The sequence below is a fragment of the Mauremys mutica genome, chromosome 17 (genome assembly GCF_020497125.1).
Source record: "Mauremys mutica isolate MM-2020 ecotype Southern chromosome 17, ASM2049712v1, whole genome shotgun sequence".
Lineage (NCBI taxonomy): Eukaryota > Metazoa > Chordata > Testudines > Geoemydidae > Mauremys > Mauremys mutica.
Genome location: NC_059088.1, coordinates 24,074,347 through 24,180,802, shown reverse-complemented (window position 1 = coordinate 24,180,802; position 106,456 = coordinate 24,074,347). Strand labels below are relative to the sequence as shown.

The following is a 106,456-nucleotide window of genomic DNA, read 5'->3' as shown; positions in this document are numbered from 1 at the left end:
CAGCAAAATGACTGACCAAGTGTTATTATTTTATCAACTACAATTGGCTAATAATATAGTAAATGCATCCTGATTGGTTAATGACTTAGATTGGTTAATAATTAAATCCCCCAGTGTTTTAATATCATGTGCTTCAAAGAGCCGCAGGAGATGCATTAAAGAGCCACTTGCAACTCGTGAGCCATTTGCGACTGAGTCTGAGTATCACCGATCTAGCCTGACCTCCTGCGTAACATACAGGCCATTTCTTGCACCTTGCTTTGCAGCAACTGGCATTGGCCACTGTCAGAGACAGGTTACTGGGCTAGACATTCTGATGCTGTTTAATTTTTATAATACTGATACCAGATGCCATGGTGATGGGCACATTAGAGGTTTTTTCCTTATGGTCCAAAATGCTACAGTCCTCAACGGTGTTGCCACAGTGTAACTGTGCCATTCTGGTAGTATTATTTGGTACACACACCCAGCTGAGACTGTCTTTCTTACGAGATTGCTGTTAGGTTAGCGGAAGAAGATGGAACCAGTTTACACTCTTGTAAGGAGGTATCTGCTCTCTGTCACACCTGTTCACTGGATTCTTTCAATTCCATGCTGACCTTCATGAGACATCCCTTCCCTTTCCTGCCTGTCAGCAGAGACTAGCTGCAGGCTCCTCACAGCTCAGGTGTCTTGGATGAACTAGTCAAACCAGCATAGCCTGTGACACTAGGGCTTGGAGAATGCACCTCTGGGCCCGTGCTACAGAATGCAACACGCAGCTCAGAAACCACTGGCTGGAAATCCCTTGCGGAGCAAATCTTTGCCCTATAGAGAGTCTTTGGTCTGAGGAGCTCAAAGCTCTTGCATTAATCAGTGAAGATCTCCACTGCCCTTTGGAGTTTTAGAAATAAAGTGACTTTCTCAAGGCCGTGCAGCATGTGTGAGACCTGGTAATATGCCCTAGGAATTTCAGCTGCCAGCCCCTCGCTCACAGCCCACCCACGGCAGGAATAGAACCCAAGAGTCCAGTCACTAGACCCATGCTCTGTGCCAGAAACAGGGATAGAACCCAGGAGTCCTGACTCCCTGTCCCCCCCCAAGCTGTAATCACTAGACCACACTCCCTGAGCCATTCTGCATGACATGTTCTTTGTATTTTTCACCCCTTTTTGCATGAAAATAGGGTCTTAGTTGCTTGGAGATTCAGCCTATTCCCCGTCTGAGGTCATAATCCTCTGACATCACTTCCGTCCTCAGGGCAACCAAGTGATGCATCAGAGGAGAGGGAGGAGTAGCAGGAATGAAGCGATGTAGAAGAGGCCCCACTTTCGTGTGTCTGTTAGGAAAAGCGGAGGAAAGACAAACCGTTAAGGGCTCTGAGACCGCAGTGGTACAAACATCTACCCCAAGGCAATGGAGCATCAGGTCAAACCCGGGAGCCGATGGAAGCTTTGCTAATCCCAGTGGCTCAAAAAACCAGAGTCGGGCTCCAAAAAAAAAAAAAATCCAGAGATTGGCTTAAAGATCATGCGATTTTACCCAAATAATAATAAATGTTGGGTTCTCTCTTTTTGCCCCCTCTTTTTTAATTTAGTAATTTGAGTCATGCTCGCTACATGTTTTCAGGCTTCTCTTCACAATCGCGAGTGCTAGAAACTCACTTAAAAAATAAATAAATCCCCATGTAATTACATGAATCCGGGAGCTGGGGCTTTAAGAAAAGCACCAAATGGCGCAAGGCTCATGAAAAGATCTTGAGAGTTGGCAACGCTGCAGCAGGCTGGATTCTCAAGAGCATCCTCCAGCGTTCTCTATCAGCTCTTTTGACTAATCTGGGCTTACTGAAACACTGTCACTTTAACTTAGAGCTGGAATGGAGCTATCCAGAGACCTCGCTTCTCACCTTACATTTTTCAACTGTAAATCACCATCTGGGGCTCTAATTTTGGTCGAGCACCAGGATGCAATGCGCTTGTGCTCCCAGGTCACAGGAAATCGAAAGGGCTCACCTATTAAACTAGCCACATTCCATGTGGTGGGAAAAGGAACTCTGATTTTGCAGTCCAGCAAACATATCTATATATCATACACATGTGTCTAAACAGATATATTTAGCTTTGCTCAGGATTGCTTCAATGTCTTGATTGCATCATTAAGTGGCTGATAATTATACTTGTTGTGTCCATAGTTACCAGAAACTCTTTAAATCAAGACACTGAGAGCCTGATTCATCATTGCCTGGCACCTCGTGCAGTCATCGACACCCGTATGAAGTGAGGGCAAATCAGAAAGGCGGCATTTTACACTTGCCTGGCGCTGGTGTAAATGAGTGGGCAAGGGGCAGGATATTGGAGGGGCAGGCCCAGGGGACCGAGCGGTGAGATGTGTAACTCTGAGCTTTGTCTGCACTGCGCCAGCACGTATACAGCACGGATGAAATTCCCAAAGTCTGCCGCAGCTCAGTGTAAGAATGGAAACAATGGATTCTCTATGTGTCTGGGTGGGGTGGGGGTTCTAAATGATTCACTGGTTTGGTTTGAAATCAAGAGGCAATATCCCCATGACATGAACTTAGAACAATTAAATTCACAAACTGATCAATTTCTTTTCTTTTCTTTTCTTTTCTTTATGCTTCTGGTCAGTTTCACTTTCTGGCTTTCCTCACATGCTATCAAGATTCTGTTGCGTTTGGGTTCCCAGGAAGGCACGCATCCAAGCTGGTGATCAGATCCATGCCTTCCTTCACTTAAGAGGGGCTCTCTGTATGAATCCAATTGCAGTGTCGGGCTCAGAACTGTTTCCAATCCCTTTTTTTCCCCCCTCCTTTCCAAGAAAATGTCAGGAAACCACTTTTATTCCCGTTTCAAACCTTAAAAACAAACCAACCTTACATCTGAGGCTTAATCTTCTTGGGCCAGATCTTCATCTGGTGTAAATCAGCAAGGTTCCCCACTGATGGAGTTACACTGATTTACACGAGCTGCGGATCTTGGCCCTGGAGTGCCCCTTTAAGAATGTAAGGGACTCGTTCGAACTCAGCAGTCAGTGATGTCTTTAAGATACACACACATCTCTAGGATCCTTTTAAGCTGTGTGGTTGGTCAAAGGAGACTGTAAATAAGCTGTTTCCTATAATTGCTCATAAAACCGTTCGCTTGAAATTTCATTATTCATTCCCTGCAGGGCCAGGGGGCCATCAGCTCCATAAATTTGCTTTGGGTTCCCTTTTAGGAAAAATTCATTACCTTTTACCTCAAGATGGAGTGAAATCCTTGTATGGAGGTCAGAACTTCCAAGGGCCGTTGGGTGATTTATAAAGTCGAGGGGGGAGGGTGGTCTCAGCTTTCAAGATGATTCAGTCCCTCAGGTGTGACTTCAGCTTTGAATTAGGTTGGAGGAGGAGGAATTTACTTCGAGATGTTAAAAACCTGATTTTTCCAGCCGGCCTTTTAACTTCAGTTGGTTATTTGTATTCCCCCCCGACCCCCTCCTTTCTAAGAACCAGATTTTCCAAAGAGCCTCGGGCCACATTTTCAAGTGTCCAGAACCCACAATTGGAGCCAGATATTCCCAAAAGCTAAACACCCCATGAGCTGAAAATCCAGTGCCTGATGCCTGGGCTCTTTAGAAAATCGAACCCCGATTTTGAGTGCTGATCCTGTTAGTAAATCTGGCCTCCTAATGCCTTGATTTGGGACAGTGCTTAAGCATGTACTTAAGCCTATCCCTGTTTAGGACAGCAGTTAATAGTCATCCTTCAGTCTCGAGAGACCATGAGTATGGACCTCGGAGAGGTAAAGATTTCCCTGGCTGAAGAGACTCACTGGAGAGAGACTGTCTCTGCAGCATCTGTTACATTTAAAGGTGATGTTTCGACCCTTTGGGCTCTGCTTTCTGTGCTCTCTTTTCTCCTCTGCTAAACTGGACGGCTTCCTCTCCTAACTCTGGAGACCTTTGTTAAGCTCTTGGTTCCAAAGGCTGTGCTCAAAACATTGACCTAACCAGATCAGCCACACCATCACCGGTTCATTCACCTGCACATCCACCAATGTAATATATGCCATCATATGCCAGCAATGCCCTTCTGCTATGTACATCGGCTAAACTGGACAGTCTCTAAGGAAAAGGATAAATGGACACAAATCAGATATTAGGAATGGCAATATACAAAAACCTGTAGGAGAACACTTCAACCTCCCTGGCCACACAATAGCAGATCTTAAGGTGGCCATCCTCCAGCAAAAAAACTTTAGGACCAGACTTCTAAGAGAAACTGCTGAGCTTCAGTTCATTTGCAAATTTGACACCATCAGCTCAGGATTAAACAAAGACTGTGAATGGCTTGCCAACTACAGAACCAGTTTCTCCTCCCTTGGTTTTCACACCTCAACTGCTAGAACAGGGCCTCATCCTCTCTGATTGATCTAACCTCGTTATCTCTAGCTTGCTTCCTGCTTGCTTATATTTACCTGCCCCTGGAAATTTCCACTCTTGCATCCGAAGAAGTGGGCATTCACCCACGAAAGCTCATGCTGCAAAACGTCTGTTAGTCTATAAGGTGCCACAGGATTCTTTGCTGCTTTTACAGAACCAGACTAACACGGCTACCTCTCTGATACATTTCAGGAAAGATGTGGACAAATTGGAGGAAGTCCAGAGAAGAGCAACGAAAATGATGAAAGGTCTAGAAAACATGAGCTATGAGGGAAGATTGAAAAAAATTTAGTCTGGAGAAGAGAAGACTGAGAGGGGACATGATAACAGTTTTCAAGTACATAACAGATGGTTACAAGGAGGAGGGAGAAAAATTGTTTTTCTTAACCTCTGGGGATAGGACAAGAAGCAATGGGCTTAAATTGCAGCAAGGGAGGTTTAGGTTGGACATTAGGAAAAACTTCCTGTCTGGGTGGTTAAGCACTGGAATAAATTGCCTAGGGAGGTGGTGGAATCTCCATCATTGGAGATTTTTAAGAGCTGGTTAGACAAACCCCTGTCAGGGATGGTCCAGATAATACTTAGTCCTGCCACAAGTGCAGGGGACTGGACTAGATGATCTCTCAAGGTCCTTTCCAGTCCTATGATTCAATGATCTTCCCAGTTGTCCACATCCAGGTCCATTTCTTCGAGGTCTCACTTACATGCATCCTTGAAACACAATTTTGGGCATCCTTTGGGTCTTTATCCAGCTGCCAAGTCGCTATAGAAGATGTCCTTCTGAACGCACTCGTCGTTCACTCAGCACACCAAGTCTCTGTGCGAGGAGCGTTTGCATGCTGGGTATGCTGGCCCGCTGGCAGTTACGCATGTGACTTCAGTGGGAGGTCAGAATATGCTTAAAGTTAAGCCTGCACTTAAATTTGTCCCAAAGATGGACGCTGTCCAGAATCAGGACCCTAAATAAGGGCTGTGTTTTCAAAGCTCCCAGCACCTCCCTCTGTGACAGCAACGGGCAGATTTTCTCAAGAACGTAGCTCTTTGGAAAACCTCCCCACTCATTTAGGTGCCTAAAAGGGAGATGGGCTCTTGCAAAGCCTGGGCCCAATTATGGGAGCCGAGCCTGTTCAAAAAATTGGCCTGATATTTTTGGAGTGATTCCTCCCCCACGCACACATGCAATATAATTTGCCAGGAGGGGGAAAAAATAGAACTAAGGATTCCCTTTTAATTAGGGTTAGAGAAGGTAACGCGGTGAGCTCATCCCAGACTGGTTTAAGGCCCCAAGCCCACAAACGCTTGCACTCATGAGGAACTTGATGCACGTCACAAGCAGCGTCGGGGGCTTTCGTTGGACAGTGTCTTTCACCCCCAGGTGTCACCGGGTTAAATAATGCAGAGAGAGAGAAATGAAGACGCAGGCTCCAGAAACTATCTGTCCGTGGAGAATCCTGGAGGTAGAGACACACAGGCGGGCAGCAGAGGAGAAGGCTCTTATTCCCTCGGTGGTGAGCTCGCGAATGAGAAGACTAGGAGGTGACAAAGGCTATGTAGTGACAATCTAAGCCAGGGCAACAGGCCCCGTTCCTCAACGGTCTTTAGGCTCCCAACTTCCATGGGACCCGTAGTGAGTCTGTCTGATGATTGTTTTCTCATGCTTTTAATACTGACAAACACTTACAGGCATGCTTAACTTCATCCACATGAATCCTCCTGTGCAAGTCAACGTGGGTAAAGTTAAATGCGTGTTTGCAGGATCTGAGCCCAGGCGTCTCATGGAAAAAATATCCAGAGTCCTGGTTTGGTGAATTTGCAATGAACTGTTGCCATGCAATTAGTAGTATTATGGTAGTGCCTAAGGGCTCCACTGAGACTGAGGACTCCATTGGGCTAGGTGCGGTACAGACATAAAATCATCATCATCATAATTAATAAATAAGTATCTAGCTCTTATAAAGTGATGTCCATTAGTCGATCTCAAAGTGGTCCCTGTCCTGAAGAATTAACAGTCTAAACAGCCAAGACAAAGGAAGAATTGTTATCTCCCTTTAACAGATGGGGAACTTGTATGTCGTGAGATTAAGTGACTTCCCCATGGTCACACAGCTGGCCAGTGGCAGAGTTGGGACTAGCCTGCAGAATTCCTGAGTCTCAGTCCAGTGCACTATAAACGCTGCTGCCGCAATTGGTCCCCTGGAGTTTTTAATCAAAAGGAAATGCTTCCTCCTTGCAGGTGGAAATCTGTTATTTTTTCTCTATCACTAAGGCATCTGTCACTATGGTTTTAGGTGCCAAGAATCTCTGTATCTTTACCAAGAAAAGAGGATTTTACATTCTGCCTTCCTAAATTTCCTCCCACAGATTTTTCAAATGGACATGGTATGTTTCACTCTTGCCCTAAGATGTTGCTGTGCGCTGTTATAAATCTTCAGCGGTTCACCCCAGAGGTGGCTGCATTTCAGCCAGGTGAAAAGATCCCATTGCCATGTTGCTGTATGTCATTAAACAGCTGCAACATTCCACCCTACAGGTGGCTGCATTTCAGCAGCAGGCAAAAGGATCCCAACAGAGCATTGCTGTGTACTGTTATACAACTGCTGCGTCCCACCCCAGAGCTGTCTGCATCTCAGCAGCAGGCAAAGGAATCACAGTACAGCTTTGCTTTGCGCTGTTAATCAGTTACTGCTCTTCATTCTAGGGGAGGCTGCATTTCCATAGTCGGTAAAGAGATCCCTATATGCCTATGAAATTAGAGATGCAAGATGTATTTTTGTTTTTTCAGTATTTCAAAGGAATGCATGAGATTTTAGCAGCCGCTCTGCTCACGGATTTTATATGCATTTATCAAGAAGCAGGTGTATTTGCTACCGGGGCGGCACACACTAATCTCTTACCGTTGCCTTGCCAAGCAGAGGGAAAGTGTAGCCGCGTACAGGGTCGCTCCATTTAAAAAGCAATTGTGCAACTAATCTTGCTCCATTATTTCTGACAGGGAATCGTCACCATATCATATCTTAGAGCAACAGAGAACTATTTGCACATCTCATTCCCATAATGGATGGGGAGAGAATGCGATTGCAAGGGCTGATCGGCGTGATGCAGGCAGCCAAATGGGAAAATCAAACGGATGTAGGGCGCGAGGAAGATGGGGCGTTCGCTGCCCACAGAGGCTGTAGCCGAGTTGGGGAAAATACATCCTGTGGGTAGCACAGACGGACGAAGCAGCAGGGATGTGGGACTGGGGGCTAAACCTTTGGACTAGTCTGGGGGGATGGTGATGGTGGGTGGATACGGAAGCAGTCCATCACAGGCATTTGAAATTGCAATACACTCATCCCAGTATTTCCTAGGCCAGGGGTTCTCAAACTGGGGGTCGGGACCCCTCCGGGGGGTCATGAGGTTATTACATGGAGGGTCGCAAGCTGCAGCCTCCACCCCAAACCCTGTTTTGCCTCCAGCATTCATAATGATGTTAAATATATAAAAATGTGTTTTTAATTGATAAGGGGGGGTCGCACTCAGAGGCTTGTCATGTGAAAGGGGTCACCAGTACAAAGGTTGGAGAACCAGTGTCCTAGGCACTGGTTCTGGTGTAGTCTGAGTAACCGAAGAGTCCATTCTGTCTGACAATCGCTTGCATGTGCTTTTCTAGCCCGGCGTCCCAGGTCCCATCCCTGCAGACAGCCCCACCAGGGGTTGTTACAAATGAGGCTTCACTTCCTGTCCTAAAATCTTGCCTAGTGCAGCTGTTCAACCGGCGGGTATGTCTGCACTGCTTTTGGAGAGGCGACTGCAGCTCGGGGAGGCCTACCTGGGCTGGCTTTAATCTAGCTAGCACGGCTAAAAATAGCAGCGAAGACATGGCCCGGATCCTGGCGCGAGCTAGCAGTGTGCTGGGCGAAGTGATCTCTCTGTGCAGGGCAGCCTGCCTTCTTCCTGCCTGGAGTGTTGTCTGGGTGTAAGCTGGTTGGCCAACCCTCTTAGCCAAGACATTAAATAACACTCCCAACGGGAACAGAATTTCAGCCTCTTTTCTTTGGGGTTGAGTTTTATTTCTCCAAATCAGATTGCTGGATAGGTAGGGCGGCCCTGTGATTGATTGGTTGGTTGGTCGATTGATAAATAGATTTCCCTCCCTCCCTCTATCTGAACTCAGGCTGCCCGTTATAACTCTCAGCAGGCCTGGTTCTGAGTCACATGCGCCCATCACATGACCCCCTGGACTCATTCCCATCACCTAGGGAGGTGGGCTACACCTGGCACAGATGAGACTGAGCTCCGACCCTCATAAAGGGCCTGCGCCCCGTGACCCGGAGCCTGCAGGCCACCTGCAGCAATGGCTCAGAGAGGGGTGGACCACCATGTTTGTCTTCTTTGGGCTACAGCGTCTCACGCCGGCTGGGGATCGGGTCCAGTAGGTCTGACTGGTTTTATTGTGATGTGTCTTCCAATCGTCTGCTTGTGCAGGGCCCCGTGCGCACGTGCGTGTGGCGCGAGAGAACCCCTGCCCCAAGGAGCTCACCAGCAAAAGAGGCCCGGGGATGGCGGGGGGTACCTTGCCCAAGCGGAGGAGTGGTCAAGAAGCAATGTCTCGTGAGTCCCAGCCTAACGTCCGAGATGCCAGGCCATGTGATGTGCTTGAGAAGCTGCCTTCCCCGTCTACTCCTGCCGATGCCATCTGGAGTCGAGGGCTCGCCGCGCCCTCCCAGGATAGGGCCCGCTGTTGTTTTTGGCGAGTGCTTGGACCCGCTGTGTAGCCACAGAATGGAGAGCTGGCTCCCCCACCCCACTGCTGACATGCGAACCTGGAGGCCTGTCTCCCTTGCAGCTGGGCTGGGACCTCCCAAATTCCTATCACCCAGGGCCGTCTGATAGGAGCAGCTTACAGACCAACGCGGGCCATGGGGCGACAGTGTTTGTACATCCGGAACCCGCCCCGTCCTCCCTGATCCTCATTCCAATTCCTCCCCCACCCTCCACCGCCGCCTGACCGTGACGCCTGCAGAGACAAAACACTTCCAGCCTCCTGGTCCCGAACGGGCCTCTAGGGATGGAGCCCATCCTCCTCCGGAACCAGCCATAAATAGAAACCCACACAGCACATTCCCACCTGAACCGGGCTGCCGGACACGCAGAGTGATGGATGGCGGTTTTCATGCTGTGTTTTTAAAGGCCGGAAGAGCGTTGGTGGGGGATCGGGGGTGGGGGCAGACCCCGTTTTCAACCGGCCGCCCTGGGTGACCCGCAGAACGACCAAGCCCCCGCCGGAATGAAAACAATCCCTTGGCTCTCTCCCGATAAAGGGGGCTGGTGCATGACAGCAGCAACTGCCTCAGCTCTGAGCAATGGAAGACTGGGTCGGTGTCACGGCTGGGTCAGGCCCAGGCAGAAGAATGGGATCCAGCTGTAATTTACGACCCAGGCTGACACCTCGAGTTAACACTTGGCCGGAGCTGATGGAGGGAAGGAAAGTTTTCAGGGATCCCAAGGAGCGAGCTGAACCCAGAGGGCAGAACTAGCGCAGCGTATACAGGCACAGGAGGAGGGAGTGTTAAAGAAACAGGATCATCTTCAATAGCGCCTGTTTAAGGGGCCCCCCAAAACTCTGATCCAGCCCCCCTAGGAATTCAGGATGGTTCTGATCCGGGATTGTTGAGTCAGCCTGTTATAAGGAGCTGCAAGATTTAGATGGAGGAAACTGAGGCACAGAGAGACGTGACATGCCCTGGACATCTGGTGAGTCAATGGCAGAGCTAAGAAGGAAACCCAGATCGCTTCACTGGAAATCCTGTGTCACATCCACTCAACCATGTTGCCAATGGTAAAGCCCTTCAAAACACACTGTAGCAGTGTCTTAATGAGTGAGGTTCGTCACAATCAGACAGGATGGGGGACAGTCCAAGGGTGCTGCCTGTCCTGGGAACAGGAATCACGGTCCGCCTGGGACAGGAGGTGGTTAGTAAAAAATCAACCACAAACAGGTTTCCACGCAGTTCAAGTCCCAACTTGGGTGTCCGTTGTTAACCAGGGACCACGCCCTACCTGAACCCTCGACAACCCACAGAGACCTCTAGAGGCTGAACAGCATCCTGCACATAAACAGAGAGGGAAGCCAAGGAGCAGTCCCCATGGAAAGTGAGTGGGTGGGATCCGTACACCAAAGTGCCCCATGGGACAGGGAAAGGTTGTCATGGTAGCTGCTTCACAGCCGGTCCTGAGGAGCCCCACACTGAGTCTGATTCCTTGGGCTAGCCTGGAAGATCAGGCGTTTTGGAGCGGATGGGTGAGCCCGTCCTGGCGGAGCGGGAGGGAGAGTGGTGGAGAAGATGCCCCAGCAGCCAGCCGGCCACGCTGCTCTATTTAGCTCGCGAGCGCGAGCCCAGCTAGTACCAGCCTGCCTCCAGGCAGGTGGAAGCCTCGCTCCCAGCTGCAGCGTAGAATTACCCTCTCAGAGCCCAAGTCAGCTGACTCAGGCTTGTGCTATGGGGATAAAAGTAGCCGCACGGACCTTTGGGCTCAGGCTGGAGCCCGGGCTCTGAGACCCACCCAGACCCTGAGGTTCACTGACGCGTTTCGGGGGCCTTTTTTGCAGTGTAGACATATCCTGTGTGTCTTGGTTCCTCACCCGTGAACTGGTGGCGGTGGGGGGGAATGGAAATTCTTGGGGTATGTCTACACTGCACGTGTGGGTGATGCCGCACAGGTAGGAGTACCCGTGTGGGCTTTAATCCAGCTCGCACGGGTTCCAGGAGCAATGTAGACGTGGAAGCGCCGGCTAGCAGCCTGAATGTGTTCCCAAGATCTCTGGACTTGTTCTCCGGTGGCCAGCCCCTGCCACCACGTCTAGACTGGTCTTGTAACCCGTGCTAACTAGATTTAAAGCTACCCGCCCGGATAGGCCTGCCCATGCTACAATTGCACCTTTCCTTGCAGAGCAGACGGACCCCACAGGGGAGCCCCTGTCTCCCGCTCTGTGTCTGTGCAGCCCCTGGCACAAAGGGGCCCTGGTCTCAGCCACTCTCATGCCAATGGTAATATTTAGAGCTGTCCCTGGGACCCTGATGTTTAGGTAGATTCAAGCTCCATTTAGCCTTAATTTCACCCCCACCCCGGTGGCCTCTCCCACTCTGGAGCCATCTGCCAAAGATGCTGGCGCCCGGAGCAGGGCTGCAACTCAGACTTCCCAGGGCTCGGAGTCCCCGCTGGGCTAACCTTTCCAGACCCCTCTCCGCGGGAGCAGCAGGAGGGAGGGGCTGTTGATCCCAGAAAAGTGCCAAAACAAACAAGAGGCGGAGAGGGGACTCTGGTGGCCGGGGAGCCAGGACGCAAGGTCAGCGCAGGAACAGATCAATCCCGCCCGGTGACGCCGGCCCAGGCAATATTTTTAACCTCATAATTAACTCCCTGGCTGACAAGGAAACAGGAGGGTCGTGAGTCAGCGCCGGCTTAGCCAGCGGCATTCACCCTTTCACGCTGCTGATGCGGCGACAGCGAAACTGTCCTTTCTCCCACCTCCGGCCCTCCGGGCTCATTAGCAACAAGCCGTGCGGCGAGCAGGCAGAGTTGCAGGAAAGAGATCTTTGCTCAGCAAGCAGAGGGGCCGGTGTTACATGCAGAGAGGCCTGGGATGTTTGCCCGAGAGCAGTCCGGCCACTGGCTTCCATTCCTTACCACCGAACTAAACCTCCACTTCCTGGAGCCTTCATACGATACCCCTTGTATCCCCCAGCCCACAGGACCACGGCCACGTCAGCCCCCTGCTCTGCTCTGCCAGCTGCTTAGGATGCAGAGCACGTGGCCTGCTGGCTAGTCCCAGCCTTTTCCACTTCTCTCTCCGGGTGTGTCCACACTGCAAGCAGGAGGTGTGATGGCACCCAATGTAGCCGGCAGCATAGCCCTGGCAAGCGACCGCTCCAGTGAGTACCCAGGGTCCTGGGTGGGGCGGAGGCTAGCCCATGCTGCCGTGGCTTCGTGGCTATCATCACTCGCGCTAGCTTTGATCTGAATCACACCTTTGAATCACACCTTCTGACTGTAGCAATGGCTAGCCCTGGCCTCTTCTCCATCCTCATGGGGTTTCTCTCATTCCCGGCCTGGCTACCCCAGTCATGGAAGGGGCTGCTGGCTACCACACAGCTTGAACTGATTGGCTAGTAGAGCGGGCCAGGAACCGGATTTTCCATTTCACAAGAAAGGCTGCAGTTTTGAACGGTGTCCCGTTTCGAAATGGACCGATTCAGGGATGAGGGAGCTAGCTATCGGTTAGATCTCCGGAAGCAGTTTCTAAGGCTCATTAAGCACTGGAATAGACGTCCTAGGGAGGTTGCGGCATTGGAGGTTTTTAAGACCAAGTTAGACAAACACCTGTTAGGGATAGTGGAGGTATTCTTGGTCCAGCCGCAGCACAAGGGGGAGGAGTAAACCTCCATTTGAGGTTCCTTCCTTTCCATTTCAATGAAAATAACAAAATGTCAGAATTATCCATGACGTGAAATTCCAAGAGAAAGTGTTGATTTGGTTCTGATTCTGGCCTTTTAAAACTTTCTAAAACGGGCGGTGGTTTTCTTTGGTTTTGTTTTTTTAGAACCGACGAATTTCATTTCAAAGGGAAAATCGAAAGGGCCCTTTCAGGAAAATGTCAAAACAGGAAGGTTTGATGTTATCAAAATGTTTCATTTCAGGGGGGAGAGGGGAGGTTGGGGTTCAAGATGCAACTTTGCCACCACCGACGTTTTTCCCAGCCGTTTCAGTTTCAACAAAAACTGCGTTTGCCATTGAAAAAAATGTCTTGACGGAAAATCTCTGACCAGCCGGGCAGTTTCTCAGACACGCTGGAAAGGGAGTGGGCCATCAGCTGCCCAAATTGTCCATCTAACCTCCCTGCCCCTCTGTGCTATTGGAAACCACTGAGTGGTCTCTAGACCCCTGTGGCCCCCCCAACCCCAGAACAGGTGAAGCCGGAGCCATGCTGAGCGACTGGACATCAGGGTTGAGTTATTCAGCAGCAGGTGGTTTGGTCATTGGCAGAGCTTGGGAAAATTCCCAGGGCCTACTCCTGACCCCACCCCAGCCCCGTCGCTTAGATTTCTGCGCTGAGGGGACAAGGGGAAAGTGCCTGGCTGCAGCCCATTACCCCCCAGGGGATAACAAAGGGTTAAGGGTTGAATGAACGACAGGAGAATAGACCCTGAATATTGGGCAAAACTTGCTGGTGGACCCGCATACAGGCAGGGGTCGGACTTTTAAACCAGATCCCTGGGGACTGGATTGTAGGGGAAACTGACTAGCCAGGGCTCAGTCCTCTGTGATGCTGTTATTTCCCTTTTAACTCAATGGGTCCTGACCCCATCTGGCGTAAATCAGCGTCACTCCATCGGAGTCCCTGGGGCCCCCTCTTATCTGTGCTCCAGACTAGACGCCTTTCCACGGGGGATGGGAGCTCCCTACGGTTAATCTGCCTCCAAGCTAGCGACCACCCCACCGGTGACCCAGCCTCAATGCTGCATGCACGTGTCCTGGGTTCGAGTCACTCCAACTCCCTGCTTCTGCGTTTGGATCTGATTTCTCAGCCCTGCAGCTGCTTTGCCTCTAAGGGGATGTCCACACTGCAGCTGGGGAGTGCTTCTCAGCCCGACTAGACAGACATGCGCTAGTGCACTAAATACAGCAGTGTGGACGCAGGTACGGACCCGGACCCAAGTACAGGCCTATGCCGCAACCTAAGGTTTGTCTACTCTGTCGTGTGGTGTGGATATGGGCTCTGACACATGTCCTACCATCCACACACAAAGCCCTCTGAGACATGCCTGCACCCCGTCTGCACAGGGGCCGGCTGGCTCATCCAGGGGTACCGGTACGAGCCCAGCCTGCTCACTTTGCAGTGAGGACACAGCTAAAGCTCATGTTTGGCGAGTCCTCCAACGCTGTCCCACAATTCCTGGGGCCCGTGTCTTCCCTTCCGGCCCTCCTGCCTCCCAATGTCCCACTTGCCGCCCTGAACTCGTGGGCGATTCCTCCTGGTAGCTGCGCGTGCCGGGGTTCCTTGTGGCTCAGCCGCCTTCCCCCCCCCGCCCGGCACATGATCCCGTCCTCCCGCAGAATAACCCTCCTTGTTGTCAGAAACGAAACAAGGGGCTCCCTTGTCTTCCCTGCTCGCCTCCCTTCCCTCCCCCCCTCCCCAGCAAAGGTCGCAACCCCCGTGCCCTTTGCATGACATGCTCGGTCATGCCTTCTGTGCATTCCACAGCCCTGCATTCCAGCTGCCCCGGGGCGGCAGAGCCCCCACGGCCTGTTCACCTCCCCCCTCAGCTGAGGTTTTGTTGTTGTTTTTTCTCTGAGCTCAGCGACACCTGAAGATACCAGAGAAGGAGAAATACCCGCTCTGCCTCCCACACGGCGGCACATCCCTGCAGCATGAGTGTCCAGACCCATAAGCAGCCCTACCGATGCCGTGCCAGGCTGCCAGAGCCGGATGGCTAGAACGCCTGTATATTAAAAAAACCAGAGCTAAATTGAGAGGCAGTGTTGCCTAGTGGGTAGTGCACTCACTTAGGAATAGGGACATTTGGGTTCCAGTCGCGTCTGTGCTGTGTCACCCAAGCAAGTTGCTTCTCCTCTTCCCTGTGCATATGTTTCTTCTCCCAACCTGTAGTGTGCAGGCTCGGGATGGCCCCTCTTCACATAGTTTGTGAGCCATCTAGTGGCGCTTGCTGAGTTCTACCCTGGGAGAAGAGGCCAGAGAAGTCGGCCAGAGCAGCTTTACGCACGTAGTTGAGGCCCGCTCTGTTCGCGTGGTGTTCCGTAAGCACAGCTATTTGCAACCCAAGGCGTGGGTTTCTTTGTATTGCTTTGCTCGCATAAAGGGCAAAAGGCACAATGCAATCCTTGTCTGTATTAGGCTGCCGCTGTTCGAAGGAAACCCCAGGAGCTGGTTGCTGAAGGCTCTTTGAAAAGCCAGGCATTAGATCGCAAGGCACTGTCTCTGACGATGAGCGTGTGCAGCTCCGAGCGCGATGGGGGCCTTGCTCTCAGCTGTGGCCTCTCAGAATGACTGGAATAGAAATCAGTAATGATGGATTGCTGTGGCTCTGCATGGTGCTAGCAGGACACCTTTCCCCAGCCAAGGCTGAGTCTCGCGACATACAGAATTTGTGCTCATCAAAAAATAGGAACCACGAGAGATAAGGAGCAGAGCCTTAAATTAGTGGGATACAGGAGCTGATGAAAGTGAGAGCAGCTTTCAAGACACTCTCCAGAATAGTATTTTAAAAAAGCGGGGGGACAACAAGTTTCTTCTCTCGGCCGCCCCTACGGGTGTAAATTCGGATTCTGCTCTCAGCCCCAGTGGGGTAGTTATTTACATCACTCGGGATTGGGTGTAAAATGAGGCACAAGTACAGAGCAACGGAGAAGCTGTATAATTTGGAGGGCAAGGAAAGAGGCAGCAGAAAGAGGCAGCACTGCCAGGAGGAGTGAAATAAACGACAGCAGCGTAAAAGGGACGATCAATTTCAGACTGGGATTGAGGACCACATGGGCATTGCAAGCTATTGCTTTAATACTGGGAGGCTTTGCTGCTTGGCTTGCAGGCTAGGGGGCTCTGTAGCAAAGTGTGAGAGCAGAGTCAGTTTGGAAAGAGCCAGCCTTAAATCAAGATGGGGTGAGATGAGTCGCGCTGTGTTAGGGAGCAGCCTGTTTTCTCTCTCTCTGTTTTTGGGTTCTTGTGTATTATCATTCTGAATTCTAAGAAATAATATTGTGTTATTCATTCCAGCAACAGAATCTATATTTTTATCCAACTTCTCTTTGTGTATGGGGTGAACTTTACTGTAGTGTTCCCTTCTGTCATGATATTATCACAGATGTTGAGATTTTGAAGGCTCCCAACTGCTGGAGTCCTGTTATTATGTGAGAATTTCAGCTTTCTTTCTTTCTTTCTTTCTTGTATATTTCTAGCCCTTGTGGCTGTAGAGACGTTACAAAACGTGACCCATAAAACCTCTAGGAACTGAAGACAAATATACAGGACCCTATATTTGCTCAATTTTAATGAGTTTTGGGGCAGCTTGTGACAGTTTTGAAAATATCCTGCAATATCCTGGATGAACCTTATTGAATTAAATTAAATCTTGTTGAATTAAGTTCATTACCTTTGGAGTCCACTGTATTAATGATTTTGGAACACGTGGGGTTGGCAGATCAAGGCGCTGAGTCCGTTTTGTCGTGAGTCGCAGGGTCATATTTAGGCGGCTGCTGGGCACCTGTGAGAACGTTGAGGGCTCCCAAAGCGTTCATGAATATTAGCCGCCTTGATGGCTTGGAGTGCAGAAAGTGTCATTTGCTGCTCCTTATTCCCCAATTTTAAAATGGTTCAGCTGTCCAATGAGGGAGCAGAAACAGCGCCATGTGATTTTGGTGACCAATTGCACATCAGGAATGACCAAATAATAACTAGTCGGGGGAATGCTTTGGGAGCATCTCATAGGCTGAGAAAGATTGGTTCAACCCAATTAGAAATACGTATGGATAACAAAATATCCTTCCTTCCTTCCTTCCTTTCTATCTATCTATCTATCCCCATTCACCCCCTATCCATACATCCCCAATCCCCATCCACCCATCTATCTACCCATCTATCTATCTATCTATCCATCTCCATTCACCCCCTCTATCTATCTATCCTCATATACCTCATCTCTCCTCTCTCTCTCTCTCTCTCTCCACCTCAGGGCTGCTCTATTTTACCCTCAGAGCCCATGGTCCCCTATGGTCCCCTGCTATGTACATCGGCCAAACTGGACAGTCTCTAAGGAAAAGGATAAATGGACACAAATCAGACATTAGGAATGGCAATATACAAAAACCTGTAGGAGAACACTTCAACCTCCCTGGCCACACAATAGCAGATTTTAAGGTGGCCATCCTGCAGCAAAAAAACTTTAGGACCAGACTTCAAAGAGAAACTGCTGAGCTCCAGTTCATCTGCAAATTTAACACCATCAGCTCAGGACTAAACAAAGACTGTGAATGGCTTGCCAATTACAGAACCAGTTTCTCCTCCCTTGGTTTTCACACCTCAGCTGCTGGAACAGGGCCTCATCCTCCCTGATTGATCTAACCTCGTTATCTCTAGTTTGCTTCTTGCTTGCTTATATATACACCTGCCCCTGGAAATTTCCACTGCTTGCATCTGAAGAAGTGGGTATTCACCCACGAAAGCTCATGCTGCAAAACGTCTGTTAGTCTATAAGGTGCCACAGGATTCTTTGTTGCTTCTACAGAACCAGACTAACACGGCTACCCCTCTGATACTAGAAGCAGAGAGTAGCCACAGTGCGCAGCATATTCTGGCCCACCCGATGCCCCTGATCCGCCCCTTCTGCTGGTGGGAGCAAGGCCCTTACGCTGGCTCCACTCCAGCTAGGAAGGCATCGGTGTGGGGAGGTCGTTTCTGACCACTTTAAGGCCCTGTGGCGCTGCCAGAATGGCCTGGCGGGGGCCAAGTGTGACCGAGAACCAGGACTGGGATTTTTATGATTTTTAGTAGGGAAAGTTTGAGCATCTGGTCTGGGCAGAGAGGTAACCAGGGGACAGCCTGTTGCAAAGGGCATGTGTTTGGGCATGTGACAAAGTGTGTGTGTATATGTGTGTGCACACATAGGGGGATGTGTGTGCATACAGCTATGTGTATGTACATGCCTGTGTGCATGTGTGTGTGCATGTGTGTAGATGCATGTGGTTGGGTATGTGTATGTACATACAAGTCTGTGTGTGTGCATATGCACCTATATACTTGTATATGTGTGTGTTTATACCCATGTGTGTATGTACGTGTGTGTGCTCACATGTATGTGTATGCAAGTGCATGTGTTTGCATGTGTATGTGTGTGAGCCTATGTACATGTATGTGTGTGCAGAGGAGTGTGTGGGTGTACACACCTGCATGTATGTTTGTGTATATGTGTGTGCACACAAGTGTGTTGTGTGTACGTATGCATGCATATGAGTGTATATGTATGTGTATATGAGTGTGTGTGTGCAGAGTGTTATGAGTGTGTGCATACGTGTGTGTGTGCAAAGTGTGTATGCCTGTGAATACATGTTTGTGCATGTCCGCACATATGTGTTTGCACACGTGATCTCCCGTCGGTCTCCCTTGCAATCCCGGCATCACGCTGATGACCTATCCATGACTTTTACTAAAAATATCCCTAACTAAATCTTAGGTGCTGGGCGGGGGGGGCGCTTCTGGGGACAGTGCTGATCCTGGGGGAGGGCACTCCTGGCCCTGCTATGGCTGGGGGCGGGGGACAACCCGGGGCCCTGCCGCTGCTGGGGGGGCGGAGGGGGCGCAGCTTCGGGCACTGCTGCTGCTCCCAGACCGCTGCTCCGGGGTAGCGCCTGGGACCAGCTGCCTGGAGCCACCTGAGCAGTGGCTGCTCGGGTAGCCCTAGGGTCAGCTGCACCAGCCGCTGCAGAAGTCACGGAGGGCCCAGAAAGTCGTGGAATCCGTGACCTCCGTGAAAGGCTCGCAGCCTCATTTATCAATCATCCTGGTCAGGCAGGACTACAAAAATCCAGTCAGGCAGGTCAAGCATTAGGGGCCGGCTGGCGGGCGGATTCCTGGCTAATAGCCTGTAGGTGCATTGCAAGGCGTGAGATGTTGGGACGTGTTTGCTTGATGCAGGGATTGCTTTGCCCACGGCCACCTGGCCAATCGTCCCCTGGCCCTGGTAATTGCTGCTGGCATGTGCACTGACAGGAAACCTAACCCTCCCACCCCTAAGTCCTCATGAGGCTCAAACCTGCAGACTCTAACCAGGACTGGGCTGTGGTGGGAGCGGGAGGGGAGAGCCGCAGGGACCTGCCCTTCTCTAGCACATCAGCGAGTAGGCGCTGCAGGGGATCAGGGTTTTAGTCCTAGCTTTGCCACTGGCCTGCTGGGCGACCTCATGCAAGTCACTTCCCTGCCATGGGCCTCATTTTCCCCATCTGTACAATGGGGATAATGATAGTACCCTTCTGGGTACAGTGCTTGGAGATCTGCTGATGAACAGCACTAGATAAGAGCTAGGGATTATTCTTGTCTCCACTTTCACGGCCCCCACCCGGCGTGTCCTCCCAGCTACCTCTCACCCCCCTACCTCTCGTTCACTATCGAGCCGGCGACGCCAGCCTCCGTCGCCCGCGTGTTACATTTCCAAAGAAAGCCCCTCTGCGCCTTCTCCTGCGCTGCCCCTCACGCGTGGGAGGCGCTCCCCATAAACCTCCGCCAACCGACAGCCTCTCCTTTGCCACAATGCCGGCAAATACATCGACAAGGGATAGGCAGCTGGTGTGTCGCGGCTACTGCCCGTCAGTATAATCTCATTGTTTCCTGGCACTTCCCCGTCTGTCTCTGCCTCCACTGGCTGTCGTAGCAGTCCGCTCTCTGAGCCCTGGTCTGTCACCTAGCACCATGAGGTCCTGTCTGTGACTAAGGCTCCTAGTGCTACGGTAATTAATATAAGAAGAAGAATTGATAAGCAATTAAAGAATGCAGTACAGGTGAGTCAGTAGGGGGCGCTCTCCCCTCTGAGTCAGTGCTGCCCCTGCTGCCCCAGTGCAGCCCAACGGGGCGCTGCACTGCAGGGAGCGGGGCGGGTGGGCCAGTAGGGGGCACTCTCTCCTCTGAGTCACCTCCCACCCCCAAAACCCAAGTCCCGACAACCTGTGAGCTCGCAACAGATCCCTCGACTGGTTTCACAGCAGCACCCCCCCGAGTCAATGGGACCCAGGAGTGCCTGGCCGCTCTGCCAAGCCAGCCCTGGGTGTCCCAAGTTGGCTCCCCCCCCCCCACACGCCCGCCCCGCAAAAAAAATGGAGACACCCTCTAAACATCAGAAGCCTCTTTGGAAAAGTTTAGCCTTGAAGGATCAATTGGGCCTGCATCAAAAACCTGGTGCCAACCCCCCACCCCCGCCAAGCTCTGGATGCAGTGACGTGGTTCAGGGCGGCCGCTAATGGCTCTCACTAACCCCCCCGCCCCCCCGAGCACCACTGATGGGGGGCACTGGAAGATAATCTGCCCATTGCCGGCTTTGGGTTCGGGGGGCGGGACCGGGAGAGGATTCAGGGCCAGAGCGCGTCACAGGCCCGCAGTGGCTGTTTGAGGGGGATGCAAAAGGGGCGTGGGGGTTCCTTTAACCCTCACACTGCGCCCCCCCTGCCCCCGGAGGCTCTATTCACTGGCGGCTCAGCCAGCTAATCTGAGGCGGTGACTAAGTGCCCGACATGATCCCTGCTTGAGAAAGGAACCTGCCTCTCCTCCAGTTGTTTAAGTACTTAATGAACATTTGTAGCCCATATGGCAAGACTATATTAACCCGCCCCCGCCTCAGGAGAGCAAACACTGCCACCATTCAGCAGCCCCGCGCCCCCCCACCCTGCCCCGCTCCCCGGGTCGCCCCGTCCCGGTCGCTTTGATACTTTCTGGCAGGCGAAATGCTTTCGGAGGACGGTTTTAGCAGCAGCTCGAGCCCTCTGACCTCTAGCTGTTCTCTCCTCCCCGGCGGGAGGGGTTTCAAAAGAAGGGGTCAGCAAGTGGTCAGATGGTTCCTAAAAACCAGGCCGGGATCTCCGGCCCTTGAAGAATTGAGGCAGCGGGATGGGGAGGGGGAGATGGAGGAGGTGCCAGAAGGAAATGGGCTTAGCTCAGCATTGGCCTCGCATCGCGGCTATGAAGGGTGTAGGCTGGGACTTGTGAACAATTAATGGATCGGGGAATTCTGCAATAACTGCTTGCTCGCTTTCTCCCCCCCCCCCAGGAGAAATGCATAGGTCATTACAGGTTAAAGCCCCCGTATTTCATTCCATCCCAAGCCGCTGGGAGAAGCAGCACCCGCTCCTATACAAGGGTGCTGGTCCCAGGCAATGCCGCTGACCAACGTAACGAACGCTGGATCTCGCAAGGAACAGACCCCCGTCACCGCCCCCCTGCCCTGCGAACACCTGACGCTACAACCCGTGACAAGTTAATGCACTTTCCAGAGCTGGGGGTCTGTGAGGTCAGGCCACGGGGTCAGCGGGAGCCCATCTCCCACACACGCACAAAGCCTGCCCTGGGTGGATGTGGGGAAGAGACAGGGGGTGGGGAGACGGACCATCACAGAGGGAGAGAGACCCAAAGGAGATGTAATCAGCAAATGAGGAGCTGGGGCCGGATTTTCAGACGGGCTCAACGCCCACACTCAGGGGCTGCATTCTCAGAAAGCTCCAGCACTCTTTAAATTCCTAAATAAAGACTTTTCCAATGGGCTCAGACACTGACAGGCAACATGTCCTGAATTTTCACCCGTGTGCTGAGTGCTTGTGAAAATCCAGCCCTTAATGGTTAAAGGTTTCGTGGCTGGAACTAGCATGGAGGGGAACTAAACTATCCGAGTAGCTTTCAGCTCAAACCAGCCAACACACATGTACGTAGATGCATTTATGCAAACATACGTTCATAGATCGCTGCACATCTGTGCACGCACGTTTACCTGTGTGCACACGCATCTCAATACCGGCACATATATGCAAACAGACATATGCCCACACACATGCACTGCACAAATATATGCACATGCTCATACATGCATATACACCCACACAGGAGCATATGCTGATATACAGAAACTCCCCGCCCAGCACATGTACACTGCTGAACCCCCACATATCCCACCATGGTAAAGTAGCTTCCTGTACTCTGGGTGCGTTTGTTTAGATTTCATTTAGGGCTCTTTGAAGGCACGGCTGTCACATCTGCCCCCGGGATACAAGTCAGCTGTGCTAGGTCACAATACAAGCAGAAAGGGGGAGCGACAGGCCAGCGGAGGAGGAAAGAAATATTTGCTGCTTCCCTGTTTTCCCTCCCGCGATGGATCCTGTTTCAGGACACGCATCGGCGAACGCAGACACCCAACTTTCCCCCTCGACGGAGGTTTCCGGCTGCCCGTGGAGACAGATTTACTGCTCCGGGAAGGAAATGAGATGAGTTTCCCCCCACCAGTCTGAGTACAGTTACCGCCGTCACGGTTATGGCTGTACCTCGGCATCCCCTTGCCCAGCCGCGATGCTTTTAGCCGTCGTACCCCATGGGTGACGGCGCGTGACAGGTCCCGGCGCACACATGAGCCGAGTCGGTTACAGCCTCAGCTAGGGGCTCGGGGGGGTCCCCCCATGTTAATAACACGCTCAGGGCAGTGATGTGTTTACGGCACAGACGAGCTAACGGGACATTTTCCGGGCCGGATTCTCATTTATAGCAGCACCCCGCTCCGGCAGGGGGGAAGGGGCGTTAAGGCAGGCGTCTACCTCCTCCAGCCCCTCTCTTTCCCCCGACACCTCCAGGATGGCCATGGCTGGGGTGTGGGAGATCGGACAGGGCTCTGAGGGCAGTCCCTTTCTCTCTCTGGGGCTTGGCTGACTGGCTCTTGCTCACATGCCCAGCACAGTTGCCAATTTTCACATGGTAAAGAAGCCCCCCCCCCCCCACCCGACTTTCACGATAAGCCAAAAATCCAGCTAATCCCGTTTCAAAGCAAGGCCAGAACAGCCAATCCCTAAGAACCCCAACGCTCTGTGTGACCAGATCCCCCCTGGCGTGGGGGACTGTGGTAGGCCCGCTGTGCACCCCAGACTCTCACCCCCCCCCTTGCCCCTGCTTGCCGGGAGCCGATCAAAGCTACAAGCCAAAAACTAGCCAACCAGCGACTCACAAGCCAATTGCAAGCCGAACTGCTGCGTTTTTGGCATGTGTGATGCTCAGGGTCTCACTGATCACCATAGCTGGGATCAGGAAGGAATTTCCCCCAGGTCAGAGTGGCAGGGACCTTGGGGGGGGTGGCTCCTTTACAGAGTAGGGTGCAAGTTTATCTGGGTGTGTCTCACATAATTATTTCCCGGCCACTGCGGGGGTCTCAGGCCCTGGTGCACCTCGGTCCCTCCTCTTCTCCGCCCGTGGCACATAGCGGGCTCGTCTCCTGCAGGCTGGGGGGGTCTGATTTCGGCGGCTGGGTTTAGTGTGGGGATGCCGGAGGTCAGAACACATGATCTCGTGGCCGTAAGCGCCGTGACTCCCTTTTAGAGGGGCAGGGAGGTGAGCCACAGAGAGGCCACGTAACTTAGCCAAGGCCACAGAGGGCGTCTGGAGCACGGCCAGGCACTGGCCCCGGATCCCCCGTGTCCCACGTACGCGCCTGCCCCCACCGCATAGGGTGACCAGACAGCAAATGTGACAAACTGGGACAGAGGGTGGGGGGTAATAGGAGCCTATATAAGAAAAAGACCCAAAAATTGGGACTGTCCCTATCAAATCGGGACATCTGGTCACCCTAGCACCGCAGCGCCCAGTGGTTGCACGCCTGTGACACGCGCTTTAAGGCAGGGCCAAGGCCAAAGCGGTGCAAAGGGGCCCTGGTGTGAAGGAGCATCAGCCCCGCTGTCTCTGAGGAGTAAGGGGACAGCGCCCTCTCCCTCCAGCGAGGGACGTGGGCCAGGACCCCATGGTGCTAGGGGCTGGACAAACACAAAACCAAGCGACAGCTCAGGTCTTGGCGTCTCTCCTCCTTCCTTGGGCAGGAAGTTCAATCGGGAGGAAAACAGGCTCGAGAGAGGAGCAAACTGAGGAGGAATGAACGTCGCACAGCTCCAGGGTTCCCTGCAGAGACGCACCCGAGAACGGGGATGCTGATCCAAGGTACGTGCGGTGCAGTGGGGGGGGGAGAGTTCAATGGTTGGATCAAGTGCAGTGGGTTGAGGGCCGTTCATTGGTCCACTCCAATACAGTGGGTTGGGGGGGGGAGGACGACTCATTGCTATGATCCAGTGCAGTGGATTGGGGGAGGGGGCTCACTGGTCCAATCCAGTGCAGTGTGCTGGGGGAGGGGCTCATTGGTCTGATCTAGTGCAGTGGGTTGCACGGGCTTGTTGGTCCAATCCACTGCAGTGGGGGGGGGGGCACTCATTGGTCTGATCCAGTGCAATAGATTGGGGGGGGGGTGCATTGGTCCAATCCAGTGCAGTGGGTTGGGTGCATGGGGGCGGGGGGGGGTGGCTGGTCCCATTTGATGCAACAGGTTGGGGAGGGCTCAGGTGTCCAATATGGCGCAGAGGGTCGAGGGCGGGGGAGGTGAGGCCCAGCGGTTCCATCCGGCGCAGAAGGGAGAGAGGAGGGGGACTGGCCTGGTCCATGCCCGATCCGGCGTGGGGAGCCCCCTGCCCCGCCAGACACTCCCCAGGACCCTTTGTTTGCCCACAGGGCGGCCTGGGCAGCTTTCTCCCTAACGGGCCTTTTAACTCACCCCTTAATCCCGAAGTCACTTAGTAAAAGACCCAGCCCCTGCCCTGCTGGGCCTTTGTGCTCCCAGCCGGTGGCCACGCAGCCCAAACAAGAGCGGGGCGGGACGGGCTCACACGCCACTGCCTGCTAATGCTGGCCCTTAATCCAGGGGAAGAATGGGCCTGTCTGAGGCTGCCTGGACCCCTCCAGGGCATTGAATGGCAGGTGCAGTAGGGAGCCCGGGCGGCTACAATGCAAGTGTGGAAAAGGCCTTGCCATTTAGGGGCCCGGATGAAAAGGTCCCGCTCCCAGCAGAGGTCGAGGGGCGTTCGAAGGTCCTGCTCCCTGCCCCCATCGCCGAGGTGGTCAGCCTGCCGCAAAGGCAACGGGGCTGGGGGGGAACCGGTGCCTGACTGACACTACCCCTCCCAAGCATGCTAGTGCAGATACCTAGGTAAACACCAGGGCTGTAACCTGCACAGCCATAAAACCACGCCGCTGCAGGCAGAGGGCCAACGTGTGCACGCTCACCAGCCTGCTCAGTGCACAGACACGTGCAAATGCACAGGCATGCGCAAAGGGCACATTCGCACACAGGCGTGCTCGAGGATGGCCGTGCTGTGTGCACGCCCAGGTACACTCGCACACGCCTATGTATACTTGTGCACACACTCATCCAGGACAGAGGGCAGAGGTGGGTACACACGTGTGTGCAAATGGGCACACACCTCCCTTTGTGCCAGGACCTGCCAAGTGACACTCATGCACAGACGCTGGCAACCCCACACGCACACATCTTCCCTTCCCTCTTCCTTTTCTCATCTTCTGTCACCTTCTTGTCTTGGCTCCCTTGACCAGAAAATGCCCATCATCCGCTGACTGCCCGACAAGGCCCTTTTATTCCTGGACCGCAGTTGTAGCCAGCACACAGCTGATTTCCACATGGCCCAGCCACGTGGGGGCGGGGGGAAGTCGGGGAATGGCAGGGAGCAGCAGGCGGTGAAAGAGACCAGTCATCGCAAGGTTGCCCGCAAGCCAGCAACAGGCGCTGCTCTCCCATTCGCTGCCGGTCCGCACCTTGTCTTGTCTGCAGCGGCACAGCAGGGATTGAACCGGCGATCGCCAAAGCTAAAAGCACAAACGGCCAAAGAGGGGCGGTCACAGGCTCACCTCGGCTGCAGGTTAGGCCCAGAGGGGGACCTTTAACAGGCACTCACCTGTGCGGGGGCTGATGAATTCATCACAAGTAATGAAGAACTAGTGGAGGGAGAGGGAGCTCCCATGGGACTGGTCCTCGCCCCTCCGGCACAGACCATGTTACTTTCCCCTCCTGCCCCTGGGCCAGGGGACTGACCTGCCCACAAGGCCCGGTGAGCTATGCCAGAGGATGCCGGCTGCCCTGGACCTGAGCTAGCTCGTAATTAAAAGTGATTAGAGTCTTTGGCCGAGAGGCGGGGGATGCTGCATTCCTGCTCCCCATCAATCAGTTCTCCCCAGGACTGAGTCCAAAGGGGCCTGGCCAGGAAGCATCAGGAGGGCCCGATCCAGGAGGCAGATGCCACCCGAGCTGTGAGCATCAAGGGCTGGTGGTTTGTAGACAAGTGAAGAGAGTCAGCGTGCGCAGGGAACTCTGCATGGGGCAGGGGGACGCTCATTGCTCCCCGGATCTGGCCCCCACGCACCCGGCGCCGACGGCTCAGTGCAGCTCGGATTTGCTTGCCTTGCCCTGAAATGGGCCTGCCATGCAGAGCTCAGATCCAGATTTCAGGGAAACTGAGCTGTTTGGTTCACCCTCTTCCTGAGGTCGCGCTGCAGAACTGGGAGCCGAACTGGAAGTTCCCTGGACTTTGTGGGTTGCTGGATCTGGATTGCCTGGGCTAGATCCTCAGCTTGCCAGGCACAGCATCATCTTCAGTTACACATGGGCCGTTTCCCTTTGCGTTCTCCGAGAGGTTTAAAGAGGCCAGAGGCCCATTGATTTCAATGGGAGCTAGGCACCTAAACACCTTTGAGGGTCTGGACTGGACGGTAAATGGGAATCAGGGGCCATTGGCTCTGATGCCTTCAGTGGAGTTAGTCTGAACTTTGCAGAAACCCAGCAGCCCCTTTAGCAGCAAAAACTAAAATAGCTTTTAATTTCAGACACATGCATCACCCGGTTTATCCCAGGAGCCGGGCTGCAAAGCAGCAACGTGTCGCCTGGTTCTGATCCATTTAGCTAAACCCATCATCACCCTTAGGTGGGCCCGGGCCCTGGAGAGCACCTCGAAAGCTTGGGCGAGTTGTGACTTGAAGTAAAACATGTGGGCTATGGCTCCTCCCAGTGGGGAGATGTTAGACTACAGCTCCGACAGGATAGCAGGACAGGGGCACCTCTTAGGAACTCAGTGGTTTGAGCATTGGCCTGTTAAACTTAGGGTTGTGAGTTCAATCCTTGAGGGGGCCACTTAGGGATCTGAGGCAAAAATCAGTACTTGATCCTGCTAGTGAAGGCAGGGGGCTGGCTTCAATGACCTTTCAAGGTCCCTTCCAGTTCTAGAATGTAGGATATCTCCAGAATTAGAAAAAACAAAAAAACCTCTTAGGAACTCTTTGGCCATCACCCCTCATGGTTATTTTTTATGCTCATGCAAAGTGCAGGTAGTCTGCTACCAGATCGGCATGGCAGCATTCGGCTCTCAGCATCAGAGGGAGAGCTGGGCGCATCACGTCTTTTTCAGGTCACTGGCCATTTCCAAAAAATCATGAGAAAGAAAGAAAGACATCAAATGAAACTGAATTTTTTTGAAATTTTTAAGTGAATCAGAAAGTTTTTTAAAAAATCATTTGGGGTCAAACAAAATGTTTCCTTCGACCCAAAATGAAAATTTTCAGTTTTGAGCATGTTTAAATGTTTCTGGTTATTTTAAAAATACAATTAAAGGAAATTTCGAGAAAAAAAGTTAAAGAAAGAAGAAAACAACCAAAAAACGCCCCCCCAAGCCCTCACAACGCTTTGTTCAAAAACACCAAAATTAAACATTTTGATTTTTTCTGGATTTTTGGAGGGTTTCCCCGCATCATAAACAATTCAGCAAAGCTGGCGTTAATGCATGAAATGTTCCAGTGTTGACAAATCTGTATTTTTTGCCTCCTCCCTCCAAAAAAGTTTTATAGGCAAAATTTAACCCAACTCTAGACAGAGGGTCCCATTCATCCTGACACGGTGCCCTGAGGGAGGCTGATGCCAAGGGGGAAATCACTCGATGATCACCTGTTCTGTTCGTTCCCTCTTGGTCACCTGGCATTGGATGGCGTAACACAGGATACTGGGTTAGATGGACCTTTGGTCTGACCCAGTCTGGCCATTCTTATGGGGTCAACAACCAGGCATCTCCAGCCTTTGCCCGGGGACACCCAGGGTGCAGGGGGATGAGCCAGGGCAGCCTGGGATGGATTGTTCCAGCCATGCTGCCCCAGTGGGGTCAATGGGGCAGAGGGTGCACTGAGCAGAACTACAATTCCCAGAGTGCACCCGGGGAGTAGGTGGGGTGGGGAAATCCAGGCGGGCTGGTGAAAGGCCTCCTGGGAGCTGTAGTTCTCTCTCGCTCTCCTGCCCAGGTTCTGGAGGGGCGGGGACTACATTTCCCAGGATGCAAAGCCCGGCCGGGACGCGCGTGGGGGCTGTGGCCGCAGGAAGGTGGCTGGAGCCGTGAGGACAGGCACGGCGCGGGGGTCCCTGCAGAGCAGCACAGGTAGGGGCCGGCGGGGTCTGCTGGGGACGAGCCAAGCCTGGGAGCTGGGGGAGCCCCGCCCCATTGTAAACCCAGGATCCTCCCCCCCCCCAGCCGAGCAAAGCCAGGATCCTTCTCCCCCCGCCAGCCACGTAAACCCAGGATCCTTCCCCCTTCCCCCCCCAGCCGAGCAAACCCAGGATCCTTCCCCCCACTTCCAGCCACGCAAACCCAGGATCCTTCTCCCCCCCCCCAGCTGCGCAAACCCAGGATCCCCCCCCAGCCGCGCAAACTCGGGATCCCCCCCCAGCCGCGCAAACCCAAGATCCTCCCCCCCCCCTCAGCCATGCAAACCCAGGATCATTCCCTGCATTGTATGCAGATTAGCACCCTCTCCCCCCCCCCCCACAGGATCTCCCCACCATGTAGACTCAGGATCATCCCCTCCAGCATACAGGTCACTCCCCAGTTGCAAACCCAGGCTCCCTCTCCCTCTAGGCAAACCTGGGATCTCCCCCGCCTCGCATGCAGCCTCCCCTCCCAGGTTCTCCCCCTGCCCTGCATGAAATATCCCCCACCTCCCAGGCTGTCGTCATGCTCACCCTTCATGCCCCCCCCCCTGCATTCTCTTGCCCCCTGTGCTCCTCCTATCATCAGGCTCTGCCCACCCCATGCACAGCTGCCCGTTACCCTCCAAATCTGCAGGCAGCCGATGCTGCACCAGGGGATGTTGTCTCAGTCTGTCCCTCCCCACTCTCTGTGTTGCAGCCTCGGGGCGCTGTCCCCACTCCGGATGCTGCCCTCCCGCCTCCTTCGCCAAGCCCTCCCTCGGCCAGCCCCCAGCTTTGGGTACTCAACAGCTGGTCCCGCCATGGAGGAGAAGCCGGTGGAGTCGTCCATTCGCGCCAAGCTCCTGCGAGCCCTGCAGCCAGTGCACCTGGAGGTGCACAACGAGAGCTCCATGCACGCCGTGCCCCGGGGCTCCGAGACCCACTTCAAGGTGGTGATCGCCAGCCAGCGCTTCGCCGGCCTGCCCCTGCTCCAGCGCCACCGGCTGGTGAATGAGATCCTCCAGGCTGAACTGGCCGGGCCCGTCCATGCCCTCTCCATCCAAGCCAAGACCCCCCAGCAGTGGGAGGAGAACCAGAGTGTGAGCCAGAGTCCGGGGTGCCTCGGGGGATCCAAACACGACCCGCACATGGCAACCAAACTGGGCACCCAGGGGTGACCCTGAGGGACAGCGCTGGGGGGTGGGGGTTTGGGTTAGCTCAACTCACTCCCCGGGGTGACCCTGACGCTTGCTTTGTGACCACATCCAGAGCCTTGCAAAGCCGCCTAGCGCTGGAAGTGGAAACATTCACAGGCTGGGGTTGCACCACCAATGCTGGGCGTCCACCAGGGTCAGCCCCAGACTCTGCCTGCCTCCCGCACTTGGCCGCGGGTTATTGGTTTTTCGGTTGGTCGTGTGAAATATCCCTGGCTCCACTGCTATCATGGTAGCAGGAGGGTCCAGCTAGCGCACCAGCTAGCGCACCAGGCTCCCGGTAGGCGCTAACGCACGTGTTCATGATAATTGTGTCGGCAAAGCTGGGTGAGATTTGCGAAGCCAGATTTTTGAATGGAGACTGGGTGCCTGAAATCTCTCCCAACGGCTTTAAAAAGCTCAGTGTTGTGAGTTTATAGTGTGTGGGGGGGAAGCCCTTGTGTTGTTAATAAAGCTCTCGGCTGAGCAAAGAATGGGTTCACGCTGGAAAGCAGTGACGTCGTGTCTCTGGATTTGGTTGACTCGGGCTGAGTTTGCAGCCGCAAAATCTTCTTTATTTCCCTTGGGAAACTGAGACGAGCTGGTTTGGTTTTTACCCCGTGCGCATCGTCCCCAGCGACAAGGATTCTGCAGAGCAGACCCTGCCCCTGATGACCGGGGATGCAATTTGCGACTGTCATTGGAACAGGTGAGGATGTTCGAGCCAGAATAAACTCTGGCCCCTGCTCCTGTCTCTGGGCTGGCCCTGCAAGACTCATAGAAGCCCTTTGGCTTGTGCTGGCTCTGCAGGGCTACTAAAAATATATGTAAGGCCAATGAGAGACAAGTCATTTCTGCCATCAGCTATGAGCTCTGCCTCCAAAGAGGCAGAAGATGAATAATGATAATAATTAGTACCTACCTGGGATAGAGCAGGCGGTGCCTTTTCCCCATTTGCTGCAGGGAGGAAAACGGAAATTAGGGGTTGAAAGAATCGTCATCATTTCTGCTTTGTTTCAGTGTTAACTCTTCATCGGTTCTGCTGTATTTTGCAACGTGTTCAACTTGGGGCAATGGAAAATAGACTGGTCCGTTTTGTGACCGTGAGTGTGTCCATCTGTCCATCCCCCCCCACGTGGTGGGTTTCACTTTTGCCCTTTGCTTCCCCTGTGCTAGTACAAGGCTGGGATGTTGGGGTTAAAAGCAACAGGAAACATTCAAAACACTGTTGGGGCCAGAACACCCTCCCCCCCCCAACTTCATGGGGATGTTTGTTTGATCTCAAAGTTATCCCGATCTTGGGTCTTTTTTTTTTTTTTTTTTTTTTTTAACACCCTCCCCAGTAAAAACTAAATTTGGAGCAAAAATCCAGACAGAAAACAGATCTGTAGCAGCCCAATTGGGTTTTCCCCGTAACTGTTAGGGCAAGATTTAGCATAAGCGGGCACACGTGACGAAATGAGCGAGGTCTGGACCGTGTGTTTGGGATTTGGAATGTTCAGTCTTCATCGATTGGCTCAGCTGCGTGGCCGGAAGGCTCCCGGGAGTTACAGGGCCTGGGAAGTTTGGAAGCTCTCGTTATCTTTCTCCTTTGGGGCTGCTGGAGGATGTTTTTCCTGGCCGGGGCGGTAGGTGAATCCGATGAGGAAATAAAAATGATTTGTCTGTGATCGTGCAGCTCTGAAGAACAGGGGAGATTCTGCTCTCAGTCCCACGAGTAGAAACACAGGCTGCATTGCATTTTCTGCTGACCTTTTTCATAAGCTCTGTCCCACTCCCCCCACTTCCATACACACCGTGTGTGCAAACGAAAAGGGGCACAAACCCATTTATTTCCCGGCACCCCTAAAGCCACCCCCCAGCCCAAACCAGACTCCGAGGCAGCTGGTTGTTTTTTTTTTAATCTTTTAATCTTTTTTTCTTTTTACATTGATTTTTGTGGAATATTAGTTCATAGCGCTGGAAAAAATTATCACTGAGCCAGCAGGGGGCGCAATTGCTTTTTCCAGCCAAACGAACCTGACACGGCCTTCTTTATTTCATTCACAGCACCTTATATTTTTTTTATTTGATTTTTTTTTCCCAGCATGACATTTAAAATAATTGTCATATCTAATCACTCTGTTTTATACAAAATGGACAAACCAAAGACCACAGCTGAATTCTTAGTTTGATTGATTTTTGGGGGGGGAGAGGGAGTTTTGTACATTTTTGTTCTTTACAAACATCTAAAAACTACACCACAGCACAGTTTTGCATACGGACAGTACTACGCGTGTTTTCTTAAAAAGACCAGCTACACCGAAGAATGGAAAGAGCGAAAGATCGAGAGAGACGGTTACTTAGAAAAACAGGATGGGTTGTGCTGTTTGATTGGTTAGGGCTGGCGCAGGTCACGTGGAACCAGCTCTGGATCTGCTTGCTATGAGTGAAGGATCCTTTCTGCACGGGATTAATTACGAGAGCCCAGGGTGTAAAGCGGATGGGGGAGGTTCTATTTTGGGGGGTTGGATTTTTTGGGGGGGAGGGTGTGAGGGGGAGTTGCTGAGTTCAAACCAGCACTGATGCACATTGTGGGGACCCATTCCACTGCCTCGCACGCTCTTCGCTGCCAAAACTTGATGCAAAACCCAAGAGGAGATGAGGCAGCTAGTCTAGGGAAATCTCCCTGGTGGAGAATATAGCCCTGACCTTGATTAGCTACATCAGGGTAAAACAAACTTCCTGTGCCTTCTGCCGGCCAGGGCTTCCCCTGGAGCTGTAAAACCACAGCAGTTTTTGCAGCGAAGGCAGCCTGTCCAACAGGGCAGATTGGGTGTCAGAACGCTACCCCATCCGAATGCTCTTGTGCAAGGTGCAACGCAAGACCTACAAAGCTCCCTCGCCCTCCTGCACTCTCTGTGCAGGCAAATCTTTCCCGTGGGCGTTTCACCTGCACCCAGATGCCACAAGGATGGACCTTAAAAATCTAGATAGGGTTATGGCAGAGTACATCAGCACTGGATGTCTTACCCAAAGATCTGACCCAGCTCAGCCTCCAGGCCTGGAGAATCCCTGACTGAGGGGGCTTCTCTGCCCCGTGCTATGCAGGAAATCAGATGAGATCAAACCGGTCTCTTCAGGCCATGGCAATCTAGGATCACCCAGAGCGCTTGGGTTGGAAGGGGTTTGTGCTGCCTCCTCCGTGTGATGGTACTTCTGAAGATGGTGCTCATGGAATGCTCCCCGCAGCCTGGAGGCCAGAGGATTCAGAGCCTCCCAGACTGCAGGGAGCCTGGTGTAACTGCATGGCGCGGGGGAGGACGTCTTGGCCAACTGCTGCGGCGTTAATCTGGCCTGTACCTGGGCACAGTCATGCACGTTAAGACGTGAGACTGCAGGGCTTTGCAGCGCCCTCTGCGGGCACGTTTGTGACACATTGTTTTTCGTCACCGCTCGCCGATTCGTCAAAGCCGAAAGGGGGGCTGGGTTCGGCGAATCACACGACTCGGAACAGGGTGGAAGGAAACATTTAAACACCATCGGAATGCTTCACTCGACGCTTTGTAAGCGACACGTTCCTGTTTGCTGTGCCTCTTGCGTTGGCCATTTCAGCTCGTTCAGTCGAAAACAAAGTTTGAAAAAGAAAAGAAAAACAGGCCGAGGGGAAAGGCCACGGCCAGGAAGTAGTGAGACAAAAACCATTTCAGTTGGCGAACGGCGTCAGGGTTTGCCTGGGCGAATAGCTGCGATTTCGACTTTTCGGCCCCACGTGAGACGGAGGGGCAAAAACTTTAAACGCTCGACAAGATTCACAGGGCGGGAGGGCCGTTCTCCATGCAGCTGAACGTCTGAATCAGCGGCGCCCCAAGCGTGGCAGGAGAGGCCTAAACTAAGGGAAGAAATGTTCTCTCTGCCCCTGTGACTGATCATTGCTAGGGCAATGAGCCAGGCGGGGATGCGCAGGCCCACCATGGGGCAGCCCTAGGGCTGAAAAATTGGCCCTCCCATTATGGGAACGCACGTTGCGACTGTAGTTCTTTGCTTCCCACGTGCATTTGTCCTTCAAAGGACCCCCTTGGGTGCTAGCCCAGCCGCTGGGCTAGGCTGCACCCGAGCAGGGTTAAGCGGGGACGTAGGATCATGGGCTTAAATTGCAGCACGGGCGGTTTAGGTTGGACATTAGGAAAAACTTCCTAACTGTCAGGGTGGTTAAGCACTGGAATAAATTGCCCAGGAACATTGTGGAATCTCTGTGATTGGAGATTTTTAAGAGCAGGTTAGACAATGGTCAGGGATGGTCTAGATAATACGTAGTCCTGCCACGATTGCAGGGGACTGGACTAGATGACTTCTTGAGGTCCCTTCCAGTGCTATGATTGTGCTTTTACCTGGTTCTAGCTTGCCTCTCGTTAGCCAGAGGAACCCCCCCCCCTCCCGTTATTTGTCTTGTCCCTTTGCCAAGGTGCATCAATCTGGATGAAGTGAGGATGCTGGGTGGCAAGGGAGGGCGGGGGGTGCGTGGTTGAGACTCAGCAGCTGTTTCTTTCCAGGCGTTCCCGGAGGCGTGCGAGTGCCTCGTGGCCCATGCTTGGTGGGGATTTGGGCTCCAGTGTAAGAGGAAGCCCGGCTGGTTTTAGGTTGCCCTTGTCCCAAGTTGGTGCAGGTACCTGTGTGCTTCCCCAGCAGCTGCTGGTTTTAAGACTTTAGCTGCTTGTTTAAAATGTGCTCTGGGAACCCCCCGACCGGCTCCACAGAGGGCAGGCGGGAAATCCAATTGTGCACGGAGCCCGACCTGCAGGGGGCTCTGAAAAAAACCTTCCTTCCCCCACTTCCCCTAAAGCACCACTTGCAAACCCTTCCACCTGGACCAAATGCCCCCCCCACACACACACACCTGTGCTGCCTGCTCCCCATCAGCTGGGCCAGCTGCATCTGTTGATTGAGAAGACATGAACTACAGTAATTTAAAAAAAAAAGTCAAAAAATATTTGGCATTCCATGTCATCCAACTTGATGTAAGGGTTGTCCTGGGCGATGGGTGCATTTCAGAGCTTTCTGTTGGTCCCGTTTAGCCTGTTCTATGTACCCACCCCTTCCAAACACATCATTAGTGACTGTGCCAGCGCGGCTCAAATGGAGCAGGCGCCAGCAGGGTCCCCCGACTGCTGTTCTTCCAATGGAGGAGCATCGCTGGTCGCTGTCGCAATGAGTTACCTCCCAGAGCACGTCCACCGGAGTCGTGTCACATTTCCATGGGCGTAAGCAAGCTCAGGCTCCAGGCCTGGGTGGTGCCGCTGCTGTTCCTGCTACAGGCCTGATGCTCAATTTGCGGCGCAAAGGTCACCTCAGTGGAAAGGAGACTCAGGGGCCTAACCTGTGTCTTCTGGCTTCCTAGGGGCGCAGTTCTGCCCTGGGTTACTTCAGCTCTGGGGGTTACCTGGGAACGAGGAACCTGGAGTCGGGGTCGAGGGGCGGAATCGGCAGATCTGAGTGGCAGCAGGGTGCAGGGGAGAATCTGTCCGGCTTTGTGCTTTTTCCTACATCGCGTGTGGCTTGTGCTGTGCTCACCCAGGGATGCCGCCGCGCCTGCTCCCAAACCTCCGTGAGGCGCCCCCCAGGCGGGGTTGTGTGTGAGCCATCGCAGCAGGGTCGGGGGACGGGAGAGAGTTTCTGCTGATCTCAGAAGACAGGGGTGCTGGTTACTTATAAGGAGCCCAGGGCCAACAGGCTGACCCTGCTGGGGGGCGGGGGGGAGTGATCATTTTCAAAATGTTTGCGATATTTATCCCCTTCCCCCCTTTTCTTTTCAAGCAGCCGGTGAATATTTTCCAACATGTTCCCTATTTTAAATCTTAGCTTTCAAAATAATTCTCTAAAAGGGGGCGGGGGGGTGGGCAGACCTTCCCCTCCCTCGGACCAGTTTGTTCCAGTAAGATTAAAAATCCCTCCTGCCTAGAACGTCGCTCTCCTACTGCTCTCTCGTCTCTTCGGCTCCAGTTTGCAACTAGATTTTGAAACAAAAAGCGTGATACAATGATGAATGTGTTTTTTTTAAAGGAGACTCAGGGTAATATTTTCCAAAATGCCTACGTCCCATTTCCAAAAGTGACTTTAACCCTTAGGGGCCTAAATCCTCTTGACTGACAATGAGATTTAGGAGCCGTCAAAAGCGACTAGTGATTTTGGCCCACCCCCTTTTTTTTGGCATACCTCCGTTGAACCATCTTAACACGGCTCGCTGCCCAGAAGGTGGGCAAATCCGATCTCTTACGCATGCCAAGCTGTGTGCACAACACTCAGCTGCTCGGACTCATGAACCCTCTTGACAAGGGGACTTAGGGGTAAAATTTTCAAAAGCAGCTGAGCGACTTAAGAGCCCAAATCCTATTGGAAGCCCATAAAGCTCAGGCTCCTAAGTCACATTTGAAAATGGGACGGATGCTCCCACGGGACCTGGGGGCTTTTGAAGATTCCGGCCAGCGTTCGGTTCGTCTGTTGTAAATTACTGTACAAGACCATCCCCACCAGCTGTGCTATTCCCACTGCTTGCAGCCTCCCTCGTTTGGCCCAGAGTGGTTTGTCTCTATGGTGAGAAATGTGTAACCCAGTATAGGAACAAGCTGAGCCCAGGGTCTTGAGTTAAAGCTTTCTAAAACTCAGTCCCCTTCGTCGCTCAGGCAGCCATGAGGCAAGCGTGCCCGCCGAGCCAATAGGAGAGAGGCAAACAGCCTGGTTAGGATAGCGAAACACTGGCGATCACCTGGGCCATGCATCCCTCCCTCACTGGAGCAGGGGGCATTGGTGTCAGCTTGGCTGCAGCATCGGGACCAGGTTTTCTAATCTCCCCTCTGCACTGGCCTTTTAAAATGAGCTTGTGTGGGCAACACTCAAGCTCCCTTCCGGCTCAGGTTACAATGTGGTCATAATCCAGTCTGGCCCCATTCACAGTGGGGTGGAAAAACCGACGTAGTTGGGACCTGTACAGCTTCTTCGACGAGCCTCCTCCTAGGTGGGACTTTGTCCTACTATAGCACATGGCCTTTTGGTACCTTTATTAAAGGGACTGGCTACCCAGCAATAACCTTGTGGTTAGCTGCTAAAATAACATCTATCAACTGTCATGCTTCAGGACTGGAACTATGGTTGCTGCATGGGTCAGGAAGGAAATTCTCTGTCACATTACATGCAGGTGCTTGATGCATGTCCTTTCTCTGGTCCCCCAGCCATCATGGGAGGCCCAGGAGCTGATTCACTCTTTGCCTTGCACCTTGTGCAGCCACTGCTCAGTGCAAATCACCACTTTTCTCACTAGGGAGTGGTGCGCGCCCGCTGTGCAAGGGACTGAATGGGTGTGCGGTGCCACCACGTCAGAGCAGTGGCATCACGCATTGACTTTACCCAGCTGTACATGACGATGCAAGGCCCAAGGCACTGAAGAATTAGGCCCAGAGGCTCCTGGCCTTGTCTACACCCAGGATAATAACACGACCTAGTGCCTACAAAGCAGCTGCACGGGCTTAACGTAGCGTGGTTCTTAAAGTGCTGCAAACCCTTGTGTGGATGCTGCTAGTTCAGTTTACGTTAACCCGGTTCTCAAGCTAAACCCTAGTTTAACCTGAACTGTGTCCACCCAGCCTTTTGCACGAGATGAAAATCATTCTCAAACTGATGCCACCCTCCACCTGGGCCAGCAGCCCTGATTCTCCAGGGCAAACCCTTAAGCTTGTAATAAATGATGACACCTTTGTTTAATTAAGCTTTGTTAATGGAAGAAACATTATGCCCTCTCTTTCTGCCAGAGAAGTCGAGCAATGATAGCTGGGCTAGGGATCCTGAGCTAGGTTCGATTCCTACCTCTGCCACCGATTCCCTGTGTGACTACGGGCAAGTCACTAGGGAGTGTCTACACTCCCTGCAGCGGTGTGACTGCAGCGTGTATAGACAGGCCCGAGCCAGCTAACTGGAGTACCAATAGCAGTGAAGGCTAGAGCACAGGCAGGGGGCTGAGTGGGTTTGTCCAGCTCCTGGTGCTGCAGCTTTGTTGCTATTGTTGTTCGAGCGAGCGTTGGTTGGATATGTCTACGCGTGCTGCACTCCCTCCTCTGATCACAGGATAGACAGACTCTTTGTCTCACTGTGCCTCAGTTTCCCTACCTGTAACTTGCCGCAAGGTACGGCTGTGAGCATTAGACATTGTGATGTGCTCAGACAGCCCAGCGGGTGAGGCAGAGGAGCTAGGTAGCTGAGAGACAGAGACACAAAACTCTTGCTTTCAGCTATGCTTGCGAGAGGCGGGGAAACTGAGATCTGGTGTAAAATTATAAAGAAAGAAAAATATACTACTCTTTAAAATGTAAAAAAATACAACTCTCGCTTAAAATGATACAGCAGTTCGTTTCTCCCTTGGTGTACACCACACTTCTCTACGCATCAGCCTAGAGTTGGCGACCTTGCTCTATTGTCTAATGGGGGCCTAAATGACCTTAAACTGCCCCCCCTTCCCCAAATACAGTTTGTTTCTCTGTTTAGCTCTGCAGCAAAGGCAAGATATTTAATTCCCTGTTTTGGAGCTCGGCTGGCACCCATTACCCCAAAGACCCCCAGCAAAACCAACACAGGTGCTTGTCAATTTCACCCCTTGTTGAAAAGGACATTTTTGGTTGGGTGTGTGTCCAGCTGCTATGATTAGATTAATGGGCACCACGGACCACACGCCTGTTCAGATCTTCGGATGACGACACAAAGAGACACAGCTAGCTATTAAAGCATGGAACCTGCATGGGCAATTAACCTACAATGTGACAATTAGTGGGCTTTGTTATGCAAATGGATTATAAAATACAACCAGAGAACCATGACTCCCCCCCCCCCCCTGCCCCTTTCCTTCTATCAAAGTTGCCCTGAAGTCCAGATTCTGCTTTGTTAGACTGGTAGGACATGGATTTACTCCAGATTTACCCCCAGGATAACAGAAAGCAGCATAAAGACCAGGGCCAGCTCTAGTGTTTTTGCTGCCCCAAGCACACACACAAAAACAAAAAAAAAGCCGCAATCGCGATCAGCGGCAATTCAGCGGCAGGTCCTTCGCTTCGGGAGGGAGTGACGGCCCTGCTGCCGAATTGCTGCCCGCCCCCCTATTCATTGGCTGCCCCAGACACCTGCTTGCTACGCTGGTGCCTGGAGCCAGCCCTGATAAAGACATAGCCCAGTGCATTAGGTTTTTAAATTAAGAATTGCTCTGTCACCCTGCAAGGTAGAGATCTGGTTTTAAAATGCTTATTTCCTTCCGCCCCACCACTGGGGTCCTGCTGCTTGTTAGAATTCAGTGGCGGGGCAGTGGTGGGGGTTAGATTAATTGAAGATCTGGGTTGGAACTCACTCACCATCCGGAGTTTAGGCCAGCACTCCAGCACGTGCTTAAATCCGGTTGACCTCAGGGGGTGAATGTGCATAAACACTCTCCGGCCATCCAGGCGCAAGCCTCCTGCTTGGGTAAGGCACCACGCGTGTGTCTCTTCCAGCACAAGGTCAGAACAGAATCAGGTGCCTCCATCTCCTTGCTGACAGCAGAAAGGACACAGCCGGGATCCTTCTCTCATGGTTTCCAAGCCATGAGATGGGAAAGATGCGGAGACATCTGCCTAACATTAGCTGGGGTTTTAAAGAACATTTACATTCTAAGCTACGACCAGCCCCCAAGACAGCTTCTTAGCCTCTTGGTTGCTGGACAGTGCTGGCTTTATAGCACAGAGAATTAAAGGGCTGGCATGGGACACCCCGCTTGGAATGAAAAAAGTGCATTGGTCCTAAGGGGAGAAGGCAGGCCAGGTCGTGCTTCCGCTCTGTGCCCGTAGATGGCGCTAGATGGCTGCTACAACACCCACTGCTGCCTATCAGGGTGAGCACTTTGCAACCCACAACAGGGTGTCTTTAAAATAGCCCCCTGCTGTCCCCAAGGACCTCTGCCCTCACTGCTCCTTCAGCCGAGCAATACATTTGCCCAGCTAGTCCTGGTGAGCAAACTCTTCGAGGCCTCTTACACCAAGCCCCTGGCAGCACGCGGCCCTGCCCCAGCTCTGCCTTGCGTCAGGTAAATCTGCAGCAGGAAAGCGACAGCAAGAAAAGGCAGCCGGAGCTGGGGTGTGGCCCGTCTCTAATGAGCAAGGCGCGGTGCTTTGGGTGTTGCAAAGGGAGAGCCCATTCGTGAGGCACGATTGGGCCTTATGTGCTGAGTTCTGATCTGCCCTCCCCTAGATTTAGCTGCCCGCCACCGCTGGGGAGTTCCCTCTGGAGAGCGTCCCAGGCAATAGATTTTCAAGGATCTTACTCCCCCTTTGGGAGCAACATAGCTGGGTTGAGCTAAGTGTAGCTTAGACCTTAGGGTCAACCAAGGAGCCGGGCGAGGGCGGAGAGACAGAGGGCGACAGAGTTAAATACACGAAACGCCTAATTGGAATGACCAGCAACCCACAGACAAGACCGAGGTTAGCGGCGCTCTCAGGCCAGCTGGGCTGCTGGCCTGGCGCAATGGAGTCCTGATCTACTATCACACCCTGCCCCCCACCCTCCCCCGGGCTGTGTTTCTGGATGGCCTTTGTGGGGAGGGACTTGGGGAGAATTAAAAAAAAAACCAGCAACCAAAAGCACAATCCCTAAGCTTCAAAGTCAGATTTTTCTCCCCCCAAACAGAAGAAACAATGTTTAAATCCCTGAATAAACAATAATAAAAGAAACAGAGCATCGCTGTATTGTTCAGCTGAAATGGCTAATTGGAGGAGGGGAATCTCCCTGGATTAGTGCGTGAAATTCGGTCCGGTTACAGAGGGATTTGTGAGCGGATGTTGGTCCAAGGGAGAAAAAATAATGCTCCTTTGCCCGCACATACATCACCTTTCCTCCAAAGCACTCCACAGACGGAGGCAAGTATCATGATCCCTGTCTTACAGATGGGGAAACTGAGGCGCTCGGCACATTAGGACCAGGCACCCACCAGAGCCGAGGATGGAACCGCTGCTCTGATACAGCCTCTGCCATGCCAATGAGATCCTAGACCTGCTGCCTGCAAAATGTATGAATGTCCGAGACCACTAGAGTCTACAGGGGTGGATGCCAGCGGCGTCTGGCGCGGCTTGGCCAGCGATTTGTGACACCAGCGCGACACGATGCGAGGACGCGTGCAGATCAGGATTTCAAATTCGGGTCACGTGACACAGAGGAACAACTTAGCTCTGCCGATTTGCTCCTGCAAACCTGGCTGAGAAGCCTGAAACGGAAGCTTTGTTAACACCTGAAATCGACGCTACGTTACATATGACTCAAAGGGCCCCGAAAAAGCAGTGGTGGGGGAGGGAGGTTGCGTTGCTCGCCACACACCACAGGTGGCTGATGAAAAAAATAAACGAGGCTTCGGAGACTATTACACAGCCAAGATCCGTGCGCACACGTTGCACGTACTACTAGTTTACACCCACGTGTGTGAAATTAAATGGAGCACGTGTTCACCAGCGCACACCCTAGGGTGAGCGCCACAAAGGGATTTCGGGTTTCTGCCGCATGGCAGGGCGCCTAGACATTAGATGTCCCCTTTGAGGAGCTGGCCCTAGCCCCTAGCGTCCAGCTCTGATCAGGAGCTGCCCAGTTAATCCATTCACACTGCCGAGGCTGGGCCATTTCCAGCCTGAATTTAGTGCAAAGAGGTTCTTCCCCCCTCCTTCTCAGTCCAGTTTTCTCCCCCCCCCCAACTGCTGCAACGAATGAGCCGATTCTCACACATGTTCTGACACCGAAAAAAGAGGGGGAAGGGTAGGAAGGAAAGAGCGGTTGGGGGAAGGGGAGCGAAAAAATAAAATAATCAAAATCAGAAAATAAGACATTTCACAGTGTCTAACAACTTGAATCTCCTGGGGGAGGGAGGAAATCTGGGGGGGGGCACACACCCCCCCACTCACTGCAACACCTGCCCGCGCGTCTCCGGCAGCCTCAACGCTAGCGAGCTGCCCACAGCCAGCGCTGTCGAGGCCAGCAAGATGGGCACGGCTTTCGTGATGCCGACGAAGGAGGTGAAGATGCTGATGCCCAGGACGGCCGCCAGCTTGCAGAGGGCGTTGAGGAAGCCGAAGGCTGTCGTCCTAGAGAAGCGGGGAGAGAGGACGAGGTTACGGGAGAGCTAAAGGGGTTGGGGGGGCAGTAGGCTATTGGGCGGGGGGGGGGGGTTAATGTCCCCTTTCTCCCTAAAAGATGGGGAACAAATGGTCATAGCAGCAGCAGTCCAGAGTAATCTGACTGCGTTTCAGCCTCGTGGCCTGGAAATCTGGACACCAGCATGCTATTCCTGGCTCTGCCACTGATCTACTGCATGACCTCGGCCAAGTCCCTTCCCCTCACACCCTTTCTCCATTTCAACTGTGAGTGCTTTGTGGCAGGGCCTGTCTCTCTCTTGGTATATGTACGGCACCCGGCACAATGGGGCCCTGAGCTCAGCTGGGGCGCAGATGCTACCCGTAACACCCAATGATGGAGAGGGGAAAGGATTTTTATTGTAGATAGAGAGAAAGAAAGAAAGAAAGACACACACTCTCTCTCTCTCTCTGTGTTTAAAGCTCTGCTGTTCGCATGCATTTTTCTATCAGGAAATCAGTCACCCCAGTATATTTAACACCAATTACGGCAAAGCTACCGTAAAACTCTTCAACGACAGGCCCTGCGTTCTAACTTTAGCTGCGAACTCTCCAGCCTGCCTCTAGTCAGCACAAGGGCCCAGCTTCCATTCCCCGCCCCCAACCCACTTAGCGAAGCAAAGGCTGGTCCATTTAATGCCTTACTGCCTGGAGCAGCTCCCCAGTCCTTGTACACAGGCCACCTGTTCTCCTCTCCCTTTCTACTGTCTATTTCCAGCCTGCAGCAAGCCGCAGTCAAAGATCCCCTTTTCCTAGGGGGAGCGGGTCTGCAAAAAGCCGAGCACACATGCGTCAGGCACAAGCAGAGTCCAGACTACCACCTGGTGCCCATGCATCAGTGCCCCTTGCTCTCAGTGATAGGCCCTCCAGACAGCCAAGGCCCAAGCTGGAAGCTCTGTGCATCAATTGTGCTTGCGTGATTCCTCCTTGCTTCTGCTCTAACCACTAGACTCTCCTCCTGGGGCTGGGAATAGGACCCAGGAGTCTTGACTCCCAGTCATTCTGCTCTAGCCATTGGGCCACCTTCCCTCCCCCTAACATGCAGGGTCCTTCAGGCCCTAACAGGTATTTATCGTTACTGCAGCGAATTCCCAAAGCTACCAGTCGAGGTGGTAACCCAGGATTCCTCCTTCTCAGCCACATCTGGACTGGGCATCCCGGGATCAGGACGTGCTCTGCCTTGGGTAGCTAATGGAGGCGGGGACTTGTACCTTTTGTCCGAGGGGTAAAGCTCCACCGTCAGCACGTCCAAGGCGTTCCAGGAGGCGATGCTGACCCCCCCGAAAAGGCAGAGCAGGGCGATCATGGCTGACTCGCTGTTCCCGAACGACAGGAAGAAGCAGCTGACGCACGACATCACGCTGGAGCCGGCTGCAGCAGGACGAGGAGAGGCGGGTTAGGCTGGGGAGGAGGGTGTATCCGCAGGGACGGGCCTGGCTGGAATCGTACCTGGTCAAAGCCAGCATCACCTGCCTGGTGCAAGAACCTTTCTCCTATGCATCAGCCTCCATCAGTCCTGCAAGGCCTCCTGACTGTCCCCTCCCCACAATCCAGTGCAAGATCCTCCCTGCCCTACCCACCAGCTTCCTCTTTGCTCCTTTGTTCTGCCAGTGCAAGAGCCACCGACTCTGCAATTCTGCCAGGCCCTCCGGCTACGAGGCAGCTGGGGCAGCTGGCCCGAACGGTGCAGGGTTGCAAATCCTAGCCGTGCCCCTGCTCTGCAAGGAGACGTTTCCCCTCAGTGCAGGTCAAGGAGGAGAAGGCTCATTGGCAACAGCTGATGCCTGTGGACCAAGAGGGTCTAGCTCAAGCATCAGCCAAGGAATAGAGCCAGTTGGGAATTTTTCAACTCAACTTCCCCCCCCAGAAAATGGAATAATTGAATCTGTTCGTGGGAAAGGGTCAAATCTGACGAATTTCCCCTTTCAAACCATTTGAGGAGTTCTGTCTTTCAGCTTAAAATGACTTTCCATTTTGAAACCTTGTTCGGGTATGAGACACACCCACAGTTCAAAAGAGAAGCGGTGGAAATAAAGACCAATCATTTTGAAACGATCGAAATGTAACGCGTCACTGCCCGGATTCAGAAAGAAAACATTCCGATTTTCAGTTCGGGACAATTTTTAAGATTTCAAATGTTTGTCCCGAATCTGGATGGGGGGGAACTTTGAAATCTCAAAAATTCTCACGGGCTGGGGCAATCTTGGCTTCAAGCCACAGGGAAGCTGGATTAAAGGGGCAGGGATCAATTTTTGCTCCTGCAGCCAGGATCTACAGGGGGAATCAGTGCAGAAGGAACAGGCTATCCCTACCCCCATGCTGCCACCACCACTTCCCTTGCCAGTCCCCAGGCAGCATCCCCGCCCCTCACCCAGCATCCGGAGGCGCCCGATCTTGTCCATGAGCAGGGCCGAGACAATGTTCCCCGGCAGCACGGCCAGGGTGCCCAGGAAGCTGACGAAGTAGATCATGTAGGCGTTGTTGTCATCGCTGAAGTCCAGCTGGCAGCCTTCTTTGTTGTGCAGGAAGCTGCTGTTGACCATTTTGGAGTTGATGAATTTGTACTCGAACAGGTCTGTGGAGAGGGAGAAGACGACACTGGGCGTGGCCTTGCACTGAGCTGCAGGGCGATTAGCAGGCCGTTTGCCCCTCCCACCAAACAATGGGGGGTGGGGAGGCAGATGGGCTGAGATGCAGCCACCTCTGGGGTGGAGCGCAGCAGCTGCTTAATGGATGGACAGCAACATTGCACAGGGTTTGCGCACCCAGCACCGAAAAGCAAACCACTTCTCATGTGCAACGTGGCTGCTGTTTAGCGGCCTCACAGCAATGCTGCGCAGCTGTCACTCACCCACCACTGAAAAGCAGCCACCTCTGGGACAGAGCGTGGCTGCTGTTTAGTGGCTACACAGCAACGCTTCACAGGGGTCGCTCACCCACCACTGAAATGCAGCCACCTCTGAAGTGGAACACAGCTGCTGTTCAACAGCATGCAGCAGTGCTGGAAGTGGAGACAGAAATGCAGGGGAATTGTAAGCCACCGGGGTGTAATTAACCAAGTAACCAAGACGAACAGTTTTCTGTTTTGCAGACCGGCCCAGAGATTCTTAATCAACACGAACAGCCGGGTGCCTGGGTTTTAATGGTTAGGTCCAAGCCCACCAGAGGGCAGAATGAGTCAGTGCGGCATTGCAATACGGGGAGGGTGGGACACAGAGGTTCCCCGCATTTGTTCTCGCACACGGGGCCGGCCTTGGAGCGGCATCTGTCCCAGGTGAAGATGGCTTTGGGGGGGGGTAAATTTGCTCCCCCTTCGACAGCATTTGTTGATGCCTTTCAGAAAATACATGGGTTAGCAGCTCCAGCTGCCTGATCTCTCCTTGTCTAGGGCTCCCCTCCCAAAGCCCATCAGAGTCTATTCAGTGCCAGGTCACCATGAGGCAGCTAATCAGCACGGCCCGGAGAATATTTAGCAGCAATTTCAAGCCCCGCAGAGGACCAGGTGGGGAATTAAAGCCCTAAAACAAAACTGCCCTGGCCCAATCCTCCTCCGCCCTGCACCTTGCCTGGCCATTTCCACTGGTGCAAAGTGGTTCCCGGATGCTGCCTGGTAGCGTTTTACACCCCCTTTGCATCGGTGTGTGTATATGGCTGCAGATGGGAGCAGGGCAGTGGAGAATCAGGCCCCGTTTGTTCCCCCGTCACGCTAGTTGAGACACTGCCCTTCATTGACACCCCCCTGCCCAAAACATCACGGTCAGGTCGCTTGCCTGCCCCTTCGAGGGACCCCAAAAGCAGCATCTGCACTGGTTAGGCTAGTGAACACAAGGGCTATTAATCCTCATGCTCCATGGCGCAAGCTGACCACCAGCTGGCCGGTCAGGAAGGAACGTCCCCTATGAGGTATACTATTAGCCAGCAAGGTCCAGTGTTGGAGATTTCAGCCTGTCTCTAAGGGCATGTCTACACTGCAAAATACGGTGTGTTCTTAACATGGGTTAACTAACCCACATTAGCTAACTCGGGTTCAAATAGAAGTGAAGACAGGACAACCTGGCTTTTACCTGGGCTTAGTATCTCAAGTTCAGTCCCTGGCTGCCCTATAAACTTGAATTTGAGCTGCTGACCCAAACTGCCAGGTCTGCACTGCTATGTTAACCTGAATCAGCGACCCCAAGTTCAGAACACACCTTTGCAGTAAAGACATAATCTAAAAAGCAGAGAGTTGGTGTGGCCCAGTGGATCTGGTACCGTCTCAGTGAGTCTCAACCTATTTATCATTGTGGGCTACATCCAATGTCTGGGGATTGGTCCTGCTTTGAGCAGGGGGTTGGATTAGATACCTCCTGAGGTCCCTTCCAACCCTGATATTCTATGATTCTACGATTCGACTGTGGCCCTGAGGATGTCACATGAGCTGCAGCTCTGTGCTGACTGGGCCAGGTTGAGAACCATGGGTCTAGATGGCCCATCGACTTGTTACAGGGCAGCAGGAAGTTACCTGTGTTGTAGAAGACAGTGGAGAAGAAGGAGCAGTTCTTGAAGAAGGTGTTGCTGGAGGTGATGTCTTCGAAGTAGCACTCCTCAAACAGGGAGTCCTCAAAGGAGACGGATTTCAGCTTGAGGCCGATGAACCTGCCAGGTACGAACCCGGGGACTGAGTGACCCAAGAGCGACTGGGATAGGGGGTGTGGGTCTCCCTCCATCATGGGGGGACAAAAATGGTTTCTGGACCTTGCTAAGCCAGACACTGGATGCTCGGCGACCCCTGCTGTGCAGTGAGTTTGGTGGGTCTCAGTTCAGTATCCACGATTGGGAGTTAATTAAGTATCTGCAATTGGCACAGCAGGTAACTCAAGGCTTGCGTGGACTATGGGGGTCCGTAAAGGCAGGGGTCGGTGTGTGGCGGGGTGAGGCTCAAGCTTGCCCTGTTGATGCCCGTGCTCTGGATACACAAAGCATCCCAACCTCCCCGGCTGCACTCCTGGTGAGGTTCTGGCTGCATTTCCTCCAGCACCTGTATTTATTCATGCAGCCCTCCTCCCCTCGAGCCCAGAGACCTCCTCCCGGCACTGCCCAGACTAGCTATCCCCCAGCCCTGGCACATGCAGCCCATTCTCTGCAACCACGGAGCCATGTTAGACCCCACCAGTGTCCTCACAGGCTCTGCCCAGTACAGGACACCTGGTTGTTCTCCCATGAGCACGGCCCCCCCCCAGCATCTCGACCCATCTCACAAGGGTCAAAGAGGGCTCTTGCTAATTGCCCTGGGGGTGAGGAGGGATGACCCACCACTCACTTGTCGTTGTAGTATTCACCGCTGCGGTGGATCTGGTTCTCCAGGGTGAAGTTGAAGGTGAAGTGCTCCACCTTCTCATGGGTGAAGAGCTTGGTGCGGGAGGCATATTCGATGTTCTGTAAATGCTTGATCATGTCTGGGAACCAGACGGTCAAGCCGTAGTAACTATCAGAGAGAGAGAGAGAGAGAGATCAGTACTTATTGTCTGTTGTGCCTAGGAGCCTGAGTCATGAACTAGGCTCCCATTGTGCTAGGAGCTGTACATTGTTATTGCTATTAGGTGCATTATGGTAGCTTTAGCACACTATGTCATGGGGCAGGAGCCCAGTGTGCTAGGAGCTGTACGAAGAAGGAACAAAACTCAGACTCTGCCCCAAGGAGCTCACAGTTAGTGCTGGGTGGGAAACGGTTTCCTGGGACATTTCTGAAAAATGTTCCTAACTTGACTCAGGATGAAAAGAGGAAATCTCAAAACTTTTTCACAAACTGAAAAAAACCCTGCAGTTCAGGTCAATCAAATGGCTTCATTTTGATCCTTTTGAAATGCTTCGTTTCCATTTTGACCTGTTTGTTTTTCTTTTTTTTGAAACTTTTTAAAAAAGTATAAATTAAGTTAAATTTCCAAACAAAAAGTCGTTTCTGACTGGAAAATAAATGTTTGGTTTCAAAAAGGTCGAACCATCCCGTTTTGATCCTTCTGACTTTTTTTTCCCAGCTGGGCAGCTCGCCTCTTTCCTGCAGAACAATTCGGTTTCCATGAATCCGCAAATTTGTTTTTGCATAAAAACATTTCTCAGAAAAATCCCCAACCAGCTTGAGTTACAATCTAAGTATCAGACAAGGGACCCAGGTCTCTCGAGTCCCAGTCCTGGGCTCTGTCTCCAACGTGTGCTGGATCTGGGGCTTAAATCTCAGCTAACAACAGGGCATCCTTTCCCAGTACGCTACCCTGACAGCCTCCATTCTCCATGGACCAGCTTGTCTTTGGCCTCTGTGCTGAGGCTGCCAACAAGGGGCTGGCTAAGACTGGGGATCCCCACCCCTAAATCTGAGCTCAGACCCTCCAAGCCTTTCCCCCAAACACTTGCTGCTCTCTGCCATCCAATGGTGGATTTGAACCAGCCACCTGAAGGCCCCAGAGCTGCCCCATAGAATGGGTGGAGGTCTCTGGGCTCGGTGGGTTGTGGTGGGGGGATGCTCATCAAGAGGGCAGCCCTGTAGATTGGGATCTTTTGTGTATCCAGAGCATGGGCACCAGCTGGGCATGCTTGGCCCCCGCCCCCTCCACACACCGACCCCTGAACCATTCAGCTGAGCCCCCAGCCGACTGTAATGGTGGCTTAAAGACAGCAGGAAAATGTACTGACCCCTGCATAGCGGGGGGCCCGTGGGGTGATCAGAGAAAAAGGGAGAAAGAAATGGGCTTTCCTGCAGCAATTCTCATGGCAGATTCTCTGCACTGAGCTCCATCCTTCAGCACCAAGGACAACTACTAGAGTCCAAAGTCTGCCTGAAGTCCTTCTCGGGGTGCGGTCAATACCACTGCAGGGGATAGAACCCAGGAGTCCTGACTCCAAGCCCTGCACTGTAGGCACGGGAGGAGATTCCCTCCCAGACACAGAACCCAGGAGTCCTGATCCATCCCCCGGCTCCAACGCCAGTCACTGGATCACGCTCCCGCCCTCTGCCAACATATGGGGAGTTAATAGGCTTTCTTCTTAATGTTCAAGAAAAGGATAGATAGATAGATAGATAGATAGATAGATAGATAGATAGATAGATAGATAGAGGGGGTGTCTGGGGATAGACAGATAGATCAAGCACCCTAGAGAAGCCAGCTGACTTCTGTGGGGCTTTATGTGATGTGACCCAGCCTTGTAGGCTTTGTGCTGGGCAGGGGTGGCTCTAGATATTTTGCCGCCCCAAGCACGGCGGGCAGGCTGCCTTTGGCAGCTTGCCTGTGGGAGGTCCCCGGTCCCACGGATTCGGCGGCAGCCTGCGGGAGGTCAACCTGCGACTGGCAGAGCGCCCCCCGTGGCTTGCCGCCCCAGGCACGCGCTTGGCGTGCTGGTACCTGGAGCCTCCCCTGGTGCTGGGCTACAAGCCCCCTCTGATACGAGCCAGCCTGCCCTGGTTACACGGCCCTATTGCTGAGGTGGCCGAGAACAGAGAAGCCGGTTAAATACAACAGCCGCAGAGCCACAATCTGGCTGCTAAACTCAATGGGGGTGCCTGGGCGTGAATGGCGATTCCCCAAGCGACGGGGACGCCGCCCCTCTCCGCCGGAGACTATCCCACAGCCTAGCACGTCTAGCTGCTGCAGAAAAGGCTCGTCATTGTGAGCACGGCTCTCCTGGCTTTCCCTCTGCACAGCTCCTTCCTGGGGCAGCCCCGTGTGGCTGTCGGGGGGAGGTGGCGTGAGAGCCGTGGCAGGGCCAGGCCTGTGTGGGGAAAGTCGAGGCGTGCGGCAATCAGCCCTGCCACCCCCTCCCCCATTCTGAAACACAACCCCCCCCCCCAGCCTCTCTGACAGCCACTGAACCTAGCGTGAAATCCTGTTCTGGGAACAGGAGGGGGGCGGATTCTGTGAGCGAGATGGATCCCACACCGAGCGAATAGCGTCTGGCAAGGAAGCGGAGCATTAATTAGCTCCAAGCCAGGGTAGCGGGGAAGACTCAGCAGTGCAGTGGGAGTTGGGGCGACGGGCTGGATGGGAGGCAGAGGGAACGTGCTTGGAGCCTGGCCTTGTTAGCTGGGGAGCACAGCGGGAGTGGCACAGCACCAGGGGGATCCTGGCTCATTGGGAGGGGGTCAGTTCGTTTGTTGGAAGCCAACCACAAGGAGGGAGGTTTGGAGCCGGAGCGCGCTGTGTGCCGGGGGATGGGGGAGCTCCCGTCACACAAAGCCACGTGGGACATCGCCAAGGACAATCAGGGGCAGCAATAGGGTGGGGAAAAGTTTCGGTTAGGGTCAGCACGTGGCGTTCTGGAGGCGGAGCTGAACTCTCCGACTGAGTGGAGACTGGAGGGTCATGGTGGGGAGGGTCTCTGACTCCCGTCCTCTCTCTTCACCCCGTCCGCGTAGGCAATCGGAGGACCGCAGGCCAAAGCCAGATGCTTTCGAACAGGCACCGAAATCTTGTTAGTATTTTTGTATGATTTTTTCTGGAGTCTGGAGCTTGACCAAGAAATGTGGACCTTGACCAATAAACTAATTGATGACCCCCGCGTCTGCACTGGGAACCTTTACGCTCGCTCATCCAGTCGAAGAAAAGAAGTGATACCATGTGACCCCACTGACCAGTCGCACCAAAGCGACACAGCCCCTGCAGCGAACACATGCGAGCAGCCCAACCCGCAGGAATAGGACAGCCTGGGGCCCAGTTTGCAGAGATGCCCAGTGGGTGGATTTCATGGGAGCTGCAAGCACTCGGCACCCAATTCCCTGGCGTGTTGCTCGCTGCGAATAATACGCCCAGCCGCAGCAATTATCCAACCATCCCAATAACGGACCCACACGTGTCCTGTAATACGCTTTAGCGGAGTAGTCCAGAGATTAGTTTGCTAAAGTTAATTGCCAATCAGTTCACTTGAATTAGAACAGGAGCAAGACACTCTAGCCTTTGCGCCCGCAAGCAGGACCTTGACTGCACGAGAGGAACTCCATGACCATCACCTCTCTGCCAGCTCCAACTAACAGGACTTTGCAGAGATCAATTGAAGAGACCTCGTTCCTGATTGGAGCCCTCGCCAGCTCCCCGCGGCCTTGGCCGACATCGGCAGCTGAGCTCCTTTGTCCCAAAAAGCCAAAGAGGCAGATTTCTCCTCACAGGGCCACTGTGCAAATTGGTGGCCTTTGATTCTCCTTATGATGCTGGTAATTGCTCCACTTACATTAAAAGTCAATGAAATATTTAATCACAGCGATGCCAAGACTGAAATCGAGGGGAGCTAGGTGCCTAAATACTTTAAGGATCTGGACTCAGATCCCCAGCTGGTGTAAACTGGCCACAGCTCCACTGGAGTTGCTGGGCCAGTACCCCAGCCAGGGTATATCGGCCTCGTTCCACTGAGTCTGCACCGACGGGCGGCCCGAGGAGTTTCGGCCCTGAAAATATTGCCTCAGCCCGAGCGGTGCTGGAATCTTCATCCTCCCCTTCCTCTCCTTGACTATCACAGCTCCTCGCTCAGCTCCACCTCAGCGCTCCAGACCCCAGCAAGGACAGAATGCTGCTCCCGCCATCTCCCCCCAACCCCCAAACCCAGCCCCAACGCTCATGCTCCTCCACCTCCCCCCATTCAATGCAGGATCCAACCCAGATTGAAATGTTCTGTTGGGTTTTTTTCAAGTTTTCGATCTGCCGAAAAGTTAGAAAAGTTTCATTTTCGGTTCCTCCCCCAACAATTCCCCCCCCTTTTTCGGAACGTCCGAAGAACCGAAAAAGCTGTTCTCCTGCTGGCCCTAACCAGAGCCACGGCTGATGCCAAGCGATTGGGCATGACCCGTTGCCGATCACAGCACGGCGCCGACTGGCTGCTGCAGAAGGAGCTCGGGAGAAGGGAAGCGCACAGAGGACCTCATGCAAAGCCAGGCAGCATGAGCAGGGGGTGCCTGCCCCACTCTGGATTGCAGAGCTGTCCTCTGACCCTGGGCACCATCCCTACAGCGGGTGGGGCGGGGGTCTAATAAGGCACGAAAGTGGCTCAGGGGAACATCGATACCCAGCTGCTGGAAAATTCCTGTCAACCACATTGTATTAATCCCTCCCTGGGCACGCCCCCTTCCCCTTCCCAGCGGCAATATAGAGACAGTACGTGTAGTGGTTAGAGCAGGGGACAGGGACTCAGGACTCCAGGGTTTTGTTCCCAGCTGTGTGTGTGTGGAGTGGGGCCTAGGGGTTAGAGCAGGGTTGGGGCTGGGAGTCAGGACTCCTGGGTTGCACTCTTGTCTCTACCACTGACACCCTGCCTGACCTTTGGCGAGTCACTTCCCCTCCCCGTGCCTCAGTTTCCCTGGCTGTAGCATGGGCATAACAGGATTCCTCCACCTTTTGCAAAGCACGTTGTGGCCTTCGCGCCGTGCAACAGGGAAACATCACTGAGCCCGGGATAATCCACGGCTCAGAGGAGACCCTGGCCAATCCCCTCCCGCACTGGGAGCAGAGCCAGGAAGAAACCGACCCAGCAAGTCACACAGAGCAAACAACACCGGGGCCGAAATCACCTCTCCAGCCCCTCCCCCAGGGGTCCCCGGCCCATCCCACCTGAAGGACATGGTGAACCACACAGCCATCATCATGAGCGTGACGCGCCGGTACTCGGGGGCAAAGCACTGCAGGAAGTTGCTCCAGACCTGAAGGAGGGAGAGACGGGGAGCGTGAAGGGACCCCTCACCGCCACGCCAGCTCTGCTGGGGGACAGGCACAGCCGGGGACACGCCCAGCTCCCAGCAGGGGCAGCTGGGGGGCTATGGGGGAAAGACCCAAGAAGAGAGACAGGTAGAGGGAAGATGGAGGCAGGGGGGATGAGTGGGGAGATGGGGCGTGATGGAGGAAGAAGACAGAGATGGAGAGAAATCCAGCAGCAGATGGGGCGAGCTGATGCATGTGCAAGAACAGGGGCCAACAGGGGGGTTGGGATGGGCACAGAGAGGGCTGGGGTGCAGACCCCACGCCCCCAGGAATCCCCATTGAGTTCAGCAGAGCAGGGCCCGGGGGGGGGGGTGCTAGGACACACAGGACATTGGACCCCCCTCACCAAGTCCCAAGGCCCGGGGTTGGCTGGTAAGGGAGTCCCTACTGCATGAGCCAGATGCCCAGCCCTGGAGACCCGGCTGGGCACGTCCGCATCCCCCTCCCTGCTCGGTCACGGCAAAGCAGCCCGGCTGGAGCCCGTTGGAGCAGATTGTTCCAGCTCGGGGTGGGTGCCGGGCAAGGCCGCGGACAGGGATCGGGGGGAGATCCTGGACATGGCCACGCTGGTCTGTGTGTTACAGGAGCCCCGGCTGCGGCGCCACCAAGGATGCTCCCCCAAATAACCCCCTCGCCCAGGAAGCCAACGCCCACCGCACGGGGCGGGGACGACCTCCCTTCTTCGGGCTGGGAGAGCGCCCTTGCGGTCATAGCCACGCTCGGCTGCGGGTTCAAACCCAGCCTGAATCATCCCCTGAGAGGACTGGGATCCAGTCCAGGTCGCCGTGGGACCAGCGCTCTCGGATCTCTTGGCAGGGGGCTGTGGAAGCCCCCCGCCCCCACGCTGGGCACAGCGCCCCGGCCAAGGGACAGGCCAGCCAGAGGCGAAGGAGGCTGGTGTTGCTGGATAGGTAAATCCCCTTTGCTTTGCAAGGTGTCACTCAGCTTTGACCTCTGACCTACAGTCCCTGCCAGGCTATGAGGTTGCATCGCATGTCCTGATAAAGCTGGTCATCTGGGGGGGAGGGAGGACCCTACCCCGCTTCCCCCCGGGGCCCAGCACGTGGGGCGAAGTGCCTCACGGGGGGCGTCGTGCCAGCTCTCGGCCGCGCTGGGGGAGGACTCTGGCTGCATGGAGACGTCTTCCGGCCTGAATCCAGCCCCGGTGTAGTGCAGGCCAGGGTTTGAATTGGCCCCTGCATTCCTGGGTTTATGACCAGGTCCCGGTCGCCCAGGGGCCGGCCCTACCTGCTGCAAGAGGTTCAGGATCCGAACCATCCAGCGCCGGTACCAGGTGCCGGTGTCCAGCTGGATCTCAATCAGCTCGTCCTCCTGCTTGATGGTTTTGATGTGGGTGACCTGCGAGGCGGGAGGGAGGACGAGGTTACCGGTGGCGTGGGACAGAACGGGGACGTCCCCCGGCACGGGGCGGGGCCCGACGCCAGGCATGGCAGGACGGGGATAAAGCACGGGCAGCAGGACGCTCAGAGGGCAGAGATCTCAGCCGGTCCGGTCCCTCCAGCCTGGGGCCTCAGACCAGCCAAAGACCCATCACTCCATGCCAGGGGAACCAATGCCAGGTTGCACCCCGATCTCTGCTCCTGGCGGCAGGTTTGTCCATGACACCGCAGCAGCGCAGACCGGAGAGCCAGGGCCTCACCCCTGCAGGGAGGTGACCTCTCCCAGGTTGGGAACCAGGCTGCCCCGCAGTACTTCTCCCGTCCCCGAACACCCCGTCTCAATCCCCCGCCCCCTCCCCTGCTGCCCCAACAGTCCCCGCGGCCCTCCACCCACCTTTCGCTGGCTCATTGGAAAAACGAATCACACCAAATCCAAGCGGAGCCCCTCGAGTCTTCTCCTCCCTAGCCCCACTCCTTCTCCCCCACCCCACTCGGCTTTGTGCCTCTCCCCCTCTCACATTCTCCCTCAGTTCCCTCTCACCACCCCCCTCTGCCTTGATGCCGCAGACCAGCACCCTCCTTGCTCCTAGCAGCGGGGAGCACACTCGTCCTAGGGCTCAGATTGAGCCAATCCTGGCCTAGATGTTGGATGCTGGCCCGGCGTGCCATGTTGCCCTCTAGCAACTGGCCCATATAGAGGATAATGGCCTATTACTGCTACCAGCTAACGGAGTTACTCCTTTATCTCAGAGGGTGGAGGGCCAGGTCTGTGCTTTGGTGGGGAAGATGCCAGGTTCCAGCCCTGCTGCTGGCCCATGGTGCAGGGCCTGTTATATTTATGGGGTGGTAGAAATTATTTCAAACAAAAATAGCATTAGCAACCCCCGCACGGGGGGTCACTATCCCACCAATGGCCCAATAGAGGCAGCTGGCACCATATTCCCCTCACAATCCACGAGTGGGTTTTAGACTCTCAACCCCCACAAAAGGTAGGGAAATGGCCTAGCGGATAGAGCACTGAGCTGGGACTCAGGAGACTCATGTTCTATTCCCAGCTTGCTGGGTGACTTTGGGCACGTCGCGTCCCCGCTCGGTGCCTCAGTTTCCCCAGCTGAGAAATGGGGATAACGATAGTGCTCTGCTGATGGAAAGAGCTAGGGATCATTATCGTTATTTACAGGTGGGGAACCCAGGCACAGGGAGGGAGTGATTTGTCCAAACTCGGCAGCAGAGCTGGGAATAAGATCCAGGTCTCCTGATTCCCAGACCAGTGCCCTACTCACAACACCCTCCTCTGTCACCACCGACAAGTGTTTTCCCTTGGCTCTCCCCTCTCTCCTCTAGCCTAAAGGTCTCTCCTCTGCCCCAGGGGACCAGAGCAGCTGGGGGCGGGGGGGGGGCGACCGAGCAGCGCTTACCGAAAACACCCTCTCGGGGTGGCCCTTGGCTCGCATGTTGGTGTCGTGAACCTGCTTCAGCACCATCCAGGCCTCGTCGTGCTTCCCGTTCTGCAAGAGAAAATCCAAGGGGGCAGCGTGGGGCAGGCTGCCCCCCACTGCCAGCTCGTCCAGAGCCCCCAGTGCTAGGCACCTGGGCTACTGCAACACGGCCTACAAGGGGCACCCCACTGCCCCATGCTCCCTGGCTTGAAGGGAGGTCAGCCATGCAGGAGATGCCCCTAAGAATTAGGGTCACCTCGGCCAGCTCTCAACCGGGGGTCCAAGGCCCCCTGGGGGGGGGAGCAGATTTCAGGGGGTCCGCCAAGCAGGACCGGCATTAGACTCACTACAGCCCAGGTCAGAAAGCCGAAGCCCCGTTGCCCCGAGTCCCGCCACCCGGGGCTGAAGCCGAAACCTGAGCAACTTAGCTTTGCGGGCCCCAGGCAATTGCCCTGCTTGCTACCCCCTAATGCTGGCCCTGGCTTTTATACCGTGGAGGTTTTATAGCACATTGCGGGGGCCTCAGAAAGAAAAAGGCTGAGAACCCCCGATCTAGGCACCCCGCACCTCGTGCCAGCACTGGCCTCCCTCTCAGACCAGGCCCTGAGCCAGGTGTCGCCGCCCTCCAGGTATCATGCCCCACCGCTGCAGCCAGAATGGCCCTTCCTTCCCGGCCCCCTCCCCACCTGCGCACGGGGGCATGGCCACGAGTCACCCAAACAAACGGTAGAGCCACGGGACGCCCCATGCTGCCAGCGGGCTCTAAGCACCGTCCCTGCCCCAGGCTGCTGATTTAGCATTGGAACAGGTGCTGCTGGGTTGACAGGAGCTGCCTTTCCATCCCCAGAGCTCATACGGAAGCACCAGCTTTCTGCATCGCCCCCCGTCGGTCCTGGTGCACCTGTTCACCGCTGAGGCTGATGGGTTCATTGCTAGGCCCAGGGCGGTGACCCCAAAGCCCCGTCTCAGATAGTCCAGGAGCAGCCTGGGACTATCTCTAGTTTCTACTGCAGGAGGTTGGAGCAGAGCTGGGGCCCAGTTCAGCACCCGGTTTCCATACCCCAGATCCAGCCTGTGCCCCCTTTCTGCCTTAGATCCTGCTGCATCCCAGCCCAGGGCCCCAAACGCGGACACGCACAGATTAGTCCTTTCTGGCGCCCTCCCCGCATCGAGCTGCACGGCCTTTACCTCCAGGAAGAAGCGTGGGCTCTCGGGCATGGTGGTGAGAGCGCCGATGGCAAAGACGGAGGGGAAGGCGCAGACCAGGACAAAGACCCTCCAGCTGTGGAACTGGTACGCGGATCCCATCTGGAAACTCCAGCCTAGGGAACAGGATGGAGGCAGGAGAGGAGAGGAGGGAAAAACAGGAGGAGGAGGAGTGAGACGTGGTAGAACTCTGGTTACATCTAGAGCTGACTGCCGAGAGTTACAAAGGGATCTCTTTAAACGGGGTGACTGAGGAACAAAAGGGCAAAGGAAATTCAGTGCGGATACGTGCAAAGTAAAGCACATTGGAAAACCAAATCCCATCTATACAAACAAAACAGCAGGGTCCAGATTAGCTGTTACCATTCACATACGAACATAAGAACGGCCCTACTGGGTCAGGCCAAAGGTCCCTCTAGCCCAGTGTCCTGTCTTCCAACAGTGGCCAGTGCCAGGTGCCCCAGAGGGAATGAACAGAACAGGTGATCATCAAGTGATCCATCCCCCTGTCATCCGTTCCCATCTTCTGGCAAACAGAGGCTAGGGACACCATTCCTGCCCATCCTGACTAATAGCCATTGATGGACCTAATCTCCATGAACTCATCTAGTTATTTTTTGAAGCCTGTTATGGTCTTGGCCTTCACAACATCCTCTGGCAAGGAGTTCCACAGGTTGACTGTGCGTTGTGTGAAGAAATACTTCCTTTTATTTGTTTTAAACCTGCTGCCTATTAATTTCATTTGGTGACCCCTAGTTCTTGTGTTATGCGAAGTAGTAAACAACACCACCTCTCTCTCATGAGAGAGATCTTGGAGTCATTGTGGATAGTTCTCTGAAAACCTCCACGCAATGTGCGGCGGCCATCAATAAAGTGAACAGACTCTAGGAACCATCAGGAAAGCCTCCCATCCCGAGGGTGTGGTGGGGAACTGGAAGAGTGTGGGAGGAGCAAAGCAGGATCCAGGGTCCCAGTGGCCGGCAGGCAGCCTCTCTGGCGTGACTGACACCCCTGGAGCAGTCCAGAGCCTGGCACTCAGGGTTTAAATGCCACCCCAGACTGCCTGCTGCCCCAACACGCCCCCTTAGCGAGAATTTCTTTCCCAACTCGTTATCTTGCAATCAGTTCAGCCTAGTGCACATAACAAAGCCCCTGGTCTGACACACAGGAGCCCTGGATGTTGTTAGCATCCACATGCCAGCTGGGGCACATCTCAGAGTCAGTTTCGGGGCCAGCATCCTCCTACACACATGCCCTCTGTTCCTACACAGCCAGTGTGGCCTGGCCCAGAGCAGGCGCAAGAGGGGAGTTCAGGCCCACCAGATGTCTCTGCTGAGGCTGCCAGCCTGGGGGTGTGAATGGCTGGGATGGCGAAACACAATCCACGCAGACAGCTAGGCTGTGACAACTGGTGTGAACTGGAGGGGTAGGGGCTACAGAGCTGAAGCTGGTCCAAAAAATATGGGCTTTCCCCCCTGGAAAATTTTGATTTTTCAGCAGAAATGTGAATACCGGAAGATTTTGATTTGGAAATGCCACTCTGGTGCCTCATGGGAGCTGTAGTTCGGGTGCCTGATTCTCTATAGGCCAGGCTGCCTGGCTGGACTACATGTCCCATGATGCACCACAGTCTCCCCCCCACTTGGAAAGGGGAGGTGGTGCATCTTCAGAAGCCCTAGCCATGGTGCATCATGGGAGATGGAGTCCAGCCCAGGAGTCCAGCACATAGGGGAAAATGGGGGACAGGAGGCACCTAAACTACAACTCTCATGATGCACCATGGTGGTATTTCTGAATCAAAATGTTTCTGCTTTGAGGCACTAGAGGATTTTCTGAGGGAAGCAGACACTTCTTGCAAAAAAAATCATTTAGTAAAAAAAAATCCAATTTTTTTGTCAGAAAAGAGTTTGAATGGAAAATTTTCAGCCACTTCTATCCATAGTCCATTACTAGCACCCCCTGACCCACCCATTCTTTGACACAGTCTTTGCTGGAGCAAGAGGGGAGACCACGGTGGTCTTCCCAGCACAAGAGGGACGGGAGCACCAGCTGGCCCCCTTTTCTCTTACCGTAGTGCGGGATGATGGCCCAAGCCATGGCTGATGCGTAGATGCCCCCGATCATCCAGAACATGCAGAGCCAGCTCAGGTGCTCACCTCGCTTCTCCTGAGCTAGGAACTCTGAGAAGTAGGAGAAGACAATGGGGATTGAGCCCCCGATGCTGGGAAAGGGAGGAAGAAAACATGGATCAGAACAGCTTCCAGTAGGAGAGAGCCTGCAAGGGCTGGCAATCCTCATGCTGCGGGGCATAAGCTCATTGCCAAATGGGAAAGGGGTCAGGAAGGACTCGTCCGCACCCTACTGCAAGGTGCTGAGGTTTTAACACCGTCCTCTGAAGCCAGGAAAGCAGCTTCACCATCAGCCTGATGAAATATAGCAGCAGGTAGTGGAGGCTACCAAGTTAGAGAGGCAGTGGGTGGAGCAGGTCATATACCTGGGCTAGATTAATTACGTGTTTGCTTAGGGCAGGGGGGGAAAAGATCTGAGACTGGAGGGATTCCCCGTTACTGACTCTTATTCCACATCCATTGCAGACACACCAGCCTGGCCAGATTCCGGCACTGGGTCTGGACGTTCCTTTCCACAGCGTTGGTTTTCTCGGGGAAGCCTGCTCTTAATTACCTTAATTACCAGCAGATTTCTGCTGGCAGATTCCAGGCGGTGCTCCCCAGAGAAGGGGAATTCAGAGGTGCACGCGGCATTAGCATCTCAATTCATTACGGCACCTGCTTTCCTGCCCAGATGTGGGAGCTAGCTTGATCAGGCAAAGTGGCAACTTGGCTTATAAACCCACTGGGAGAAGAGAGTTTAGGGGTTAGAGGAGAGGGAAGGGAGACAGGCTTCCTGGGTCCTGTTTCTGGACCAGCTACTGATTTGCTGGGTGACCTCGGACAAGTTACTTCAAGTTGCACCTTCCATATCAGTGGCCACCTTTGATCTCCCAGCCAGGCTCCTCCATTAGCATGAGCAGCAGGGATTCGAAGTGGGACCCTAACAGGGGATGGAGCCCCCTGGATGAGCTGGTAGTTGCTGCGTTGAGATTATCAGAGGGGAGGATGGGAGAATCTGGGCAGGATGTCCAAGGGGGAAGGGAGCAAATGGAAAAATATTACAGAATTTCCCGGGACATTTCCATTCCAGATCAAACCACTGGTCCATACAGTCTGATATCCCCACCTCCTGCCAGCTCAGATCAAACCACTGGTCCATACAGTCTGGTATCCCCACCTCCTGCCACCTCAGATCAAACCACTGGTCCATACAGTCTGGTATCCCCACCTCCTGCCATTTCAGATCAGATCTTACTGGCATCCCACCAGCTGCCACCCATTTGACCACTGGCCCATCTCTGCCAGTTTCCCACCTTCTACTATAACATATCCAGACTCTGGCCCATCTGCTAAGGCCTCCCGACTGCCTCTCGTATAGCAGCTCCGACCGCAGGTCTACCTAGCTCCCTCTCTTCGGATACCACGGCTCACCCAGCATCCCAGACTAGACCGTGCCAGTTCTGACCTGGCCCAGAGGAGACCTCAGTGGCTCTAAAAGCTCCGGGGAACGGGTTTTCCATCCCACCTACAAACATGGTGCACAGAGACTGGAAATGGCTCAGGATCAGTTTCGATCCACCAGCCATGACACGGCCAGAGGTGAACCTTCCCCTTGGCCCCCTCGGGGACCGGATCCCATCCGAGGGCGTGAACACGCCACCCTCCTGGCAGAGCATCCACGACGAGCGGGCTGGCTCCTGGCGGGCCTCCCTTACCCCACTCCGGAGAGCAGCCTGCAGAAGAGGAAGGTGCCGTAACCTTGCACGAAAGAGGAGAAGAAGGCGAAGACACTGTTGACCGAGAGGGAGATAAGGAGGCACTGCTTCCTGCCGATCCGATCCGCCAGGCCGCCCCACAGGAACGCTCCCACCATCATGCCCAGGTAGACGATGAGGCCTGGAGGGACACAGCAAACAGAGTGGCACCTGTCAGCAGTAACGACAGCCCTGGCGCTCCCTCGGGGCTCAGCAGAGCATGTCCATGCAGGGGCCGTGCAGCCACCAACGCCAGTGGAGTGCGGCAGGCGGGTAGCACAACAGCTTCTAGGAGGCAGGCAGTTAGAACAGGGAGAAGAAGAGTCAGGACTCCTGGGTTCCACACAAAACCCTGTGCTCTACGCACGAGACCCCACGCTTCTCGCAGAGCTGGGGAGAGAACCCAGGAGTCCTGGCTGCCAGCCTCCCTGCTGTAACCACTAGACCCCACTCAGAGCTGGGGAGAGAACCCAGCAGTCCTGCCGCCCATGCTGTGTCTGAACCCCAACCCCAATGAATTAGGAGCTCATAGGAGATGAAGATCCCTCCCTCCCATAGTGGGCAGCCCATCACTCTTCTGGCTGGCTGCTCTGTGCGGCTCCCAGTGCCTCCACTCCCCCCCCCCCTCCGCCTGCCTGCCCTGCCAGCAAGGGCTGTGATCTCCCAAGTTGTCCCAGCGACCCGTGGCTAATTTCATGCTGCACTTCTCTTCCACTGGGGGATGGGGGCACGAGGGGAGCCCTGCTCGCTGCCCCGGCTACCAGGACTGGTACGGGGGGCAGCCCGGTGCCACAGGGGGAATGGTGAGCCCAGGCGGGCAGGGGGCTGCTGTAACTGGGAGCAGGACATGGCAGGGGATGGGAAGGGAGGAAATGGGGAGAGATGTGCTATGGGGTACACTGAGCTGGGGGGCAGAGCACAGGGGGAAATAGGGGGCGCAGAGGGGACTGTGTCATGCTGCAGAACTGAGCTGCGGGGGGGCGAGCCCAGGAGGCAATGGAGGAGCAGAGGACACAATGCCACATTTCAGGGCTGAGATGGGAGGGGGGGGTTGAGCGCAGATGGAGATGGGGGGAGGTTCCTGTGATGCTGCAGGGCTGAGTTAGGGGGCAAAGCATGGGGCAGATAAGGGTGCCGGAGAGACTGTGTCTGGCTGCAGGGCTGAGCTCAGGGGGAGATCAGAGGGAGCGGGGGGACGGTATCACGCTGCAGGGCTGAGTTGGGAGGCAGAGCACAGGGGTGCAGGGGGGTGTCCCTGTAATGTTCCAGGGGAGGGGTGAGCACAGGGGGAGATGGGGGCACGGGCGGGGGAGCGGTCATGTCGCAATGCAGCTCTGAGCCGCCGATCGCTTCAGTACGGAGGGGAAACGAATCCCTCCAACCCCAGCCTCCAGTCCTGACATGGCAGAGTGTGACGGGGACTCCAACGCGGCACGTTCGCACCCCGGTGACGGCAGCTGTCGACCTGCATGATTAGCACGATCCTGATCCCTCCTCCCGGGGATTTCACGGCCCATCGGGCAGCTAAAGCCGAGAGGGCTGAGTCGGCCCCCGCAGCCGCCCAGGCTCGTCGGCCTAGCCGGGGAAGAGAAACATCCTCCCGCCTACGCAGGCCAGACCCTCATCTGCGTCGTGCCCAGCTCCTCTCCCCGCGAGCGGCCTGAGACAAGGATGAACACCCCCCCCCACGCACACACCCACGCTGAGTCACTCCTCCCTGGAGGCTGGCGGGCTCTCCCGGCCCCCCTGCCCTTCACGTCACTTTCAGGAGATGCTGCGGCTGCACCCCGGCAGGGGAGTTCTCGCCAAATCCTGACCGTTCAATCCAGGGGAGGGCTCCCCAAGGCGGACACATGGCAAGTGCTCGTGGCTGCCGCTTGCCAGGTCGCGGCCCGGGGCCAGCCAGAGCCCAGATTCTACCTCCAGTGACGCGCTCCTCAGTTCTCACGGCCTGGAATCACTCACACCCCCACCGGGGCGAGGCAGCTGCTCCCAGGGCTTAACGGATAACGAAAATCAAGCCATTTTTTTACATTCCTAACTGATGCAGCAGGCCCAGAGGTGCCGGGGCTATGAACTGCCAAGCCTAGAGGTGCCAGCCCGGGCCCAAATTAAACACTGGCTTCTCCTATGGAACCAGCCACCTATCACCAAGAGAGCACCCAGACAACTAAAGGCAACTTCAGAGCCTGCCTGGGCTCCTGGGGAGGGCTCTGGCCTGCGTCCTATTCCTGGCTCTGCTGCTGACTTGCTGGGCGACTTCCGCCAAGTCAATTCCCCGATGAAAGGGCACAAGGGCAAAACCAATTTTCCAGATGCAAAATGGACTCTCCAAGCCCCGCGGGACAGTCACCATTAATTGTCTCGTATCATGGCTGCGCCCGGGAGCCCCAGCCATGGGCCAGGCCCCTCTGGTGCTAGGTGCTGCACAAACCCAGAACAAAGAGACAGTCCCTGCCCCCGAGGAGCTTGCACTCTAAGTAGAAGGCAAGAGACACCAGCTGGAGGCAAAGCAATGAGGTAACACTGGACTAATATTAGCAATGAATCACTCAAGCTGGTGTAACAACTTTACAATGCCTGAATTCCAGGCTACAGTCATAAAACCACCCACGAAACATGAAAAGCCCAGAGAGCATCACCAAGGCTGGTGGCAGGCGGGGAAATGCAATCCTTGGATGGATAAAGTGGAGAATACTCAGCAGAAGCAGAGCCATGTTATCACCATTGTATAAGGCACTGGTGAGACCGTCCACTGCTACTAGCCCTGGGCAAAATTTTCCGTCTGAAATTGTTTCAGGATGAAAAAAATGCAGATTTTTTGTCGACCAAAACATTTTGCGAATTTGTATCAAATTCATTGAATCGTTTCAATCAACCAAAAATGTTTCACTTCCACATTTTTTAAGCAAAACTTTTCAATTTTTCAATTCAAGAATTACTCTGCCTGTTAAAAACTTACACCTTATTTCCAGTCTGAATTTGTCTAGCTTTAGCTTCCAGCAGGTTTTCTAATCCTTTAATCACTTTTGTGGCTCTTCTCTGAACCCTCTCTGAGCTCCCAACATCCGTCCAGATTGGCCGTCTCTCTCAGAGACACAGCCTAGCTCAACCAGAAGTTACGGGCTCCATGCAGGAATTGCTAGGGGAGGTTCTCCAGGTTGTGCTGTGCAGGAGGGCAGACGAGATGACCAGAACGGTCCCTTCTCGCCTGGAAATTGACACATCCAACAGAACTGACAGTCTGGACTCCCTGACGTTTCCAGAGGGGCTTTCAACTATGGCCCCAGCCCTGCAATCGATCCACGCAGGCAGCTCTGAGGAAGGTTCTGTCCGGGCTCAAGGATTGGATTGCAGGACCAGTCACCCTTCCAACAGAGCAATGATGGAAAGACTCCTGCAACCTCCCGTCACTCCTGTTTTACACCAGTATATTCATGGGGAGAATGAGGCTGCTTCTCTTCGGACCAAACCGGCGCTGGGACATAATGCAGGCGTTCTCGATGTCTGCAGACACCAGAAGGATAAGTACTAGCTCGAGCTGTCCACACCCCACGTCCCTCCACACTAATCCTGCTCCTGAGAATCAGTGGTCTGCAATGCCTTGATCCTTCTCCAGTCCACGCAGCAGCTGGTGGCTCCAGCTGGGAGACTGGGTCCCCAAGGTGACTGCACAGGCCCAGAAGGTGAACCCTGCCGGGCAGGGTTGGAGCATGGCCGTGACGGGCTGTATTCAGGGGCAGCTCACCCCGATGCCTATCCTAGTTGCGTGCAGAGGAGGCGCTGGTCTCCGGGGCGGTCAGTCCAGCCCTTCCGCCAGTGCTGAATCCACTTAAAACACAGGGGAGACATTGCCCCAACAAGAAATCATAAGCCAGCCCTGACTAGCAAAACTAAGAGACGAAGTCCAGCTGGGCTCCTGGGCTGGAAGAAGTGGCTTATTGGCGGGGTGGGAAGCCTGCCACCACAGCAACGCGGTGCAGTGCCGGGAGGCAGAGCGCAGGCAGAGGAGAAGCAGCTATTTTTATCCTGCCTTTCATTTCGATTTGAGCTGCAGTCATAGGGCCATCCGTCAGCGTAATACAAGGTGACAGGCCTCATGGAAGAGCAAAGAGCCACAACCATTTTCTTCTGGACAGATTGGGGTGGGGGGGAATTCAGGGAAGGGGGCATATGTGGCAAGGGGGCATCTACATTTCCAAATGGAGCCAGGAAGAACCGTATTCCTCAAGCCATCGAGCGTACAGCTGGCAGGAGCCATACGGCTTTGGAACCAGGGTGCCTGATTAATAGCCACACCCTTCCTACACTTGGGGCAGGGAGGTAAGAGAACTCCTAAGCCCCCTTATCCTCCCCCCCTCCGCCCATATACTGGGGTCATGCAAGCTTCTGTCCAACCCTGGTGTAAATCACAGCAGCCTCAGGGCTGCTCTAACTCACATTCTGTTTCCTATAGAACTCAAAAGGCTACCCATAGTGCAGTGCTCTCTAGCCATGCCCCTAATCCACCCCCATGCCAGGGGCTGGGAACAGGGCGGGTGCTAGGCCCGTATGCCAGATCTGCACTGGCTGGGAAGGCCTCTGCAGGGGGGTGGGATTCTCAGAGGGTTGTTTCCACCCCCTTTGTGCTGCCGGTGTGTGACTAGGGATACGTCCACACAGCAGAGGCGGGAGCTTTGCTCTAGCTGGCTCGGGTACCAATAGCAGTGAAGCTGCAGCAGCACAGGCTGCAGCCTAGGCTAGCCCTCCGAGGAAGGAGCCAGGGTACCGGAGCGGGCTGGAACTGAAGGCAACGCTGCTGTGGTTGCACAGCTATGGATACTCAGGCTGGCTCGATGGAAGCTAGCGCAGACCACACCCCATGGCTGCAGCACAGGCGTACCCGGCGAATCAGGGCCAGAGACATTAGAGACGGAACGACCTGGCAGAACCTCGAGGCTGGTGCAGGATTGTTCCCGTAGGGGGCATTTTCCAGCAGCCAGCTCCCACCCTCCCACTTATTCCAGCCAGAAACTTTCCTCCACTCAGGTGCCATCCCATTGAATCCAGGGCTGGGGGGGTCACACAAGGAGAGCAGAGATTGCCCCTCCATCCAACCCTAAAGGAAGAGGTCGTGCTCGTCCGCCCGGGCTTGGTTTGTTTCCTTCGGGAGCAGCCTTTGGTGCCCATGCTGCAGGGATGTCGATTCTCTGCCAGCTCTCGGCTCTGCGCCCCAGGAGCAAATCGCCCATCTTAGATTGTCAGCTCGTTGGGGTAGGGCCCAGCTTTTCGCTATGTGCCTGTACAGTGCCCCAGAAGTCGCGGGAGTGGAGTGTCCCATGGTCTGTACAGCACCCTGCACGTGGGGGGTGCAGGCCACAGCCGTACAGCACCCCACACTGGAGGGGGGTCCCAGCCCACGGCCCGTACAGCACCCTGCACCATAGGGATCCATGATTTGTGGCTCCTAGATGTTACCACAATGGTAAGTAATCAAACGTCTGGCACAGAGGATGGGACTGGGACATGGGGACTGTCCCCTCTCAGCCACCCTTTCCCTCCAGCAGCAGGATCCAGAGATGGCGCAGCGGGGTGGCTTCTCTCCGCTCCCCGTTGCTGCATCCCACTCACGTCCCATCTGGCTCCTCCACCACTGGCCCTGGGGGTCTGTCCTCTCCCCACCCCACTTGCTGAGTGGACGCAGCGTATCGCTCCCAACGGCCAGATCCACCTGGAAGTCCCCAGATCCACCTGCCAGCCAGAGCAGGGCACATGAAGCCCATCTCCCGCCTCGTGCCAGGGAAACCCAGCTGCATCGCCCTGCATAGCCTCCAATAAGCTTACAACGCGGCCATATGCCACACCCAGTGTGCAAGGCGCCACCGACTGCCCCCTCGCTTCACAGGTTCCCCCGGGGCTCAGTCCTTCGCCGCACCCGTGCCCAGCAGTTTGACCTGCCGCTGGATCCCCATCGCCCAGTGTGCCGCACTGAGCACTGGCAGGGGACGCCAGCCCCCACTCCGGTTTCCAACGGCTGCCTCGCGCCTCCGCCGCGATGGAGGATCAAAACGAGGAGCAGCCCAGGGCTGAATAGGCAGATTCGTCCTTCTTTGCCCCTGGCTCCTCCACCAACCCAGCGCCAAACTCCCGCACACCCTGGTTTACTGCTGTGTATTGCAGGGGCTCCCCTCTCTCCAGCTCCATTTCCTCCGACCCTTCCGTTCCAGCGCCTGGAGCCTTTACGCGCAAGGCAGCTGCTCAGGGTCCTGGCTCCCCTACTTACACTGGGGCAAAGCCCCGTGTGACCACAGTGCCCCTGGCACCGCCTTGCCCAGGCCGTGGCTTCGAAGGGAAGGGCACCAGGGTCAAGTCGCCCCGTTGGAAGTCTCCCAACCAGAGTCCGATGCCACTTAAGCCTGCTGAGCTCACAACAGCTGCCAAGGGCACGGCCCCAGGTGGGACCCGGGCGTAGAACCAGCCAGCTCTGTGGGGCTTACAAGAGAGATGGCCGGTCTGCAGGCGGCCCTGTCCTCCGCGCCCCGGAAGCTCAGCGTGGTAACAAACCCAGTGGCTTTATCGGTCACGTTTACGTTTGAATTCAGCACTGTCAAGCACCGCAGCGTGGCATGCCAACACCGCTCTGCCCTGCAGCTGGCACGGAGGAGCTCTTCGACACCGACAGAGGTGCCCCCCAAAGCCCACCAGAGTTGGGGGCTCAGCCATGGGGGGGAGGAACAAACCACTCATGGTTCATCTTAGGCACAGCCTCCCTAAAGACCAACACTACACTGTTCTCCAGTAAGAGCCCCCAGCCAACTCGGCTGCGCTTGGGGCTACGGAGTAACCGATCCTGCAGACTACTGGGGTACCGCAAGTAAAGCGAGGAGAGGAGGGAGACACGCGGGAAAAACGTGAGTTAGAAGCAGAACGGTTTCCAAGCAGAGTGTTGCAGCTTCCCTCCCCGAGCATGTTCAGCCAGAGCTCGGGCTCCGAGAGCGAAGGTGGAAGTGGAGTTGACCTGACCCTTTGCAGAAACAGCTCCCCGCCTCCCCCCATGCTCAGAAGACAGGCAGAGTCCTGCCACAGGCCCTTTCATCCGAGCACAAGGCAAATGCTTCGGAAAGGTGGCTGGACGGCATGAGAGATGGGCCTTTTCCGGGAAGCCTGCAGGGCCAGCGAGGGAGGCAGAGAATAAAGCCAGCCTCCCCCGTAATGAGGCGTGCAGACCCGGTGCAAAGCTCGGGAAGGAAATGCTCAGGCTGCTGCTAAGGGTGCTGGGGGAGAGGGGAGCTGATGAGGGGACATGCCAGTGACTGGCAGGCTCAGGGTTACGGGCGAATGGCTTATCAAAGGGAGAGACCCTGAAGCCTAAGGAATTAGTCCTCAGGTCCCGCAGACAGACAGGCGTGGGCCAGGACTGGGGCTGTTATCAGCCAATTCAGAACACGTGGCCTGGGAACCCTGGGTGGGAGGTAGAGTGACCAGACAGCAAGTGTGAAAAATCGGGATGGGGGTGGGGGGTAATAGGAGCCTATATAAGAAAAAGACCCAAAAATCGGGACTGTCCCTATAAAATCGGGACATCTGGTCACCCTAGTGGGGAGGGAACTGTAGTTATTAGTCCTGGGGTAAGCTACACCAAGAGGCAGGGGGTAGACTGGAGACTGGGTTCTATTCCCAGCTCTGGGAGGGGCTAAAGCAGGGGGCTGGGAGTCAGGACACCTGCGTTTTTTAGTCCAGTGGTGGGAGGGGAGTTCGGTCTAATGGTTAAAGCAGGGGGCTGGGAGTCAGGACACCTGGGTTTTTTAGTCCAGTGTTGGGAGGACAGTTGTGTCTAGTGGTTAAAGCAGGGGGCTGGAAGTCAGGACTCCTGGGTTCTATTCCCAGCTCTGGGAGGGGGACCACGGAGACAGGCCCAAGCAAATCCAAGCACTGAATTAGCAGCTCGACATTCCTGGCAACTGCTGCCAGGCAGGGTCCTTCCAGAGTTCATGCCGGGCACCACCAGTGGGAGTTCAGCGAAAGGGCCGGAGACCTCTGGGGATGGGGAGCGCAGGGCAGAATGAGGAGCTTCCCTGACGAACTGCTGCGCAGCCCAGATCCCGTCAGTGCAAGTGAATGTTCCCCTAAAGTGCTGGAAGGAGCAACGCAAGGGGCCGGGCCGGCCGCTACGCCAACACAAAGGGGAATCAGCCTCCCGCACAGCTGGGCGCTGCCTCGTGGTTCCACACAGACACACGCATGTTCCCCCTGCACACACGTGGCCCCCTTATCCCTCCACCTGTGCTCATCCTGCACACCCCACCCCGTGCCCGGGTCTCATCTTGCACGCATCCCCATGCACGCGCACTCCTGCCGTGCCCTGCCCCATGCCAGCAACAGCTCTCGCAGCTGGAGATCTCCAGAGGGCCATGCCAAGCAGCGACCAAGCAGCTCCTGGGGTCTGGGCCGGGGTGAAGGCACTTTTCACGCTCAGGCCCGGGACGGGAGTGGCTGAGAGTCAGCCCTGTGGTTGTCATGCGACGAGTTTGCTGGGGCTCAGTCTAGTTCCTAGCAGGACAGGGAGGTCCCCCGCTCATAGCCGCTGGGCAGACGGACTCCGCAGACAGGCCAAGGATTGAAAGGGTCGTGGAGACTGAGCGCCCCACAAATGTGGGGGGGGCCTCCCTCCCCAATCTCCATAGTTTTTTCAAGGGGGGGGTAGCTCCCGCTTGGGGCTGTGACGGGCAGTGCTCGAGGTGGGAGGGGAGCGAGCTTTGCCGCAATGCGGCCTGCACCTGCTCAAATCGCTGCATGCCAGGGGCGTCAATCTGGTGCCTTCCTCTAGCACAAAATTCACTTGAAATCCAGGCTGCTCTGGGCCTTCCTCGTGTTCCCAGACTCCTGCCCCCCCCCCCCCAATTATAGCAGCCCCACCCCTCTTCTCTGCAGCCGTTCGGGCAAGATTTCCTCCTGCTTGCTTTCATTTGGATTTAATTCCCACTAAGCCCTTTGCGGCAATGCTGAGGCCCGGAGGGGCTGTCAGTGGTGCAGAGAGATAAGCTGGGGGCCCATTCACATTGGCTAAATTATGCCGGTGTTCGAGGATGGCAGAGGGAGAAGGAGGACGACGCAGGGGGTGAGTCACCGACTGTCACTGCCGTCCGGGAGCTCTCGCCCGTCGCAGCATCCAAAGGGATTTCAGAGCAGGAGCCACCCCTGGCTACAAATCCAGCTCCCACCCCATATTTCCACCTCCGTTCTACCAAGCGAGCCCTTCACTGTCATTAGCCTCACAATTATCCATCTGGGAGACAGAGTCGGGTTAGGAAAACAGTGTGTCCTAATAGAGAGATCATTCGCCTGCAGTCAAGCAATCCGGGTGCGAATTCCACCTGGGCTACAGGCCGGCTGGGGGACACGAGAGGTCTGGTCTACATCCCAACCGCTGAGCAAATCCTACAGAGCTTGGCCTCTCTGCGCCTCAGTTTCCCCCTCTAGTCTGATCTCCTGTATCACAGGCCAGGGAGCTGCTCCAAAATAATTCTGAGAGCAGATCCTTCAGCTCCGGACCGAAAGCCCCTCCAGACTCTAGTTAGGCAGAGATGCGGCAGCAGGGCACAGGTACACCCCACCCCTCGGGGCTCCCCAGCCCCGCTGCCAGTGTCAGAGGGCCGGGGTGGGCTGTTGGCTCTGTCTGGGACGTTCAGACACGGTAGCTGTTCCTCCCAAGCTCGATCAAATCCACAAGCTACCAATATTGATCCCAGCCCGCCCTGCTCCCCCAGCTTCCTTGGGCCTGCATCTCCCAGGTGCAACGGCCTTTCCCACCAGGCTCCCGTCATGTGGGCGCCAGCACTGACTCAGCAGGAATCAAAGCTGCAGGGACCCACTCGGGAGAGAGCTGGCTAGTTCCCGAGAACCCGTCTTCATGGCCATGCAGGGGTTGGGAGGAGACCCCGAGAGCTGCTGGCCTTTAGCCACTGGGACCGGACAGTCAGGGACACGAACACACTCAGGACAGAGCATGCACGTCTCAAAGCCGGGGGAGGGGCTGAGAGTCCGGACTCCTGGGTTCCAATCCCAGTTTTGGGAGGAGTGCGAGGTCTAGTGGTTAGAACAGCAGTCTGTGGGAGTCAGGACCCCTAGGTCCTATTCCCAGCTCTCTAACTAACTGTGTGCTAGACCCAAGTCATTTCACTTCGCTGCTTCCCATGGGGAGGATATTGACCAGCCTTAGGGGACGGATCATGGGGCCTGACCTGTAAGACACTGAGATTCTCCAACAAAGAGGTGAAGAGCCGTGACAAACCAAATCCAGGACTTCCAAGGGCTTGATGGATTTCAATACGGCGCAGGGCAGATAGAACTCAACCTCCCACCCCAAAAAGCCAAGTCCCTGCCACTTTAGAATCCCCGCCAGCTGTTAGCAGTACAGGGGCTATGACACAGAGCTTGGGAAATCTGATTCCATCCACCAGAGAGCAGTGGCAGGCCTCAGGCACACACACAGCAGCCGCTGCAGAAATTACATGAGCCAAAACCAAAACCCCGCATTGGAGGGGTGGGAGGAGGGCAGAGTGCACCCACTGGGAAAGCAATTTACAGGACTCCCTGTGGAACAAGACTACCCTCTGTTCACACAGCACAGCCAGGGCAGAAACCCCAGTAGCCATGTGCTAGGGGAGAGGCAGCGAAAGCTGACTGAGCCTCTCCCAGCTTTCGAAGGTGGCCTGCAGCCATGGGCCAAAAGAAAAACAAATCGCAGACATGCCTGGCTGCGTGGGGCCCGGATCCCATTCCGGCCATGCCCTGCGTGCCCCCTGCAACAGCACAACCCAGGGTGGGTTCATCCTGGGCTACTAAACCAACAGGGGTCTGTCTGGGGCTGGGAGCCACTGTTACTACTTTTGCTCCCAACAGCATGGTACGGCGCTGCGTCACACCAGCTGAGAGCCCAGAAGGGAGAATAATCTGAACTCCCACTCAGGGCCAGCGTCCTCCCCCTTTTACTGTGGCCTTGGCAGGAGTGCAACTCAGGGCTTCTGCAAAACCCCATCCGCTATCCCACCGCACACACCAATTATTCTAATCTCATAGGATCTTGGGGCAGGGAGGGGGCTCTCTGCACACTAAATCCTGAGCCTTGCAGGTGATGGTGGTGGTGGGCGGACCCAACTGAAAGGCTTTGTAGCAAGTGGGGCTCCCCCGCAAAAAAAAGGCTTGAACCGGGCAATGCGCTAACCGTGAGAGTGCTAGGCACTCAAAATGACTGCATCACCCACAGCAGAGCACTCCCACGTGCATTTGGGAGCAGGACACCAAGAGGGGTGGAGTTGCTAAAGGAACTTTCAGCTCACAAGGACCCCACCCCACATCGAGCCAAAGGGAGTGCCTATATCTCCCTGCCTGCCTTCCCAGCATTCACTGCTTTGGGCCTATGGTTGCTAGGCTCCCTCTGGGAACACCATCCCCCAGAATGCCTCTTTCCCCTTCAAGGGTTGGCGTCCCTCCCTTCCCTCCTGGCATCCCAAGGACTTACCCAGCATGCCTTTGTTGGAGTCGGACAAGCACATGTCCTTCTCGGCACTGGGGAGGACAAAACCCACCACGAAGACCTCCACGCCATCGGCCATGAGGGCCAACCCTAGCACAAAGTAGAGCGTCCACTGGAAGCGCCCGTGGCCGCACTCCTGCAAGATGAGCTCGTACTGCTGGGCCAGCTCCTCCTTGTCCTTCTTCTTGTCCCCTTCCAGATCCTCGAAGTCTCTGAACTCGCTTACCACCTGCTGGTTGTCGGCCAGGTGGTCCCCGGCCTTCAGGGAGTCATTGCGGGGGATGCCCTGGTACTCGCCCTCGTAGATCTCGTCGTCCTCGTCGTGCCCTTCGGTGGCGTCGCTGGAGGCCCCTTCCTCGTCGTTGGCTGACTCGCCACGGTAGTAACCGTCCTGGGGCTGGTAATCCTCCTCGTCGTCATCCTCCTCGAAGCGGGAGTAGGAGCGCTTGGTGTATTCATCCTGCACGCGGTCCACGCCCTTGCCCACCTTCTTAGTGGCATGCTTCTTCACCTCCTTGGCAATGTCCTTCGCCCCCCGGATGAAGGCCGTGCGGTCCCTGAACCCCTCATCCATGGCTCTGCCCTTGTTGACGCCCCGCCTTCAGATCTGACTGGCGCGAGGAAGAAGAGGATGGGAACCGCCTTTGATGGGGGTGTGTGTGGAGGGCAGGTCTTCCTGGATGAGCACGCAGGGCCCCTCCCTGTCTCCTCAGGCAAGGGGGTAGCGGTGGGACTCTTCGGCGGGCAAGGAGGACGCAGCTTTCCAACGGCGGCCGATCGAGGGCACTGAACCGCGACCCATTCGCTTAATCCAGGCTTGAGACGCCGGAGTGGCCAGGCGGGTCGATTGGGCGAGTCTCCCTTGGGCGGCAGCAGAAGGAGACAGTCCTGGGAGGGGGAACAAACACAGAGGGGGGCGTTATCAGGTAGGAAAGGGCATCCATGCTCCCTCTCTCAAAAGCCACTTCCCGGTGGAGGAGGCTGCTGTCTGTACCGCATGGCTGGGGAACAATTCAATACCTAGGCCCTAACGCCAAATGAAGTACCTCAAAAACACAACAGGCAAAATTACAGACAAGGCTCTACAATGGTTTGCCAAGCAGGATGCTAGACGTTGGCAAAGGTCCCCTGAAAACCCACATTTGAAAAAGCTCAAAATATGCTGACAGGGCAGCTGCGCCGCTGTAGCGCTTTGAGGAAGACGCTCTAAGCCGACGGGCAAGAGCTCTCCCGTTGGCACCACAGTGAGAAACGGAAGCCAAAATCAAGGTGACATAACTGAGGATGACCCATGCAGAGCGGACAATGATACCAAAACACAAGGCCAATTGCTGAATGGCAAAGAAGGAGGACGATGCGTTAGTTTGATATTGATGGAATGTCAATGGTTTACTTTAGAATAACTAACAGAGTGCCTTGCCCATAGGCTGGAGAGCCTAGGGCTAAACCAACCCTGCTTACAGGATGGCGCCCACCTGTCTAGTATAAAAGGCAGGAGGAAGGTGCAGAGGTGTATCTGGTTGAGAGAGAGAAAGGAAAGGAAGGAACGCACGCACGCAAACTTGGAAGCAGGGCTGCGCTCCAGCCAGAGAGAGCTGGCGGAAGCAGGTGGCGCTCATGACTGGGGGCTTCCTTGAAGACTGTTGTGGATTATTTTGTGGTTAAGGACTCTGAGGTTTGCGTGAACTTTATTTGCCATTAAGCCAGCCTGAGTCTGGGGTGCTGTGAGTCACAGCATAGGCGATGTGGAGTACTTCCGGGGGCGAACGAGGGCAGGGTAAAAAACCCTTTCAAACGACCCCCAGGCCCAGGAAGCAGCCACACTGCTACAAACAGCATAGACGGGAGAATGGAAAAACAAATCATGAAAACGTGGATCGATGGAGAACTGGGTACGTGTGACGTTAAATAAAGTTGGTTGCAGGAAAGTGAAAGACTCCAATGTGGAAATGTGGAAGAACCAAGTGAATGAGGGCCCAAATCAGAGAAATACCAGACTGGAAACTGAAGGGATGAGACCAAAAGAGGAGCCCGGAGGCCAGAATGTGAGACAACCATCAGGAAGGGTAGGAGAGCTTCCCAGAACTTGGGTCCCCACCTATTCCATTTTATCTCTTTACTGTCTGGCATAAACATAAGTGACAATTGTCTGAAAATATATGAATTAAGGCAAAAATTGATTAAGCCTAAATTAGTTAGACTCATGCCTCAGTTTCCCAGCTTACAGAGCCTAACACCATGGGCTCTGTTAGATTGAAACTGTTAAAATCACAAGCTATCACTTGAATTTGCAGTTTCCCAGTCCTGCTTGCAAGCTAGAGGGCTCAGCCAGGAGTGTCCAATCACAGTAAGCTCTGCAGAAAGCCAGCTTAGAATAAGGTGGGGTGAGTTGTACCGCTCCACTTTAGGGAGCAGCCTGCTTTGTCTCTCACTGGCTTTGGGTCCTTGGGTGTTACCATTCTGGAGTTTAAGTAATAAAGTCATGTTCCAGGGCAACCTTTCAGCAAGAGTATTCATGGTTTTTATCTAACTTTCCTGTGCGTACGCCTGAACATAACAGGGACCTGATCCAGGACTGGGGCTTTAGGTGATACCATAATACACCTAATAGCAATGAACATGTACAGCGCCTAGCACCATGGGGTCCTGGCCCATGGGTGGGACTCCTAGGTGTTATTGTATTACAAATAAATAACTTAAAAAAGATCCCCATGTTCTCCAAGCCAGGATTCCAAGTCATTAGTAATTTTGGAGGTCCAGTTTATGACACCGTGGAAGAGACTGATTTCCAGACAGTGCTGAGCCCCGTCCTCTGAAAACAAGGCCCCTCTTAGGTGTCTCAAGTCTTGCCAGTGTGTTTGGGTACTCCTTTTGAAAAGCCTGGCTAGTATTTTGCCCTTAACCAGCACCTTCTATCTATGAAACTGGAGGAGCTCGGCCAATGCTAACACCTCTAAACCATCTGCTGTGGAAATGCCGCCACCCCTGGGGTGGGATGCAGGGGCTGTTTAACAGCCACACAGCGCATGTTTGAGACAGGAGTGGAAGAATGCTGTGTGATCACCACTGCAGGTGGAGATGTAGGACAGCAGAATGCAAAAGGCCCTGGCATCCTGACCCCAAAAGTCAGCTTCATAAACACGAACGTATCACCAGGTCTTTAACCACCCACAACAGCTCAGGACCTTGGTCTCCCTCTGCATCAGACAGGTGGCACCTCCAGCTGCACAGCCCCCTAACACCATGCTGAGCCACTGACTCCATACCAAAAGAAAGAGCGCCCCCTACTGACTCACCAGTGTCACTTCATGTGCCACCAGGGTCCTGCTTGGAGATCTACCATGCAAAGATCAGTGTAGCCCAAACATGCTTAGCTTGGGAATGCCGAGCCATAGCTGGGGATGACCTGTGGTAACATGGAAATAGATTATTAATATTATATATATATAAGAATCCCCATATCTAGCTCTGGTCATCCCCAAACTATCCAGCGACTCTCCCAAGCCAAGTAAGGTTCAGATAGGTTGATAGTCAGAGGAGAGATCTGTGTATTTATATATAGTTATTCTCAAAGGTGCCATCAGCTGACTCTTTGGCAAAGACAATCACAGACCTAGTCAATGGCTGTTCCAAGCACTCCCTTTCAGAATCAATGGAAGGAGCAATTAAGTCCCTTTATGTAGTCGAGACAGCTACAAACAATGGAGGGACTGCCCAAGGCAAATCAGAGCTGAGCTGAGCGGGCTTGGGAGCAAGGGGGAGCATTCCCTAGCTGCAAATGCAAGGGCTAAGTTATGAGTTTTGAAGGCCCTGTGTGTTGGAGGCAGAGAGGCAGGAGAAGCAGTTGTGAGCATGATCCTGGGAGGAAGCAGCAAGAGGGAGAGAGAGAGATGCTTGGGCACAGTGCTCGCTGGAGTGGCAGACATGGGACTTTCTGAGCAAGGAAATTGCCTACTATTCGTTGCTCCCATGTTCAGGCAACCAGGACTCTGAGGATTTTTTGTTGTTGTAAATAAACAAGGTTACCCCCAAATAATACCCCTGGCTTGTATCAATATTTTACAGTGAAATTTCCCTTTAGCAGCAATTCCCAGGGTCAGTGCCAGGTTTAGCAAGTGCGTGGGCCCCATTCGAACAGTTTCAACGGGGCCCCAGCAGAGATGACTTTAAAAAAAAACCCACACAAATAAAACACGTGGGGCTTCTACGCACCGGGCGGCGCTCCTAGTCTTCGGAGGCGGGTCCTTCACTCGCTCCGGGTCTTCGATGGCACTGAAGGATCTGCCGCTGAAGTGCTGCCGAAGAACTGGAGGGAGTGAAGGACCCGCCGCCGAAGTGCTACCGAAGACCTGGAGCGACGCCGGGTGAGAAAAAATTAAAAAGGAGCCTCTAGACAGGGAAGGGATTCTCGGCCACATCCCAGACTTGGCGGCCCTGCCACTGGCCGTGGGAACCTCTTAGGCACGGGGCACAATTCGGGGGAATTGGTGGAATTGGACTAAAGACGGCCATGACCCCAAGCTCCAAGTACCCTACAAATAGAAACCCTAACCCTAGCTCCAAGTGCCCTACCCATAGGAACCCTAACCCTAGCTCCAACTGCCCTAACCATAGGAACCCTAACCCTAGCTCCAAGTGCCCTACCCATAGGAACCCTAACCCTAGCTCCAAGTGCCCTACCCATAGGAACCCTAACCCCAGCTACAAGTGTACTACCCATAGGAACCCTAACCCTAGGGCGGGAAGCCCTACCCATAGGAACCCTAACCCTAGCTCCAAGTGCCCTACCCATAGGAACCCTAACCCTAGCTCCAAGTGTACTACCCATAGGAACCCTAACCCTAGGGCGGGAAGCCCTACCCATAGGAACCCGAACCCTAGCTCCAAGTGCCCTATCCATAGGAACCCTAACCATAGCTCCAAGTGCCCTACCAATAGGAACCCTAACCCTAGCTACAAGTGCCCTACCCATAGGAACCCTAACCCTGGCTCCAAATGCCCTACCCATAGGAACCCTAACCCTAGATCCAAGTGCCCTACCCATAGGAACCCTAACCCTAGCTCCAAGTGCACTACCCATAGGAACCCTAACCCTAGATCCAAGTGCCCTACCCATAGGAAACCTAACCCTAGCTCCAACTGCCCTACCCATCGGAACCCTAACCCTAGCTCCAAGTGCCCTACCCATAGGAACCCTAACCCTAGATCCAAGTGCCTTACCCATAGGAACCCTAACCCTAGGTCGGGAAGCCTTACCCATAGGAACCCTAACCGTAGATCCAAGTGCCCTACCCATAGGAACCCTAACCGTAGATCCAAGTACCCTACCCATAGGAACCCTAACCGTAGATCCAAGTACCCTACCCATAGGAACCCTAACCCTAGCTCCAAGTCCCCTACCCATAGGAACCCTAACCCTAGCTCCAAGTGCCCTACCCATAGGAACCCTAACCCTAGGTCTGAAAGCCCTACCCATAGGAACCCTAACCCTAGCTCCACGTGCCCTACCCATAGGAACCCTAACTCTAGCTCCAAGTGTACTATCCATAGGAACCGTAACCCTAGCTAAAAGTGCCCTAACCATAGGAACCTTAACCCTAGCTCCAAGTGCCCTACCCATAGGAACCCTAACCCTAGGGCGGGAAGAACAACCCATAGGAACCCTAACCCTAGCTCCAAGTGCCCTACCCATAGGAACCCTAACCCTAGCTCCAAGTGCCCATAGGAACCCTAACCCTAGCTCCAAGTGTCCTCCCAATAGGAACCGTAACCATAGTTCCAAGTGCCCTACCCATAGGAACACTAACCCTAGTTCCAACTGCCCTACCCATAGGAACCGTAACCCTAGCTCCAAGTGCCCTACCCATAGGAACCCTAAACCTAGCTCCAGCCGTCCTGCCCATAGGAACCCTAACCCTAGTTCCAAGCGTACTACCCATAGGAACCCTAACCCTAGCTCCAACTGCCCTACCCATAAGAACCCTAACCCTAGCTCCAAGTGCCCTACCCATAGGAACCCTAACCCTAGCTCCACCTGCCCTACCCATAGGAACCCTAAACCTAGATACAACTGCCCTACCCATAGGAACCCTAACCCTAGCTCCAAGTGCACTACCCATAGGAACCCTAACCCTAGATCCAAGTGCCCTACCCATAGGAACCCTAAACCTAGCTCCAGCCGTCCTGCCCATAGGAACCCTAACCCTAGTTCCAAGCGTACTACCCATAGGAACCCTAACCCTAGCTCCAACTGCCCTACCCATAAGAACCCTAACCCTAGCTCCAAGTGCCCTACCCATAGGAACCCTAACCCTAGCTCCACCTGCCCTACCCATAGGAACCCTAAACCTAGATACAACTGCCCTACCCATAGGAACCCTAACCCTAGCTCCAAGTGCACTACCCATAGGAACCCTAACCCTAGATCCAAGTACCCTACCCATAGGAACCCTAACCCTAGCTCCAAGTGCACTACCCATAGGAACCCTAAACCGAGGTCTGAAAGCCCTACCCATGGGAACCCTGACCCTAGCTCCAAGTGCCCTACCCAAAGGAACCCTAACCATAGCTCCAAGTGCCCTACCCATAGGAACCCTAACCATAGCTCCAAGTGCCCTACCCATAGGAACCCTAACCCTAGCTCGGGAAGCCCTACCCATAGGAACCCAAACCCTAGCTCCAAGTACCCTACCCATAGGAAACCTAACCCTAGCTCCAAGTTCCCTACCCATAGGAACCCTAACCCTAGCTCAAAGTGCCCTACCCATAGGAAACCTAACCCTAGGCAGGGACACCCTACCCATAGGAACCCTAACCCCAGCTCCAAGTGCCCTACCCATAGGAACCCTAACCCTAGGTCTGAAAGACCTACCCATAGGAACCCTAACCCTAGCTCCACGTGCCCTACCCATAGGAACCCTAACCCTAGCTCCAAGTGCCTTACCCATAGGAACCCTAACCCTAGCTCCAAGTGTCTAATCCATAGGAACCATAACCCTAGGTCGGGAAGCCCTACCCATAGGAACCCTAACCCTAGCTCCATGTGCCCTGCCCATAGGAATCCTAACCCTAGCTCCAAGTGCCCTACCCATAGGAACCCTAAACCTAGCTCCAGGTGCCCTACCCATAGTAACCTTAACCCTAGTTCCAAGTGCCCTACCCATAGGAACCCTAAACCTAGGTCTGAAAGCCCTACCCATAAGAACCCTAACCCTAGCTCCAAGTATACTACCCATAGGAACCCTAACCCTAGCTCCAAGTCCCCTACCCATAGGAACCCTAACCCTAGCTCCAAGTGCCCTACCCATAGGAACCCTAACCCTAGGTCTGAAAGCCCTACCCATAGGAACCCTAACCCTAGCTCCACGTGCCCTACCCATAGGAACCCTTACCATAGCTCCAAGTGCCTTACCCATAGGAACCCTAACCCTAGCTCCAAGTGTCTAATCCATAGGAACCATAACCCTAGGTCGGGAAGCCCTACCCATAGGAACCCTAACCCTAGCTCCAAGTTCCCTACCCATAGGAACCCTAACCCTAGCTCCAAGTGTACTATCCATAGGAACCGTAACCCTAGCTAAAAGTGCCCTAACCATGGGAACCTTAACCCTATCTCCAAGTGCCCTACCCATAGGAACCCTAACCCTAGGGCGGGAAGAACTACCCATAGGAACCCTAATCCTAGCTCCAAGTGCCCTACCCATAGGAACCCTAACCCTAGCTCCAACTGCCCATAGGAACCGTAACCCTAGTTCCAAGTGCCCTACCCATAGGAACACTAACCCTAGTTCCAACTGCCCTACCCATAGGAACCGTAACCCTAGCTCCAAGTGCCCTACCCATAGGAACCCTAACCCTAGCTCCAGCCGTCCTGCCCATAGGAACCCTAACCCTAGTTCCAAGTGTACTACCCATAGGAACCATAACCCAACCTCCAACTGCCCTACCCATAAGAACCCTAACCCTAGCTCCAAGTGCCCTACCCATAGGAACCCTAACCCTAGGTCTGAAAGCCCTACCCATAGGAACCCTAACCCTAGCTCCACGTGCCCTACCCATAGGAACCCTAAACCTAGCTCCAAGTCTACTACCCATAGGAACCGTAACCCTAGCTAAAAGTGCCCAAACCATAAGAACCCTAACCCTAGCTCCAAGTGCCCTACCCATAGGAACCCTAACCCTAGGGCGGGAAGAACTACCCATAGGAACCCTAACCCTAGCTCCAAGTGCCCTACCCATAGGAACCCTAACCCTAGGTCGGGAAGCCCTACCCATAGGAACGCTAACCCTAGCTCCAAGTGCCCTACCCATAGGAACCCTAACCCTAGCTCCAAGTGCACTACCCATAGGAACCCTAACCCTAGCTCCAAGTGCTCTACCCATAGGAACCCTAACCGAAGGTCTGAAAGCCCTACCCATAGGTACCCTAACCCTAGCTCCAAGTGCCCTACCCATAGAAACCCTTAACATAGCTCCAAGTGCCCTACCCATAGGAACCCTAACCATAGCTCCAAGTGCCCAACCCATAGGAACCCTAACCCTAGGAAGGGAAGCACTACCCTTAGGAACCCGAACACTAGCTCCAAGTACCCTACCCACAGTAACCCTAACCCTAGCTCCAAGTGCCCAATCCATAGGAACCATAACCCTAGGTCGGGAAGCCCTACCCATAAGAACCCTAACCCTAGCTCCAAGTGCCCTACCCATAGGAACCCTAACCCTAGCTCCAAGTGCCCTACCCATAGGAACCCTAAACCTAGCTCTAAGTGCCCTACCCATAGGAACCCTAACCCTAGGTCTGAAAGCCCTACCCATAGGAACCCTAACCCTAGGTCGGGAAGCCCTACCCATAGGAACCCTAACCCTAGCTCCAAGTGCCCTACCCATAGGAACCCTAGCCCTAGCTCCAAGTGTACTATCCATAAGAACCGTAACCCTAGCTAAATGTGCCCTAACCATAGGAACCCTAACCCTAGCTCCAAGTGCCCTACCCATAGGAACCCTAACCCTAGGGCGGGAAGAACTACCCATAGTAACCCTAACCCTAGCTCCAAGTGCCCTACCCATAGGAACCCTAACCCTAGCTCGAAGTGCCCATAGGAACCCTAACCCTAGCTCCAAGTGTCCTACCCATAGGAACCGTAATCCTACCTCCAAGGGCCCTACCCATAGGAACCCTAACCCTAGTTCCAACTGCCCTACCCATAGGAACCATAACCCTAGATCCAAGTGCCCTACCCATAGGAACCCTAACCCTAGCTCCAACCGTCCTACCCATAGGAACCCTAACCCTAGCTCCAACTGCACTACCCATAAGAACCCTAACCCTAGCTCCCAGTGCCCTACCCATAGTAACCTTAACCCTAGTTCCAAGTGCCCTACCCATAGGAACCCTAAGCCTAGGTCTGAAAGCCCTACCCATAGGAACCCTAACCCTAGCTCCAAGTGTACTACCCATAGGAACCCTAACCCTAGCTCGAAGTGCCCTACCCATAGTAACCCTAACCCTAGCTCCAAGTGCCCTACCCATAGGAACCCTAACCCTAGCTCCAAGTGCCCTACCCTTAGGAACCCTAAACCTAGCTCCAAGTGCCCTACCCATAGGAACCTTAACCCTAGTTCCAAGTGCCCTACCCATAGGAACCCTAAACCTAGGTCTAAAAGCCCTACCCATAAGAACCCTAACCCTAGGTCTGAAAGCCCTACCAATAGGAACCCTAACCCTAGCTCCACGTGCCCTACCCATAGGAACCTTTACCATAGCTCCAAGTGCCCTACCCATAGGAACCCTAACCCTAGCTCCAAGTGTCTAATCCATAGGAACCATAACCCTAGGTCGGGAAGCCCTACCCATAGGAACCCTAACCCTAGCTCCAAGTTCCCTACCCATAGGAACCCTAACTCTAGCTCCAAGTGTACTATCCATAGGAACCGTAACCCTAGCTAAAAGTGCCCTAACCATAGGAACCTTAACCCTAGCTCCAAGTGCCCTACCCATAGGAACCCTAACCCTAGGGCGGGAAGAACTTCCCATAGGAACCCTAACCCTAGCTCCAAGTGCCCTACCCATAGGAACCCTAACCCTAGCTCCAAGTGCCCATAGGAACCCTAACCCTAGCTCCAAGTGTCCTCCCAATAGGAACCGTAACCATAGTTCCAACTGCCCAACCCATAGGAACACTAACCCTAGTTCCAACTGCCCTACCCATAGGAACCGTAATCCTACCTCCAAGGGCCCTACCCATAGGAACCCTAACCCTAGTTCCAACTGCCCTACCCATAGGAACCATAACCCTAGATCCAAGTGCCCTACCCATAGGAACCCTAACCCTAGCTCCAACCGTCCTACCCATAGGAACCCTAACCCTAGCTCCAACTGCACTACCCATAAGAACCCTAACCCTAGCTCCAAGTGCCCTACCCATAGTAACCTTAACCCTAGTTCCAAGTGCCCTACCCATAGGAACCCTAAACCTAGGTCTGAAAGCCCTACCCATAGGAACCCTAACCCTAGCTCCAAGTGTACTACCCATAGGAACCCTAACCCTAGCTCGAAGTGCCCTACCCATAGTAACCCTAACCCTAGCTCCAAGTGCCCTACCCATAGGAACCCTAACCCTAGCTCCAAGTGCCCTACCCTTAGTAACCCTAAACCTAGCTCCAAGTGCCCTACCCATAGGAACCTTAACCCTAGTTCCAAGTGCCCTACCCATAGGAACCCTAAACCTAGGTCTAAAAGCCCTACCCATAAGAACCCTAACCCTAGGTCTGAAAGCCCTACCAATAGGAACCCTAACCCTAGCTCCACGTGCCCTACCCATAGGAACCTTTACCATAGCTCCAAGTGCCCTACCCATAGGAACCCTAACCCTAGCTCCAAGTGTCTAATCCATAGGAACCATAACCCTAGGTCGGGAAGCCCTACCCATAGGAACCCTAACCCTAGCTCCAAGTTCCCTACCCATAGGAACCCTAACTCTAGCTCCAAGTGTACTATCCATAGGAACCGTAACCCTAGCTAAAAGTGCCCTAACCATAGGAACCTTAACCCTAGCTCCAAGTGCCCTACCCATAGGAACCCTAACCCTAGGGCGGGAAGAACTTCCCATAGGAACCCTAACCCTAGCTCCAAGTGCCCTACCCATAGGAACCCTAACCCTAGCTCCAAGTGCCCATAGGAACCCTAACCCTAGCTCCAAGTGTCCTCCCAATAGGAACCGTAACCATACTTCCAAGTGCCCTACCCATAGGAACACTAACCCTAGTTCCAACTGCCCTACCCATAGGAACCCTAAACCTAGCTCCAGCCGTCCTGCCCATAGGAACCCTAACCCTAGTTCCAAGTGTACTACCCATAGGAACCCTAACCCTAGCTCCACCTGCCCTACCCATAGGAACCCTAACCCTAGCTCCAAGTGCACTACCCATAGGAACCCTAACCCTAGCTACAAGTACCCTACCCATAGGAACCCTAACCCTAGCTCCAAGTGCACTACCCATAGGAACCCTAAACCGAGGTCTGAAAGCCCTACCCATGGGAACCCTGACCCTAGCTCCAAGTGCCCTACCCAAAGGAACCCTAACCATAGCTCCAAGTGCCCTACCCATAGGAACCCTAACCATAGCTCCAAGTGCCCTACCCATAGGAACCCTAACCCTAGCTCGGGAAGCCCTACCCATAGGAACCCTAACCCTAGCTCCAAGTACCCTACCCATAGGAAACCTAACCCTAGCTCCAAGTTCCCTACCCATAGGAACCCTAATCCTAGCTCAAAGTGCCCTACCCATAGGAAACCTAACCCTAGGGAGGGACACCCTACCCATAGGAACCCTAACCCCAGCTCCAAGTGCCCTACCCATAGGAACCCTAACCCTAGCTCCAACTCTCCTACACATAGGAACCCTAATCCTAGCTCCAACCATCCTACCCACAGGAACCGTAACCCTACTCCAAGTGCCCTACCCATAGGAACCCTAACCCTAGGTCTGAAAGACCTACCCATAGCAACCCTAACCCTAGCTCCACGTACCCTACCCATACGAACCCTTACCATAGCTCCAAGTGCCCTACCCATAGGAACCCTAACCCTAGCTCCAAGTGCCCAATCCATAGGAACCATAACCCTAGGTCGCGAAGCCCTACCCATAGGAACCCTAACCCTAGCTCCATGTGCCCTGCCCATAGGAACCCTAACCCTAGCTCCAAGTGCCCTACCCATAGGAACCCTAAACCTAGCTCCAGGTGCCCTACCCATAGTAACCTTTACCCTAGTTCCAAGTGCCCTACCCATAGGAACCCTAAACCTAGGTCTGAAAGCCCTACCCATAGGAACCCTAACCCTAGCTCCAAGTGTACTACCCATAGGAACCCTAACCCTAGCTCGAACTGCCCTACCCATAGGAACCCTAACCCTAGCTCCAAGTACCCTACCCATAGGAACCCGAACCCTAGCTCCAAGTGCCCTACCCTTAGGAACCCTAAACCTAGCTCCAAGTGCCCTACCCATAGGAACCTTAACCCTAGTTCCAAGTGCACTACCCAGAGGAACCCTAAACCTAGGTCTGAAAGCCCTACCCATAAGAACCCTAACCCTAGCTCCAAGTATACTACCCATAGGAACCCTAACCCTAGCTCCAAGTCCCTTACCCATAGGAACCCTAACCCTAGCTCCAAGTGCCCTACCCATAGGAACCCTAACCCTAGGTCTGAAAGCCCTACCCATAGGAACCCTAACCCTAGCTCCACGTGCCCTACCCATAGGAACCCTTACCATAGCTCCAAGTGCCTTACCCATAGGAACCCTAACCCTAGCTCCAAGTGTCTAATCCATAGGAACCATAACCCTAGGTCGGGAAGCCCTACCCATAGGAACCCTAACCCTAGCTCCAAGTTCCCTACCCATAGGAACCCTAACCCTAGCTCCAAATGTACTATCCATAGGAACCGTGACCCTAGCTAAAAGTGCCCTAACCATAGGAACCTTAACCCTAGCTCCAAGTGCCCTACCCATAGGAACTCTAACCCTAGGGCGGGAAGAACTACCCATAGGAACCCTAACCCTAGCTCCAAGTGCCCTACCCATAGGGACCCTAACCCTAGCTCCAACTGCCCATAGGAACCGTAACCCTAGTTCCAAGTGCCCTACCCATAGGAACACTAACCCTAGTTCCAACTGCCCTACCCATAGGAACCGTAACCCTAGCTCCAAGTGCCCTACCCATAGGAACCGTAACCCTAGCTCCAAGTGCCCTACCCATAGGAACCCTAACCCTAGCTCCAGCCGTCCTGCCCATAGGAACCCTAACCCTAGGTCTGAAAGCCCTACCCATAGGAACCCTAACCCTAGCTCCACGTGCCCTACCCATAGGAACCCTAACCCTAGGTCGGGAAGCCCTACCCATAGGAACGCTAACCCTAGCTCCAAGTGCCCTACCCATAGGAACCGTAACCCTAGCTCCAAGTGCCCTACCCATAGGAACCCTAACCCTAGGTCCGAAAGACCTACCCATAGCAACCCTAACCCTAGCTCCAAGTCTACTACCCATAGGAACCGTAACCCAAGCTAAAAGTGCCCAAACCATAAGAACCCTAACCCTAGCTCCAAGTGCCCTACCCATAGGAACCCTAACACTAGGGCGGGAAGAACTACCCATAGGAACCCTAACCCTAGCTCCAAGTGCCCTACCCATAGGAACCCTAACCCTAGGTCGGGAAGCCCTACCCATAGGAACGCTAACCCTAGCTCCAAGTGCCCTACCCATAGGAACCCTAACCCTAGATCCAAGTGCCCTACCCATAGGAACCCTAACCCTAGCTCCAAGTGCACTACCCATAGGAACCTTAACCCTAGCTCCAACTACCCTACCCATAGGTACCCTAAACCTAGCTCCAAGTGCCCTACCCATAGAAACCCTTAACATAGCTCCAAGTGCCCTACCCATAGGAACCCTAACCATAGCTCCAAGTGCCCTACCCATAGGAACCCTAACCCTAGGAAGGGAAGCACTACCCTTAGGAACCCGAAAACTAGCTCCAAGTACCCTACCCACAGTAACCCTAACCCTAGCTCCAAGTGCCCTACCCATAGGAACCCTAACCCTAGCTCCAAGTGCCCTACCCATAGGAACCCTAACCCTAGCTCCAAGTGCCCTACCCATAGGAACCCTAACCCTAGCTCCAACCGTCCTACCCATAGGAACCCTAACCCTAGGTCTGAAAGCCCTACCCATAGGAACCCTAACCTTAGCTCCACGTGCCCTACCCATAGGAACCCTAACCCTAGGTCGGGAAGCCCTACCCATAGGAACGCTAACCCTAGCCCCAAGTGCCCTACCCATAGGAACCCTAACCCTAGCTCCAAGTGCCCTACCCATAGGAACCCTAACCCTAGCTCCAAATACCCTACCCATAGGAAACCTAACCCTAGCTCCAAGTGCTCTACCCATAGGAACCCTAACCGAAGGTCTGAAAGCCCTACCCATAGGTACCCTAACCCTAGCACCAAGTGCCCTACCCATAGAAACCCTTAACATAGCTCTATGTGCCCTACCCATAGGAACCCTAACCATAGCTCCAAGTGCCCTACCCATAGGAACCCTAACCCTAGGAAGGGAAGCACTACCCTTAGGAACCCGAACACTAGCTCCAAGTACCCTACCCACAGTAACCCTAACCCTAGCTCCAAGTGCCCTACCCATAGGAACCCTAACCCTAGCTCCACGTGCCCTACCCATAGGAACCCTAACCCTAGATCCAAGTGCCCTACCCATAGGAACCCTAACCCTAGCTGAACGTGCCCTACCCATAGGAACCCTAACCCTAGATCCAAGTGCCCTACCCATAGGAACCCTAACCCTAGATCTAAGTGCCCTACCCATAGGAACCCTAACCCTAGCTCCAAGTGCTCTACCCATAGGAACCCTAACCCTAGCTGCAAGTGCCGTACCCAAAGGAACCCTATCCCTAGCTCCAAGTGCCCTACCCATAGTAACCCTAACCCTAGCTCCAAGTGCCCTACCCATAGGAACCCTAACCCTAGCTCCAAGTACCCTACCGATAGGAACCCTACCCCTAGCTCCAAGTGCCCTACCCATAGGAACCCTAACCCTAGCTCCACGTGCCCTACCCATAGGAACCCTAACCCTAGATACAAGTGCACTAACCATAGGAACCCTAACCCTAGCTCCAAGTGCACTACCCATAGGAACCCTAACCCTACATCCAAGTGCCCTACCCATAGAAACCCTAACCCTAGCTCCAAGTACCCTACCCATAGGAACCCTAACCCTAGCTCCAAGTGCTCTGCCCATAGGAACCCTAACCCTAGGTCTGAAAGCCCTACCCATAGGAACCCTGACCCTAGCTCCAAGTGCCCTACCCATAGGAACCCTAACCATAGCTCCAAGTGCCCTACCCATAGGAACCCTAACCCTAGGGAGGGAAACCCTACCCATAGGAACCCTAACCCCAGCTCCAAGTGCCCTACCCATAGGAACCCTAACCCTAGCTCCAAGTGCCCTACCCATAGGAACCCTAATCCTAGCTCCAAGTGTACTACCCATAGGAACCGTAACCCTAGCTCCAAGTGCCCTACCCATAGGAACCCTAACCGTAGGGAGGGAAGAACTACCCATAGGAACCCTAACCCTAGCTCCAAGTGCCCTACCCATAGGAACCCTAACCCTAGCTCCATGTGCGCTACCCATAGGAACCCTAACCCTAGCTCCAAGTGCCCTACCCATAGGAACCCTAACCCTAGCTCCAAGTGCCCTACCCATAGGAACCCTAACCCTAGCTCCAAGTGCCCTACCCATAGGAACCCTAACCCTAGCTCCAACCGTCCTACCCATAGGAACCCTAACACTAGGTCTGAAAGCCCTACCCATAGGAACCCTAAACCTAGCTCCAAGTGTACTACCCATAGGAACGGTAAACCTAGCTAAAAGTGCCCAAACCATAGGAACCCTAACCCTAGCTCCAAGTACCCTACCCATAGGAACCCTAACCCTAGGGCGGGAAGAACTACCCATAGGACCCATAACCCTAGCTCCAAGTACCCTACCCATAGGAACCCTAAACCTAGGGCGGGAAGAACTACCCATAGGACCCATAACCCTAGCTCCAAGTGCCCTACCCATAAAAAACCTAACCTTAGCTCCAAGTGCCCTACCCATAGGAACCCTAACCCTAGCTCCAAGTACCCTACCCATAGGAACCCTAACCCTAGGTCGGGAAGCCCTACCCATAGGAACCCTAACCCTAGCTCCACGTCCCCTACCCATAGAAACCCTAACCCGAGCTCCACGTGCCCTACCCATAGGAAACCTAACCCTAGCTCCAAGTGCTCTACCCATAGGAACCCTAACCCTAGGTCTAAAAGCCCTACCCATAGGAACCCTAGCCATAGCTCCAATTGCCCTACCTATAGGAACTCTAACCTTAGGTAGGGAAGCCCTACCCATAGGAACCCGAATCCTAGCTCCAAGTGCCCTACCCATAGGAACCCTAACCCTAGCTCCAAGTACCCTACCCATAGGAAACCTAACCCTAGCTCCAAGTGACCTACCCATAGGAACCCTAACCCTAGATTCAAGTGCCCTACGCATACGAACCCTAACCCTAGCTCCAAGTACACTACCTATAGGAACACTAACCCTAGATCCAAGTGCCCTACCCATAGGAACCCTAGCCCTAGATTCAAGTGCCCTACCCATAGGAACCCTAGCCCTAGATTCAAGTGCCCTACCCATAGGAACCCTAACCCTAGATCCAAATGCCCTACCCTTAGGAACCCTAACCCTAGCTCCAAGTGCCCTACCCATGGGAACCCTAACGCTAGCTCCAAGTGACCTACCCATAGGAACCCTAACCCTAGCTCCAAGTGCCCTACCCATAGGAACCCTAACCCTAGGTCTGAAAGCCCTACCCATAGGAACCCTAACCCTAGCTCCACGTGCCTTACCCATACTAACCCTTACCATAGCTCCAAGTGCCCTACCCATAGGAACCCTAACCCTAGGTCTGAAAGCCCTACCCATAGGAACCCTAACCCTAGCTCCAAGTGCCCTACCCATAGGAACCCTTACCATAGCTCCAAGTGCCCTACCCATAGGAACCATAACCCTAGGTCGGGAAGCCCTACCCATAGGAACCCAAACCCTAGCTCCAAGTACCCTACCCATAGGAACCCTAACCCTAGCTCCAAGTGCCCTACCCATAGGAACCCTAACCCTAGCTCCAAGTGCCCTACCCATAGGAACCCTAACCATAGCTCCAAGTGCCCTACCCATAGGAACCCTAACCCTAGGTCAGGAAGCCCTACCCATAGGAACCCGAACCCTAGCTCCAAGTACCCTACTCATAGGAACCCTAACCCTAGATCCAAGTGCCCTACCCATAGGAACCCTAACCCTAGGTCGGGAAGCCCTACCCATAGGAACCCTAATCCTAGCTCCAAGTGCACTACCCACTTCTTGCATCCGAAGAAGTGGGTATTCACCCACGAAAGCTCATGCTGCAAAAACATCTTTTAGTCTATAAGGTGCCACAGGATTCTTTGCTGCTACTACCCATAGGAACCCTAACCCTAGCTCCAACTGCCCTACCCATAGGAACCCTAAGCCTAGCTCCAAGTGCCCTACCCATAGGAACACTAACCCTAGCTCCAACCGTCCTACCCATAGGAACCCTAACCCTAGCTCCAAGTGTACTACCCATAGGAACCCTAACCCTAGCTCCAACTGCCCTACCCATAGGAACCCTAACCCTAGCTCCAACCGTCCTACCCATAGGAACCCTAACCCTAGCTCCAAGTACCCTACCCATAGGAACCCTAACCCTAGCTCCAACTGCCCTACCCATAGGAACCCTAACCCTAGCTCCAAGTGGCCTACCCATAGGAACCCTAACCCTAGCTCCAAGTGTACTACCCATAGGAACCCTAACCCTAGCTCCAAGTGTACTACCCATAGGAACCCTAACCCTAGCTCCAACTGCCCTACCCATAGGAACCCTAACCCTAGCTCCAAGTGCCCTATCCATAGGAACCCTAACCCTAGCTCCAAGTGCCCTACCCATAGGAACCCTAACCCTAGGTCGGGAAGCCCTACCCATAGGAACCCGAACCCTAGCTCCAAGTACCCTACCCATAGGAACCCTAACCCTAGCTCCACGTGCCCTACCCATAGGAACCTTACCATAGCTTCAAGTACCCTACCCATAGGAACTCTAACCCTAGCTCCAAGTGCCCTACCCATAGGAAGCCTTACCATATCTCCAAGTGCCCTAGCCTTAGGAACCCTAACACTAGCTAGAAGTGCCCTAACCATAGGAACCCTAACCATAGCACCAAGTGCCCTATCGATAGGAACCCTAACCCTAGCTCCAAGTGTACTACCCATAGGAACGCTAACCCTAGTTAAACGTGCCCTAACCATAGGAGTCCTAACCCTAGCTCCAAGTGTCCTACCCATAGGAACCCTAACCCTAGCTCTAACAGCCCTACCCATAGGAACCCTAACCCTAGCTCCAAGTGCCCTACCCATATGAACCCTAACCCTAGCTCCAAGTGTCCTACCCATAGGAAACTTAACCCTAGCTCCAAGTGAACTACCCATACGAACCCTAACCCTAGGTCCAAGTGCCCTAACCATAGCAACCCTAACCCTAGGTGGGACAGCCCTACCCATAGGAACCCTAAGCCTATCTCCAAGTGCCCTACCCATAGGAACCCTAACCCTATCTCCAAGTGCCCTTCCCATAGGAACACGAACCCTAGCAACATGTGCCCTACCGATAGGAACCATTACCCTATCTCCATGTGCGCTAGGCATAGGAACCCTAACCCTAGGTCCAACTGCCCTACCCATAGGAATCCTAACCGTAGCTCCAAGTGCCCTATCGTTAGGAACCCTAACCCTAGCTCCAAGTGTACTACCTATAGGAACGCTAACCCTAGTTAAACGTGCCCTAACCATAGGAATCCTAACCCTAGCTCCAAGTGCCCTACTCATAGGAACCCTAACCCTAGGGCGGGAAGCCTTACCCATAGGAACCCTAACCCTAGCTCTAAGTGTCCTACCCATAGGAACCCTAACCCTAGCTCCAAGTGCCCTACCCATAGGAACCCTAACCGTAGGTCGGACAGCCCTACCCATAGGAACCCTAACCCTAGCTCCAAGTGCCCTACCCATAGGAACCTTAACCCTAGCTCCAAGTGAACTACCCATACGAACCCTAACCCTAGGTCCAAGTGCCCTAACCATAGCAACCCTAACCCTAGGTCGGACAGCCCTACCCATAGGAACCCTAACCCTAGCTCCAAGTGCCCTACCCATAGGAACCCTAAACCTAGCTCCAAGTGCCCTTCCCATAGGAACACTAACCCTAGCAACATGTGCCCTACCGATAGGAACCATTACCCTATCTCCATGTGCCCTAGGCATAGGAACCCTAACCCTAGCTCCAACTGCCCTACCCATAGGAACCCTAACCCTAGCTCCAAGTGTAGTATCCATAGGAACCCTAACCCTAGCTCCAAGTGCCCTACCCATAGGAACCATAACCCTAGGTCAGAAAGCCCTACCCATTGGAACCCTAACCCTAGCTCCAAGTGCCCTACCCATAGGAACCATAACCCTAGGTCAGAAAGCCCTACCAATTGGAACCCTAACCCTAGCTCCAAGTGCCCTACCCATAGGAACCCTAACCCTATCTCCAAGTGTACTACCCATAGGAACGCTAACCCTAGCTAAATGTGCCCTAACCATAGGACCCTAACCCTAGCTCCAAGTGCCCTACCCATAGGAACCCTAACCCTAGCCCCAAGTGCCCTACCCATAGGAACCCTAACCCTAGCTCCAAGTGAACTACCCATACGAACCCTAACCCTAGCTCCAAGTGCCCTAACCATAGGAAACGTAACCCTAGGGCGGGAAGCCCTACCCATAGGAACCCTAACCCTAGCTCCAAGTGCCCTACCCATAGGAACCCTTACCCAAGCTCCAAGTGCCCTACCCATAGGAACCCTAACCCTAGCTCCATGTGCCCTACCCACAGGAACCCTAACCCTAGCTCCAAGTGCCCTACCCATAGGAACCCTAACCCTAGCTCCAAGTGCCCTAGCCTTAGGAACCCTAACCCTAGCTCCATGTGCCCTACCCATAGGAACCCTGACCCTAGCTCCAAGTGCCCTACCCATAGGAACCCTGACCCTAGCTCCAAGTGCCCTACCCTTAGGAACCCTAACCCTATCACCAAGTGCCCTACCCATAGGAATCCTAACCCTAGCTCCAGGTGCCCAACCCATAGGAACCCTAACCCTAGCTCCAGGTGCCCTACACATAGGAACCCTAACCCTAGCTCCAAGTGCCCTTAACATAGGAACCCTAACCCTAGGTCCAAGTACCCTACCCATAGGAACCCTAACACTAGCTCCAAGTGTTCTACCCATTGGAACCCTAACTCTAGCTCCAAGTGCCGTACCCGTAGGAACTGTAACCCTGGCTCCCAGAGCCCTACCCATAGGAACCCTAACCCTAGCTCCAAGGGCTCTACCCGTAGGAACTCTAAACCAAGCTCCAATTGCCCTATCGGTAGGAACCCTAACCCTAGCTCTAAGTGCCCTACCCATAGGAACCCTAACCCTAGCTACAAGTGTACTACCCATAGGAACGCTAACCCTATCTACACGTGGCCTAACAATAGGAACCCTAAACCAAGCTCCAAGTGAACTACCCATACGAACCCTAACCCTAGGTCGGACAGCCCTACCCATAGGAACCCTAACCCTAGCTCCAAGTGCCCTACCCATAGGAACCTTAACCCTAGCTCCAAGTGAACTACCCATACGAACCCTAACCCTAGGTCCAAATGCCCTAACCATAGCAACCCTAACCCTAGGTCGGACAGCCCTACCCATAGGAACCCTAACCCTAGCTCCAAGTGCCCTACCCATAGGAACCCTAAACCTAGCTCCAAGTGCCCTTCCCATAGGAACACTAACCCTAGCAACATGTGCCCTACCGATAGGAACCATTACCCTATCTCCATGTGCCCTAGGCATAGGAACCCTAACCCTAGCTCCAACTGCCCTACCCATAGGAACCCTAACCCTAGCTCCAAGTGTAGTATCCATAGGAACCCTAACCCTAGCTCCAAGTGCCCTACCCATAGGAACCATAACCCTAGGTCAGAAAGCCCTACCCATTGGAACCCTAACCCTAGCTCCAAGTGCCCTACCCATAGGAACCATAACCCTAGGTCAGAAAGCCCTACCAATTGGAACCCTAACCCTAGCTCCAAGTGCCCTACCCATAGGAACCCTAACCCTATCTCCAAGTGTACTACCCATAGGAACGCTAACCCTAGCTAAATGTGCCCTAACCATAGGACCCCTAACCCTAGCTCCAAGTGCCCTACCCATAGGAACCCTAACCCTAGCCCCAAGTGCCCTACCCATAGGAACCCTAACCCTAGCTCCAAGTGAACTACCCATACGAACCCTAACCCTAGCTCCAAGTGCCCTAACCATAGGAAACGTAACCCTAGGGCGGGAAGCCCTACCCATAGGAACCCTAACCCTAGCTCCAAGTGCCCTACCCATAGGAACCCTTACCCAAGCTCCAAGTGCCCTACCCATAGGAACCCTAACCCTAGCTCCATGTGCCCTACCCACAGGAACCCTAACCCTAGCTCCAAGTGCCCTACCCATAGGAACCCTAACCCTAGCTCCAAGTGCCCTAGCCTTAGGAACCCTAACCCTAGCTCCATGTGCCCTACCCATAGGAACCCTGACCCTAGCTCCAAGTGCCCTACCCATAGGAACCCTGACCCTAGCTCCAAGTGCCCTACCCTTAGGAACCCTAACCCTATCACCAAGTGCCCTACCCATAGGAACCCTAACCCTAGCTCCAGGTGCCCAACCCATAGGAACCCTAACCCTAGCTCCAGGTGCCCTACCCATAGGAACCCTAACCCTAGCTCCAAGTGCCCTTAACATAGGAACCCTAACCCTAGGTCCAAGTACCCTACCCATAGGAACCCTAACACTAGCTCCAAGTGTTCTACCCATTGGAACCCTAACTCTAGCTCCAAGTGCCGTACCCGTAGGAACTGTAGCCCTGGCTCCCAGAGCCCTACCCATAGGAACCCTAACCCTAGCTCCAAGGGCTCTACCCGTAGGAACTCTAAACCAAGCTCCAATTGCCCTATCGGTAGGAACCCTAACCCTAGCTCTAAGTGCCCTACCCATAGGAACCCTAACCCTAGCTACAAGTGTACTACCCATAGGAACGCTAACCCTATCTACACGTGGCCTAACAATAGGAACCCTAAACCAAGCTCCAAGTGAACTACCCATACGAACCCTAACCCTAGCTCCAAGTGCCTATAGAAACCCTGTAGGAACCCTAACCAGGGCCGGCTTTAAGACGTGCGGTGCCCGATTTGTACAGTTTCAAAAGAGTCCCTGCAGGGATGACTGAAAAAAACAAACATAAAAAACCACGTTGGGCTTGTAGTCCCCGGATGGTTCTCCTAGCCTTCGGAGGCAGGTCCTTCACTCACTCCAGGTCTTCAACGGCACTGAAGGACCTGCCGCTGAAGTGCTGCCTAAGACCCGTAGCGCCGCCGGATGAGTAAAAATTAATAAGGAACCTGTAGCCAGGGAAGGGATTCTCGGCCACTTGGCCCCCCTTGAGGCCCTGCCACTGGGTGCGGGAACCTCTTAGACGCGGGGCCCAATTCGGGGGAATTGGTGGAATTGGCCTAAAGCCGGCCCTGCCCAGGGTCACGAGACAAAGCTTAACAGGGCTGAGCCCTTTAATTAAGGTGGAGCAGACTTTTCAAAAAGAGGTGGCTAAAATTGGGCTCTCAGATCTCCAGTGAAGTCTCTAAATAAGGATCCTGATTGTAAGAAGTGCTGAGGACCCATTTGACCCAGGGCTGCCCAGAGAGAGGGGCAAAAGGGGCAATTTGCCCCAGGCCCCAGGTCCCACAGGGGTCCCCACGAGAGTTTTTCGGGGCCCCTGGAGCGGGGTCCTTCACTCGCTCTGGGGGGCCCAGAAAACTCTTGTGGGGCCCGAGCCCCCGGAGCTTCTTCCGCTCCCGGTTTTCGCCGGCAGGGGGTCCTTCCGCTCCAGGACGGAAGGACCCCCTGCCGGCGAATTACCTCCGAAGTGGGACCCGCCACCGAAATGCAGCCAGGACTTCGGCAGTAATTTGGCGGCGGGGGGCCCTTCCATTCCGGGACCTGCCGCCGAAGTGCCCCGAAGACCCGCGGCGGGGGCCCCCCACCGCTGAATTACCGCCAAAGACCCGGCTGCACTTCGGCGGCGGGTCCCACTTCGGCGGTAATTCGCCAGCAGGGGGGTCCTTCCGTCCTGGAGCGGAAGGACCCCCCGCCGGTGAAAACCGGGAGCGGAAGAAGCTCCAAGGGCCCAGGCCCCGCAAGAGTTTTCCGGGCCCCCCAGAGTGAGTGAAGGACCCCGCTCCAGGGGCCCCGAAAAACTCTCGTGGGGGCCCCGGTGGGACCCAGGGCCTGGGGCAAATTGCCCCTTTTGCCCCCCACTCTGGGCGGCCCTGGGTCAAATGGGGGCTCTTGGGTCCTCAGCACTTCTTACAATCAGGATCCTTATTTAGAGACTTCACTGGAGATCTGAGAGCCCAATTTTAGCCACCTCTTTTTGAAAAGTCTGCCGCCGCCGCGGGTCTTCGGGGCACTTCGGCGGCGGGTCCCGGAACAGAAGGGGCCCCCCCGACGCCGAATTACCTCCGAAGCAGGGGTCCCCGCCGCCGAAGACCCCAGGCCACCGGAATCCTCTGGGCGGCCCTGATTTGATCACAGATAGGTGCTGCTGGCTCAGGAGACTTATTTAGCAGCCTCAGTAAGGATTTAAGGATGGGCTTTACCGAAAACAACCAGGGCCCGGATCCTCAGTGGTGTTTAGACGCCTCATTCCCACTGATTTCCTTTGAAGATGCGACTTAGGGGGACAAGTCTCTGACTCTCAAGCCCACCCTACCTGCTTGTGAGAATCTTGGCCAAGCCATTTGGGGGCTGCTTCGGGACATTCTCCTGAGAGAAGCAGGTGCCTCTTGAAGCAGATTCCCTGCATTGCAATAAGAAGTGGATTTCGCTTAGGCAAAAGGATGGTAACATCCCAGCGAGGCACAAAGACCCTATTACCCACAAATCACAGACCAATTGGCCATAATAAAGAGATGCCAACAAGTCTGTGCCAGCCGAAGCGAGTGGGAAATAAACCCGCCACTGCATACTTTAATACGCCGATTATAAATGATACTTCAGGCAGACCAGAGAGAGCAAAACTTACGCATTTCTAGGCTGGCCTGAAGACCCTCCTTTCCCAACAGCCACAGGGGAAGGGGGTTGGGATAGTTCATGAATGGCCAAGTGGTGAATGAGAATCAATTTGCAACACGTGCCGAGCTCAGCCCCTGCAGGGAAGCCCTGGCAAGCTGAGAGTGGAGCATTCTGAAATGCCTCCAGCGGAAAATTATCCATTCACTGCACCTTGCCCACGACTGAAATAGCGGGGTCCAGGGACCCCGGACTCCTGGGTTCTATTCACAGCTCTGCTGCCTCAAACACACAGGGCAGAGGAGGAATCGTACAGAGAGGGAGCCGAGATGAAGAAACTTGCCCAGCATCACGCAGGCAGGTGGGGGTTTCTTGAACCCGGATTTCCTTCCTCTCAAGCCCGCGTTTTAGCTGCCAGGCCGGCCGCGCTCCCTGCTGTCCTACAAGGATTACGTTGGAGGGAAAGCGGCGACGAGGGAGGCCGACACACGACTGGGAACGGGGACCTGGTCACGGCGGGGAGATAAGCACTGATGACGGCCCAGAGAGCACCACATAACAAGGCCCTCCATGGCTTCTGGGCAAGAGCTTCTGGGATTTTGTGCGGTGACCCATTTCCTGCAGACTCCAAGCAGGGGCTCGGCAGCCGGCCCCCCGCTCCCCTACAGCCTCACACCTGGCAGAGTGGGGCTTGGGGGCTGTCCAGGCCAGCAAACTGCCGCTGGAGAGCCATCACCTCAGAGCAGGATGTTTACAGGAGAGGGAAAGGCAGCATCAACAGGGCACCCTAGAGAGAGGAGGGGACAGCTGGTGGGGGAAGGACCCAGCTACGGACAGCGGGGATGGCTAATGGGGAAGGGAGGATACCCTAGCAGGCAGCACGTTGGCCTGGGACTCAGGCGTCCTGGGCTGCATCTGCAGCTCTGCCACCGGCCTGCTGTTTGACCTTGGCCAAGCCACGTCCCTTCTCCGCAGGGCAGTTTTCCGCCCCACCCTGTGTCTATTTACACCACGAGCCCGGCTTTCTCTGCACATCTGTGCAGCACCAGGCGGCCGCTTGTCGCTGGCACAAGACCGTGGCTGGTGAGGGACCAGCGGCTCCTTGGTCCCAGCCTGGTTGCTAGGGGACACCTGCAGCACCCTGAAGGATGCGCGGCCGCCCTCTCTCATCACCAGGAAGGGGGCACTGTGGAGAAAGGGGGCAGCCTGCGCAGCCCCAGCAGTCACCAGAGAAAGTCCTGGAGGGCTGCGTCCAATTCTGGTCACCGCTGTACAGAAAGGATGTAGAGAAACTGGGAAGGCTCCCGAGGCGAGCGACCAAGGTGGTCCAAGGGATGGAATGCCAGCGCCATAGGAGTAAAGGCTGAAGGAACTGGGGATGTTTAGTTTGGAAAAGAGGAGATGAAGGAGGGGGACGTGGTAGCGGTCTTCAAATCCTTGCCGTCCCTATTAACGCTCTGGTTCTATGAAAGCTCCCTGCGCAGGGGATCATCTTCCCATGCCCTGGCCAGCCCACAGTCCACCCCACACATCTATACCACTAGCCAAAAAGCCAGTAACACAGAGAGGGCCCCTGTCCCCGAGACAGGGCCAGTCTGAGCACCAGGCCAGCCAGAATCAGCCCCTTTCCCCAAACTCCCCTGGGGGCAGACGCAGCACTCCTGGAGGAACATCTTTCACACAAGCTGCAAGTACCCTAGATACTGCCGAGAGAGAGGAGGATTATCGGGGTGTTCCGGGAGCACCTGGAGGTCCCCGCCACCTGAGACCAGGTCTGTGCAGCACCCAACGGGGCCCTATCACGAGGCGCCTGCTTCAGGGCTGGAGCCCACTGCTACCTATTCAAGATGAGGGTGAGACCCATGGGCTGGGAGGGTAGATGATCCCACCTCTGCTACTGCGGTGTTCTTACCGCTTCCTCTGTCGGACACTGGGCTAGGCGGACCTGGGGTCGAAGCCAGTCTGGCAATGCTTGCGTTCCCCAATGACTCACATGCCGCTACCCAGGATGCAGTGCCACCTGCCAGACGGCGCAAATTCACAGCCAAACAGCTCTCCCTAGCAGGGAGCTTCCCCCGGGGCCAGCCGGCTTTGCCCTCGGCTCAGTTCTGTTCCATTCCTCCGCGGGGGGCCAGATCTGGGCTCTGCGGGGGCAGAACGGCCCCACCAGACCCACACATAGGCAGGATGGTTGGTGGCAACCATCTTCGAGAGGCAGGACATCTGCAGCTCAGAGCGCTACTCCGGGCGGACGCTGCTCTCCCTCACGCGGGCGTGACGCCGCCACTGATGCTGACGGGGGATTGTCTTTAGCTCTCTCCCCGTGCACCCAGCTGGGCCCGGCTTTGCAGCAGCTCCCGGCATGGCAGGAGGCACTCAGCAGGGTCGCAGGCCGAGCTGCAGCCTGGCACGGGGGGGAGAGAGAGAGAGAGGAGAGGCCGGCCTGGCTTTGTTTCACAAGCTGAACCTCATTTAAAAGCACATTTCTGGGTATTCATTTCCTACAGTTCTTAAAGGATCCCGGGAATCCCCAGCAGCAGAGCCCTGCAACGCTCCTCAATCCCAACCTGCAGCCCCCCCTAATGTTCCACACCTGGGCTCCCTCCCTGCCCCCCCCTCAATCCCAACCCACAAGCCCTCAGCTAGGCCAGCTCCGGGCCCCCTCCTGCTCCCCACACACCCCTCAATCTTAACTTGCCATCCCCGCTGCTATCCCAACCATGGGGCTCCCCACACACCCAGCTCTGTGGTCCTGGCCCCTGGCTCCCATCAGCTACCCTAGCCCTGCGCTCCCCCTATAACCAGCTCTGCCACTCCCCCCAATCCCAACCTACAGGCCCGTCCATCCACCCATGCAGCTGTGCCAGTTCGCCCCAGTACTGCCCTTCAGGCCGCCCCCCGCCCCGGCACTCAAGCAGTGCTTCTCAAACTTTTGTACTGGTGACCCCTGTCACACAGCAAGCCTCTGAGAGCGACCCCCCCCTTAAATATATTAAAAAGTGGTTTTAATTAATAACACCATTATAAAGGCTGGAGGCAAAGCGGGGTTTGGGGTGGAGGCTGACAGCTCGCGACCCCCCCATGTAATAACCTCGCCACCCCCTGAGGGGTCCCGACCCCCAGTTTGAGACCCCCTGTCCTAAAGGAAGCTGCCAATTATGCTCTAGGGGCAGGAAACAAACAAGGAGGGATGCGAAGGCCGCTCCCAAGTCACCGGGAGGAGGCCGGAGCAGGAGACCCGCCCGAGCAGAGGAAGCCTGGCATTTTGCCATCGGGGCTCAGCCCACCGGAGGGGCTGGTGCAAACACAGATCACGGAACGACTTAACGGTGCTTGTGCCACCTTGGAGCTATTGAGTCCCTGGGCTTACAAGAAGGGCTGCTTGTCACAGAGCTAATCCGAACCCTGCGGCTGCATTAACCCTTCACGTACTGGGGTTTTCCACACTGCGCGGCCAGCAGCTGCTTTAGGGGACTTGCCTAGTCCTGCTGGACAGTGAGTCTGTGGCCTTACAGGGGTGGGGGGGGTCCGTGTCCCCCCCGAGTGATGCAGCCAGCTCAGCTCAGTCAGCAGAGGAAATCCCTGCCCTGGTGCACACATCAGCCGCCCAGGGAGTCACTGATGCAAAAGAGCATCCACATGTGGAGCTTGGTGGGGGTCTGCGCCTCCACCCCCACACTGGGAGAATCTGGTAACCTAGGGCTTCCCTCTGTGCTGGGTTCTGCTCTCCCCTGGTCGATCACCAACCCATCAACGTCAGGCAGCAGGGGCAACCTCTTTTGCCAGAAAGTGCCAAGCACCCCAGCGGGGTGCTCCCAGCCTCCTGCTACCACACAGAGGGAGGCCTACGGGAGTTCAGGGCTCTGTCTCTCCAGCTCGCCGCATCTCTCGGGTTGCCCGGCACCCAGCTTCCCCGGCACCATGGATTCGGAGGGGCAGCCTGTGCGTTCTCCCTCATGCGGTGTCAAGCCTAGAGAGACCAGACCTACGTGTGCGACCCAAGCCCCTGAGCCATGGGGCAGCCCTGAAGATGGCCCTGGGAGCCCTGGATCCACAGGCCCAGCTCCCTGCCCCTCCCCGGTCCTCAGGGCCGGCTTTAGGCCAATTCCACCAATTCCCCCGAATCAGGCCCCGCGCCTAAGAGGGCCCCGCGCCCAGTGGCAGGGCCGCCCAGAGTGGGGGGCTAGTGGCCAAGAATCCCTTCCCTGGCTAGAGGCGCCTTTTTAATTTCTACTCACCCGGCGGCGCTCCGGGTCTTCGGTGGCATTTCGGCGGCAGGTCCTTCACTCGCTCCGGGTTTTCGGTGGCACTTTGGCGGCGGGTCCTTCAGTGCCGCCGAAGACCCAGAGCAAGTGAAGGACCCGCCGCCGAAAACTCAGAGCACTGCCCGGTGAGTACAAGCCCCACGTGGTTTTTTTACATGTTTTTTTTTTTAAAGTCATCCCTGCCGGCGCCCCATCAAAACTGTTCGAATCGGGCTCCACACTTCCTAAAGCCAGCCTGTCCTGTGCCCCATAGAACTCCCTACCCTTGTGACAGAGAAAGCCACCCCACCTCGCCCATCCCCTGGCCCACGGTCCGATCACGCCAGCCCCACCGGCCTGGGGAGGGGGCTGCCCCACAAGGCGCAGTAACACGAGGGCTGGCGGGCGGGCGAGGGGTTTCCTATCAGATACATGATGAAATGAACACGCCCCTTCCCGCCTGCCTCAGCCAGTGGACCTGGCCCCTCTCCTGCCAGCAGTGACCCACACGCCTAGCAACTGAGCCCAGCAGTCCCATAACGCGCAGCCTGGCCTGGTGCCATTTTGTGGTTCACCCACCTGTCCCCTTCTTGGTGGGTGCCTGGGCCCACAAAGAGCCTGCTACAGCCTTGAGACACCAGAGAGGGGCCTTTTAGCTCAGGCCGGAGAGGCCTGTGCCGTTAAATCCAGGTTCAACCCTGCTGTCACTGTGGGCCAGGTGTGAGCAAATTTACAGACAGGGCTGCCCAGAGGATTGAGGAGGCCTGGGGGCAAAGCAATTTTGGGGGCCCCTTCCATAAAATAAAGTTCCAATACTATAGAATACGATATTAATATACTAATATATGCTATATATTGCTCCATTTGTCCCCCACGCTGGGTGGCCCTGTTTACAGAGCCACACCGGGCCGCTGCCCTGCATCCGTTTACACCAGTGCCGAGTGGGTCTCAGCCCTCGCCAGGTCGGAGTGGCAGTGTTCCCGCACCCAGCTCGCACGGGTGCCCGAGGTGCAGGGCCATGGAGGAAACAGTTAAATAAAGGTCCCCACAATACCCTGCTCCCTCCGCTGCTCAGGGATGAAACGGACTGGCCCGGACACAGCCACTGGGCTGCCGCGTGCTCACCGTCCACTAAGGTTGCCAATTTGGATTGGACGCATTCCTGGAGGTTTCATCACAGGACATAATCCTGGAGGGCTGGCAACCTTACTCCCCAGCTCTCAGCATCTGCACTGACTCCACCTCGGGAGACCTGGGCCTGTGGCACCCGGAGACCTTGGCGATGGACGTGGGATATGAACCTAGATCGGATCCGTTCTGCCTAAGCTGCACCCTTGCTGACTAACACAGGGAAAAGGACGTGGCCTTTCCAGGTGCTTCCTCCCAACGACCCCACCCCCAGTGAGGCGCAGTTACCATCAGAGATGGGTCGATAGCAGCTCCTAGATCTGGGCTCTCAGCGGCTTCAGAGCCGGATGCAGAAGAGAATGGGTCTTTAAACCACAGGCACCGCACACTCCACCTAACACAGGGGGCAGACGGGCCCCAGGGCTCTTATGCATAGAGCCCTGCAAGTCTGCGGATATCCGCAGACCCTGTTTGGTATCCGCATCCAATCCACAATTTTGTATCCACACAGGGCTCTATTTATGCAGTCAAAAGCATCCCAGGCCGGCTACTGGCCCTCCTGCCTTTTGCCCTGGTTGGCAATCAAAATACAGGCCATTTACCAGGTGGGTAAGACAGGCAGTGGGGAAGCAGTGTTGGCAAAGAGCCTTTACTAGAGGGGTAGCAGCGCCTTCTGGTTCTTGTAGCAGAGCATCCTGCCTGGTGACCCAGCCTCTGAAATGCAGCTGGGCACCCATTGCATTGCCAGTCCCAAGCACACTGGAGCAGGTTGGGATTTTTTCAGTGAAACGTTTCCTTTGTTATCAGAAAAATTCCAGTTTATCCTGCAGAAAAGGTCTGGTTTGGAAAGGGTCAGTTTGGATGAATTTTCAACTCGAAAAATTGTCTGTGTGTGTGTCGGGGGAGGGGGGTTAAACCTTTTCTAACTGAAAAATTCCAGTTTTCTGGACAACCAACTTTTTTGTTTTGACATGAAAGCTAATTATAGAGGGTTGAAATGGTCAAAACCGAGATGAAATGCTTCAGTTGACCCAAGCCAGATTTTTTTTACAAGCGGTCAGTTCGCTCAAGATTTCAAGATGGACTTTTCATCCCGATTCAGAAGGGGACCTTTTTTCCCGACCTCTCCAAAGATGTTTGCGGGACGGGAAAACCGGATCCCGCCCTGCTGTGCTGAAACCCCTGCGGAGATGACAGATATGCCAGTGACCGGGCGTGTGAGGTACTAATTTGCGGTCACTTTCAGGGAGATCTTTCCAGAAAGGTTTGAAGGAGCAATGAATAATCGGCAGAACCCAGGCTGGCAGCTAGAGAGACGGAAGCGCTTCCGCCTCGAACTGCTGGAAGGCAGGCGGGGGCAGGTTGGAAGAGGAGCAAATGCCCAGATCTTCACAAGCTTCAGCTCATTCACTGCAAATGATGCTCCTCATATGCCCCTCGGGGCAGTGCAGGCGGGTCAGGCTAGTGAGGGGCTGCAGAGAACAGGACTAAGCAGAGCTCGTCTCACAGGCCGGCCCGCTTGCCTCCTACAGCTGAGCGGGCCTGTAACTGGATCTGCAGGGCCTGCTGGCAGAGGCTACTGGAAAACGAGGGGTGCAGAATGCCCCCTACAGAGGGTTGCTAGGCAGGGATGCGTCTGACAGGGAGACATGTACAAACGGATTTCACCGAGGATCCCCCCTGCAGCCAAGGAAACGCTTAGATCACCCCCAGTGACAAAGCCGGGACCAGAGTGATTGCAGGGACCCGGTGGCAATGGCAGAGGACATGCTATAGAAATGGCCACAGCCGTTCTTTGCCCCGCCCAGCCCCTTCCCTCTGAGGGGCTCACAACACTTTACACAGTCATCAACGAATTCAGGTTGCAACGCCCCTTGTGAGGGTGGGATCACTGTCCACATTTTACAGAAGGGGAAACTGAGGCACAGAAGGGTGTGACTTGCCCAGCATCATGGCAAAGCTAGAGAGAGGACCCAGGAGTCCTGACTCCCAGGACCCTGTTCTAACCACTGCCCCACTCTCCTTTCCCTTCAGGGCCTGACCCAACCTCTGTCACAGCAGTGATCCAACGCTCCAGCCCATTACACATGCCTACCTCTTGCTAATGCCAACGGAAGCCAGGCCAGGATGATCAAACCAGCCTAGGCCGCTTGGCATGAATGGGGGCAGCTCCACTGACATTCATGGATCTGCAATCATTTCCGGGATTTAGCCTGGGTACCAGCTGTGGTGCAATGGCAGGTCATTCCAGCCCCAGCTCAGAAAGCAGAGACCCTCGGGGCGGAGTGGGGGGACGCGGGATGTGTTTGAAGATGAGATCTCAGGAGGGAATCGGGAACATACATTCAGGAACCCATCCCTCAGCCAGCCAGCCACTTCCCCCAGCAAGTCTATTTTTAATCTTTGGCAGCACAAACATGCCTGAGAGCAGTGTGTGCGTGTGAGAGAGAGAGAGAGAGAGATGGGGTGAGAGAAAAAAAATGCATGAATAAAAGTGTAAGTCAAGCAGGATGAAACAGACCTGGCCATTTATGTACTGTGTGTCGGGGAGGGGAATATGATTTCAAGTTAAAATTCACCCTTCTAAAATAATAATGGCTGCGCCTCCCGTCACCCCTGGATGTGGGCGCAAGCAGCGCAGCCTGGCAACATCACCTGCATGTCCAGCCATGCAATCTACTCTGCGGGTGTGGATCAGGCACTTATGAAGCAGACAGCTGGGATAATGCATCTTCTGAGAGATGGTGTGTGTGTGTGAGAGAGAGAGAGAGACAGCGAGCGAGAGAGCATGATTTAAATGCAAACTGGGGGATCTAAAATAGATACTGCTGACTCTGCATTCTCTGTTTGCAAGCCCCAGTCACATCCACACACATCATGTGTATCCATGCACACCCCAGGTAGATCACGTTCACACACACCGACTCAGAAGAGTTATTAAAAATGTAGGAGCTGGCGACAGCTGATTTCTGAATGAACGACACGATGTACTTTTAACCAACGCAAATTACCTCCTACGCCCATTCCCCTCTCTGAACAACCCCATCCAAGTTCCTTTATGCGGGATCAAATAACACGAGAAGGGATGAAAAATGCTAAGTTTTAAATAAACAAATAAGCATCCTTGAAGAAAACAATGTGACCTGCTTCTTTATGACAAGGTCATTCTCCTCCAGCCAACACCATCTCAGGTCCCTTCATCAGTCCCTTTTTGCCTTTCGATATTCAATAAAGCCATGTCAAGGCAGCTATATTTACTGCGACGTAGCTATACGTTTAGGGACTTGAGAAGGGGAAATATAGATGTAATTGGATCTATCAGAACAAGGTCATAGGCTCTCTCCTCCATGGTAGAAAGGATGGTTTGTAAAGCCAGAATCTTAGCAGCTGTGTCAAGGCAGTTTATCAAGGATTGAAACTGTTTAAACCCAGAGCTAGTTTTGATTTTAAGAGCATCTACAAGCAGACATTTCATCGTCAAAGTTGGAATCCCCCAAAATACCTTCCTACGAGTATAAATGCATTGCTGCTATTTAAAATCCGTACCAAGATTTAAACTGAACATCTCAGCAAATAAACACTATCGGCAGCTTTCAGACAAGGTTATTTATTTTTGAATCCATTTCCTTTTGCTAATTCTTTGATCAGAGCTGTTGATCAATACACATTTAAAATAGTGGTTTAGTTAAACACACACTTATAAATCCCAAATGTGCCAGAGATGATTTGTTTGGTTGGATTGAAAAGGGTTGGGGCTTGGGTTAACAAGTAATTTCGCTTCATTTGAAACCCCTGTTCTTTTAGAGACCTCCTCATAGGAGCAACAAAAAACATGGCGACAATAGATAATGAGAGTTTTTAAATCTACAGTCCCCAAGGTCATTTTCCAACACATAGACCCTCTCCCAAACCCGGTGCAGATTTCTTCCCCTGTTCAAGACGCGTTGGTTTCATCGGTATAAATAACCACCCCTCCAATGAGATGCCTACAAAAGATCTATCTGCATAGATTCCAAGCTGCAGGATATCTGGAATAAGCAGGGCAAGTGAGATGACCGGACACTATTAACACTCATACACAAATAAAAAGACAGACAAAACCTAGAGGCAAGGTTTTTCAGGACAAAATGGCCACACCAAAGGGGGAGGGGGAAAATACCCCCCTAAAAACCTTTCTACATCAACAACTATGTATCCAATTATACTAATTAAAGCATCTTGTTCTTACAAAGACATTTGTTTTCCTCCTTACCTGGTCTATACTCGGATCTGCCACAGCCCTCCTCTAAGTATCTGACTCGCGTGATATTATGAAGGATGCTCCAGCAGGGATACAGGAAGAAAATAGCTCCTGGGTACCAGAATGAGCATTAGCATCGCAGCCTTCTACACACACACTGAACATTGGGAGAGTCCATTGTAACAGCCCAGGGAAGGGTGGTGGCAGGACTGGCTGCAATAGAAAACAAAACAGAGAAGGAGGAGGGATTTTTTTATTTTTTTTTAATGAACCAGAAAAAAAAATGAGAATGCCTCCCCCAGCCGGTTACCCAGCCATGTGGGAACCTTCTGCAAGATCAGATTGCCTGCGTCAGGGACGCGATTTCAGTTTAACCTGCTTCACTGAAATGCACTGAAGGAGGTGAGACTGACTAATGGTGTATTATTAGTCAGTTTCAGCTGATAGCTGCTACTGCACAGCTTTGCTGGGAGGCTTGGCAGCAGCAGAAAGATACTTTTTTTTTTCTTATTTTGCTCCGAGATGCTTGCAGTCTATTGCAATTTTTCGCACACACCCCCC

General features: G+C 54.4%; 2 protein-coding genes across 6 annotated transcripts; one reads left to right on the top strand and one right to left on the bottom strand.

Moving 5' to 3' along the window:
• Nucleotides 1-23,877: 23,877 nt before the first annotated feature.
• BOLA1 (bolA family member 1) lies at nt 23,878-30,173 on the top strand. 2 transcript variants are annotated; one of them, XM_044991724.1, is made up of 3 exons: nt 23,882-24,133; nt 28,316-28,449; nt 29,197-30,173. In XM_044991724.1, exon 3 carries the CDS (start codon nt 29,222-29,224, stop codon nt 29,654-29,656), a length of 435 nt encoding a protein of 144 aa, XP_044847659.1. In that variant the 5' UTR covers nt 23,882-24,133; nt 28,316-28,449; nt 29,197-29,221; the 3' UTR covers nt 29,657-30,173. The 2 variants fall into 2 exon arrangements, with proteins under 2 accessions (XP_044847660.1, XP_044847659.1); XM_044991725.1 differs by lacking the exon at nt 28,316-28,449 and having other exon boundaries at nt 23,878-24,133.
• Nucleotides 30,174-38,672: 8,499 nt separating this feature from the next.
• On the bottom strand, nt 38,673-106,011 carry SV2A (synaptic vesicle glycoprotein 2A). Of its 4 annotated transcripts, XM_044991716.1 has the most exons (14): nt 105,908-105,960; nt 75,260-75,369; nt 71,949-72,851; nt 60,410-60,590; nt 58,653-58,804; nt 56,566-56,699; nt 55,357-55,446; nt 53,787-53,897; nt 52,392-52,480; nt 47,129-47,293; nt 46,331-46,464; nt 44,201-44,404; nt 43,041-43,200; nt 38,673-41,781 (listed from the first exon to the last, which is right to left on the bottom strand). In XM_044991716.1, exons 3-14 carry the CDS (start codon nt 72,535-72,537, stop codon nt 41,598-41,600), a joined length of 2,193 nt encoding a protein of 730 aa, XP_044847651.1. In that variant the 5' UTR covers nt 72,538-72,851; nt 75,260-75,369; nt 105,908-105,960; the 3' UTR covers nt 38,673-41,597. The 4 variants fall into 4 exon arrangements, with proteins under 4 accessions (XP_044847651.1, XP_044847652.1, XP_044847654.1 ...); XM_044991717.1 differs by lacking the exon at nt 75,260-75,369 and having other exon boundaries at nt 105,908-106,011; XM_044991719.1 differs by lacking the exons at nt 71,949-72,851; nt 75,260-75,369 and having other exon boundaries at nt 105,908-105,965.
• Nucleotides 106,012-106,456: the final 445 nt, after the last annotated feature.

Excerpts from the sequence above, each read along its gene's own strand:
- BOLA1 (XM_044991725.1), top strand. The coding sequence starts at position 29,222 with ATGCTGCCCTCCCGCCTCCTTCGCCAAGCCCTCCCTCGGCCAGCCCCC.
- SV2A (XM_044991717.1), bottom strand. The coding sequence starts at position 72,537 with ATGGATGAGGGGTTCAGGGACCGCACGGCCTTCATCCGGGGGGCGAAG. Across the intron at positions 46,465-47,128 it reads GGTGAATACTACAACGACAA|GTTCATCGGCCTCAAGCTGA; the intron begins GTGAGTGGTGGG and ends CGTACCTGGCAG. Across the intron at positions 43,201-44,200 it reads CGGGCGCCTCCGGATGCTGG|CCGGCTCCAGCGTGATGTCG; the intron begins GTGAGGGGCGGG and ends GTCCTGCTGCAG.